This window comes from Phoenix dactylifera, chromosome 8, assembly GCF_009389715.1.
Source record: "Phoenix dactylifera cultivar Barhee BC4 chromosome 8, palm_55x_up_171113_PBpolish2nd_filt_p, whole genome shotgun sequence".
Classification (NCBI taxonomy): Eukaryota; Viridiplantae; Streptophyta; class Magnoliopsida; order Arecales; family Arecaceae; genus Phoenix; species Phoenix dactylifera.
The window spans coordinates 19,828,204-19,956,092 of NC_052399.1; the positions used below are offsets into that span (position 1 = coordinate 19,828,204).

The following is a 127,889-nucleotide window of genomic DNA, read 5'->3' on the forward strand; positions in this document are numbered from 1 at the left end:
GCCGAGCAGGGAAAGCATCCGCGTCCCTTTTAGAGGTATTGTCCGCTTTGGGGATCGGGTGAACCGGCCCAGCGGCTGCCGCCCCCCCGCACGGTTTTGTCCCCATCAGGGCCCGCTCCAGAGATCGGGTGAACCGGCCCAGCGGCTGCCGCCCCTCTTCACGGTTTTGCCTCACAAAAGAGCCATCTGGAGGAAAGGTTTGCACCTTCTCATTATAAGGCACAGACCTTTCCGCTGATTAGCCGATGTGGGACTAAACTGGAAACCCCATCCCACAACACAGCCCCCCAGCGGGAAGGTCTGTGCGTGGCCGGGGCCCTTCCTCTAGCGCCATCTGATGCGGGATTTGCACTCCGACACCAGCCCGCACACCGGCCGAGCAGGAAAAGCATCCGCGTCCCTTCCAGAGGTATTGTCCGCTTTGGGGATCGGGTGAACCGGCCCAACGGCTGCCGCCCCCCCCGCACGGTTTTGTCCCCATCAGGGCCCGCTCCAGGGATCGGGTGAACCGGCCCAGCGGCTGCCGCCCCCCCCTTCACGGTTTTGCCCCACAAAAGGGCCCTCTGGAGGAAAGGTTTGCACCTCCTCATTATAAGGCACAGACCTTTCCGCTGATTAGCCGATGTGGGACTAAACTGGGAACCCCATCCCACAACACAGCCCCCCCAGCGGGAAGGTCTGTGCGTGGCCGGGGCGCCATCTGATGCGGGATTTGCACCCCGACACCAGCCCGCACACCGGCCGAGCAGGGAAAGCATCCGCGTCCCTTTCAGAGGTATTGTCCGCTTTGGGGATCGGGTAAACCGGCCCAGCGGCTGCCGCCCCCCCGCACGGTTTTGTCCCCATCAGGGCCCGCTCCAGGGATCGGGTGAACCGGCCCAGCGGCTGCCGCCCCCCCTTCACGGTTTTGCCCCACAAAAGGGCCCTCTGGAGGAAAGGTTTGCACCTCCTCATTATAAGGCACAGACCTTTCCGCTGATTAGCCGATGTGGGACTAAACTGGGAACCCATCCCACAACAAATACATAGTTTATAAACTATAAAACTGCCGTAACCAAAACAATAGGTTAAAAAGCGCGTTGGCTCTCCACATACTTCTCTTCATTTGTGGATAAGCTGCATGCTTTTTCTTCCCTCCTTCCAAGATTTGCAGCTTGCCTTGCTTTTTTCCAATTATTTCTCTCACTCGGTCATTCGATGATAAACTATAGTGAGACAGAGAAAGTTCTCTTCACATGTACGTATGGACTAGGAGACGGATCATGGCAGTGGAGCGAGGGAGATAACTTGGTGGCTATCGAGGAAGATGGCCATGCTCAAGGCATGGTAATACGAATGGCATTTAGAAGGGGGGCGGCAAGAATTGCAGACTACTGAAGGAGAAAGCAGTGATCAATATATAGTTGCTAGGAGCCTAACCAAGCTTTACAGTTAGGCTTGTGCAGAAAGCCTGCCAACAACTAAGCTTCCAAGAGTGAGGTCGAGGAGGGAGAGAAGGAGAGGATCGCCAGAATTCTGGAGCAGCGGCCTGGTATCAAGCATCTAAGACGTCGATCTGAGACTTCTTGGCCAGGATTTGGAAGCCGAGCTCGGCATTCCTCCTCTCCAGCAGGCAGCAGCAGGCACCGCTGCTTCATGCGGCGAATGCTGGAGAGTTTCTCTGGCGGCAGCTGAGGCTTCTTGATCGATCTGGAGGTGGAGAAGAGGGAGGATGAGTCATCATCGCCGAGAATGAGCTTCTATTGCCTATGGAATTCCCAAAAAGAATGCTGACGATGCCCATCGGTCACGCAATTTTTTTTTTTCCGCTAGATTGCTTGGTGCAATCTACTTCGAAGAATTCTTTGTCGTTTACTTTGTGTGCTCTTGGAACGGGATGAAGAGGGGAACACAAGCTTCCGATAGGATCGGATGACTGCACAGCAAGCACTACGACACTTCACTAGAAACCACAGGCAAAGGATGGATAATTGAGATCAATGCAAGCAACTAGAAGATAAAAATAAAGAAAGCCATAATTTCTTGATTAGCAAAAGCCTTATCTTAGAGTTATATTCCATTATTCATGCAATTCACTTTTAACTACCAGGAAGTTATTTTTTATTCTGTCTTCCACTTTCTTTGGACGGTTTGTTTGCCCAAGCTAGCGACATGACTATGGTAGATGCGTGGACATGCTACTAACATTGAATTAGTCGAAAATAGGATAATCGAAGAATGATGGTGATAATAGCATAGGTTCAGAAGTTTTGACCTTTAAAAACTTTTGCTACTCTCATACTGTCACTGTCTGTCCAAAAAAAAGATGGATAAGATGAAATTGGAGCTATAATTAAAACAATTTACTATTACTACTACTCCTAATGGTAGAATTTTACTAGTAAACTATGAGCGAGGAAAAGAAGAAGTAAAGTAGACCTAATTAAAGATAAACTAGATCCATTAATGTGTCCAAGTATCCTTAATTCAGAGTACATCTACTTATTTATATATATAAAGATAACTGTAAAATAACAGTTGAATCATGTAACCGATCATGTTGTCAAGATCTTCAATGGTTCACCCCACGATTCAATGTACTTCATATATGTCATACCGCAAATCGAATCCTTTTTCAGAATAAAACTAACATCCTTCGACCTATGTTTAATTGCATATATCTTGATCGATCATGGCCAAGTTATGCTCCTTGGGCCTATGCTCTCATACTTGGATTGTTAAAGCCGAATCCTGTTAAATCTGACAAGGGTCGTATGACTTTCATTTGTTCTGAACCCTTGACCTCCTTCACGTGGTGCTTGGTCACAGTATTCAGTATTTCAGTTCCAATTGTTCTTCTCACTTTCCGCGTCCTATTTCCTTGCTAACCGCATACGTCCCATAGCGTTGCAATCCTTCTGCTGGGTGATGTTTTATTCTACATGGATTACAAAACTTGATCGGCCTCAAGTTAGGTACTTAGCATTTTTGGCAGGCCGCCTTTACTCAGCCTATTCCTGATCTACACTTCCAGCAATCCCTCGGCCTGATTTGGCAGATATCCTTTCGAATACCACTCAGCCCATCAGGTGTCATGTAGTTGTTTACTTAGCATTTTAATCATATGCAAGTTGATTAACATCACATGCAAATCTATTATTTATACATACTGTCATGTTGTATAATCTTGAATGAGCAAGATAGAAATGCAGAAATTTAAGCATCATATATGTTCGAAACATGAGGATAAAATTGTGTGTGTGTGTGTGTGTGTGTGTGTGTGTGTGTGTGTGTGTGTGTGTGTGTGTGTGTGTGTGTGTGTGTGTGTGTGTGTGTGTGTGTTTATATATATATATATATATATATATATATATATATATATATATTGTTTTAACGGGTTAATCATGCAATGCGTGTACGAACGTATCCAAAAAAATTAGAAAATATAAGCTCACGAAGTGCCTAAGGCAACTTCCCCTCTTCTGACCATATATAGAGTACTCCCTAAATAGTTAGCTACATAAGTAGCCACCCAGTCGGCAACTTCATTGGCCTCTCTAAATACATGCTTAATCTGAAAGGCTCCACCATTTTTCGTCATCGTCCAGATATCTCAGAGCAAAGGATGATCCGAGCTTGCATCTCTCGGATCTTTCTGAATCCAATTGATCACCATGGCTAAGTTGCCCTTTAAGATGACCGAACTGGCATATAGTACTCGCCTTGCATATCATAAAATTATGTATATTTGATCATGAGAGATTGTGGTATGAAAACTTGAAACATCTTTAATCATATTATTTATGTATAAAACTGATTTCCAATTGACAATCTGTGGAAGTAAAGAAAAGCTCGGAAGGCAATGCCAATGATATATAAAATATTAAAGGGACGGCAGAGTGGATCACGCTTGTTTATCTAGGGGAGGCCAATGAGCTTCCATGGACCATAAATTAAAAGAAAAAAAATACTGTTCGGATGCTTTTGACCAAGCTTATTCTCATGATCCTGGGCCCGTACGCATTTCCACCGGACAAAAGGAATCCCTGCCATCCATTACTTTTTAACGTGTCAATGTAAATCGATTCCCATTCCGTTTCCCGTACGCCGAGTTTCCCAGCTATTATTTAAGCCAACCAGCCCAATAAATCGTTTCCCATATTGCCACCCTGTCATCGAGCGGCACTTCACTTTAATCAATGAAGCCGGTAACGTACGGAAGCCAACGCGAAAAGGGTGGGGGTTACTATAAATAGAAGGAGGTGTCGGACGGGAGCGTCAAAACAAAACAAAAAGAAAAGAAAGAAACGCCTTTTCCTAAAAGGGCAGCGCTTTTTGGACAACCCCAACGCTCCCCTCTCCCTGGAGTAGCCGAAGCGATATCATTAGTAGTCTCGTTTTATATTTAGGGGCCTCGCCACGCAAATTCGATTTCCCCGTACCACCGCCTCAAGAACCTTCCCCCCCTCCCCACCTTTCCTCTTCTCCCTCCTGGCTTTCTCTCCTCGGGGCTCGGGGTTCTCGATTTCCGTCGGATCGTGTTCTTGATTTTCGAAATGTGAGTTCAAGAAATACTCGTTGTCGACTATTTCATCTGTTTTTCGGATCCTTTCTCGAGTTCTGGCGTTCACTTTGAGGGTTTTCTCGCTGCATTTTCTATTTTTTTTCGGTTGATGAGAATGAGATGGTTTGTGATAATTTTTTCATAGATTGGGTCTTGATTTTTTTGGTGTTTCTTGTTTTTTTTTTCTCTCTTTGTGGAGATTTTCTTGAGGAGAACTGGATTAGTGGTCGTTGCGGAGGAGGGGTTTTAGGGTTTGCTGAGCCTTGTAGCGGCTAAGAGTGGAAGCGTTTGTGGTTAGTGCTTAGGATCGAGAGGAATACGTTTGTACTCTTTGTGACGAGATGATAGAGCGGTCCGGACTAAGTAAAGAAGCCAAGATCATGACGCAGGGTAGGATACAAGAATTTTTTTTTATTTTTTTTATTTCTCAGGTAGTTGGCTGGTGAAAGATGACTTGCAACTTGGAGTTAGGAGTTTGGAACCACTGTGGTTGAGATTTAAACGACACAGGAAAACATTCTTATTGACTTCCATTGAAGGAAAAAAAGAGAGAAGGTTTTGTTCATCAGGGGTATTTTAGACAGGAGGTTGTTTTTGATGGTCAGGTTGCATGTTTCCCGTATGGAACAATTTTGAATGCTACCCAAGACTTGAAACATGATCATGATTTGGAGAAGGCATACGGTGTGTTATCGTTAGTGGTAGTTTGGTGGGTATTAAAGAAAGGTGCACTTACAGGTTATGTTTGGCCATGTATGATGGAGTGGCAAGTGTTAGAAGTAGGTGGCGGGACTCAACCAAGGATTGGCATTGGCCTAGTACCATTTTTAATTATATGTCCTTTAGATGAACTTTTTCTTGATATTTAGAATGAGGTGTCACGCCATATGTTGTTTGTGTGTGTGATATAATGTTAATAGATGCGAGAGGACGGGACTGTTTGCTAAACTGACTGGAACTACATCGAAAATTTGGAGGATGATGGTCTGAAAATTTGAAGAATAATAAAATTAATGTTGTTTGGAGGGAAAAAAATGAGAGTGAGGTCCTAGTCAAAAATGGTGCACAAGATAAAGAAAATACAATGTGCTCGCCATTGTTACTTTATATTTGTATTTCTGAAGATGAGGATAATGACGAAGACATGATAATAGAATTACATTCAGGTGGATAAAGTGGAGATATGTTTGAGGTTGTTTATAAGCAATAAATACTTTCATGACTTTGGAGAAAACATTATAAATATAAAATTCAGCTTCTAATTCATTATGCATGAGAAAGGTTGAGAATAAGAGGGTCCAGACACACACGAGATGAACATTAACATGCATGAGAATGCTATGGACTTGTGATGAAAATAGGAAAGATAAAGCGAGGTATCAGTACATTAGGAAAGGTGCTCCAGTTGTGTTAAACAGTGCAATAAAAATATTTAGATGGTAGGGCATGTGCTAGAAAACAAGGAGGTTGGATTGGGTAGGAAAGTAGAGGGAAGAGCTAAGACAACACGCCAGAAAACTGTAAGAAGCAATTCCAAATTTGCAATGACACCAAACATGGTTTTTAATTGAAGTCATTGGTTAATAAGGGACAAACCTGAATTTGGTTTGCTGGTTGATTGTTATGGTTTGGGTATTATGAGACCGAAACTTCCTCTATGGGAACAGATATGCTTAACACATGGCTCTCAGTCTCCACACACACACAGAGGTAGGGTTCTAATATGATAATGATGCGCTGGAACTTGGAAAGGTTCATTGATAACAGCAAAATGATCAAAAATCACCTTATTATATTCCTGTGCAACTAAAACTCAAATGTGCATTTTGGCTATTCAGCACAAGCATGGGCAGTGGCCAATCTTCTCTTAGTCCACCCTTAGCTTATGTTTTATCCAAATTGTTGGTTGCATAGTCCCAATGAGAACCTGGCTTTGAGAGAAAGAAAGGCTCAAGGGGATGGTATAGTAGTGGTAATTGGGTTTCATGATTTTTGGGGTCCTGTAGGACAGGCTAGAGTTACCATTGGTTTCTCTTAATCGCTAAATGGTGGCTCCTAGAATCCTTTTTTTTTGTTCTAGAGATATAAAAGATCATTATTGTTCATTTGCCTGTGAGAATGTTGTTACCCATTCAGTACATATATGGTCCCTTTTATGTTTTTTGTTTTCTTTGCACTGATGATAGATAACCTTAATTCTGACCTTGATTACTAGTCCTTATACCATCTACATGAGATAAACTTATAAATAAAGGCATGATTTAAAGTTCAGAAGATTTTATCTTCCATCCTCCACCCAATGTCTTTCTGCTGAATTGGTTCTAAACTTTTGGCCAAGGCAATTCTGGGCAAGAGGGACTTGACATGAAATGCAGAAGGGCATATGTTGCACGGGAAAGTTACTTTAATGTTGTATGCAACATTTTGAACTCACGTGACACGGAAGCACTCCTTGAAGGTTTACCTAGATATGTAAGAAGTCAAAACAAAGCGGGAAGTAGGCAAGGTTTGTTGTAGGAACCATATTGCATTGCCAGGGGTTAAGGCATAGAGCCAATTTGAATTATAATCTTAAATATTGAAGACATATCATTCAATCTTATTATGTATAAATGCCACATTACTATGCCATATTTTCTTTAAATGTCTTATTCCTGCACTCAGATAATTCATGTCACCTAATTACATGAGCCGCTCGGTGCATATATGTGGTATGTTAAAGAGTGTTTTTATTTGGTTAACTTCTCTTACTTTCTTAGTTTGAGCCATGACAGATCTCTTAGTTCATTTTTTTTTTTGTGCGAATATTAATTAGAAACAACATGAGCAACCAAGGGGAAATACACTGTCCACTGTGCATGGAGGAGATGGATCTGACAGATCAACTTTTGAAGCCTTGTAAATGCGGATATGAGGTTTGAGCCTTCAGTTTTTGACATCAATCTGCAGTTTAATCTAGTCAACATATTCTTTTGATTTCTTTCATAATGTGTTTTTATCACCTTCTCATCTCTAAATTCATGTTGGTGCTTTGTGTTGACCCTGGCAAATGCAAACTCTTAACTTGAAGAATGAATCTCATTTTTTGAGCTTGAGAAGACATACTTATATTCATGATGGATTGACTGACAATTCATTCTAACAAAGTGATCACCTACCCTTTCTATTTGGAGTAGGCTTTGTGTACCCAACTTTGCAATTAGTTCATATCCCTGTTTGAATCCTTAAGATGAAAAATGCCTTGTAAATGTGGATATGAGGTTTGGGCCTTCAGTTTTTGACATCAATCTGCAGTTTAATCTAGTCAACATATTCTTTTGATTTCTTTCATAATGTGTTTTTATCACCTTCTCATCTCTAAATTCATGTTGGTGCTTGTGTTGACCCTGGCAAATGCAAACTCTCAACTTGAAGAATGAATCTCATTTTTTGAGCTTGAGAAGACATACTTATATTCATGATGGATTGACTGACAATTCATTCTAACAAAGTGATCACCTACCCTTTCTATTTGGAGTAGGCTTTGTGTACCCAACTTTGCAATTAGTTCATATCCCTGTTTGAATCCTTAAGATGAAAAATGCCCTGTGATCCACACTGTGGCTGCTTGCGTCCAGGAGTTATTGTGGTCTTTTGTTTTCTGCCTGTACTGTTCAAACTGAATGTGATACTTACTTGTGATCAGGTTAGTCAAAGTATTCACATCAAATTGCTATCTTGTTCTTTATTTGTTGATGGATTTATTAGGAAAATCTAGTGTAGTGTTTTCTTTCTCCTTCCTTTCTAAATTTAAAGCACAATTACTTCAACTGATTATCTATGCTTTTGTTTATCATTTGCTCATGGGCTCTTTCTGACCTAGAATATTCTAATGTATATAGCTGATGATACAGGAAAGGAATGAGAAATTATCTTCTAAATTTTTGGCCCTTAAGATTACAGGGGGGTTAAAATTGTGGTTTGCTGGTATTCATGGTTCATATACGAAGTTTAAGGAAATTTAAATCTTTGGGCAGAATTTTTGGTAAATTTGGCATTATGTAATTGCATTACGAAAGTACATGGGCATTGCATCAGCGCACCTAGAGTTGGAAGGAGTTGCTTCCTTATACATAAAATTGCACCATGGAAGCCAGAGACAATACCTATGTATGGGCAAAAAAACTCAAGTTTGTCTTCAGTAGAGGTGATCGGTCGTATACAGACATGAGGCATTGGTTCCTGCAAAAAAGTTTTCCCCTAAAGGAGCAGTGCTTCTACAACAAAAATAAAGGAAAAGAAGTCTTAGTTGGTAATTTTAAGGTGGTAAAATAAGATGGCCTGCCTAGTTTGTCTGGCAATGTACTTGAAGCTTGAAAGTTTTATGCCCAAGTCTCCAAATGAGTTAGGCTAGGATATCTTGTTCATCCTTCTCTTATTCTCTTGGGGAATGAGGCCCTAAGAAATTTGCTTTTGCTGCCTGTAACATTTAGGAAGGGGTTAAGATTTTGGAGCGTTGACATTCTGCTTCTCATGTTACTTATCCTGATGGCTTTTTCATGAGTCTAAGATACTTGCTGCTCATGAGGACCTTACCATCCAGAAGACAAGAAGCTACCAGATGCGTACTCGCCAAAGATCCTGAAACATTTTGACATGTTTGTCACATGGAATGCTGAACTTCGGAATTTGATTTTTCTGTTGGGAACTTGTGAAGACTAGATTTACTGTACAATAAATTAGTTTTGATTGCTGGTTGTTTTTAAAAGGTCATTGAACTTGCTTTGTGATTTTTTTTAATTCAAATGTCTTGAGGTCATTTTTTGCGGCCCATATTCAATTCTCTAATTTTATATAGCGACCAATGACTTACTAGGAGCGTTTTTATTATTTTTCTTTCAATCCCTATGTTAACAAAGAAAACTAAACAGGATATTCATATGCCTCAAGATATAGATTGTTGCATGAACTACTTTGAAATTTCTTTGCAAAGAAGATGCTGGTGTTGGAGCTGTGTTAGCATCTGTTTGGGTAATTTATAGGATTCATTTGGGTCTATATGAATGATATATTGATTTTACAGGAAAGAATATTAGAGTCCTAAAAAATAATTAAGAAACTAATACATTAGTATTTTCTTTTGCTAATTCTAGCCTAATAGATTTTTACAAGAAACTTTTGAGAAATATGGTGCCTGGTTAAGACACTTTGCCTTAGGTTTGATCGTTTAATTTTGTCTATATGATAGTTTAGTGATAACCTACTACATTGTTAAAACAATTTGTGGGAAACCTAATACTTGGTTAAAACTTTAAAAACAGTATGCGTACGAACTTGACTCTTGGTGGCCTTAGCTTAGGGTCGATACAAATTGATGAACTTGATTGTCTATTCTTTGTAGAATAATTTACCTACAGTTGATAAGTGCATTACGTTTTTCATTCCTTATGTGACAAGGGCAAGATGGATAGTCTAAATGATTTTAGTCTAATGGCTTCTCTCAACTTATGAAAGTTGTCATTATTAAGGTTAACATCCAGATGATCTTGGAGCTCTTCATAAAATGGTAATGATTAGGGCTCCTTTATTTAAATTATTTGTTATGAATCATGATTATGGTTTCCACAGTAGTGCTGAACAACATTATTAGTATAGTCCTTAAAAACGTCTTGAAGCAAGTGGTTTATAGTTCTTCAACTAACCAATATTTTAATGGAAATCTTATGAGGGCCAAACAGCCATAGGGTTCTTACTCTTAACAGTTTGTCACCCATAACTAGTCAGAAACCTTTGCTAGAGAACAATGGAAAATACTTAAGGGACACCAAATTATAAAGCTTTTAACTAGAGAGGGAGTCTTCAGAGGCTTAGACCTAAATTTCCGCCTTGCCACCTTGAGATCTTTGGGGATTATTTTGAGCATGAGATCAACATTTATTCCTGCCATATACAGACCTATAATTAGGTTCCTTTGCAGATGTTGTGTTTGTATGCCTTAGAGTTTCATGTTTATGTGCTTTGCCATTTTTGCATATTTACTTGTTTTGCTCGCTTGCAATTTGGTTGGGTCCCTCTTGTTTTGTTTTCCCCCTTTTCCCCAATATGACGTATGAAGAAGAGCATTCGACATTTTTCATTAGGAATATTTTGCTTGCAGGGAGTCATGTTTGATTAGTTTGAAAGTCCTGCTATTTATGCTTGTTTAAAACATGTGGCATGTATATTATTTGGTAGATGTGCATCTGGTGTTGGCATCATATAATAGAAATGGCCGAGAAGGATGATACTGAAGGACGGTGTCCTGCATGCCGTAGTCCATATGATAAGGAGAGGATACTTGGGAGGAAAATCAGCAGTGAGAGGCATGTTAATTTTAAATGCTCTGTGTTCCTTTATTTTTTCTTCTTTATATCTTATCAGATATCTATTTATAGTCACCATCTTTTCATTCATGAAAATAGGCTTGCAGAACTAAATTCTGAGAAGAAGCAGAAATTACAAAAGGCTAAATTAAAAACATCAGAAGTGCGAAGTGATCTCACTACTGTCCGTGTCATTAAGCGGAATCTTGTTTATGTTGCTGGTCTACCTGCTAAAATAGCTGATGAAGAGGTAAGCACATGCTACCAAATTGTGACTCAATTCTGTTGTTCATTTATTCTGTCTTTGGTTTTCAACTTTAAGGTATTTATGCTAGTAAATTCAAGATATTTATGCTAGCCATCTAAGTTTGCCTGTTTGGAGCAAGTAATTTGTTGGATGCAGCTGGGAGTTTTTCCTGCATAACTGATTTGAATGTATTTGGAAGTTATACGTGTATCGTTCTTTATGCAGACCCTTAGGAAGAAGGAATTTTTGGGACAGTATGGGAAAATTACAAAGATTGTTATAGCCCGGGATGTTGGAACCAACCGGCTTTTTCCATCATTCTGCACTTCTGTTGTGTAAGACCGACTACCTCATATAACAATTTCTTCAAGTTAATGAATTTAAAGCTTTTCCTTGGACTAGCTCTTTGGTACTTGTTATTATACCTGTTGGTTGCAAATACATCACTTTTACATCTGGGAAATATTTAAATGGACTTTGAAGTGCACACACATTACAGCATTTATTAAGCACGATAAGTTGTCCAGCACAGGACACTATGAGTATGCTGTTGACGTGAAAACTGTAAGTTTAAGGTATTGCTACTGGCTGCTACAGTAGGGTTCTGTACCAACACATGGTACATCTCTTGGTGTTGGGACAACAAAAAAATAGGTGAAAACTGTGTATCAGTATGGTACTGATATGGAATGCATACCAGTACTGGTACCTTACTGGTACTAACTAGTATGGCCAGTACAGACCATTATACACTGGTACATATCCTTGATTTGAAGTATATAATGCTTAGATCTGCACTAATATTCAACAGTAGCATCCGAGTCCATGTAATCGGTGGATTTACTAGCTTTCACTTATTCCTTCTTACCCAGATTCTAAACCTCAGATTTTGCGAGAAAGGTTTCTTAAAGACAAATTTGTTACACCCATTATCTGTCTCTAATTCCTTTTCAGATCCGTTTAATTCGACAAATTTGTTACACCCGTAATGTGTCTCTAATTCCTTTTCAGCTCCATTTAATAAGCACAAAACTATATGGATCTTTTCAGTGCATGCTAGTTATTCTGCCTTTTTCAAAGCATATGTCCCAGCATATTTGCTTTATGATTGTGTTGCCATGTCACAGGCATGCTTGCTCAACTCTGTTTTAGTAACTATCATGCCCCAGTTACTATACTGATATGCCAGTCCCTTCTGCTGGAAATTTTTTTGCAATTAACTAGCCCTGGAGAACCATTAGTATAAGAAGATGTAATTTTTTAATCTCTGTGTGGACACAAAAGTAATTTTCTTTTGTTGGCTAATGAAGCTGCAACATATTTTTTATGGGAGATTCAAAATTAGGACATTTCTGTGATATGGATGAATATGAAGTAACCATCCTAGGTTTCCCTGGACTTGGAAAAGTAAGCAAGGAGGCAAGACAGCAATATTTGGTACCATGGAACCAGTTTTTAAGTCTTAAGGCTTACTTGACAAACCAAAGAGCCCAATTGGAACAGAATTGCCATTGTTGTTAAATAATGCTTGCACAAGGGGGGGGTATGGAATCCATATGATTGATATGTGTTGAGTGAAGTGACCCGTATGATTTTTTTTTCTGGGAACGAAAGAGCGCAAAACAACGTCTCAGTTATATTGACATTGAATATTCAGTTTAAGCATAGATGTGTTGCATGCCTTATCTTCTTTTGTATATATTAATGTTATGTATTGGACAATAAAATTGCTGTCTTGGTGTAGTTCAAAATTATAACCAAGGTTCCAAACCGGACTGAACCGTCCGGTTCGGCCTGTACCGAGCCGACCCAGTGGGAAACTAGGTCGGTTTGGCTATTTTGGGTGAAGTCCTGGATTGTTACAGGTGTTATGACCATTATAAGCCATTATAACAGTTTCAGCCACAAATTGTACATACATGCATGTATGTATGCGTGCGTGCATGCATACATGCATACAAATAAACAAATAAGTTTGAAAAGCTTCTTTTTGAGGCAAATAACTGTCATTATAATTATCATAAGGGTTAGAAATGTTTTCAGTGGGGCTTCATTGTAATGGTATAACATGTTGTTTAAAATCTTCATTGTAAATGCTTCTTTTCAACTATATAATTCGATTTCCTTGTAGAAATCAGAATTTTATGGAAAAGACACATATTTATGTTATATTGACTTATGTACCACATATTATCTTTTTATGGGGAGTGTGATAAATTATCTTGATGTGCATTCTTTAACTTTGTACATTCCATATCTCTACAATTATTGTATTTCAGGGACATAAAAATTGTTGTGCTAGTCAACATGTGAGACAGGATGCTTGATGTTTTCATCTTTTGCTATATGCTTCACTTGAGCAATTCAGATCTTTCAGTTTATTTACCATATACTTTCATCAGTTGATCAGATGCAGCATTTGGTTACTAGCCTGGTGCATTACGTGGACCTAGACTATTATTCTGTGGGATTGATTTTTTTTCATGAAATTGTTTCAATTAATTCATTTTTTAAAATTGTCTATAGATCATAATGAGGTTAGCGTGTGGTCAAGAAGTAGTGCACTCACTGGGAACATATAGAAACTTAATGAAGTCAGACTCACATGACAGAAGAAGTACATATCTATGTGATGTATAGTTTACTTAATGTTTGTTTGTCTTTTGGCCTTTCCCTTTATCTGCATCATTTGATGTTCAACTGTTTAAATATGTCCAGGTGAAGCTGATCAATAACAACACATGTTTTCTGAAAAAAATGTACAAACATTTGCATTAAGAGAGTTGAAGACCTCTTATCTATATCTATATCTATATTTGTATATATCTATATAAGTATTTATATTTATATAAAAACCTCCCCATTATATACTTTGACTGAAGTTAATGGCAGATGAACAATTGCTGACTTTGCATACAAGTTATGATTCTATAAAATACTGCCACAAGCAAGCTGTTTTTGCACCTGATTTGGTCTTTTATAAAACAAATGCTTTTGTATAACTGTTCAGATATGTTACGTTTTCTAAGGAGCAGGAGGCTCTTCGTTGCATTGAGGTTGTAAATGGTTTCATTTTAGATGGTAGACCTTTAAAGTAAGTCTCTATCTAATCTTTCCATATTATCTTGGCTTAAGTTTCTTCCTCATTCTCCTATTTTATCTTGGCTTACTTTGGAATTTCATTTCCTCTTCTATTTTATTTTGACTTGCTTTGGAATGTCATTTCCTCAACTTCCTTTGGGGTTTTCTCGTGTAGAGCATGCTTTGGTACCACAAGATACTGCCATGCGTGGTTAAAGAATATGGTGGGTACTGCTCTTAATAGGACCTATCTGCATTGCTTTCTGTTTCATTTTCTAGGGTTGTAAACGTAGACAAACAATATAAGTTTTTGACAAGTGACTGGGTAATTACTGGTCCAGCCTTGTCGCAACCCACACTGTTTTTTTTTGCATGATGCTGGTCCCCAAGAAGATATCTGCAACAAAGATGAAGTTGCTTCAGCATGTCTAAGGTATAATGACCTTTCCATGTTACCTTTGTTTTTATTACATGATCATATCACATGCTTCAACTTTCATCCGAAGCTTTAGAATTCATACTTAAGTTGTCTGATATCCTGCTAAATGAGTAATATTGTTGACTCGCATATGTTTGTGGGATTGACTATAATTTGTAGTAGGAAAATTTGAGGTTTGTCCTTTAGGTAGATTGACTGCCATTTTAGGTTTAGTCCCTTGAAAATTTATGGCCAGATCTTTATTTTGATGGCCATTTTATGTTTAACCCCTGGTCTGTGCATAGGTGTGTGCAAAAGAGGGATAACTGTTTACAGAAACATGCCCAACTGTGTGACAAAAGCAGGCCAAGTTGGGACTAAACTTAAGATGGCAATCAAATGACCAGGTGTTAAGTTTACTTTTATATTATCTAGTTAGCGCATAACCGGTTATCTCCCCCCCCCCCCCCCCCCCCCCCCCCCGCCAACTTCTCTCTCTCTGCCTCCTCCACTCATCTGTCTATGCATGTATCTCTGTTCTTTCATGTATCTGTCAACCCCCAGATTTTGATCTTGTTTAGGACTCGAGTAGCTTTAAATAGGCTCATAATGATGCCATATACTTTTTATTAGTGACACCAGTTGGAACCCATATTTTTATTTTCTTAAATTAGTCCAATTATTAGTAGATCCCACGTAAACCTCATAAGATTATTAATAGGCCTTTGCACTCATAAGGAAACTGTATCAGCCTAGCACCCAGTTAATGCACTTTCACATTAAGAAACTTCTAAAACAAACTACTGCTCCAGGATTTAAAATTCAAGATATGGATCTTTTTTGGTCACTGGCTGGTAGTAGGTACCGTGGTACACTGTTGGAACAAGCCGGTTTGGGGCTGGTTCAAGTGAGCAAAAAAGGTTCATTAAGCTGTAAGGTTGGTTTGGAGCTATACAATTTAGGATGGGGCAGTTATGCAATCTGGGGGTGTTTACCCTATGCTGGTTCCTGGCTTGGTACAGGCCTGATACGGGTGGTACTCCTATCTTTGTCACTACTCAATTACCTTTGAACAAAGGAAAACAGGCTCTAGGGGCATGTCACCCTTGATTATAGGTCCAATGAACCTGCAAACACTCTTCAATTAAAACAATGCAACTATGTTTTTCAGGTCAAACATGCTGAACCATTACTGGATGCCATTGCTTTCTTGCATTAACCCTAGACCTGACAAGTTTGAATCATAAAAGTCAAATTATGTGATCTATAATTTTCTCACCGTCAGCCATGCCCCAGTATATGACTTTAATTTGACCTTAGCCTCCTGGAAATTTTATAATTTATGAACCAAATTTCATCTTTATCTCCTGTTTTTAACATGCTGAGCCTGAAAGGGGTCACGATATATGATCACTCAAAACACCCTTATTCATTCTGAAATAGCATTTTCTTTTTTCTTATATATATGGGCAATAGGTCCCTACCAGTTCTGACGGCCGAGTTAAATTGATGTTTTTTTTTCAATTGTGGATGAAGACCACCATAGTATATGTGCAAACTTTCGCCATGCACCTGTAACCTAGCCACCCTAAGTTGTCTCATCTTACACATTGGCATACGTTGAGTAAGATTTGTTCAATTATATTTGTCCCTAAGCTGTAGCAATCTAACTTCTGTATATATTGATTTATTAGTTTGCTAATTTAGTAAGCTAATTTTTTGCCCTAAATTTCGTCCGCACTATTTTAAGCCATTCAAAGCCTCATGTTTCACCAAATTTTGTAACTCATATTCAATCCACAGTCCACACAGTTAAAATGTTGACCAAACCCAAACCAATTTACTTGATCTTGTCAAACTTTTATTTTTGTTGAATGTTGATTGAGTCTTCCTTGCCTTGATTTAATCCTTTGATCCAAGTTTGCATCCTTGATTTTTTTTTCAAAAACATTCTAGCTTTTCTATCTTCCTCTTTGTTGGTGCTAGGCCACAAAGGCACTAGCTTGAAGAAAGCAAGGTGCTAATTTATGAAAAATTTAATAAATGCATTATGAATAAATAAATACTGTTTGTATTTAAAAACAACACAACCACCATATGGTTAAACATTTTAGTTGCAACATCCTCAATTATAATAATTTAAAACATTTTATCATGTTCTACATCTATGAAAACATCATATCAGAATACCATTTTTGTAACATGTTTTTAAACAGAAGGCAGCAAAACACCTTATATCCTAAAGTAGCTTCAAAGTTCAAATGTAGCAACAACCACTTTTGAAACATATATCTAAATTAAACATAAGGGCAAAAATAAATCGCTAGACATCCTAGAGCAGCTTCAAGCTTCAGGCATTATCATAATAATCATCACTAGAACTCTCACACTTCCATGATTCCAGCTCCATTAGATTTATAATCATCATTGTCCTCACCTTGCTCTCCCCCCTGAATTAGCCTCCTCCACTAGCTTTCATTTCTATAGGGTTCACCAGACCAAAATGCTTGTGTAACTGAAGCCAGCACATCTCCCAAAGAAAGGCACAAAAGGAATATAAAGAATAGTACTGGAATTGGAGAGCAACTTGCCAAATGCCTCTTTCTTTGGTTCATGCACTTGCTTAGACATCAATTCGATAAGCCTGCCTCACCAGGGACCATCGAGTCACTGCAGGATTTGCCTAAGTGCCTAGACAAGCAGCGTATGTATGTAAAGTTAAATTGTTCTTATGGGAACAAGTCTGTAAGTGGGTCCTACTGGAAAATGACAATTTTAAAACCCATGTGCTGCACTTGTTAGCTTTGAAAGCTTGAGCATAGTTACATCATTTAATCAATACCATCAGTGCACCTTTTGTCTTGCATTGATTACTTCACATTTCGTTGCTTTAATAGCATTTGTTAAATGACAAAAGTACCCCATGCTAGAAGACCTGGCTAGTGCAATATATGGGGGTAAAATTTTCATTTTCTGATAGGACCAGTTTACAAACATAGACTAGCTAACTAGTGCTTGACCCTAAGTAGGCCTCACCTCTCCTCCCAATCTGTCTCCTGTCCACTCCTCTCTTAGCATCCTTCTCTTTGTTGGCTTCTAGTGGTGCATCACATGGCTTTGACCATAACCTCCTCATGTCCGTTGGGGCCCTAACTCCTGCATGCTGGTTGCATCTCTGGCCTTGGTTGGCTTGTTGAGTCTCATCTTTCTTTCTTTGACATGTCCTTGATCTCTCATTAGACCTGGCTAGTGCAATATATGGGGGTGAAATTTTCATTTTCTGATAGGACCAGTTTACAAACTTAGACTAGCTAACTAGTGCTTGACCCTAAGTAGGCCTCACCTCCTCCCAATCTGTCTCCTGTCCTCTCCTCTCTTAGCATCTTCCTCTTTGTTGGCTTCTAACGTTGCATCACATGGCTTTGACCATAACCTCCTCATGTCCATTGGGGCCCTAACTCCTGCATGTTGGTTGGATCCCTGGCCTTGGTTGGCTTTTTGAGTCTCATCTTTCTTTCTTTGACATGTCCTTGATCTCTTTCCTCTTATTCCCTTCCCTCCCTCCCCTTGTGAGATGGTTAGGGCTTCAGTGGGTTGGAGTTGGCCTTGGGCCATAAATGTCAGCTCGTAAAGTTCAACCTAGAACAGATTTAAACATGTTCATGCCATTGTTGCACTTCTGGTTTGTTTGACCTGAACCTGGATCTCATTTCTGGGCCTAGTAGTCAAGTGCAGAATTGTATAAAATATAAATCATTGTTTTACACTAAACTTCTGGGCAAAAATGACTTGTTTATAGCCTCTAAGAGATTCATTATGATTTCTTGGATCTGTAAGAGTCGTTACTTTTTTTGGTAGATGATGTGGTTGAATCTGATTAACTTTTATTTAAACCTTTTTCTTTTTGAGAAGGCAATTTAATTGGTATTTACATAAGGTTATTTCATCTCATCATGTGCCATTACTTGGTTGGAATTAGGATAACCCTCCAACACTACTGTTCAGGGAAACTTGAAACTGGTTTATTGATGTTCGACACCACCGAAATGATGGCTTTATATAAATGCTATAGTTTGGAATCTCCTTTCTGGAATGACGTCAGATTTTCATGAACTTTAGTCAGAACTTCTTCACCCTTTCTGGGAATTAGAGAGAACTAAAGTCAAATCAGTTATAACTTCACCAACATTATTCTAATTTCATTTTATGCACATCCAGTTCTCCAAATTTCTTTTGATACTCTCGTGACAGTTTTTTCATGAGACTTGACTCTGTTACAATGGTAATTTTTTATTATGCAGAGATGCTATTTGTAGTTTAACAAATAATGTTTGTTTTTGTAAAGTTCTTAGCATGAAAGATCATTTTCTTGTGTTGATAATATTGTTCTCTGAAACTTTGTGGCTGTTCCTGTTCTAAAACCAGTAAACTTCCACAAAATTCTGGAAATGCTTTGCATAATTTTGAACGACGTTCAGGAAGTGTATTACCTCCTCCAAGGGACCACTTCTGCAGGAGCAACAGTAGTGTTGCTAGGGACAAATTTCTCATCCGGTCTGTTGTTTATGTAAGAAACTTTATTTGCATGATACATGATCGAAACGTGTGTTTTGTACTTTCTGGTTGCCTAAACTATGAAGCTTGCAAATTTCTGAAATCTTTCTGATACTGTAAATAATGAAACTTTTTATTTATACTAACTTTTTCGCTTTCTGCCATGTCATTTAGACTCCTACCGATAATGGCAAAAGACATTTTCAAAATGGTGATAGTGGAAAATCTGATGTCCTTCCAGTAGCGGCTTCATGGTGCTTACAATAAACGCTATTCTTTATCTTTCTTTTCCCATCAAACTGCCTTGAGTTCTCCAGTTTTCATATCTCCTTTTTTGGTTTTGGGGGGTTGGGGGGGTGGGGATGTTGTGGGGATGCGCAGGGGCTCAAGACTTGCTTCTGGTAGGTCACCATATGCTGGTGTTGCTTTTTCCCAAGGAACAATTGATCATCCTATCGTTCCCACTAGTTCTCTTGCTGGAGTTGACATACAAGCATTGCCACAGAATGCCTATCCAACTCAAAGGCAAATGATCATGTTAAGAAATCAAATGCCTCTTTCAAACGGGCACCTAAAAAATATTGCATCATCGGAACCATATGTTGAAAATGGTTTTAGAGAAGATACGGTTATGCCAAATTTCAAGTCAAGCAATTATACTAACATAATGACAAATAATACTGTCAGTGGATCATCTTTTGTTACATGTAGAGAAGACATGGAATCAAGAATCACCCAACCATCACACTCCTCTGATTCAGTTGGATTTAGTCAGCAACCATATGCTTCTTTTTTCAGATGATATCAAGTGTTTTACAATGATGGAAACTAGTCAGGCTTCATCTTGTATTCCCCGTTCAGTGACTAATGGAACCAAATGGGATTCCGGGTGTCTGTACGGCATCACTGAAGGAGTCTTTTCTCCGGTGGGATATCTTGTCGCCCCCTCCATAGGAGATACTCCAGCATCAAACTTTCAGGCTACGATTCAAGATCCGGCATTCAGAACAGCTTCATCTTCTCAAAGTTTGCCTCTATCTTTTAATTGGTCTAGCAGATTTTCAGATATGATACGCATGAGATCATCTGCAAACTTTGAAGGCAAAGATATTTCTCTTCCTCTAGATAACAGAAATTTTGAAGGTTACTCTCCTTTGGTTCCTGATGGAACTACCATCACGGACCATAGAGTTGGTGAGCATTCAACATGTTCTATAATTATTGGACTATCTTGTAAAGGTCAACAAAGGAAGTTACAGAGTGAATCCTCTTCTTGTGGTATAAACAATTTTAAGCTTCAACACTTGGAATGTCAGCCTGATAAACCTATTTCAACAGAGATGGATATAGTCCTGGATTCTGCTGTATCCAACAAAGCTAACACAGATATGAGAGATGACAGTATGACATTACATAATTCCTATGTATATTTAAGAGAAGATAATAGTCTACCAGATAAAGCCAATGATGATGCAGGAGAAGATGGTATAATATCAGATATTTTGTCTCTGGCTCTTGGTCAGGTTGATCATCTGATAGATCGTTATAATCTCAGCGAACTGCTGAGTGGCACTAATGAAAGTGACTACTCAAAATCCTATAATTCTTGGATGCCATGCAATAGCAGTGAATCCAAATTTTCTTTTGCAAGGTTAGATGATTCCAACTGTGGAAAAGAGCAATCATTTCCTTTAGATTCCTATGTTTTTGCTCTTGATATAAAAACTGACCAGCTAGACATTGAGGAAAAGAAAGTAGGCAATACAAACACCTCTCTCAGTGGGTTATCTGCTTATGATATGGACAATCCTGAGATTCTGAACAGCCGTCATAGATCTTCTGCATGTGATGTTGCCAATGAATCAAAACATCCATCTAGTTTGCGTCAGTCAGGTGGTTGGCCCAACCTAGCTTGGTTTCTTTTATTTTTCTTGATTATGTTGAAATTTAGTAACAGTCATATTTTCTTTTTCATCTAAAAACTAATAGTTGCTGGAATTTTTTTATACATATAAAGTTTAATTTGTCATCAAGAAACAAATTTCATGTCTTGTTTCCTTTTGTTTTTTTCCCCTTTTTTAGTTATCTTTTAGTTTCATTAAATATTCTCTAGTTATTCATTTGGTTGGGTTGCTCTCTCTCTCTCTCTCTCTCTCTCTCTCTCTCTCTCTCTCTCTGTGTGTGCGCGCGCGCGCGCGTGCGCATGTGCGTATGTGTGTGAAAGAGTTTGTGTGTGCATGTGCACGAGCATGTGCGTATGTGTCTGAATCATCTTTCATATTAATTTTGTATTATGAAATGGATTGCATTTGAGCTGGAGATACATATAGTTGTCCATAATGCGAACTATGTTGACCAATAATACTGTTACATTTCATTTACAAAGATCAGTTACTTGCTAGTGCTGGCTTGACATTGTTTAACTGATTCAAGCTATCTATAGGCAGCCTTGTTCTGAGACATGGTAATCTTTTATATATCTGTGATTGTTATAGAGTTCCTAATTGCAGTTCTCCATATTGTGTTGATTAGTACTTGTGGAGGCTTCTTTGTTACCCCTTTTATGGAGGCTTTCTTTGCTACTCTTTTGGAAAGATATCTATTGTATAATTTATTTTGTGGTTGTTTTCATACACTGAATATATTTATGAACACATGCAGTACACAATCTGTTTGAGTTCCAATCCTCGCAAGTTCTTTTTCCTGGGATCTAGATTATTTCTCTAAACCTTATCCCAATGTCTTTTTGCTAAACATTAAATTTCTCTGCGAACTACAAGAACCTTTTGTTGGATGGTGCTTGATGGAAAATTTTGTGTAACAGCTACAGGAACTGCTGATTTGGCATTATGTCCAGTAAGCATAGAGCTTGAATATACCTTTTAATTATATTGAGTCATTGTCTCTTGAAACTGCATAAGATTGATGGAACTATTATGTACCAAAGGTATCTTGGGATATGCACTTGTCTTTCCAAAGTTAGTAAATTCTGCTAGTTGTTACTTTCCTTGCTGGGTCCTAATTTGCCATTCTACAACAGGCTAGTTGTTTAGTCATGATTTAGTTGATTGAGCTTTTCTTCAGTACCCTAACCCTCTTTTTGTTACCTGTCATGTTTATTAGAACATAATGTTCCATATGATATTTTATTTCTAGTATTTGGTATGTTATTACCTAAATGAATTACTATATATCCATTTTCTGCTTTCCTTTTTCTGACTTGATTGTCTTTAATATATTGTGATTTATGGCTCTGGCAGCTTCTCCTATTTCAAGGTCTGAGGTGTTGCCTTCTTCTGGATTTCCTGCCGGGATTAGGTCCATTTCTCCTTGCTTCTATCCTCGACATGTGGATGACACAGATCAAGCTTTTTGCAAGCTTACAAATTCTGGTTAGCTTTTACCTTTAGCTGGTATATGGGAGGCAGTGAGAGCTTATTGTCGTAATGGTAATAATTATACTATTTGTTCTCACGATGCAGGTTCTATTGCTGAATACCAGATTTCTGGAAATTCACCTTGTATAAATTCCTCTCAAGAAAATCCCGGTTCCAACAGCTTTAATGGTCCTCAGATTGATCAGATTAATCAGATTAATGGTTCTGCAACTGCATCACTATGTAAAGGAAAGTTGTCACAGTCAATGATACGGCAGTTTTCTCTGAGCTCTAACTCGATTAGTCTTGCCGAGGCTGATCAGAGGCTTCAGTTTCAGGCAAGAATGAGAAATTTGACTCAAAATCTGGTGACGTTAATGAATCAAAATAGGAACATGACCTTACAGGATATGGTGAATAATTATGACGGGACATGGGGATCATGTAATATTGGCAGTCCAACTGCAATGGAGTCTGGGGTTACTGGCAGAGGTCAATCTGCTCTGGATGAGATTATACATCATTTAATTCCTGGTTCAAAGCAAGGATCTTGGAGACTGTCAAGAACATGAGAAACCCTGTTTTCAGGTTCCTGATTCTTCTGGTTTACTGTTTAACGTACAATATGAGCAAAGTTTTTGTTGTTTGAAGCTCCTCTCTGTGATGCTATGGCTCATTGTATTGGGGCCTTCAAATGAACTTGTATCAGTTGGTGCCAAAATTTTCTGAACCTCTGAGACTTGCAACTATGGGATCCATGGAGTTGGTTAAATTCCAATAGGGTGATGTGATCTGCAGAGTTGCTTGGTTGTAGATGTTTGCAGGTAATTGCTAATGACTCGCCATGGTATTGTTTCTTGTGGATGCCTCATGAATGGAAACTTAAATAACTTGGCCTCTGACAAGTATCATAGGATTGCAAAATTCTTTGGATGATTTATGCCTTTTGTGTGGTTGCCACATGCCATTAGCTCCCATCTGATTTACAATATTTTATTGCTGTTAGATACATGCATGATTAAAAAGTTTTGTATCCAAGGCTCAGTATTCATCATTCTCCAATATTGTTTGCCAAAATGATGGCCTAGTCTGCAAAGACCTTAGGAGAATTTGCAAATCCATTAGGCAGCGAAGGAAAGGATCTTATGGCTATTGTAGTTAAAAAATTTTAAGCCTTGAGCTCCTTTTAAATGATTAATACAAGGAATTGAAGATAAGCATACGGATTTGAATTGATAAAAAAGGGTGCTTGCTTCGTCAAAAACAAAAGAAAAGCGTGCTTTCTTCTGTAAGTTGGTCTAGTAAAGAGGTAAGAAAGGTAATTCTATCAACGATGATAATAAACAATATTTCTGGGTCATAATGCATTTTTAGTCGAGTTAATATCAATTCTGTCTTGATCAATTTGATAGCTGGTCGGTCATGAAAATTTTTATCAGCGTCTAACATGAAACTTCTTTTTTCCGCAGTTATGCCCAACCCAGCCGCCTGGATGGATGGAAAATGAGGTGGTTGTTTTGGTCTCTTGCACGCTGACGCATGTAGACTCGTTGAATTCTTGAGCAATCTTTTACACCGTGGCATGTAACACCCAGGCAGATAGACAAATGAAAAACCCTCAATTTCTAATTTCAACCGTGTAAATGGCTTTCAGACCTTTTTGTTGTTTTTCTTTTTTCTCCATGATCTCTATGTAGATCGGTACATGAAAATTCTTGCGTGTTTTCGTTCTTTTAGCTGACTGTTTGTCGTTGGACAAGCTGGGAGTGGTGCCTCGATGAACGCAGGGTCAGCTTGCCTGATGAGCTCGCGTTAGGTTGGTCTCGGGTGTTGATTTCCACTACAGACTCGCTGCTGCAATCACGGTGGTATGCCTATATTTCTCTTAAGGTAATGTGGGAGACTTGGTCTTCGATTGAATTAACCTGTTTTTTGGTGGTGCGGTGGCACGGCATGGACCTATGCCGTCGTCCATAGTTTTCCCCATGGACCTTCTTATTACTCCTACTTGGCCGTTGTTTTCCCTTCACTTCCGGACGGACGTTCTTTCCTTTTTGGTAGATATTATGGTGGCCTTTATCGTAGAGCTCGTTAAAAGCATCATCTCCGTCCAATTCTCATGATCCCGTGCATCTATGGCACCGCATATGGATACCAAGAGCCCGGTTCATATCTCCATGGAGTAGGACCCTCTCATGCCTTCCCACCTATCATGAAACGTCTTGAGCTGCGCCCTCTTCTCTTCACTAATTCATCAACATCACCCGTCTACTGGTCTCCTACTGGCGTCTGGCCTCAAAAAAGGGTAAAGTGTTTTACGGTTTTGGGCGCAACAGTTTTTTCCCCTGATGTTTGCCCCTTCTTTTTCCCCGTCTTGGCCTACCAGAGACAGCTGTTTCACCTCGCATCGAGGCACATCCGACCTCGATCGGACGGCCACGGTGTGCGCGGCCACCTACCGTCCCTCGGGCCCCTCTGTTTACTCAGCGCAGAGGTGGCTATTGGATTCTCGATGGCCCGTGCCTGCCTCCCCTGTATAGCCGCCGGTCGTATAATCCAAAACGTACGCTCCAACCCACGTGGTGACGCGGTCAAAGGGCCTCCCCCGCCCCTCATCATCACCGTCCGTCCCCTCCGTTCGATACGTCAGCGGTCCCGATGTCATTATCATGCCCTTCTGCAATGCCCCACTTGGATATTACCTGCAAAATATTTCATTCCATATATCATTTCAATCAACTTAAAGGGGGAGCGGTCCCAAATCCAAAATCCAAATAATAATAACAACGGATGAATTAAATACTTAACTCTGGAACTTCGTTTTGGCCTCTTCCGCACTTGTCACGGAGAGAGAGAAAAATAGAAGCCAAGAAATAAGAAAAACAAGAATGAAATAATAGCTCTTCTGTAGTTAAGACTTAAAGAAGGGAGAGAAGGGGGGACGAGCGGATCGAATACTCGCCTGTTTCTATCGCTGCTGCCTCTGCCCCTAGGGTTTTTTCGGTCCCCAGGAGGGACGGATGGATGCGGGAGCTCAGCCCTCCGACGCCGACATGGCGGAGGCGGGGCCGCCCCCTGGGGGGCCGGCGCCGCCGGCCGCTGCAGCGCCGCCTCCGCCCGGGCTGGAAAGCATTCAGGCGACGCTCAGCCACGGCGGGAGCTTCATCCAGTACAACATCTTCGGGAACATTTTCGAGGTGACCTCCAAATACAAGCCCCCCATCATGCCCATCGGAAAGGGTGCCTACGGGATCGTCTGGTACTCTCTCTCTCTCTCCCTCCCATCTGCTCTTCTTTAGATGCGGAATTTTTCCATGGGCCTCGTTGATTTCCATAATAAAAAAAATCGTTCTTTTGCTTGTTTCTTGATCTCTCAAGATCGCTAATCTTCTCGCTCTGTTGTTCTGTGGATTCAGCTCGGCTTGGAATTCGGAGACAGGTGAGCAAGTAGCGATCAAGAAGATCGCCAACGCTTTCGATAACAGGATCGACGCAAAGAGGACGCTGCGTGAGATAAAGCTTCTTAGGCACATGGATCATGAAAATGTTAGTGACTCTCTCTCTCTCTTGCTCTCTCTCTCTCTCTATGGCGCTCTGTCTTTCTGACGCTGCTTGCTAATATTTACATATCCATATTTCAGTAAGTTGATTCGGAAGGGACTAATATCCATGCTAGGGTTATTGTATGGCAATTTTACACTTTGATGGGCGGTTTCTATAACTGGGCAGAACTCCTTGGCATGAATTATCTGTGTTCGCTAGTCGTTTATGATGATGCCAGCTAAGGAATCTGCTGTCTGTCATCATTAAGTTTGTATTGCTTGATAGCTCAAGATTAAATTAAATGTGATTTTTATTTTTGTCGTGATTGAAGATGAAAATGTGAGTAGGATATATCTTGCCTTCTGATGTAGCAATTAAGAATAACGAGGAAGTAGGATCAAATGTCAAAAGAATAACGTTTGGAAGGCTGAGCTGGCAAAATTTAGCAAAGATGGTATCTTTTACTGAAAAGGTTAAATCTTCTTGGTTCAGACCCCCAAAAAGGGTAGTTCCTTAAACATAATTCTCAGAACTCCTCAAAAGGAAAGAGAGAGAAAGAAACCTGTGATCAAGTTATATATATGAAGAAAAGGGAAAACTTTTAAGTATCCTCCTGTATCTTAAGTCACTAACACATTTTCCTTCCATAAAATCGTATGTGAAATCAAATCACCAATTGGCACTCATATTTTTGTCAAGGAAGTAAAAAAAAAAACATATTTTTAGTATGATCCATGCTACTACTTCAATCTGATGCATATATATCAATCCAACTTCATGATAGGGACATCCATTATATAGTTATTTTTGCCTTTAACCTTTTCCTTCTTTTAGTAATGTTAATACATTATAGTTATGTGTTCGTTACAACTTGATCTGATTGTCTGAACAGATAGTAGTTGAAAAGGAAATACTCCTGCACACTTACATTAACTGGTTCCTATGGATTGTGAACTATTATAGTTGTTAAATTTTTCTTCCACTTTTGAGTGGTATTGTTCTCAACAATTACTTTGATATTTTTAGTTCTCATTGAATTTATATAGCATTCACTTAAACTTGACTGCTTCACCCAACAGTTTTTGTCTCTCTGGCTGGTATGGAACCTCTTATACTTCTGTCCGTGTAAAGCTATTAGGTTATCTTTTCCGGCAATAAACTTACAATAGCCTGTTGATTTCTGGCACCTCTTTTATCCATTCCATTTAATGGTTTTGGTTATTCAAAGTATCATGCTTTATAAGATTTTACAAATAATTACTTATAAGGCTCTGCTCACTGTCAAGTTTAATGAGGTTAAAGTATCTTTCTGTCATACGTTTTGTTTGTGTCCAGTAGTTAGTAGTAATATCTATAACAGTTATTGGTTCTTGCAGCCTCATTTGCTTAAGGTATGGTAAGAAAATAATATCATTTTATCTAAGTCTGGATCTTAGGCAAGAGAACATGCTTGCTTTGCGACTAATTGATTTTCTTGTGGGAGGAGCCTCTGAATTATACATGATTGTATCACATATTAAGTCTGAATTTGGTTCTGTTTTCTGATTTTATCTCATATATCTGCAATACAGGTTGTCGCTATCAGAGATATAATACCACCTCCTGTGCGGGAAATATTCAATGATGTCTACATTGCTTATGAATTAATGGATACTGATCTCCATCAAATTATACGCTCAAATCAAGCTTTGTCCGAGGAACACTGTCAGGTTATGTTATTATAACTTGGCTTTTGTCCAAAATAGGGATTTTCCTTTATTGTTACATTATGTGGAACATACTTTACTATAGTTTATTGACTTAATCTTCTAATAACACTTTAGAGATTGATGCAAGTTTTTGACTCCCTTCTATTTGCTATGGGGACACATATAGTTTATTATTAAAGGAAAAAAAAGGCAGCTAGAAAAGAGATTTATGTGGGAAATCCATAAGATGGTAAATCACAGTGCACCCAAGTTCTCTTAATGCATGATATTGGCCATCTTGCTGTGTGATTGAAAGGAAGATGAACCAAGATCTTGGTTTTTCTGTGCTAAGATTGGAAATCCAGAATATTCTGGAAAGAACCAAGGCATTTTGATATCTGGTCCAATATATGCGGAGATATCGATATCTCAACCGATATAGTTTAACCAATGCTAGCTGCTATTTAAAGGCATTTATAGATATTGGCTTATCAGAAAATCCATTTAAGGTAATAATACAAAGATGGAAAAATCTCAGGTAGTATGTTAATGTTGTATTGGTCAATATCTCAAGATACATAAGTCACATCAACTAAGATAAGAAAGACTGTCATTTCAAATATATTGTATTTGTGGGTACCCGGTACTAATACAAACTGTTATCCTGGCCGAGATATTGGTCTAAATGAAAAACTTGGATACAGAACTAAGAGTTTGTCGATATATTACATTTCATTCTATACAAAAAGTTGATTTAGCATAAACCTGATTGCAATTTCATGTATAAAATGCGCCTATGGTACTTGTCTCTTCCATTGAAATATCACCAAGATTTTTAGGTGAGAGGTTGCTGCCAGATGACTTCTCAACATCTTCCATGTTCCAGTAGAGATCAAGGATACCTCCCACTCTCCTTTCTATATCTACAGTGGATCAGAACCTTTTTTGTTCCATTTTTAATGGCCTTTTCCACTCTCCTAGTTGGTGTAAGAGAGAAGAGCAAATTGAATTAATTGCAAGCTGCAACCCTCAAACTAAAAAACTTCATATGTTATAATCTTCTGACTTCTTTATTGGTGCTGGTATTAAGCTCACAAGTATTTCCATTAGCTAATCTTGGGCTTGAGCGATGCCATGCTCATGTTCCGTTCATTGCCAAGCTTTGGCATTAGTTGTTATTTTCTTTTGGTATGACCCTGTTAGCTTGTCATCATATTGTACGGAATTCTTTTGAAGGGTATAATTTCTCAACTTGCCACCATAAGCAACTGTTAGTGAATAGTCTGAATTACATTACGTGAGTAGTATGAATTTTTTTGTCTAACTGGCAAGCCAAAGGCTAAGAAATGAAATATGCACCTTTCAACCACTTTATAACCATGGTATGATGTACCATACCAAACCGGACGGTATCAAACGTATCGTACCTGTGGCGTACTGACACTCGGTACGTCAAAACAACTCCGTATTGTACTGTACCGACACTATGCTAGTGTGGCGCTGGTATGGGGTCCAGTACCGGTACGGCGAACCTTGTTTATAACCAACTTTACCTTAAGTCATGTCCACCACTTTATCTGCTTAAATCATTTATGTTTCCCATCTAACATGATGAATGCCCAATTCTGTTGGTTTTAAAGGTAAGTTCTATACCAAGGGGAATTTCCTAGCATGATATAATCGGAACTGTTAAATTTGCATTTTTTGGGGATATGATAATCATTAAAGAAGGCAAGAAAGTTGATTTTTTTGACATATTTTGAACTTTTTTGGCAAAGGCAACAGAAAGTCCATGGAGGTCCACATTTAGCAACTTGTTATTGTGTTTATGTCTTCATTATTACATAAGCAACATGATGCTTGCTTTGGTGGTCTTTGACAAGCGTGTTATGTTCAACCACATGTTCACAGTTCACTAATTCCTGAACACACTGTTAAACATCAGATTCATGCAATATTGCATATGATGAAACTGTTTTGAAAAGGAAAATGACAATTTTACCTCCCGCACTTCAGTTAAATGTTTGCTTGTCAATAATTTCACAAACATCTAGTGGGGTTTACGGAAGCTTCACTTCTAGTTTAAGGCTGCTTCAACACTTTCTAGACTCCCAGGGCCGGTACGTACCGGTCCGGTCCTAGACCGGTACTGGAACCACAAGAAAACCGGTATCTTGTGCGAACCGGCCGGTACGGAGCCCGTACTGGTCGATACCGGCCGGTACCACTTGGTACCGGCCTCGTACCGGTGCGAACCGGCCGGTTCGCACCGGTACGAATTTTTTTTTTTTTTATGAAACACAGCGCGAGGCGCTGTGGTTTTTGGCTCGCGGTACCGGCCGGTACTGTACCGATACCGGCCGGTACGTACCGGACCGGACCGGTACCGTACCGGTCCGGCCCGCCACCGGTACGCCGACCGGTATCGGTACGGCGGACCTTGCTCCCAGGCTTCTTATGTTTTGAGATGACAGTGAACTCATCAGTTTCTTGAAGTCTGAGTGATTTTATCTGGAAACTGATAGAATATTACATGATCATTCCTTAACTAAGTGAAGATGAATGATACTATGGTCAGCTTCTTTTCTGTTTTCTGTGTGGCAACAACAATTCTAATGAATAAGTATCCACCATGACTCTTAACTGTGTCTGCTGAGCACCTCAAGAATCACAGTAGGTTTTTTCCTTCATAATGTGTCCCATATTTGATGAATCACTACAATGGTTATCGTTTGCAGTCTAAACGTTCTATCATGCAACAATTACTTTGATTCTTTATACTAATCTTTTTCTTGAGATATTGAGCGATGACTATTATACTACTTATCTTTTTCTTGCTTCTTGTTCTGGATGGACCAGCATGCATGTGGCTCCATTTATTGAATTTGTGACCTTCAAACAAGATATTTTTGAAAACTGCATTCTCTTGTTACTATTACTGTATATCTCTTCCATGCATTTCTGCATAATTTTATATTTTTGTACTTGAACAATTAATTCATTTGATCTGTTTCTTTTCCTCCCCTTTCTTTGTGCAGTATTTCCTTTATCAGATACTTCGTGGATTAAAATATATACATTCAGCTAATGTTCTTCACAGAGACTTAAAACCAAGCAACCTCCTCTTAAATGCTAACTGTGATTTAAAGATTTGTGACTTTGGACTTGCGCGTACTACCTCAGAAACTGATTTCATGACAGAGTATGTTGTAACAAGATGGTACAGAGCACCAGAGCTATTGTTGAATTCTTCAGAGTATACTGCGGCAATTGATGTGTGGTCTGTTGGCTGCATTTTTATGGAACTGATGGACCGGAAACCTTTATTTCCAGGAAGGGACCATGTCCACCAGCTACGTTTACTAATGGAGGTTGATCCATCTCTTTTTAACCATGTTTCCTATGTATCACTTATTCAAAAATTTATTTTCTATCTTCTTTTTTTTTCCTTTTGTCCATGATGGAATGAAGTGAGGCGTATGTCAGTTTCCTGATAACATGCTAAATCAGTGCTTGCTTCATTATTCAACATACCAATGCATTGATAATTACCATAAGAAAGTATGAGATAATTAGATAAGTGGAAGATATATGGAAAGATTTGAAAATGCTTACTAGTTACATTGAGAAAACAAACTCTTTTAAATGGAGATAAGTAGCAAAAGAATTCAGAAATCCAACTCTAGCGGTTAAGTCGGTCTATTTCTCTTGCTTTATCTTTGATCTTTTTTGTAAAAAAAAAGAAATCTTAATCATTTGATGGATATAGCATCTTAATGTCATAATGACCATATGTTGCTTGTCCTAATGCCAGGAGTAGGTTGTGCCCCTTCATATAAACCAGTCAGCCAAAGGGGCTCGTTTTGGATTGCCATGACCAGAACAATTGGATATCTTTAATACACAGACATATTCAAATGCTGATTGAATGATTATGACCTACATTGTGATAGGCTTAGTTTTGGATATTCGTTAAACCTTTTGTACAACTTGAAACATGATTCATGTCAGTTGTTTGGACTATTTTTCTAGTAATTAGGTGGTAGATCTAGCATTGATATTCGCTGTCAATTGGTTTGTGACCAATAATGATCCATGCAACAAATTAAGTTGCTGTTTTATTAACATGTGCTTACCTTATTTTAATGACAATAACCTTCACACTTTATTAGTCTTTAAACTTGATAACCAATTAACTATAACCATCAAATCTTGCCCCGATTATTGGGGGCAGCTTAATGACTCTTGTTTACTAATCTTTCCTATTAAGGGCTGTCCCTAGTGTTATTGCAAGTTCTTCCAAATCTTTTTTGTTAACTTTCATCCATGTTAACATAGATCTATTTCTGATCTTGTATGATTCTTTATTGTATATTTCAGAACCTCTCCTTTCTGAGAACTCCTTAGAGCTTTCTTGCACATAATTGGATGGTCTCAAGTCTCCATCTATTTCTTGTCATTTTGTTCATAGATGGTGCAAAACCTGCACCTCCTCTAGTATACTTTTTCACTCTTAGCAAAACTTTGTTGGTTAACTTTTGATCCATCAAACTGACAAAATATAAATGGGATAAGTCTTAGGTTTTAAGGGTCTTCTAGGACTAGTGTTGTGCCCAAACCTTGATTTATGTGCCTCATGGTTATGGTCTTTTGTGCACATCATTCATAACTATAATATTATGTGTTCTTCTTCACTCTTTGTAGGTTATGTTGGATGCAAACGGCAATGTTGTGTGGTAATTAGTTGTGCAATATTGTGTTACTGGTGTTTTTGCAATGCATGCTAATACGTGGGTCAGCTAAAGTAATTTGTGTTGCACCATGCAGCTTATAGGCACTCCAAATGAGGCTGATTTGGATTTTGTGAATGAAAATGCAAGAAGATATATTCACCAACTTCCTCGCCATGCACGGCAATCCTTCCCTCAAAAGTTCCCCCATGTTCACCCTTTAGCTATTGATCTTGTTGAAAAGATGTTAACATTTGATCCTAGACAGAGAATAACTGGTGAGTACATTCTACCCGTTCTGCTTGTTAGATTATATCAATCTGTAATAGTGATAAGATAAAGTAATAAAGTAAAATATGCCTTCATTGGAAATCATACTTCTGCATGTAAGTTGCTTTGGCTTTTCCTCCTCGAACTGTTACATAATGAGTACTCAAATTTGAACTTCCCCAGTGTTTTATATTTTTATTGTTATGATGTACAATATGGAGCATCATCATAAGCAAGTTATGCTTTAAAAACACTCTTGACAGTGACATTCTGCCACAACTATTATTGAGTCGTTTAGTGCTTGTTCTTAGAATATAGTGATCTCATTCTAGGTACCTCTGGACACAATTCATTCAACTGCAATTGCCTTGTTTAAACTTGTTATATCTTTTTATCTGGAATAAAGTTCTAATTAGGTGTTCTCCGCTTTTAATACTGTCCCATCTGTTCCTCAAAATGCTCTTGCAGTTTAAGCTAAAACCCACTTTACCAACATTGTCTGAACTCATTTTATGCAGTTATTTTTTCGTTTAACTTTATCTGCAAACAGGAGTGCCTGTTATGTTCTTGTACACAAAGGGTGTTGGCCACTATGCTTGCAATGGTTCAAATGGACTAAAATGCTAATTTGACTTTCCAGCACTCCCATCAAGAGCCCTAATAAAAGCTCAAACCTATGTTTCTGTCTTGCTCTCTGTCTTTTACTCCATTTCTGTTTGGCCAAGATGGTTACTTGATTTATTGGAAGTGTAGGGTGGTATACAGTGGTTTGTCAAGTAGGATTGTAGGAACTACGGCTATTTGCAGATCTACAGAATTTCTTGTTCAAGTGGATCATTTTTCCCCCTCAAATCATCTGTCATCCGCTTCTTTATTTGCACTCTTAGATCATTCTGAAGATTGATTTGTTTCAGCAGTTTAAACATATATGCTCGATCCTTCTCATGTTTGCAATCTTTTCATATTCGCTTCCCAATTTGTTGCAGTTGAAGATGCACTGGCACATCCCTATTTGGCATCCTTGCATGACATTAGCGACGAACCTGTCTGCATGACACCCTTCAGCTTTGATTTTGAGCAGCATGCTCTCTCAGAAGAACAAATGAAAGAGCTAATCTACCGGGAGGCTCTCGCATTCAACCCTGAGCACCGACAACAATAAGAGTTTCCAACGGTCCGGTTTGTTGACCCTTGTGACCTTTGATCAGCGCAATTCATGTGGCTTTTGCATGCAACTGCTACTGATTCGTCCATGTATATATATGTGCTTCAGCAGAGCTTTTTGATTCTATTTGGTGGCTGTGATCTGATAGGCAGGGACTTGGAGTGGGAGGATATTTATGGGTGATTGTATGGATGCTTGTGCGTCTGTATGATACTTTTTATGGTTATTTAAATGTGACTTGTTTCTACTTTCTCTAGTCAGTATAAATAATGAAAATCTATGCTTGCCATATAAGAGTTCATTCTTGTATATCTTAATCAGGAAGTTTATCCTGAGTACAGATGCATGCTGACCTAGTGGAGAATCCACCTGAAAGGTCTCAATAAAGGAAAGGAGTGGAAAGAGCAAAAGTGACTTTTTGATCACAGCCGAGTTTGTATTTACAATGGAAAGCCAGTTGTGAAGGCTCATACTCATTCTAGAAAATGAGAGCTAATGCTTGAAATTTGCTTTTAACTTTTGAGAGGGAAGTGCCACCACATTTGGGCTTGTTTGGATATTCATCTAGGAATCATGCCCATCAGCTCGCCTACCCATGGTCCTCCAAGGGATCAACTAAATTTTAGTCTAAATCCCAAGCCTATGGGATATTGTTTTGCAGGAAGAAAAAAAAGATGTATGAAGATTTCTTGTTTCAATAGAATTAGGAGGGTACTGGATTGAGAGGGGTCATACTCAATAAGCAGCCCAATTCACCGAATCCAGTAGGAAATTTAGTTTAATCGTGCTAGATTTTCCAAACATGCTCTAAAGATTTGTTTGAATATTTTTATAGGATTGAGCTGAAAATTCTACATGATCTATGGATTAGGTCATTCATTTAAGTATGGCTCTATCAATTAAACACCTTGTAGTCCAAATTCTCCGTGAGAAGAAAAATGGCCCTTCGATCCCTTGTACAACCCAAAGGCTAGGATTGGGTAGGTTTTTAAAAGATGGGAGCTAGACGGGCAACAACCTTAAGTCCTTTGAGATTTTAAACCCAATTATGTAGGAATATCCAAACAGCTCTTAAATAGGTAAGTTCCCTTCCTAAGGACTGAGATGAGCATTTTATAAGCGCTTATTCTTTACTTGGTTACTGGAGATAGTTAGATTTCCTCATTTGAATTTCTTGCATGAGTGGAATCATTCTAAGCCTTTTCCATTAGACAAAAGACTATGGTTATTTTAGCATATTCTTTGAGATGAGCCGGAATGCTCGTGAATCTTTAGCACTAAAATAAAAGGCAAGGTTGTTCGAGAATGACTGTCTTCTGTGCTGAAAAATGACCTAAAGAATTTAGAGCCGGGAGACGAAAGCAGACTACACAAAGACTGTTTCCCAGACTTGCGAATTGACCAAAATAATTAAAATCCATGACTATGTGTTGCCCCTTCTCTCTGCTAGAGATCGGCAAAACCATATTCTGCCTACTGGGAAGAACTTTGGGCTACTCAGATGGAGAATTAGTATCCCTTTCTTGCTGCCAAGGACGATCGAATAGTCCTTACTGCAATAGAATAGGAAAGCTTAGATAAGCCTAGCATTCCTGTTTCTTGGTTCTTGCATATGTATACTATAGATATATATTTCTATTTGTATGTTCCCTTTTTATTTTTTTTGTGGGTCTAGTGTGAGTCTCTTATACATACATGCATGCATGCATGCATGTTCCAAAACCTGGTCTGAATTGAATATTCATGTCCCATGAGCATAGGCACATGTCCATTTTGTTGTCTTATATTCAATGCATACACAGGACAACAATTGTCATAATCATTAAAAGGTATTTTAAGTTAATCAGAGTATTTTGTTAATAACTTAATTATTTATTTTGTTAATTAATGGATAATTGAAACTTGTAATGATTCTTTGAATTCATAACATATTTATATTAAGTCAATATTTCTCTCTAATTCTTTTCCACGAGCTTTCTCTTCATTTTTTATTTTCATTTCTCTATGCCTGTTAATTTTACATGCAATAGTTCATGGAGAGATCATAAAGTTTGAGCAATTTTCCCATATGTTTTCCGTGTAAATTTCTGAAACCACTCCCGCCTTTTTTTGAATGGGGAAAGACCAATCAGTGCTTTCATTCATAGGGTTAATGAACCATTTAATGGAGTTTGAAAGAAGCTGCAAAAGAAGGCACTCGTAGATAACTACATTCAATTTTTCTACAGAAACAAAATATTCTAAATGTTCCTGAAAATTTTTGCTTCCATTGAAATTTTTTTATCAAATTCGATAAATATTGGTTAATCGTTATATAACTTTTAACGAATTTGAACATTTTTTCCATCGCCACATCTTCTGTCGTTATAATCCCGTTTTATCAAAGAGAAAAAAAGGAAAACAAATACTGACCTCCATGATACTCACTTACCAGAGACAAAAACTTCCTGCCAACCAGCCACTCCAGACTTTATTTTCTCAACCTATTCCTGTTAGCTTTAACTACGTGGGTCCAATCAATATGGGAATGGGGGCATTGCTTTATCGTCCGCAGGTGATTCGGAGGGCAGTGACCGAGGATGCCACCGACGAGACAAAAGGTGCGGCCGAGGAGCAGCAGCATGGCATAAGGGTGTGGTGGGTAGCGCAAAGGCATGATATGGGATTTCATTTTTTTCATCTCAATGTATGGTTATTATATGGGTGGAAACATGGGCTAATGAGCGGCGAGAAAAGGAGGAGCACTGTGTCTGGGCGAATAGATTCCCAACGAGGTTGTGTGAGGACTACGTAATGAGCCTGTTTGGCTGTTTTTTTTTTTTTTTTTTTTTTTTAAAGACAAGAATTAGCCCTGCTAAGGAATCGAAAGCATACAATCCGAGCAGAAAATCACATAAATAAGGACTAATTAGTCACATACTAATTAGTAGAATTTTCATTCTATCATATTAATAAAATAAATGATTATTTATATATTCTATTTTTTATGCATTTTATACATTTTATTTATATAAATTATAAATAATATAATATAAATAATTATATATATATAATTAAAATAATATTAAAATATATAATTATAAACTATGATTATAAAAATAACAAAGCAAAATGAACATCTGATCCGGACGTCCACAAAAAATTTCCGGAGTGCCAGGTGACATAGAAGGCGACCCAGTCTGCAGCCCTATTCGCCTTCCTAAACACATGAACTGCCTGAAAGTCGTCCATCGACTGAGCCATCCTGCGTGTCTCCCGGATAAGGAGATAACTATCACCATACCTGTCCACCCCCCGGATCCAGTCGATCACCTCGCTGGGTACCCCTCAAGGTGCACCCGCTTTACACCAAGCACATGCCTGACGTAGGATAACTCCTCCCAGGCAGCCCGCAACTCTGCCCCAACAACAGTGAGCCCAGGTGTCCAGCGCCCATCTGCAGCAAGCATCCTACCACAGTGGTCTATGATTACAAAGCTAACCCCTTTAGTCGCGCCATCCGCTGACCTGCTGCCGTCAAAATTTACTTTGAGATAGCCAAGAGGTGGGGGTGCCCAAGAAACGGGAAAAAAACAGGGCGCTGAAACAGCGTGAGTACCCCAGGTGTCCCTAGCCATCCCAGAAGAATCCACAACGGTAGCTGCAATAACCTCTCTCGCGTGACACGTCGCACTGTCCACCACTATCCACGGAGGCGACCGCCTCCCCTCAAATATACCAGCATTCCTGTCCAGCCATATATGGTAGGACAGGTACGCCCTAAGAATCCCATCCTCAACAGATCTAGAACTCCTCATGGAGTCTTTCAATAACTGCATCAGGTCTTATGCTGAACCCACCGTGTCTGGTAGTGGGGTCGGTGACCTCCGCCATATCTCACAGGCCCTGGGGCACTGCAGAAGAACATGCTCGATGGTCTCCTCAATATCACCATATGCCTCACAATGCTGAGGGACCGTCCCGTCGCCATCCAAACTAACCTGTCAGACTCCCCCCCCCGTGGGGATTGGAGAGACAAAACAACTCCGCCAACTGCTCTCCAAATGCCTCCCGAATCAACCCCACCCTCCAGCAGCCCCCCTCTAAGTCCAGTAGATCGCTGACCCTACACCCTGATAATCTCGCCGAGTCCACCAAGGTCGGCATGCGACAGATCGGCCACTCGGTCACCCAGCTGTCCTCCATCGCATCAATAGATCGGCTACTTGTTTGGCTTTTTTCATAGGGGTGAAAAATTTATCCTAATTTTCAGCTGATAGAAATTAAATTTTTTATATCCTATGTGAGTAAAATATAAAAATCTTATTTTATAACAAAATTATTTTTTTAAAAAAATTAACCAAATGTGAAATATTTTTTTATTTTTTTATTGACTATGCTTTTCTTCATTCGAACCAAATAAGTCCTTACAATTTCTTCAAGAATGACAAGAATGCGGGGATGCATTAGAGTTTCTAATTTTTACGGTCCAAGCTGTAGGACTGTTCTGTGGTTCAGAAATGTGGAGACATTTTTGATCTTGTTGCATAAAAAGAACAAACCATTCATGCCTCGAGTCGCTTCGTTATCAATTACATCAAGTGAAAGTCTATAGGTATGCTTACGTTCTACCAATTATATAGTTTCACCATGCGGAATGCCCATTTATAGGGTTCCAATATCTGCGAGGAAGTGGATCTTCTGCAGCTCAAGTTGTAGAAATATTTTATACTTTTATATGTACCAATGTTTTTATAGAACGAAAGGAATTGCAATTTTAGCTACAGTTTACTATTTGATTTTTCTTAAACCACTCTCGCCGGAAGTCTCAAGCGGATGGCAACCAGAAGTTATATCATATCCCACCAATCACAATCCTCCATTGTAATTAATCAATATATATATATATATATATATATATATATATATATATATATATATATATATATATATATATATATATATATATATATATATATATGAGAGCAGAGCCACTAAATTTGTACCTCCAAGTACTGTCGGCGGCCATGCGAGATGCAAGGGAAAATGGGAGTTGCAGCAAGTCTGAAACGCGCCGGAAAACTTTGGAGAAGTCGCTGAAGAATTAATTATCGATCGTTTTCTCGTCTGTGACCACGTATTTATGGACACCATGTCAAATAATTTTTGGGGCTATCTTTCTTTCTCAACGACAACCAAACCTGTTAAATTTTTTACATACATTTTTTTTAAAATATTAAAATTTATATAAATATTTTTTTAAAATTAATATTTGTACGTACACTCTTAAAAAAAACTTATTGTACGTTTATACCTTTTATTTTTCTTTTTTCTTACATATATGTCCACACCATCTAATACTATCAAAAAATTAACGGTTTAAAATTAAAAATAACTAAATATTCTTAATGAGTAGATATGCAAAAAAAATATTTATAGAGTATATATTCAAATAATATTTTGCAAGGGTATTTATGTAATTTTGTATATTTAGGAGGATTTACATGCAAAAATTTTAATTTTATTTTTTTTCTATTTTAACTTATTTTAACATTCGAATTTGTCTAGTGCCTACTCTTCAATATTTTTCATAAAAATATTACTTAAGAAAATAGTATTTTGTAAGGGCATGCACGTAAAGATCAATTTAGAGGGCATTCATATAAATTTTAATATTTAGAAAGGTATTTATGTAAAAATTCAAGAATTTTTTTTGAGTATATACCCTTCTAAATATATGAAATTTTATGAATATCCTCCAAAATTGCTATTTGTATGTATACCCTTATAAACATTTCTTTTTGTATGTTTATCTGCTGAAGGTATTTTTTTCATTTTAATTTTAAACCGCTAACTGTTTAATGACATTAGATGGCATGGATAGATATATAATATATTATACACACACACATACAAAATAAATATTTTATGAGGATATACATATAAATATCAATTTAGAAGGATATTCATATAAATTTTAATATTTAAAAAGATATACATGCAAAAAAATTCTAAAAATTAATAAATATATTTCGTTCAGAAACTGACGAGCCCATCACGTTATACAGCCAATAAGAATAACAAATTTACACATGTTTGTATCAACCCTCGAGCCAAACAATGTATGAGATATCAAATACAAGAATGTTGTCAAGCTAAAGGGAAAGGAGGAAAAAACGGATAGTTAATGTTAAATATTAACTTCACTTGGATGACGTGTGATCCCAAAAATTCCAGTTTACTTAAAATCTGGCAGAGGTAAGCAGCACAAAATTGGAAGAGATGGCGATTAAATATTGTGATGGCAAATAGAGTTGAGGACCAAAAGCAACAGGGAAATGGGAGGGGAACGGAGCGTTGAAAGTTAGCATTACCAATAATCAAATAATTCATTCGCTAAAAAAAGAGTTAATGAAGCAATTATTGTTTATTAGGCGTGTGTTTGGTGCATACGTATGTGTTTCTAAAATAATTCTCGTTTAGGTACAAATGATTCCAATGTAGTACATATTGTCTATCCTTAACCGTTGTTTCTTAAAAATAATGCCAGCTTGATATACTAATGATTTGTGTCAGCTTCTGCTCTTTGTAGACTTCTCATTTTTTTTTTTATTTTTTGTACAACATAATGTGCATTGGGCCCCTGGTATTTAATTAAAAATATTTTGTACTTCAGGGATCTTAGATTGATAAATTTGTACACTGCCCAAATCACATGGTACCCCTTGTGTCAATTGTAGAGAAACTAAAATACCCTAAACATTTCATATAGAATTTGTACTAAATGTTTATTTATTTTTTAAAATTTGTACAAGCATTTAAGTTCATGTACGATGTTGAACACTTTATAGGTTTTATTTGAAGAAGTCGTTCACGAGACACAGACTAACTTGCAAAGTATTTGGCAAAATTTAATTAATATGAGTTAAAATAATTATATAATTCTTTTTTTACATAGGTTGGTTTGACTTGATTTACATGAATAGATTTTTTTTCTCAAATTTCTTTGTTAATTTGTACATGAAAATATTTTATTTAAAGAATAATTATTATCTTAAAATTATTAATTAATTAATTAATTAATTGGCCAATCAATTAGTAGGTTTGTTCTGGTATTGCTTTTATATTTCATTTTTATATTAAAAAATAAGAAAAAAAATGAACTAGAGTGAATACATTGATGTTGTTTTTTAAAATTATTTTTAAAATTTTCAAAGATTTTGCAGGCAAAGATTAATGCTTTCAAAATATAATAAAAATGCATGCAAATAGCAGCAGAAATTTTTCACAAATGCTGGTTTTGCTGTGGTTCCTTAGTCTCTTTGGCTCTTGATTTGTTTATAGTAATTATTCCTTGAAATTGAGGGAGCTGATCACTAATCTCTCTATTGATTTGTGCTATTAATTAAGGTTGAGATAAGGATAGTTGGCATAGAGATATGTGATTCATTTTATAATGAATGAAAGAAAGAAAAGCTAAAAAAAAAAAAAATTTGCCTGCGCTCTCTCCTTCCTTTTTAAAATCTCTTATATCCTTTAAGGGGGCCACAGTCACCATCACTCATTTCCCAAATCAAACATTGCCGATTTTCATGCAAATTCGGATGACCAGATAGAGACCAATATCAAGTGAAGGTTCATCATTTTCTCTTATTTTTTCCAAACTTGTGGTTAGAGTAAACTCCAGGTGAGATTCCGGCAACTATCACACAAATCATCTACCAAACTTCTTCCATTAATGTATGCTTCCTGATCATATGTATTATAAACTTCTGTAGGATCTCCACCTTCTCTTTCATGGATGACCACATCCCTTTGAAGCTTATGCTTGGCTTATATTCCATGGTCTCTCTCATATATGATCAAATTCTTATATATGATCTTGACCTTTCGTAAGAGTACCACCTTCTCTTGCATGGATGCCCATATCCTTTTCAAACATATCCCTATCTTGTTCTAGGATGGTAAAAAATAAAATAAGTATGTTGGAATGGGAAAAAAAAGAGTCAATGTGGAGGCTATTACGAAAAGAACAGGACCACCGTTCAATTAACAAACGTATGCGACTTTCAAACCCATCAAAGACGACACTCCTCTTCTCACATATCACGAGAGGCCGATATATGATTGCGTCAAGATGTTTGAAGCTTTTCGGGAACGATTTTCAATGTGACTTTCTTACGTGAGCCAACGCACATCCATTTCATAATTTCATTCTTATTTTTTAATATTAGGATACGCCGAAGAAAGTTGGATTCTATAATTAAAACAGAAATGAGTGATTTCAATTCCAGCCATTTAGTTGAAGAGAGTTTCATTCTCATATCGATATAGAAAAAAAAAATAAAAATACTCTAATTCTTCAAAATTTAATCTTTACTTTTTTTATTGTTTAAATTTTATTTCGATTCCGATTTTAATTTGAGTCACGAACTAAATATGTTGAAAGATGTGGTTATTTCAATTTATTCCAATTTAAATTTCGATTGTGAACCAAACATATCTAAAATTATATATAATATGAACATACCACCCAATAGCCCACCTTCCCTCCCTCTCTAAGAAATGTTACCATGATTTACTAAAAAACTCATGAGCCTTACTGATCCAAGTTAACCTTTTACCCTTTCATACAAATCTGTTATACACGAAGAGCTTGGACAGAATATTAAAAAAAAAGAAAAAGAACAAAATCTAGGGTAAAAAACTGACAATCCCTACAAATCCCCGTCCCCTCAACGCATGCTTGCCAAACTGTAACGACCTGAACAACCAAGCTGACCGAAGCTTCCGTAAATATAATTACTCATCGCCCAAAAGGGCAAAAAAAAAAAAAAAGGGAAAAAGGAAAAGAAAACTGGCGTAAATGCTTTCCTGCAAGTATTATTTAATTCCAACACGTTGTCTCCATAAAATTTTCCCTTGTGTCTAGAAAGTTGTAGAACAAAATTATAGAAAGACTCGCAATTTGGAAATTGCTCTCTATTGACGGCCATTTAGAAATTGCTTTCTATTTCTCTAGCGATAGCGATCGAGAGCGCTCCCCTCACTCTCCTCGTTTCGGTTCATCACGCTTTCCTCTCTCTTTCTCTCTCTCTCTCTCTCTCTCTTCCCATTTTGCCATCTCACGCCTTCCTCCTCCGAAAATAAGAAGCCAAAGAAGGGACGCGAGAGGAGTTGCCAAATTTCGTCTTTTTTTTTGTTTGTTTTTTCCTTCGATCGAATTGGTGGGGGGAATTCGTTGCGGCGTCGGATTGCTGAGTTTTTGCCGGAAACGGAAATGGCTGCGGTGGCGGAGAACGCGATCGGGTCGGACATCCACCGATCGTCGGCGGCAGCGGCGGCGGAGACAGAGTACCAGCGGGACGTGAGGAAGCTGGTGGATCTGCTCTCCAAATTGAACCCCTCCGCCAAGGAGTTCTTCCCGTCGTCTTACTCTACTGCCGCCGCCTGCGTGGGGAGGAGACCCGACGGGCGGCTCTCCGCTGATGCGCCCATTTTCGTGGCGGCGTCCGATTATAACAATAATAATGATCAGGTTGGTAATGGGAGCAATAAGGACTCGAGCAGCGATGGATCGGTGAGCAATCAGCCGAATCGCAGAGTACGGGTTTTGATTCTTTGCTCCTGCTTTATTTTTTTTTGTTTTTTGTCTGAATTTGTGATATAGATCGTATGGGTGTGGATTTTACAGGGTTTTGGGTTCTGTATCTTTCAAAAATTTCATTTATTTCTTGGATTATGAGAACAGATTAAGGAAAATGGGATAATTTGGATAGAGATTGTTGTGCTCTATCATGTTTCTTGTATTTAGTTATCAATTTTCTCGGTCAAATTTTAGTTTTCGGAGACTCCGCGAAGAGAAATTTCTGTGGATGAAGTTCCCGGGCGTTAAAAACTTTCATGTCTTTCGTTTTTTTTTTTCTATCCAGAGGAGGAATGGCTATAACCAGGGGCGGAGGAGGATGAATGATAGAGCCCGGAGATCTGTGCGGGAGGACAGCATCAGGCGAACTGTATATGTTTCTGACATTGATCAGCTTGTGAGCCCACGAAAAGAAGAAACTTTTCTTTTGATTCTCCCTCCTCCTCTTCTTTTTATTCTTGTTTTTTTTTTATTATTATTACATTGTTATACGCGACTTCAAAAGATTGGCTGGTTTTGTGCTGCTAATGTTACTAATTATCTGATTCCATTCTGCATTGTGCTACTCTGAACCTTCTACTTAATAACATTTCAGGTTACTGAGGAGACGCTTGCTGAAATTTTTGCTACCTGTGGGCAAGTAAGTCTCTCAGTCTGCAACTTGCAGAAGTTATACAAATTTGCAGGATGTGATGTGTATGATGTGGTGTTGTAATTATGCAGTTGATCACAGTAGAATGAAATAGATGGCTACATCAAGTGCATGGCAATTCTTTATACTTTTAGGAAATTTATTATTTCTTTCGTTTTAATCCAGTTTTTGAAATTTAACAGAAAAAGATATTTCTTTTGGTAAGAGTTATCTAGCTCTGCAGATTGTCTAGTTTTGTGCTTTTCTCATATAACAGATTGCTTGGATCATCTTTTAAAGTTGTCATCATTTTCATGTTTTTCGGCAGTGTCGGAATGTATGCTCATAAAGTAAATATGGTCAGCAGGGACTTGTCTATATATTCCGATCAACTGTTGGAAGATGTTTGTCGAACTTCCTTGCATTAAGAATGAAATAATAATTTTGAAACCACCAGAGATAGTAATTTCTTTATATGGTTTTATTAAATCAAAAAAAATTCTGGTGATCTTTACACTGTTTGCTCCTCTATTCTTCTATGCGTTAGATGCATCTGTTTTTTTATTGAATGCTAATCTGTGAAGCTATTTATTTTAAATCTCAGAAAATCAGAAAAGGCAACTATCTTTGTTTTACTTCTTTGTACTAGAGGCTAAAATTAATGGTTTCATATTTAGAATATTGTTTGTTAAGGCTGGCCTATCAATGGTGAGGTTAGCAATGCTGGGGCTACTATGTTCAACTTTAGATTTGTTGTCAGTTGGAATTCCTGACTTTTGCAAGTAGCTTACTACTTGTATGTGCAAACATTCATGGTCTTGTATGGACCAGATGATTTGTACAGACTCCTGTGTTAAAATGATTTTTTTTTCTTGTTTAATGCATAATCTACATGCTTATGGAAGGGCTTGTTGCTGTTGAGATTTTTTCAGTTATGAGGCATTGCTTCATTTAATGTCCCAACTAGTCAGACATGGTTTTGAACTAGGATTAAATCATCAAGGGGTCTCAGTTTTATATTAGCCTAAGCAATTGGAGATGGGTGATAATATTTGCTCAATTACACTGGGAAAAAGGATCACATAATATTACATGATAAGTTGAAGGACATTTTAAACACTGTCTATGTTTAACATATTGGTTCTCATGCTTATGCTCACAAGATTTTGAAGCTCATGTTGATACAAGTGTGATGTTCATTTATAGTTAACTATAGAATTTGTCCAATAAAAAAGATATAGTTTAAACTTTAAACTAACTACTATAGTAGTTAGTATAGTAGTTCTATCTTCCCCCTTCTTTGCCTACCCCCCCAAAAAGGAAAAAAATGGTCATTAATTACTAGGTAACAGAATTACACTTAAAAATATAATTTTTTGCAATAAAAAGGATATAGTTTAAACTTTAAACATATGTAGTATAGTAGCTAATATAGTAGTTCTATCTTCCCCCTTCTTTGTCTACCCCCTAAAAAAGAAAAAAATGGCCATTAAAAATATAATTTTTTGACAAAAAATGTTGCGGAGACAGGATTTGAACCCGTGACCTCAAGGTTATGAGCCTTGCGAGCTACCAAACTGCTCTACTCCGCGATGAAGAACTGGGAACCAATGGACGAAAAAAAATTGGATACACCCCTCTACCATATCTATACAAATAGAATAAATGCTACAATATTTAACTTTAAGAAAATTTGCTAATACAATAGCATTGAACTTTGATGACTCTTGAAGATAAATATTCGTGGAGCAACTGTTGAAAGGGTTGTAACTGTGCAATGATTTTTATTGGAGATGGTAGCCTAATACATGCCAATTATAATGGGCTACGGTCCTTTAAGTAACATGTAATCCAATATGACTACTTACATAGCATGCAGAACCTCAAACATACCTTGGGCTTAAGACCAAGAAATTGGATAGATTCAAAAGGGTGGTATAGATTATTCTTAAGTAAATGTGCTGCATGTTAGATGGACTAAAGGATGTCTTTAAATATGAGAATAAAAATCACGCAACAGGTCAAGGTAAAATATGAACCCAAGAGTTTAGGGTGAGAAAAAAGAAGAGGCTTAAAAGAAAAGAGAAGGTGACACACAGCATTTAGACTTTGACTAAAACAACAAAAACTTGAAACAGATGACCCTTAGCATGATGTAAGGCTTTCCTAGGAAGTGTACTCTAAAATCGAGAAAACATGGTTGCTTTCCAGAACTCTGCTGGATAGGTTGAGGGCAGCAATTGAAAAATATGGAGAAGAGAAATGTGCAAGAGACCCTCTATATGATATTTTCTAGACTTGGGAATGTCACCATAGTGTGAAGGGGCAATTAGGGCTATCAGACATATCTTGAGCAAGACAAGGAAGATGTGGAACAATCATTTTTTCCATTGAAGTTTTCTGTAGTGTTAGACTTTGGTCAGGAGTGGGTCTAGCTCATCTAATTAAGACTCTGGAAGGGTCATTGACTGGCGGTGTTAAAATACCATCAACACAGAGTTATATGCTATGTGTTGTATGCAATAGCACTCTCTCTCTCTCATCGTGCTACACAGTTGTGCTTTGTGTATGTGAAACTGTATCCCAGTGACGCTCACAATAATATCAGTTTGGCCCTCATGAGCCACACCACGATAACCAAAATCTTGGAGAAAAGATTTGCTGTGTTAAATGAAGATTTTCAACAGTTGCAGTTTTATATGTTTTCTCTGTGTTTTGATTGAAAAACTATAAATGTTGGGTTTGTACTGTGATTGATTAACCGGAGTTGTACAGGTACATGTCAAAACATGTATTGACTAAAGGCTTTCCAGAGAATTACTTGTTGCTAGAAGGGGCAACAAAAGGTTATGATATAGTAACTCATGATGCCGGGGCCTCATATTCTTTGATTATGGAAGCTTGCATGACAAATGATATCCTTCAATTATTTGTGAGAATTGAGGAATATTATGAGTTTTGTCTTCCATCAAAAGTAACTCTTGAATGGGCCTTACCAGTCAACACTACACAAATTTTCAAGGAGTTGCAAGAAGTAATTATGTTCTAGAAGATGGAGAAGAGTTGCAAGAAGTAATTATTTTTTTGAAGATGGAAAAGAGAAGTTTCTCCAGAACTTGTTAAAATAAAACTTAATGAACTATTAATTTTTAGAATTAGGTTGCTAAGAAAATTTTGAGGGTGAGCCTTGGTGCAATGGTAAGGCCGATCTATTGTGGCCTGGGTGTCATAGATCTGAAACATGGAAATAACCTCTCTGCATTTGGGGGCAAGGCCGCATGTCTTTGACCCTCTCCGGACCTTGCAGTGGTGGAAGGCTCATACACTACGCCACCTTTTAGGTTGCTAAGAAATTTTAACTTTCATTCATTCCATTCTTCTGATTATTATACACTTTAACTTAGTCCTGTGCACCCCAAGCATGCTTGGTTTCAGAGATGCTTCCTTTTTCTTTTCCAAACAAGTTCTTTTTATCCCAAGTTAGAGTGCATTTATTTTTCTTCATATATTACATCTGTTGTTATAGTTGATGATGGTGATGCTAGATATTTGTTGTTCAGTGTCTGTTTATATCTTAATAGAAATTCAGAGTATAATTGTCAATAAAGGCTGATTTGGTACTTATCATTGCACCTATACTTCTTTTGACTATTCTAACATGTTTGTAATGAAGGTAGTTGATTGCCGGGTTTGTGGTGGTCCCCATTCAGTTCTACGATTTGCATTTATAGAGTTTGCTGATGAGGGTAAGTTCATTCAATAGCCTGATCACCATAGATGTATTTGAATCGTTGGTGATTCCATGCATCTTATAGATCATCATGGTGGAATTTTTTCTGACAGATGGTGCAAGAGCAGCACTGAATCTTTGCGGGACTGTGCTAGGTTACTATCCTCTCAGAGTCTTACCATCAAAGACTGCCATCTTGCCTGTCAATCCTAAATTTCTTCCTCGGGTGAGCATGAGTGACATCTTTTCTCTTTGAGAGAAATGAGTAACATCTTTTCATGTCTATGCTTATACCTGTTCGCTTATGGAGATTGTGCTGCAACCCTTTTCCTACTATTACTTCATTTTGGTTGAAATATTTCTTAATGTTGTGACTGGATACAGTCTGAGGATGAAAAGGAGATGGTTGTAAGGACAGTTTATTGTACAAACATAGATAAGAAGGTATGAAAATTCTGCTGTGTTACGGTTCCAGTTTTTACACTTTTGACAGGCATATTATAAGGTCTAATAGAAAGATAACTGGTACTTGAACAGATGATTATGCAAGTGATTGCAGTTCAGTATAAGCTTTAATGATAGCTTTTTTTTTTGTGTGACAGCCTTTTTCTTCTTGTGCAGGTTACTCAAATAGATTTAAAGGTTTTCTTTGAACAATGTTGTGGCAAGGTGAGCACCCCTCAAACTAGTTTTTTTTTTTTTTTTGAAGTCTTTCTGATCAATTAATGAAGATGATTAAGCTTGTAGAGTTTTTATCATTAGATAGCATTTTTGTTTCACACAGGTTTCTCGTTTGAGGCTTCTTGGAGATAATGTGCACTCCACACGGATTGCCTTTGTTGAGTTCGTTCAGGTAATCATACATGAATTTGATTTTTCATGACTGAAATTCATTTCATATATAAAATTATTTAGGTATTGAAGCTGTACATAAGCAGGTCATTCTTCCTCTGCATCTTAGACCAGTCCAAAATCATTTGCATTTTAGGATTGCTCTTGATGCCCCATAAAATCCAATTATTGCTTTTGAAGCAGGCAACTGGGTTTGGAAGAGAGCGTGCCCCGGGGGCGGGGGCGCGATGGGGGGTGGGTGGGTGGGTGTGGATAGATAGAGTGGGGCCCGCTCCAGTCCCCCATTTGTCTTTCCTTCCCATATGGTGTGAAAGCCTTCATGCTATGCCAACACTTGGGACAGAAGCAATTTTGTTGAATGCAGTTGCTATAGGTCTATGTTGGTCACTGCTTTTGGGTCATCGTTTATTACTCATGGTATGTGTAAGTTTGCATCTTGTAGAAGATTTAGACTACCTAACTTGTAGCATAAATACATTTATCTTTATCATCTAGTCTGATAGCTGGTTTTGCGGAATCTTCCAATTCTCATAGCCATATCACAGTTGGTCTCCATTATGTCATAGGATAGGTCGATCACCTTATAATTGCATCCTAGCGGCTAACTTTTCCAGATGTCTTATTTGTTCCTCAGTTTTTAATAGTGACTTCTATTAATTTAGAACATATCTTGTGATCGACCATGTTGTTTCCTTCTTGTTATGTGTAGAATCTGTGAAGGTCAGAGGATTGGAGCTGATTGTAGGGTTGAGAGGATTTATTATCTGGAATGTGCACATTCCAATTTGCTATATTTAGTTCTTCCATGCCTGTCTTTCTCTAATCTGAGGCATCAAATTGTGTTTTGAGTTCATGCCTTTAGGCTTTATTTTGTTTGATGCATATGGTTATGGATATTTCATCTCAGACTGTAGGGGCTATAATTTGTCTTAGCACTGGCTCTAACTTTTGGCTCTTTCATTCAATGAAAGAAAAAATGGCCCCTTTGGCTTGGTTCATTCTGATTTTTGATAAATATCACTCTAATTATTGCTGGTCCCTTCTCATTGTGTATGTTTTTAGATTTTTCTTCGGTTCTTAATGTGCCATTATATGATATTTGTTGCACTGCTGGGGGTTTTACCATCATGATCTAGATGTGGTTTGGCCTTTTGTTTTGATGAAGCACACAAAATTCATGACATCATTTTCTCTCATAATATGTTGGCATGTGGCATAAGCTAAGATGATCAGAGTCACTTTTCTGAAGCATCGTTGCATTCTTGAGATCTTTTGAATGCCTTTTCCTGTATGTGCTTTATCAACTATGGCTTGAAGCCATCTGGACCTCCATTTCAGTAACTGCTTTTCTCTTGCTTCTTGTTAGGTTTGTGCCCTTTGAGTTTGAGTACCTACATTCCTTTCCTTCAACATGTCCTTGTACCTTCTGGTTAATCCTTTCGTCACTTTCCCTTGGAAAAGCTCTCTCCTTGATGTGTCTGTATATTCATTAGACATAAATGCAAGGTTGTATACATTTCTCTGGGTATGCCGTGTTTTTTTGAGGTGTATCTTATTTGTTTGGATTCTCTTCTTCTTATGCATTTTGGTTATCTTGAAAGCTTTATATGCTTCACCTATCCCTTCCGTAATTTCTAAGATGCCATTGTAATTCATTCCCCTTCTCTGGAGTTCTCTCACTCTTAGATGCTTACTTTTGAAAGACCAATTATTTGTATATGCTCTTGTCAAATCCTTTAGTTGATGCCCCCTCTGTTGCTTTCCCATATTCAACAGTCCCTTCTATTAGGATGGTGGTTCTACTACTTATCAATATGGGCGAACTCACTGCCTACCATATAGTTTTGATTTTTTTTTAACTATAGATGGCTCCAATTTTTCACACAAGCGCATGGCATGCGTGCATCTACAGTGGCATCTACAAGGCAATCTCAGAGATACCCAAGTAGATAGTTAGCCACTAATTTTCCATTTCTCAATCTTGCAACCTAGATTTCTTCTCAGGTATTAGTTCTTATATGTTGGATCAAAGACATGTAAAGTGGTATAAAGATGTTTAAGGCAGGAGTAATGCATTAAAAAGGATATTTTCGCTCAGACTGCAGTTGTTTTTCAGGATGAAAGAAACATTTGTCTTTCACACCTCTGCAGTAAAACTTCTCGTGGCCGAATTATTTGAGGGCATCTCTGTCGTTTTGAACAACAGAATAATATCAGTACTTCTATCTATATATATTGTACGGATACGTTGAAAGATTTCTACCTGTTATTGTATGCAGAATTGCAGATAACTACTGCCCTTTTTTATGGATCCCTTTTCGCTGTTGTAATTATCCGATGTTACTCGCGAAGCTTCTCAGTTTTAGGGCATGCACAATGGTTTTTAGGTCATAATTCCTTCAGGGTACGAGAGATTCCTGAAAAAGGCAAATAAATCCACTTAGATCACAGTTTTCTTTCATGATAGAGTAAGCTTCTAGCTAATTTCATCTCCAACATATATTATATCGTTAGACACTTCGGTATTAACTATATTCACATGTGCAAGCTTAAGCGAAGTGCTTGACTGGTAGTCTAGCAGAAGGGTGATGGGTAATCATTCTATTTCTGTTTTCTACTGGCATCTTCTAAGATTTTCACTTTTGTATCTTGATCGATGGCAGGCAGAAAGCGCTATTCATGCTCTGAATTGCAGTGGCATGATTTTGGGATCTCTTCCTATCAGGCATGTTCCCCAATCTTCAATTGCTTGATGCATTCAGATTTGTTGGAACTTTTGTAATGACTCATTGGCTTTGTGGGTTATTCAGGGTGAGTCCTTCAAAGACTCCGGTAAGGCCACGTGTACCTCGAGCGACACCACACTGACTTGTGTTTGGCTGCCCACTGGCCTACTGGACGATTCCATAAGGCGAGACTTTGTTCTGGAAGGCTGATAAACTGCTGCATTTGCATAAAAAGGTTATCAGCAAAGAACATGTTCTGAAACCTGACATGACCCACCTTCCTCCAGGCTATAGCCTCGAATGAGACCTTTCTTGTAACTTTGTAGTCCGGCTCTACCCTTGTTTTATTTGTTATTGTTTGCTCAGACCGCCAAACAAACTTAGTAGGCAACATATTAGTTTCTGTGGATGATCTTATTTATCTTGGGGGTAAGCGATTGCCTAAACCAAGCTCATCAGATACCTATGCAATTTATTGATGTTTTATCACCACCCACAATCATTTTTAGTGATATCTGCCTATAATTCTCTCTCTCTCTCTCTCTCTCTCTCTCTCTCGGTTTCCTTGCAGACTGGGAAATTTGTTTTTCTTTAGGGCTCGTTTGGTTCGTAGGAAGCATTTTCTCTCCTAGGAATATGATTCCTGAGAAACAGATTTTTAGAAAGAGAATGCCTAGGAAAGTACTTTTGGCATGTTTGGTTGATCATGGGAAAATGATAAATTTTCAAAGTGTTTATGTTTGGATGACCATCCACTTTTCTAGAAAAGTTATGTATAATTTGTATAACGCCCTTAATAAAAATTAAGTCTTTAATGTTTTTTTAATGCTGAAGGGCTTTTTTGGGAAAAAATAAAAATTGAGTGATTTCTGCCTATTTCTCATGAAATGTGGGAATCATATTTCCATGGGAATACAACTTTTTCGTCTCTTTCTTTTGAAAACTCCAACCAAATAAGAGGCATCTCATTACTTTTCCGTTGACCACACTTTTCCTCCTGCTTTTTCCGCGAACCAAATGAGCCCTTAATTATTACCGTTACTGACTGCGAGGACCCACCTTTTGTAAGCCAGACATCTTCTGAAAGCAATGGTAAACTGATAATAGAAAGAAAACTGGATTTCAAGATTTTTGGTTGAAAATTTTACTTAAAACCATAATTACGTAAAGGTAACAGGACAAATCAAGTGTCACTGATTAAAAAATAATAATAATAATTAAGTATCTTGTTTTTTGGAAACTTTGTTTTCATTTAACTTTCCAGCTTTTTGCTGAAGCAATCCAACATCCCTGTCGAAATATTTGTTCTACAGTCCATAATTCAAGTATTTTTGACATCTGTTGTCAAACTATTGTATCAAATTTACCAGAGGAATGTTAGCACTTGGATGAAGCTGGGTTCGACCCAGCGCTTTCCCGGGACGAGTGCCAAAGCGGGCTTCATGCCCCATGCACGGCAACTGGTGGTTCGAAACTGAAACTTGAAACTTGAAAGGGGCTTTAATGCAGGAAGCGCTATTCTTCGGAGAATAGGGCGAGTTGGTTTTCTTAGTTTTGCTTCACCGAAGATCCTGCCCTGGCCATCCCCTGGGAAATTAAAAAAAAAAAAGGAGTCCTTGCACTGACCGCTTCGGAGTTCAGAATCCACTTGGGCCTAATCCAAATATGGACAATTCCTATTATTTTTCTATCGAAATTCTTATCTTTTGACAAAATTCTTTCCCTGCTCCCGTTCCATTGGATGGCCGTATGCTTCTGTAGGAAGCCCATCCAAGGGATCCACATGTTCCCTTGGATGGGCATCCAATTTAATCTTTGCGAATCTGGAATAGCGATTCGGGGAACTGTTTACAGAAAAATAAAAGCACGTAAAAAAAGGGGTTTATTTGCCAAAAACAGTAACTAAAAGTGTATTGAAAAAAGATCATATCTGTGAAAGTGAGTTCCGACGCATGAAACTATTCATCATGTGCGATAACCATCCAAAGTTTTCCTCGTTGGAACATACACAGTGAATTGTTAATGTCAAGAACACCTGCTTCTACAAGGCGAAGCAGATTTTGCAGCCATTTTTTTTCTTTTCTTTAAATGAAATGTTCGATGAAGTTGCTATGAACCTATAGAAACATGAGATCAGCCATGCGATGGGCCTGATGGTAAGAGATCCAAGGTTCTGCTGTACCCTATGGCATGCACCAATTTGCAAGAACATGAGGATCGATCCTCGTCCCAATGCAAATTGATTGAAATTGAATGCTCGTGTCAGTTCATAGCCTGAATCCACTTTAATGGACGACTCACTCGCTGTAGATGCTGGAAGAAAGCAGAGCTAAACTGGCGGTGATTGGACGCAAACTAGCTGTATCACTACCTTTCCAGCCAGAGATGTAAGCCAATGAGTCCAGTTAATGTCCTAACTGGCCCAAAAACGCAGCGAGCGAGAGAGAGAGAGAGAGAGGGGAAGGCATCTTCGAAGCTAACTAACGAAGCGCCCGTACTCCTTTTGCGCGCACAAAACGTGCATGGTGAAAAATTTGTTCCCCCCATCACTCGCACCTTAACCTTGCATGCATCTTTTCCAGGAGACACGTGTCCATCTTTCCTTGTTTTATTGGAAGAAGTACTTTTGATAAACCGCTGGTAAAGCACACCAGAACCATAGTCCCTTCAACCGTATAAACTGCTCCCGCGAAACCCCATCTTTCCAAATGGAAAGGGAACAGAGTACGGCCCTCCAAGCACAAAGCCATGAGATTCCTACGCCTAAACTGTTTCTGCTGCTGCCTTAAAGCATAAAAGCGTTTTTCCCTACTGAAGGACGACCAGTGGCCAGAGTCTAAGAGACCCTCCTCCTCCTCCTTCCCCATTGGCTGCCGCAGAGGCCTCGTCTCCGCTCATCCAATGCCTCGCCGCCCGAGGGATCACGATCGCGTCGCCGGGCCATCCCTGGAGCCCAGCCTGATGGAGTTTGTGGATTCGGTGCTAGATGGCTGTGGTGATGACTGCACCGAGCCAGCGGTCATGGAGATGGGTGAGATGAGGTACAAGTCCAAGAACCTCGAGGCAGAGAGGAGGAGGAGGACCAAGCTAAATAACAAGCTCTTCTCCCTCAGAGCTCTGGTCCCCAAGATTACCAAGGTAATGACGCCCTTCGCGTTTAAATCGGAAGCAGTTGCTGATAACTCTCAGTCCACAGACAAAACCATAACCCATCATACCTTGTCCTCATCACTTCAGTTCGACTATTAATCCTCGTTTGCTCACCTTTTTCTCCTGTCTATCGTTCATCTTTAATGTCGTTGCAAGCTTTTCCAAATCCTAAATTTGCGTGTCTATTGATGGATATACAGATTTCTGAAAGGCTGCCTGAAGCAACATAGATAGCTCTGGTGATCAAACTTTTTTAGTTACTGGTCGGCCAAGTTCAAGTCAAATCTTTGATTTCCTATGACTTCTGGACAAATTTCAAATGCACAAAATCACTCTTTGAAATGGAGTAGCGATTATAAAGCTGGAATTTTAGTATCTAAAATCTTGCACCTGTGCTGCACATGTAAAGAATAAATGGTTATGATCTATCGATCGAAATCAAAGATAATTTCTCTTTATTCCTCTTGTTCACCTTGGTTTTGCTTTTTTGTATGTGAGATATTTTCCTAGATAAATGTGAGATTTTATTTCTTCTGTCATCCCTATCCCATCTAAATGGACTACTATAATAAGTCTGGGCCTTTTCCTTTTCTTGGAACTCCCCCATGTTTTTCATTAGTCGGATACTTTTTATCTTTTTTTATTTTTATTTTTCCAGGAACTCTCTCAATTACCCTACTAGTTACAATCTTTTCTCACATGCCATCCTACGAGACTGTAGAACGAATGGCCGACATACAGATGGTCGTTTCATAGATATCAGAAACCTCTAGTAATTTGTTCATATATGGTGAAATCGAGGGGGTTATTTCTCAAAAAGTCTAGGGGAGACAGACTTGTAGGGAGTTCAACTCCAAAAGAGTCAAATTCTATTTGGAGAATCATGATGCAAAGGATTGAAGATAATAAACAGGGTAAATTTTTTGGGAATAGATGATGGCAGTGTGTTAATTTTCCTAATCCTGGAGTGATGTCTCTCTAAGGAGTCGGGACTAGCATGGACAGTCCTTCTGAGTGTTTGAATAAGTTCATTGGATATGTTTAGTCAAAATACAATCAGCCTAACGGAGTGTAGTATGGAGTACATCTGTTTAGGTCTTCAACTGATACAAATAATATAGTGTTTCAGATGAGCAAGGAGTCAACCCTCACTGATGCAATGGATTACATCAAACATCTCCAGAAGCAAGTATATGACCTGAAAGTGGAGCTCTCAAAGACTCCTGACGAGGAGGTTGAGAAGCAAGGGAGTGAATCAAGCACTGAAACCATAGCTCCGCCCATGACCATCCAGTGCCAGGTACATTGATCTCTTGTTTTCTGATTTCATCTGAGATCATCCTAATGAATTCCATTGTTGGTGGTCACAGAGAAAGGTCGAGTTGAGCCCTATAGGGAAAAATAAGTACCATGTTATGATCATCAGTGAGAACAAACACGTTGGGTTCGCCAAACTGTTGGAAGCCATCAGCAACTTTGGCGTGGAAGTGACTAACATTAACTCCACAACTTTCTCTGGTTTTTCTCGCAGTGTATTCAGCCTTGATGTGAGAATTTTACTCCATTTGTAAGCCTTGCTCTTAGCTAATAGATTTTTTGCGATGAAATTGTTGGGAATAATTTTGTGGTTTTCTCATATAGGTGAAAGATGATGGAGAGATTCTTGTGACCGAGTTAAGGAAGCTTCTGTTAGCAATTGTTGGAGCTGCAGACACTTAAGACGGCCATTGATGATGAACGCCTATAAGTTATACCACAATGACCTTGCAATTCATGTTGCTTTTTAGAAAAGATTTCTAAATATTCACTTTATAGCATATGTCCATTGGAACAGCTTCATTCTCTTGCTTTATAAAATTCTAACAAGAGATGAACAGTTAATGGTTAACTAGGGATTATGAATTATTCAAGTTTCAAAGGGCTAAGACAACAATATATGGACTAAATTTGGTCTTCAAATGTTATTTTCTGCTTTATTTCTGGTTTCAAGGATCCTTTTAAACTCTGTTAAAAAATCTGTTTCTCAAATATGAGCAGATCAGTCTTTTGGTTCACATATGCATGACTTTGAGTCAACAAATTCTGTCAGTATTATATGCATGACTTGCTTCACCATATGAGAATTCTGCATATATATTCAGTCAGTACATAGAACATATTTACTCATCTAAATCATAGACTAAAGGCACTTTCAAGCACAACCATTACTAATGTGTGACCCAACCTGAGGCCTGTCATTTAAATCATAGCCTCTCTCTCTCTCTCTTCTTCTCCCTCTGTTTCTAATTGATGGATTGAACTGTGCCGGTAACAGATCGGTCCGGTTCAGTACGTCCCGATCCATAAGCAGCCATATTTTTGTTAACCATTCGGAAGACAAAATTAAGCAACTAATCACAGAGGAACAAGCCCCTCATCCATAAGCACTTTCCGATCTATGATCATTGGATGTTAGCATTAACAAAAATTAACAAGTCATAGCAAGGCAGTTAAAAAAAACTCCATATTTTAGGAGAAACTCTCAAAAATCATGCCTGGGTTCACAGAGAATGACTGTGTTTTGAGCTCTCTAGAAGCAATGAGCCCTCTTCTTTTAGTTAACATAAAAGGACAACAACCACTTCTATTATAAAAACAAGCATGGATATAATATTCTGTATGACATGTACAGTGTTCAATTTTATTCCTTATCTTAACTAAATAGAGTGTTCTAGTGCTAGGTCATACATAATTCTGAATTTCTAACCGTACTAAGAGGGTTGCTGCACAGAAATGAAAAGAACAAGATCTCCCTTGCAAAATACCATGTGGAAAATTCCATGAACTTCTCTGTTTCAATACACAAAATAACATATTCTTCAGTCCATTTTGTACCAGAGGGAGAATACGGATACAGTATCAAAAGACATTTCATCAAGTTTTATAGAAAATTATGAAGTGAATATGAAACCCTCACACAATTTAGGCTCCTGCCATTCCTTTCAATTTGATGTTTGTACTACTAATTAAGGATTGGTCTGCTCAATAGAGGAACCCTTGGTGCACACCAAAGATAGACCTGAAAGTTAAATTCTAAACCCAGTCAAGCATTTACTTCTTTGTTAATAACAAAGACTAAGTTATGACTTTCTAACACCCTAGGACAGTTTGAACCCAGAAAATCACCAATTTTATTCCTTCATCACCTTGTCTCTCTTTTCATGGTCATCTGTTTCCAGTTTACATCAATAATGTGTTTCTTGGAAAAAGTTTGCTCAAGTATAAATAGATAAACTTGCTAAGAAGGTGCTCTACATGGTCACGTGAACAAGAATCTTGTTCTTCAGGCCTTCATGGTTGCTCCATTGGACTTCCACTACTACAACTAGTATATATTATGGCTCCTCAATCTTGTTGGAAATATATCGAGTTGCTCCTTATCACGATGCAATTCTTCAACTTCAAAATAAGCACCTGTCATCATAGTCACCATAACGAGTATGTGCACTGCATGATACTTGTTTGAGGTCGAGAATAGGATTAAGTGGATAAAGCAACAATAAACTTGATGATTTAAAGATAGGATTTTTTATCAGATTAAGCAACAATAATCTTGATTATTAAAGTTTGCTGGAATCTAAAATGATACATGGTGCATCCATTGCTAGGAAACAACTGACTCTTCAGCTTTTTATTCTTTGGCAATATCAGTGGAACCAACAAACAACCCGCTAGATGTTTATATAATCGCATATTTTAAGCTATTCCTCGAAAAGAATTTTACCGTCTCTCTAAGCAAGGCAAAGGCGCAACTGCCCGTATAGACCACCGAAAATGTATCGGTATTAAGAAAGAAGGTAAACAGCATGAATGCTTGACCAACCAAATCAAGAAACTACTAAAAAATCCAACAAAAGAGAGATTAAAAAAAAAAGGAAGAAGAAGAAGAAGATTTTCCAGTAATGAAGAAATCGCAGCAGTTAGCAAGTGAGTCACCTTCAAAGTGAGACTGTGTCCGACCAAGGATCATAACATTGAAGTAGCGCAGGTTGTCTTCAGACGGAGGGGTACCGATCCCAGGAGCTGAAAGAAAAGATGGCAACCCATCATCCAAAACCTAACTTTAATCTAAAATCGATCAGGAAAACCCTAGTACCCCGAAAAGAAATTCAGCCATAATATTTCCCAGAAAACCTAAAGATATTTTACACCCATCTCAATTGACCAAGAAGATAAGCAAGAAATCAAGAAAAAAAGGAAAGCAAGATTAGAAGAAGAGGAGTACAGGTACATATCTGGTTCGCTGAGCAGCTGCTGCGTTTCCTGTGAGTTCACGGGGTCAAGAATTAGAAATCAGAGAGCAGAGGAGCGCAGGGAAAGGAGAGAAGGTGAGATCCCCTCGTATCGCGAGGCCGACGCTCTTCCGCCCAAGATCTTAGAAATCCGGACGTAAGGACGTAAGAGAAAAGATGGGAAAGGGAATTGGATTGGGCAAGGAGGAGTACCTTGATAACTCTTCGAGGTAGATTGCTGCTCGCCATTCGTCCGAGATTGGGGTTAGGGTTTACTCATCTTCCGTTATAGCTTCTGACAAACGGAGGGGAGGAAAGGTTGAAGAGAAGAAGAAAGACATGGTGTATGAAAATAGAGGGGGAATAGCATGGCGCATCGCATGCTCGGGAGTTCTGGTCTCCTGGGGGGAAAAAAAAAAGAAGTGATGTTTGACACTTGTCGCAAGGAGAGTTTTGAACTCTCCTTTAATATATTTTATAAATGTGAGACAATATTTTTTAATATATAAAAATATTTTAAATTTACATATTACAATTGTAACTTATGACAGACAATGACATAAAGATACTGATTAAAATTCAAAGAATTAGAGTTATGAATTAGAATTTCTATTACATTTTTCAAAGTCGTGTCTAGAAACATTCTAGGACACAACATAATGCTTATTTGAAGATATCTAAAACTTGAATTTTTCTGGCTAAATGACAATAAAAAGCCTCTAATATTTTAAGGGGATGGAGAGGAGTATGCCAAGGGACGAAAATATGTTCTACTAGTAGTTCAATTGAGGGATATATATGTTTTAAATCCTGTCTTTATAGGTACCATGTTCAATTCCAAATAAATCAAGAGACCAAAAACATAAATTAAGAGCATTTTAGGAGCTTTGTGCATATAAACTCTTTATAATTTTAGGATAAAACAATCAACTTATTTCAAACTATTAAAGATTTGATTGCCCATTAGTGAATATTCCATAAATGTAAAATCTAATTAGAATCTACAGAACTACAATGACTTGGAATTCAAGTATATCTTTTCACGCGCCAATATGCAAAATTGAAGGATTGAAAGGTTTATACACAAAATAAAGTGAATTCAAAAAATCCTATTTTAAATATTTGCTTTAAATTTCTTTTCCTTTTGTTTTATTATGACAGTCATAATAGGAGCTTTAAGCATCGAGCACAGGAGAAGAAGAGCATAAAAGATGGAAAATGGAGGAAAACAAGTAAGGTCTTTGAAAAGTGATCCCAGTTGAATGGGCATCAATTTCCTCATGTTTCTAGTATAATCAAAATGAGGATTTAGTAGGAATAAAGTCTAACTTCCCGTGATCAAAGAAATTTGGAGTAGTTTACAGACCAAAAGAGAAGCAAATCATGTCATAAAGCCTTTACAAGGTGTAGAGTGATGGGTTATTGATGATAATTGCTCAGGAATTTGTTAATGTTTGTAAACAAGTCCTGTGGTAGAAAGATATCAAATGCCAGCAATATTGAATCGCCATTAATGATAAACGTTTGATGTCTAAAATCATTAACATCATACTACCAGGAACTCTCTCTCTCACACGCACATACATATGAGAGTTGCTGTTACAAAAAGTGGTAACAATCGCTGCTTATCACAGCATTCATCCTGATCCCCTAAATTTAATTCTCCTCTGACAAATATTCATCCACATAAATTTTCAAACGGATGTGATACTCATACGTCCATTTTGACCGTTAAATTTTAACCAAGAACTATATCAAGAAACATCAGTGATGTGGGGTCGGAACCCCGACACCAGCCCACACACCGGCCGAGCAGGGAAAGCATCTGCGTCCCTCCCGAGGTATTGTCCGCTCTGGGATTGCCGCTTCGGGTCTGCGGGAGGTCGCCCAGGGAGGTCGCCCAGGGCCGGAGCCCAATGACAGTCCCAATGACAGTCCCGAGCCCTGACGGCGCGGGGGTCCGCGGAGGTTGCCCCCTACCCTCACGGTTTTGTCCTATAAAAGACGCCTCGTGAGGAAAGGTTTTAGGCCTCCTCATTATAAGGCACAGACCTTTCCGCTGATTAGCCGATGTGGGACTAAACTGGGAACCCCATCCCACAACACAGCCCCCCCAGTGGGAAGGTCTGTGCGTGGCCGGGGCCCTTCCTCTAGCGCCAACTGATGTGGGGTCGGAACCCCGACACCAGCCCACACACCGGCCGAGCAGGGAAAGCATCTGCGTCCCTCCCGAGGTATTGTCCGCTCTGGGATTGCCGCTTCGGGTCTGCGGGAGGTCGCCCAGGGCCGGAGCCCAATGACAGTCCCAATGACAGTCCCGAGCCCTGACGGCGCGGGGGTCCGCGGAGGTTGCCCCCTACCCTCACGGTTTTGTCCTATAAAAGGCGCCTCGTGAGGAAAGGTTTTAGGCCTCCTCATTATAAGGCACAGACCTTTCTGCTGATTAGCCGATGTGGGACTAAACTGGGAACCCCATCCCACAACACAGCCCCCCCAGTGGGAAGGTCTGTGCGTGGCCGGGGCCCTTCCTCTAGCGCCAACTGATGTGGGGTCGGAACCCCGACACCAGCCCACACACCGGCCGAGCAGGGAAAGCATCTGCGTCCCTCCCGAGGTATTGTCCGCTCTGGGATTGCCGCTTCGGGTCTGCGGGAGGTCGCCCAGGGAGGTCGCCTAGGGCCGGAGCCCAATGACAGTCCCGAGCCCTGACGGCGCGGGGGTCCGCGGAGGTTGCCCCCTACCCTCACGGTTTTGTCCTATAAAAGGCGCCTCGTGAGGAAAGGTTTTAGGCCTCCTCATTATAAGGCACAGACCTTTCCGCTGATTAGCCGATGTGGGACTAAACTGGGAACCCCCGGACAGTGATAGGAAACCCATCACTGTCCTCCAAGCGTTTGGAGTGAGTTGCGCCGGGACCAACTGGCATACCGCCAGCAACTCATTCACAAAGCTGTGAAGAGGAAATCGGAGGCCGGCCCAGAGTGACTCCGAGTGCACTCCGATCCGGCCTACCGGAGGATCGGTTACCCGATCCCTTCGCCTGGCGGGTTCCAAATGGAACCCGTGAAGAGGGAAAAACCACTCTTCAGTCATCTCGACCTCCAGGACACTCATGGTGGATACTACTTCGCTAGGCAAAGAACCCATTACAAGAGAGGGAAATCAAAAAGAAGGGGGACCTGGGAAAGATGCCGGAGAAAAGGGACTTCGGTCTGAGGAAGACTGGGAGAATAGGAAGCTGGAAGCAGAAGGCAATAGAAACAGGACAGGGGGCCGGGGGAGAGTTTATATAGACCTCCCCAATGACCCGGATCAGCGAAGAAAGCGCTGCGTCCTGGTTAGATGATAACACGTGTCGGCCTAAAAGACAAAACGACACATTTAATTAGGGCTAGCGCTTCGAATGTCGAAGCGCCCCATCGGATCGTGCGGAAAGGCATCCGCAATCGAAGATCGTGCGGCCCCATCATGAGCCCACGACGCGAGGACGCTTCGCAAAAGGTGTCCCAATAATGAGGTTCTTCGGAAAAGAAGAGACACCGCCTATTAAAGGCACCTCGAAGCGTTCGATAACTCAAAACGCACAGTAAATCAAAATTTTCGGAATTCGTGATGACCCAATTAAAGCTACTTCCCGCGCTCCAGCTGATAGCCAACTGGAGCTCGGAAGTCGGGGGGTAGTGTTAGGGGAAAAACCCTAAGTCATATATCCACAGAGGCGCTCGGCCGAAGAGCGCCGATCGGAAAGCCGCTCGGCCAAAGGATGCCGACCAGGAAGGCGCTCGACTAGAGGGCGTCGACCAGAGCGCGCGCCAAGAGGTGCCCCACCCAAAGCTGCTCGGTTAGAAAGTGCCGACCAAAGACAGCGCCAAGGCGCTCTGCTAGAAGGTGCTCGCCTAAAGGGCGCCGACCAGGAGTACTTGAAGCAACCCCGCCACAGGACGCCCCATTAGGCGACCAGCTCGGCTCGGCACTCTTGCCGAGCCGATGCCTTAACCAAATGTTCAACCTCCGCCTAAAGTCCAAGGGACTGACAACTCCTACGGCTTGCGACCTGCCACTATCTCCAAGCCATCAAGGCATAAGATCTTCGCAGGTATTCGGCACGACCTGCCATTAATGCACGAGACTCTCTCAAGCCTCCGATGCACTCAGTCATTTAATGAACACGGCCCAAGACGATCTCCGGATCACTGAACCATCAGAGCGCATGGCTCTACCTGACCGCCGGTTCATTCGGTAATAAATGCACTTACCATCCACAGACCCCAGGCCCGCTACGGCCGGCGGTTCAACCACTCCAACAGGTCCGATCGACCGTGACAACTCCCTGATTCCGGTCTGATTCGGCCCTGTTCTCCACTATGCCATAAATGGGCCAAATCGTGCCCAATTATCACAGACAGGGACAAATCCCCCGGTTACCTCCCAGGTAACGTAATCCCCTCCTATAAAAGGGAAGCTGGGAGAACCAAGGGGGGAGGAGAACAAACAAAAAACGGAAACAGATCTCCGGGACTGAACCCGCCGGGAAGCATAGACACAATTGAGGACATCATCCTCTTCGTCTTCTTTATCCTATCCAAATATTCTTGCTGTCTTCTCCATATACTCTCTTCCCTGCTCTCTCCACATACTTGCCCCCTCTTACTTAGGCATCGGAGGGCCGGCGCCGGGGAGCCCGGCCACCGGTTTTCCTTGCAGGACTTGCACACCCCCCCGCAGCGGAGGACGCAGCCGGCCGGCGCACCGCCGTCTGCCCCCTGTAGCAGCGGAGCTCCTCCTTCCCCGGCTTCGCGGCGGCCCCCGGGTCCAATTTCCAGCAACAATCAGCAAAGCCTGTAAGAATTTATCTTACTAAATACGCAACTTCAAACTCATGACAGCCCTAAATTTTTCCACCAAGTTTGCATACCACGCTAAAGATACTTCCCAATCTAAAAATAGTACATATGACAACTCGTAGAAATTAAACAGAGCTGAACCTTGATTCATCACTTTTTAACTTAAAATCACTTTGTAAAGCAGCCAGACCATGCTTCCAATCACTAGTTCAGACAGTGACACTAATGATTTCCAAACAAATCGCAAATAGGATCGTGCAGCCACAGTCAAACTAAAATTAACTAAAGAAATAAGAATGAAAACTAGAAACTTAGAATTTCACAGGCACACTAATTGCAGCATCACCATCCTTATGTATGGGCAAGGCTCCAGAATGGTCGGAGTCACTGAAAGAAATTATTAATCAGAGATTAGAACACTAAATATCGCCAATTTCAACTAGCTTACACAAAGTTCATAATATTATTAACTTAAATAATAAAATATATTGTCAAATTTAAAAAGAGACGATAAACCACCTCTGCATCCTCTGCTCCACCAGCCTTTCCAGTACCCTCCCTCGCATCTTCTGCTGTAGCCAGAGAATGACACCACTAATCAGGGCAAAGATCTTGATAAAAAATTCCTAATAACAATAATAATAATAACAGCAGCAGCAGCTTAAACAACTTAAAGTCTGGGTTCAATGAGCTAGAAAATGTCAGAAAGCGATCAGACTAAAATTCCAGATATAGAAGGAAAGATGGAGTCTTGCATTTTGTAAGAAGAAATAATTTTGATGCCGTTGCCTCAACCAAAAGAAAAAAAGAAGAAATAAATTTTGGCATGCTTTGAACAAAAGCCAATCAAGGGAGCACATCACAACAATTAAGAAGGCCAGATTAGAAATACGGGAACCAGAAAACTTTCTACAATATCAAAAGTCATTGCCACTAAAACTTGCATTTTACAACAAAAAGTTTTGTAATCATTTCTAGGTAAATATTATCACTCTCCTAAACAAATATAAGCACATTTGACATGAAAATCCACCTACAGAAAGGAAAATACTCCCTCTAAAGACCTCATGACAGATGCGAAATCTTTTGGAATGCTACGTTTTTTGTGAGAAAAACTTCCATACCTTATGCAATCATATTTGATCATAATCGTCAAAAAACAGTCAGAAGAAGGTACCGCCTTCCTACTCAATTCGAAAACACAGCTGGAATGGGAGGTGACAACTGACCCAAAAGTCGTTCGTTCAGTTCTGGTCCATTGCAAAGTCGGGCCAAAGAGGTCTCACAATTTAAAAGAAATGGAAGGATGCATTATTATGTTTATTTATTACTTCTCAATTCATGAAGCCATGTTCTCTGACTTGTTTTTCTATTTCTGTAATAAGGAAATCAGCTGTGCAACATATAGTCCCTGCAGCTTTGTGACTCAAAAGTGAATCCACACCATTCGCTAGCATCATAACTGGCCTAATTAATTAATTTGTGTATCCAAAATAGAATAGATGAAAAATACGGAAAATTTTAAGGGGTAACATCGAAGCCACTGTGAACAGAACAATAAAAGAAAGGTTTTGGTTGTTTAGACCTCAGAGTCTCTAAAAAAAATCACCAAAATCCTATGCAGCATATTGACATCCAACCATGATATTTAAAAATTTAACCAAATAACTTACAAAAGAAAAGTTTATCTAGAACAATAAAGGAAAACAGAACTATCCTGAAGCTTATGCATAGTTTTTAACCTGAGATGCCACAGCAACAAGCAACCATAACCATAATGTCCCACAACAAGATAGAATACTAAAATAATGTCTTCATTGTACTCATTGAAAAACAAAGGACCTGCTGGAAGCACAACCCCCACAATAGAATTGCTATTACCTCCATCCTCTGGAATGTCAGTGGTCCACAGGGTGAGATTATCCCTCAAAAGTTGCATAATCAATGTGCTGTCTTTGTAAGACTCCTCACTTAGTGAATCAAGCTCAGAGATGGCCTCATCAAAAGCTAGCTTGGCAAGGTGGCAGGCTCTGGAATGCAAGTTAAGGTAACATCAATCTGTAGTACTAGTAGGATATACAACATGCATAGTATTTCACTTCTGTTAAGTAACCAATACCTTTCAGGTGAGTTCATAATCTCATAATAAAAGACAGAGAAATTCAATGCTAAACCCAGTCGAATTGGATGTGTGGGAGACAGATCTGCCTCAGCTGTACGGGTAGCCGCCTGTAGAAATTAAGAATCAGCACACAAACAGGTCGCTACTTTTTGGTGAAGATTAGTAATTGTAATACAAAACATATGCTGGCATCCATTTATAGAGCAAAAAAAGATATATTAATTAAAAATTCTAGCCATAGATCTGGATTTACCAAACAGTGTGCTAATCCAAGCATGACGATAAAAAAAATTAATCAACTAGAACTACTCCATAATTATTTGCTATTAAAATTTCAAAAAGAATTATGGATAAAAAACTTGAAAAACAAAACAGCACAAAGCATTTCTAACAAACTTATTTTGGGTTAGATTATACAGCTGTAATAGCTCTATGAAGAGATGCATTCCATTCAGAACCTGTTCCCCAAATAAAGAATGTCAATAGTGGATAGATGCCACATCAATGCCCTCCAAGAATTTTACTTCGATTTATGCATATCAGAAACCTTAGCAGATTAGGCACTGTTGTAACCCTTAGATATGGTGCTTGAGATATTCAGTTAGAGGAAAACTGCATCATAATCTTGTGTTCTAAACAACCCCGTTAAGGACCATCTGTTCTAAAATGAGTTAAAACATGACAACAGAAACCTTTTTTGGCATGTAAATATTAACAACCAACAAAGCAATTTCTAAAACAACTTTTAACCATTAATTTGTTTTGTCTCGACCTTCAATTAGCATTTAAGTCGAGTTCTTGCTTAGTGACAGCATGAATATGCCTTCCATTTAGTAATACATTGTTAAAATTTAGCTCTTCGTGGAAATTTTCCCAAGAATTCAACTTTGATAGACTTGCATTAGTGTCATATATAGAGAAAAACAGATCAATATATAGACAATCTTAATCAAAACTTCCTCAAGATAACCAATAAGCAGCACAGACCTTTTTACAATAACGATGCTCCAATTAGAGATAAGGAAAAAAAAATCTAGTTTCTTTATCCAAAAATAGCAAATATTGACCTATTAAACTTTATACGACTTGGTTTTTAAAATGCCCCAAGAACCTTTGAAAAATCATGGGAAAAAAATAATCAAGAATACCCCAAATTCTAAATGCTGGCTCATGTTTTTCAAAACAATCTATTCAATAATCTTGAGCAGGATATCAAATAAATGTAGAGAAATATATATTCAGATTCTGTCTGAGATGGTCTTGCTTTTGACGCTAGCCCATAGTGACAAATTAATCCCTATGAAAAGATAAGTAACAGAGGTTGGACCTAGATGATAATAAAACCCTTGTCAGGTTAGAGCCAACAAGGTGAACATAAAAATAGGATTGGTTAACAAATCTCGGTGATCATTCTACCATACATAAATAATCACTCTTTAAGATGATCAGTTCATAAGTCCTTACAAAATAAATAGCAAGAACAAAATAATAAAGCACGGTCTTACAAACTTATATGGGCATTGAGTCAAGTTACTATATAACTATAAAGTGCTAGACTCATCATAATTATAAACAACTAATGGCATTACAAGCTCAATCTGAATTTTAATAACTGACTCAAGTTCCGATAAACAGGCTCCAACTGTTCTCACCATAAATCAAATAATCCAATACCTCTGGATTTTAAACTAGTTCTCACAACAGGTAACTTAAAAGAAAAAAAATTCAAGAATAATCTCATTACACCACTTCATTGTTACTAACTTAATCTCAGAACTATTGTAATTATGTCACACTCATGCAAAAATATAATTGCAGTAAAACCAATAGATGCCGACTACAAGCTATATCAAGTTATCAACAATTAGAAAAAAAGTGATTATTCGTACATAAACTTGACTGGACACCATATAAAATAATAATACTTTCTTACGCCAATGAGGGGTGTCCAATGAAGTATTCTAATCTATTATTCTATATTCACCACATTAATGCCAGTGCAACATGTCCATCTACTATAAATTTGTGGAAAATAGTCAACTATTATCTTATAAGAAGTATAAAACTACTTCCAATTAAATTTATCAAAAGCAACCCGAGAAATTTTTACTTTATTTTACTACTAACGGAAATAGTCATCACCTCTAGACAAGGCATCCACACAAAGAAACATGATTTAACAACAATTTATCACTATATAGCTCTACTGAAACTCCTTCTAGATACCTACCCATAGGGAGGAACATCCACATACATACATATTATACATAACACATACATATACACATACATATTATACATACATACATACATACATACATGTGTGTATATACATATCCTTTAAAAGAGTGCCTCTTTTACACGCCTTTTGGAAAGAATCGTTAAATCAAGTACTCGTTTAGACGAAGAAAGTACGACTGCTTTAAAAGTTGTAAATGCACTTGTTTAGAGTATCTGCATACTTGTTCGAACACATGGCCCACTTTGTAACAATTGCAACTTACTTAGGCAAGACAAAAAAGGAGAAGTGATAGAGCTCTAATGACAAGTAGTCAATACGGGTTTGAAGTTAATTATATCATATAAGACACTATACGGGTTTGATAAAGATCTTTAACCTGATAGGCCTTGTGGGACTGCTCTGCAGCCTCTCTCCTTTCAGTGCCAGTCTTGAACTCAGCCATGTAACGATAGTAGTCTCCCTTCCTGCAGGAAGACCAAAAAAGAACTCGACACTCCAGAACCCCAAAAGATCCACCAGAATCCCAGCACAGGGCTGTCAGATCTGACTCACATCTTGTAGTAAAACACGGAGGACTCCCCGGAAGAGGACGAAGGGATGAGATGCTCGTCGATCACGGTCATGACGTCGATGCAGATGTTGGAGAGCTCCGACTCCACCTTCTGGCGGTACTCTTGGATCCTCTTCACGTGCTGTTCGTTACCCTTGGCCTCCTCCTTCTGCTCGATGGAGGAGAGGATCCTCCACGACGCCCTCCTCGCCCCGATCACATTCTTGTACCCCACGGAGAGCAGGTTCCTCTCCTCCACGGTCATATCCACGTCAAGCTTCGCCACCTTCTTCATCGATTCCACCATCTCTGCACCAAAGCAAAGCGCCAAAACCCTAATTCCAAGCCCGATTGGAGGATCGAAACCCTAGTGTTTCGCGATCCGGGGAACGGGGCCGAAACCCTACCGTCGTATCGCTCAGCCTGCTCGGCGAGCTTGGCGACATAGACGTAGTTCTCACGCTCCCTCTGCGACGCCATCGGAGATCCGATCCGACTTTCCCTTCCTCTTGTCCTCCTCCTCTTCGCGGCCCTGCCTCTGTTTCCCTTGGCTTCGGGAGATTGACAGCAAAAGCGGTCAAAAACAAAAAAAAGAGGGCCGGGGGGGAGTGGTGGAGGGGTTACCAAACGTCATAGTATTGAGAGGTTGTGTGATAAGCATTTCCGACCGTAGGATCATAAATATACAGTGTGGAGGCGTGGAGCCAGGATGGATTTATTTTATATATATATTAGGAAATTAAATGACGATAAGACTTGTGCAGGGGGGATGCGCTCGATGACTTCAGGCCTTAGGATTCTACCTTGGTGGGGTATGCCCAGCTGGAGTTAGGGGATCCTAAAGTTCGGGTCTATAAAACCTATCATTTCTAAATACAAATGTTATCGATCTAGATTTCGATTTGATAGAGTTTTAATGAGGAATTAAACATCCATTACTAGATCTAAGGGATTTGCACTGAGATATGGTGTTGTATTCGAGTTGAATAATTATTATAATGTTAATTTTTTAACAAGGTAGGTGTGACATCTCATGTCCAAGATGAGATTGGCCCTATCATGTTAACATGAGACCGACCAGATCTACGTACTAAATACGGATAGTGCTAACCAGGATCGAATTTGTGCTGGACTCTGAATAGAGATCTCAAGTTTAGAAGGTTTGTGTATGATAGATTATGGAACAAAAATCATATAACACGGGCACTATAATAAATCGTATGAAGCGGGATTCATTTTTTGTCATATTTTCTCTTACGCGCATCTTAAAGAGAAAATCCAAAAGTCAAATAAAGATAGAACTTCTCCTACTAACAGAATCTATCAATTCTATAACTTAAAAAAAATAACAAAAAATCACACACTAATAGAGACTGTCGCATCCTTTTTTTCTTCTTGTCAAGTAATACACACTCATCGGCTTCTTGATACATAGGTTAAGCTTCTTCGATACACACATAGCAACAATTCAATACATACCTTCAGATAAATCAATACATAATATGGTATTCACTAGTATAATAGTATATAGCTAGTTAATATATACCTAGTAATATAGTTATCCAACATTCTAATACATATATGTAGATAAATCGATACACACTTTGCATAATATAATGCATACCAGTACACATTATATAATTAAGTAATATATACTCGTCGGCTTCTTGATACATACTATAAGCTTTTTTGATACACACCCAGCAGCAACCTAAGACATTTCTTTAGATAAATCCGTGCATAGTTTTTAGAATATGGTATTCACTAGTACACATTGCACGGTCAAGTAATATATAGTTAGTAAAATAGTCATCCAATATTTCAATACATACCTTTAGGTAAATTGATACACAACTTCTAGAAGGAAGGGAGAAAAAGACTTTCACAGATAAGAGAGACGGCTTGATAAGAAAGAGGATAGAAGAAGAGGCTCAATAAGGAAGAAAAAGAATAAAGATAGTCTTTCTCTTGTCCCGTTTAACTTTTGGATTTTCTCTTTAAGATAAATGCAAGCAGAAATGTGTCAAAAAAAAAAAATCCATCCTATATTTTCTTCTATGATGCCCGCCCTATATAATTTTTGTTCTAGATTATGCATATCAAAATCCAGATCAATAATTACTTCAATCTATATGCATTAATAAGAAACTAAGTTTTTTTTTCCCCTTTAAAAGCCATCTTGATAGTTGGCCAATACCAAGAAGAACCGAGATCTAAATTTAAATCAACTGATGTAGCAGGACAAACAGATTTGGAAAAAGCTGAGATATTCCGAGATCAATTGATATTGAGCTGAGATCTGCTAATGCCTCAAACTTTTAAAGCACTGGTTTTAGTTTCTGGCATGGTTGTTCACTGCCAGATTTATGCGACCATGAGCCAGGGTGGGAAATAAGGCCATGTGAAGTCAAAACATCAGCCACTTTTGTCCGTGATAAAGATGAAAATGAGGTCATGATTGTGCTCCAAAAGTGCATTGTCTGGCATGGCAGGGAATACTACAAAAACATAATTCAACCATCTGTCGAGACAGATCCGCAGACCATGGCATGAATTATGTCCAACATTCATAATTCAGCAAACTTTTCGGACAGATCAGTTGCTCCGTCCAATGTCCGTGAAGAAGCCCAAACAGAACTAGATTGTTCGAAATCGTTTAAGCCTTCGTATATACTATAAAGCAATCATTCATACTTAATGCAAACATATATAACAAATTTTAAAGGAATTTATTGATTTATTTTTATAGTTTTGATTGGAATAGAATAGCTTTCCTTTGGGTACTCCATTCAAATTCACATGTACTTCTATTGTCAAAAAACCATTATTGTTTTGACCGAAAGGTTAGATCTTGAGGTTTGAAATAACCTACCATAGCTTGAGAGTTGTGATCATGCTGTCCAAACTGCACCAGCTGGCGTCTTTAAGTGAGGATTTTATCCTACTGAAACATAACAATATACAAAGGTTAAACCACGGCTGAGTGCAATAATGTATCAAAAACATAATATCAATTGGTAATCAAAACACGAATCTTACATCAAACACATCAAGGATGTGCAAAACTTATAAGAGGTATATATAAGACACATCAGAAAGGTAGGAACGAATTGGGTGGTCAGGGATGGACCACAGACAATCTTCAAATCTCGAGAGAATGCTATCTGTCACACAGAATGCCCCCACCAGCAAATTGTATCCAGAGGAAAACTATAGTTTTTATTCTTCATTCCCGGCCACGCAATGTTTCTTCAGCAAAGAACATGTTTTATAGTACATGCCAACAACAAAGCTTCAAACACTTGGAACTTGCATTAGATTTAACTATATACTTGCCCAGAAGGGCATTCTCTGGCAGGATGATTTATCTCCTCGAAGAAACTGAATGCTTGTAATGGAACAAGAAACTTTAAATATATTCTAAATTTTACTAAAAAGGTTATCTATTATATGGTCATTATGGTCCCTTTAGTCTTCCACGCAAAGAAAGTGGATGTTTTCGATAGTTATTGCGATAAATTATCTAGTTAGAATCAGGTCCACTTAATATATCCCATTTTTTCTGGCACACCAGAAACACATTCAAAAAATAGCCATCCTTTCCTACAAAAAGTAATAATTCAGCAAGAAGCAACATGTATAATATACTATACTATGTGCATAATAAATGATTTAATTTCATTAGTTATGTAGTTATTTTACAATATATTTAAGTAATATAGCTTTGAGTGCCTATAGATTTGCAGCCAAAAATGTATGAGATTCCTGTTGTTTTAAATTGTCTGCAACATGAGCAATAACGCCAGCTCCTGCACTGTGAAGCCATTCGCTCTTAACCTGGATCGCCAACAATGTATCAGTCAACGAGATAAAAACAAGGGATATGAAACAAATACTAGTAGCAAAAAGTTCAAACATACATGAATATTGTTATGAGCAAAGAAGGGCCAAAATGCTGAGTGAAAACTGACATCAACTTTCTTCCATCCAACCCTTTGCAAGCCACGGATCATCTCTTCTGTTTTCATTTTCAAAATACCAAATGATGCAGTGGATTGAAAGAACCAAACATAGTTAACTTATTAACTATTACTGAGATGTTGAATTGTTTCCAAGACCAGAAAGAACATGCCTTCCATCATGTCGTAATATTCTGCTGTATGTTGTGTGTTTGATGCGGTTTGGGCAACTTCCTTTGCCCTGGCAGCTTTTGCAGGAAAATGAGGACCCTCAGATGGTACTGGGGGGCAATATTCCACATCTACAACATGCTTATAGCCATCCAAAGACCGGCGTGAGGGCTGCAAATAGGCAATGGGAAACTCAGTAGGCATATTATCGTCATTGTCAACTTGTATATTGTCATTCAATGCATAAGCTTCCAAAATCATCTTTAAGCCGTATTCTCACTCTCACTTCTAATAGAAGCTTTTTCATGTTTGCCTAACTAACAGAACTCTAGGATCATAATGCCTAATGGAATCTAGATATAGTTAAACCAGAATATCCTCTGCACTGGCCACTATTAGTAATACTATGGATTATACCAATGAGCATATGCAGACCGCCACCAAGACAAGATGACAAGGAAAAAATCCATGTAAATAAAAAAAATATTGACATGTTCACGTCCCTGATCACAAGCCACTTAAAATTCTGCCAAGCTGTTGCCCAGTATGAGTAATAGTCGGTTCAAGCAATTTACTTTAACAAGCATTGACTGCATTTAAATTTGAAGGTTCCAGCAGAACATATGCGCATCACAGTACCTTAACAAGTTCACTTTCTCTTCTTATTGAAGAGGTTCGCCAACCCACCATGTCTGAATGGAGCTCAAGAAAACTGGACCAGAAGGGAAAGAAAAATGATGCAGAGCACTTTCAATTGTTAAAAGACTTACATGATAACATTAGATCATAGAAGGATACGATCATATGATACATTGGCATAAAGAGTACGACTCTTAAATGAGGCAAGAGCAGATCTGCAAGATAGAACAAATTTTATAATAAGTTCCAGCTAAAAAAATTTGAAAACGAAATCTAATTGAAACATATGATTGCTTTGACTTACATAAATTTGTTATCTTCATAATCAGATGTCATTCTTAAAAGAAGTGGTGGTTTACTAGGTTTACCATCTGTAAGGAAGAGCTGACGACCAGTTCGGCCAATAAATATGGGAGCTAAAGGCGGAGCAAGTTTTTCCAGAATGGGTACTCCCAGAAGAAATGGAAGCTGAAATATATAATAAATTCATCACATATTTAAATCCTACAATCAGATTAAGATAATATAATACCATATCTAAGACCTACTTAAATAGGGTAGACAATAAGGAAGAAAAGTAAGCTAAATAGCTTAAGATGAGAACACAAAAGTATACATATGAGGGATCTGTGGAAGGTATAAAGTATAATGATATTCAGACCAATTGATTTTAGTTGACTAGATATTTTTAATCTTTGGTCTTGCCACAAATACAATAATATATGTAGACAACCACTGACATCACTTAGGTGGAGAAGATGGAGAGGGAGGGGAAAAAGAACCTGTTTGCAAAACTTCCAGAAATCGCGGAGCATATAACCATTTAGTCTTCATTAGTTGAACGAATTGGGAAAGGAAAGAAGAGTGAAAACTGAGATCATGGATTGTTGGGGATCCTCCTAAAAGAATCTCAACTTCTTGAAGTGTATAAGAAGAATTTATACAACATAAATATATTTTCATGTGCATGTGTACATAGAAGGGGGGGAAGGGGATAAGGGTATGACAATATTTTAGAGAGTCAAATCAAAATATTTTTGTGATGTTTGACCATAATTCATAAAAAAAAAATATCCTTAGTAAGATTGGTAATAAATGGAAAAACAAGTAATATTTAAAGTGAAAACAGCGGAAGGTAAAAAGTCTGTAGCCCAAGATTCTAGAAAATAGCAAACCTGTGACTAGGAAAAAAATTCCTGGTTTTTGGAATGCATATTCCTAGCAGACAATACATGGTCCATAAAAATAAGGAATACAAAATATAAGACTGAAAATGCCTATCATTTTTCTGGTGGTGTCTTCCTTGAGGTTTTCATTTGGAAAGAGCACATATTACTTGCTGAGTGGGTACTATGGTGGTGGTGATGAGCAATATTCCTGCAATTAACAGTCTTTAAGTGGATGGTTCCATTTATTTTCTTGGCTTTTCTCCAGAATGAGTCCATTAGATGGTATAAAAAGCAATTATCATCATCTGGTCTTGGCACTTAACGAGATACGTCCTATGTAGAAGGTGGTCAGTTAATGCTTCACTTAATAAGGAAAAAAATCACAAAATGGACTTGGATCTTAATTTAGTATCCTTGGAGTTTAGTTTGTACTTAGAAATCTAGATATAGATGGTCAGTTAACACTTCATTTAATATGGAGATTTGACTAAATGGATGTGGAACTTTTTTTGTGATCGTGCTCCCTGAATTTGTACCAGACACCTTTGGAGAAAATTTCATTTTACTTTTGCAATTTTCTATCCCTAATTTAGGTATCCTTAAGAATATGACAAACTATCATTATCTCCCTATATGAGATATTGACATGATCTTTGATTTTTGTTCCGTAATCTTAAGATTTCCATAATACTTTATCCCATTGCAATTTTTAAACGAAGCCCTTTTGACATTTTTCCTCCATGTCAATCTGTTCTGCAACAAAGTCCGTTTTATCCCACAAGAAACACATATTCCAAATTAACAATTTAAGTTTTGACCGTATATACACTATTACATACAGAACTTTGAAGCTGAGGAAAGAAAGAAGAAATACTGTACTCATCTGATGGATCATGATGTGACTGACAAAAGGGGGAAACACAAGAGAAGGAAAAAAGAAACAATGAAAGTAAAAGAACATCTTCAAATAAAGAATAAATTACATAATGGTGATTGCATATAAAAGATATTCTTCAACAATCAAAAATGAACCTGTTTTTTCCCTCTAACCCCAAGATGTGGAGTTGCCAAAGTAATAAAGTTAATAGGCTCCAAGCCAGCAATCTTCCCTAAGTTTGAAGAGCATGCTGATTTTTCTGAAGTTATGGTACTAGAACTGATAACATTCTCGTGCCGGCTCCTGTTCAAGATATCTTGATTATAGAGGATGGCGATAGCATATCTGGTAAACAAACCACCTAGAGAATGTGCCAGAAAAGAGATCCTTTTCAAACTTTCTGTTTTTTGGACCACATTCAATACCTGCTCACATAATGCACCATTATCACATCAGTGGTGATACATATTGAAATTCAAAACCGTAAATTATGATCTCATTCCAAAGTAGATACTTCAAGCACTATAAACAGAGAAGTAATCGACAACTTACCTCATCTGCTAATCGCCTTCCAGCTCCATCAACTCCACTGAATGTTTTAGTATAGGCATTATATGAACTTGCTGTAAGGAAGGAAAAATCATAAGAAATGTTGTAAGCTGGAGATCACCTTTGATAAACTGAGCCAGAAGATAATAGAACATTAAAAGAACCAGCATGGATGATATGATAGTAAGAAAGAACAAAAGATTTAGAAATGTTTCAGATAATAATAACAAAAGAAAAAGTATACACATCATACCATAGATTAAAAAATTGCTCCCCAGTCGTTTTTTCAATTCCTCTTCTGCATATATCCAGTCATTAGGACTGCAAAATTTATATCAGTGGAAAAATAAGTCCCATGTTCCACGTTCAGAATATGTTTCACCAATTGATGAGCATGAAATTTAAATTAGATAATCAACTATATAAATCACAGAACATAGAACAACAACAATTGCTCCAAATGAATTTGACATAACACAAAGCAGAAAGATAATATACCACATTACAAAAAAGAAAGAAAACAGCCTTCTATGCGTACTTAAAGACATGTAAGAATAGATAACTCATCATTTGCAAGCATAATCACCAAGTCATTGTTCTGGATTTACTAAGCAGATTAAGAGAAATCACTTAAAAGTAGAGAAATATGTCACAAGATTCAGCAAGAAATCCCCCTAGCCTCCTTTTTTCCATTTGCCCTTTGTGGAACGGAGGGTTCTCAGTCCATTTACCAACCCATGCATTAACAAGCAAAGCATTCACACAGGTGGCTGACGTACACCTACAGTAAGGTGCAAAACATTCACAGCAATCCAGCATGTAATTCAACAACAGAGATCTTGATAAAGAATGGGATCTGTCAAGAAAAGCACAATAGATTTCTCTAAGTCAAAGGACATTTCAGATCAACAGCCTTATCTGAATATGTTAGTAATGCTACTAGTTTTTTTTAGGGTATCATGTCACAATGAATTTCATACTGAAGAGCTTCCTTTCTACAATCAGCTGTCAACAAAATGGTAACCCTCTGCATAAGTCATCCAGGCCTGGGAGCAGCACAACCATAATTATCTGAAAAAGATGATTGAATAAAATGGAAAAGTTGACCATCTTAACCTCCATTAAAATAGCATTTAGCACTTGAAATGCAATAATTACAATGTTTTTTCTTTTAATTTTTCTTACAAAATTCGTTTCTAGTTTATTCTTATTATGCTTGTTTGGTCCGAAAGAATTTTGTTGTATCACTTTAGATTCTTGATTGTTTTTACTTTTAAATCAATTCAGTTTTTTGTAAGTTTCATTTTTCTTTTAATTTTCATTCCTATTCACCGAAGTGTTCTATCATGAATTTATATTTTCTCATGTTGTGAGCCTGCTTATGATTTTCTAGCATCATCTCAGCATGGAGTCAATCTTACCAATGCCTTTGTCTCTTGCCTGGACTCAGAACGCTTATATTTATATTATCAAGTCTTAGTCATTCAAAAAAATAAAAATAAAATAAAATAAAAGCTCCCTCTGCTAACTTTGAAAGCTCTCCATACATCCACTTTTCATACACCTCTTTATCCAGGCTTCTTAGATGGCCAAAATAAAATCCTATCTTCAATCAACTCATGACATCCAAACAGATAGAATCCATGTCAACTAACTCAACACATTGAATATGATTGATCTAGCATATAATATATGATCTTGCTGTCCATTATCTTTGTGTACGTCCATTTCAATAATACAGAAAAGAAGAAACTATGCTCGATAGGGGGCATCAGGAAAATATCAAGGGATAGTAAGAAGCATCCATCAATAAGGCAAAACATATACATTTGCAATCTTGTATAGTTATTTGAGTCTTGCAGAAAAACCTGTATCAAGTGCACTGCAGTACAGCACTTAGTTTAAATTTTTGATCAGTGAAGATGAGAAGTAAAGAAAGATGAGGGACGAAACATATGAGAGAGAGAGAAGTTGCAATAATTTCATGCAGAATAAGAATGAGAGAACCTTGGAGGTTATTTTATAGTAATAAAGGTATACTAGCAAAATGACTAATATAGGCCCCAAAAACATGCCTATGAGGTCTCTTGATTATTTGATTAATAATACAAATATATCTTAAGGCACCAAAACATATAACAAGGCTTCTTTGCTTCTTTCAATCATGTGATTCAGACAATCAAAACAACCAAAAATAGAAGCAAAATGATCCCATCAACCAGAAGTTACCTTGCAATTATCATTTCTACAGAAATTGGGTGATTAACCAATGATGAGCTTTTCATTTAAAACAAAAAAATTAAAACATCAAATTTACTCTGACCTAGCCAAGATGGGTGATGCACATTGAATGTTCAATATTGATAAGTAGAAGTAATAAATTATGTACAAATATACTTGAAATTAAGGTCGCCGTCTCAATACCGAACTCCATATTGGTGCCACACTAACACTATGTTGGTACAAGATCGCTGGCATATCGACTGTCGATATACCTCCTGTACCAGATACTGGTGCCGAACCAGTACGGTATAGGGTGTACCATTCGGTTCCGCCCAGTAAGCGAACCTTGCTTGAAATTATGTGCATACATTGTGCAAGTAAGTGGGATAACAATACATGTATGCCGATCACATTGTGTTTGGTGGATCTTTCCATTACCAAACTTGTCCATTATTTGAACCTTTAGAAAGCAGCCTACGTTCCAATATCTAGTGTTGGTGGCTAGTGTTTGATAAAAAGAGATGGTAGAAGCAATGAATAGGACATCAATGTAAAACACCAGCATTGAAGACCTAAACATCAGACAATCAGGCATCTACGTAAAAAAACCAGCATTGAAGCCCTAAACATCAGAAAGTCAAGTATCAAGCATGACACATATAAAGCAGTTGCATTCAATCTGGCTATAGCATTGAGAATTTATTCAAACATGACAGCTAGTGTGCAAAAATTCATTCCTCATTGCCAATAATGCACTATAAAGGACAAGACTCAAAACATTACCAGAACTGTGAAGTACATAATGCCATAATTCTCATGTGCATTCACATATGCTGTTTGACATTGCCACATATATGTTTATGAGTTTACCTAGCCAAGATGCCATGAACAAGAACAAGAAGATGATCAGGTCCATTTTTTAACTTGGAGATATCCTTGGATGCTGTGACACTTCCCCTGCTTGTACTCATTATATGAAATCTAAAATTTAACTCATCCCTGCTTGAGTCCAGTCCTGCACAGACAGAATCAATTGCACCATGAGAACCTGCTCTACATGCGACCATACTAAGGATCCCACACAACAGCATTCAATTAATACAAATATGTCCTCGAAGAAGCAAGAAAGAATAAATCTAAAAATAATAACATTTTTAGAATGATAATAGGAATAAGAGGGTTCCAAAAAGAACAAAGATGTAAGAAACAGAAGGAAAAAGTAAGAGATTCAGCACCCATAATCTGGCCACCTTCAGGGTCTCCTAGCTTGACTAGGAATTATATTTTAGGATGGAAGAGGATCCGAACAAAGACATTTTCTTTCCTTTCCTAATTTTTCCTTACAAAATGGCTGGCCATACCTTCTTCTCTTCCAATTCTTTGAAAGGAGTGCAAACTGGCAGAAGAAGTATATCTATTTTCTTTATTTTAGACCTCTTTTACAGGAATAAGTGGCTGATCATGCTATTATAGGAAAATCCAATGTATTAAAATGTGGATGGCAGGCACATAGCAGCCAAGGGTTTCATGGTGGATAGAGCACAGAGGGCGCTATATGGGCAAAATAATCCAATGCAGGCTGCTAAAACATATGAATATTTTTTCTAACAAAATATGAGAAATCAATATTTTACATCAACTTCAAGAAAAAAAATAATAAAAAAAATAAAGACAATGTTATAAGAACATCATCCACCTAACACGATAAAATGATGCCAATATCGATATCATAATACCATCATCTGCCAAACAAAATAATATTAAAGCACCCGATCACATAACATCAACCATAGAAGAAAGAAGTCCACAATCATGCAGCAAAATCTACCAAACAAAATATCATCATCAATAGATACGACTCCTCTAGAATCTAGAGAAAAAAATGTCAAATGACAAATTGATAGTTGTTTATTCCAATAATCATTTGCACCTTTAGGCCACCTTCCTCCTCTCGTCTCTCTGATTCTTGTTCTATCCATTTGGCTAGCACATAAAAGAAGTAGACTGGCCCTTGTTTTTAATAAACCACTGGATTTGTTCATTTGATGTATAATTGTCAGACCAGTCAAATTGGTGCCAATGCAGCTTGCCATGGAATAAAGCAGCCACCTTGAGCCCATAATGTAGCGGTTGTTATAGCAGGTTTTCGCCAATATTCTCGGGTATCAAGCATCGTATGGTGCTGCAATGAAGCTTAACATAGCAGTTCATGACGAAACCACTAAGGCGGCTACTATAGCACCAATTCTTTGAAATGATGGTCTGAAAATCTAGAGTTCAACCACTCTAAAAAAGTTTCATGTTCGCCTTGAAAGAGATTCTCACAAAAGGCCTCCAACTTAAAAATTAGTGGTTCATGATATGTGTTAGAAAGATAGGAGATCTCACCACTTCAAGTAACTGAACCACAAGTGATTTTATTTCATTTTGTTTTGTCGTAGTTCCTCGTTAAGTAAAGAAGTCTTCTAGCAACCATCACCAACAGTCTCACACAAAGGAGCAGTCTTCATTTCGGTAGTTATAGTTCTGATAAAGAAAAGAAAAAAAATTCTTTTCTTTTCTCTTCAACATGTAACCCCATGGGATGAGCATGCATATTTTCAATGCTAGATATGATACCTAGGCTCATGGTGATGAAATGCTCCAAGATATCATCACTATTGTTCTTCTCAAAAGTCCCTTTTAATTGATAAGCATTCTTTTCTTCTCTCTACTTGTTGTATACAGGTTGAAGCCTCCAATTTCCAGATATTTCATTAAATCATAATTGAACTTTAATTCCTCACATTATGCTACATGCAATCCCTCCTTGCTTAGTCAAACAAACTTTTGATGAAAGATTAGCCTGCCTTAGTCTATTCTATCCGAACTCCCAATCCATCTTTCCTTCAATTACAGGCCTTGAAACATTGTCACTTCACAATCCAAACACAAAAAAGCTTATACAAAACTTATTTCATATAACAATTTCTCTTAGGATCCCAACCTTGGTAGTAAATTTTGCCAAATTTTCAAATATGAACCATCAACACGGCAACCCTTATTTCAGCTCAAATTACCATAAGCTCCCAAAGACCCAGTGGATCATGTTCCCCAAGCCATCCAGCATCAAAATGCTTACAAAATCATATATCAGTCATAGATGCATCAAAAGGCTACGAACCTTCCCATTGTTCAACCTAAAAGGACATGTTCTTGCTAAATGATACATAATTCATTATACAATAGCCATCCACCCAAGAATAGTTTGCCATAATGTTTAGTTCATGGTAAAACAAGTACTGCAGAAGGCGAAGACATAAATTTTTAAACAAGTCAGTAGTTTGGTGGCCAGGAACTTATAGACCAATTTCCTCATCTGTTTTGACCTTGCAAAATAAAAAGTCAACTATGGCTGAATCCCACAGAATGAAACACAGCAACAAAGTTTTAGAATTACATGATTCTTCATGGACGTGAAAGTTGACCGTGTGATTTTATATGTAAAATTGCAGTGCCAAGGAGAACTTAAGAATTTGGTGGTCGGAGCACAGTCACACATTCATCACAAGTCCCTCCATAACTTTTATCACTGCTGGGGTAATGAAGTCATCTATTCATATAACCTAGGTGCTTTATTAAGACATTGATAGAGGTTATGAGGTTGCAAAAGCTTCAAGGGAAGCATGTTTCGCACAAGATAAAAGTATTAGTCACATCCTAGTTCACTGTATTTTCCAGGAGGATTTGAATCTGTCATATGAAATCAGTGTGCTGGAGGCCAATCCTGAATCATATGCAAAGGTGGGAAAGATTCTGGAGGGTCCATATTTCAGTAACAGGGGGGCTCTCCTACTAAGGGTGTTGCACCTGCCCTACACCCACATTTGCACCCACTTGCTGAAGTTTTAATTAATTTTTCGTTTGATTGATTTTACCAGTATCAATCAAACTTCAGTAGTAAAAATAATAGTGATTGTCCACCGTTTTTTCAATATTTGTTTCAAGAATTTCCTTTTGACATGTAATAAAAGGATGAGCAGAAACTTTTGAAATTGTCTTGCACATATGATTCCTAGGCAGCTCTGCGCCCTGCTTCCCTCATTCAGTAGCTGCTTCCAATTCAGGGAACTAAGGTTCAAAAGTTAGGTCAAACATGAATAACAGAAGTGAATCCAACATGTGTTGTGGATCTTTAAGATGAAGATAAACAAAAGCCCGGGATTGCAATACCTTATTGTGTACTGACTCTAGCACATGGCATAATCCTATCATGCACTCTTTTTCATATATGGAACTAAATCATTCCAAATGTTGTGATCTGACCACATTCTGGATTGAAATCACAAGATTACGAGTAACTTAGCTCTTAGAGCCCCGTACAAAGCCTATGGAAGTGCCCAAGGAATTAACAATTCATAGATACAAAGACTTCACGCATATATTTAATTTTTTGCTAGAATTACCGATGCTTATGGGGAACGGTCCTGCGCAAGTTTCTTCTCTCTTTGTTCTGCTTTTCATCATTTGCGAAGATCGTTAAAAAGATTCGACATTGCAAAAACGAATCACCATCGAAGCATTCGGCTAAATTCTTTTCCAAAAGCCAGAGAAGATCGAAGAAAAACACAAACCCCAGGCTGAATCACAAATATACCCCGCAGGATATCAAAATCATCGACCTCCGCAAGACATAAAAAATCGCAAGAACTCAACGATACATCTTTTCCAGTTTAAAAAATTCAAGAAAATCAAGATTGTTACGAGATTCTTAAACGGCCAATCAAGAAACTTCATCACCCAGAACAAAGAATCAAGAAAAGGAAAAAGATGGAATTACCCACGATTTGAGACCCTACCGATCCATTTTCCACAAACAATCAAGAAGAGCGGAAATGAAGGAGAAACAGGAAAGAAAGGAGAACCTGCGAAATTACTGGAGGAAAGAGGATCCCCAAAGAGAGCGGAGGACGGGCCGAGCAAGGAGGACGCGTGGCCGCCACTCCTGGTCTTGATCCGGGGCGAGCCGCCGCAATATCTACACCGATGGGCAGCTAGCGATGATACCGCGCACGCCATCCAATCTTCTCCTTTTATATTTATTTATACAAAAAGAATTTCGTTGCTTTGGAGAACAAGCAATTTAGCAGAGCGATCTTTTGTTTCTTTTTCCTCCTTTTGCAACCTTTTCGTCCCTTTCGGATCTTCGGTTTCTCGTTATGACATCACCGCGCGTCGTCGCCATCGCCGCCCATTTCCTACTATCTCCGAGCACAGGCGGAAAAGCTGAGGTTTGAACTCCACGCGCCAGCCTGTGGGAGGAGGGGAAGAGATGATAACGACGACGCTTTGGCCTCTCGACTCTCGAGAGAGCACTCTTGTTAGTCTCGTACTCTTTATTTCCAGTCCAGCTGTGGTTGGTCTGCTTTGTGCTGCGGAAACGCCAACCTTCGCCGCCGGCAGGAACTCTTTGCCTTATCACCTCTCTTTTATTTGCACTGAAAAAAAAAGAAAAGCGAATGATCATATAATTTAAGTACGAATATATAAAAAAATAAAAAATATATATTTTAGAGCCTATTACAGAGCTCCTTCCCTTCAATTCAAAAAAGAGTATCTATTGGCCGCTACTGAAATGTCTTTAAATACTTGTCCCTTGTCCTACAAAATTACTCTTGCTTCTTGATATGAGGGCATGTACGTGATACATTAGCTTGCAGCACAAGAAAAAATATATGCTTATATTATTATTATTATGGTAGAAAAAGATCGAAAAACTTAAATTTAATTAAAAGTTTAAGTAGGATTGAGTTGTTAATTTAATTACAAAGAGTGCCTCTAGAATGGTTGACCGCTACTGAAATAGCTTTAAATACTTGTTCTTTGTCCTACAGAAATTACTCTTGATACTTGATAATGAGTCGGCATGTACATGAAACATTAGCTTGCAGCACAAAAAAAAATAATTATATTATGATAACTATTGTTATTATAGAAGAAAAAAGGTCGAAAAACTTAAATTTAATAAAAAAATTCAAGTAGAATTGAGCTGCTCATTTAATTAAAAATTAAATTTTATAGAATTGGTGAATCGATCTGTTCATTCTAGAATGGCCCTATATTAACCAAACTACATTCATTCTATATTTTTTTTTCAAACCTGCAGTATAAAAGTTAGGATCTGAATTAGATAGATGGACCAACGGAATCTTATAGAAATTAATGTTTGATTGTGTTAGGGGAAAAACCCCAAGTCATATATCCACAGAGGCGCTCGGCCGAAGAGCGCCGACCGAAAAGCTGCTCGGCCAAGAAGTGCCGACTGGAAAGCCACTCGGCCGAAGAACGCCGACCGGAAAGCTGCTCGGCCAAAGGATGCCGACCAGGAAGGCACTCGACTAGAGGGCGTCGACCAGAGCGCGCGCCAAGAGGTGCCCCACCCAAAGCTGTTCGGTTAGAAAGTGCCGACCAAAGACAGCGCCAAGGCGCTCTGCTAGAAGGTGCTCGCCTAAAGGGCGCCGACCAGGAGTACTTGAAGCAACCCCGCCACAGGGCGCCCCATTGGGCGACCAGCTCGGCTCGGCACTCTTGCCGAGCCGATGCCTTAACCAAATGTTTAACCTCCGCCTAAAGTCCAAGGGACTGACAACTCCTACGGCTTGCGACCTGCCACTATCTCCAAGCCATCAAGGCATAAGATCTTCGCAGGTATTCGGCACGACCTGCCATTAATGCACGAGACTCTCTCAAGTCTCCGATGCACTCAGTCATTTAATGAACACGGCCCAAGACGATCTCCGGATCACTGAACCATCAGAGCGCATGGCTCTACCTGACCGCCGGTTCATTCGGTAATAAATTCACTTACCATCCACAGACCCCAGGCCCGCTACGGCCGGCGGTTCAACCACTCCAACAGGTCCGATCGACCGTGACAACTCCCTGGTTCCGGTCTGATTCGGCCTTATTTTCCACCACGCCATTAATGGGCCAAATCGTGCCCAATTATCACATAACAGGACAAACCTCATTTCACCTCCCAGGTAACCGAATCCTCCTATAAAAGGGAACCTGGGGGGAAGAGGAAAGGGGGACCAAAAGCAAGAGAAAAAACCCGGAGCTGGAGAGAACCCTCCTAGACCGGGGGAAAAGGAAGAAAACAGCATAGACACAATTGAACACAAGATTCTGTCTTCTCCACATACTCTCTCCCCTGCTCTCTCCACATACTTGCCCCCTCTGACTTAGGCATCGGAGGGCCGGCGCCGGGGAGCCCGGCCACCGGCTTTTTTGTAGGACAGGACAGGACTGGACGCACCACCCCTCTTCGGACGCTCCCACGCCCCCGGCGGAGGACGCAGCCAGCCGGCGCACCGCCGTCCGCCCCTGCAGCAGCGGAGCTCCTCCTTCCCTGGCTTCGCGGCGGCCTCCGGGTCCAATTTCCAGCAACAGTTGGCGCTAGAGGAAGGGCCCGAGTTCGCTACCATGAAGCTAAGAAGCAAAGGGGCTTCCAACGCCTCTCGACGTCCTCCACCAAGCCCAGAATGTTCCGTTCGGAACTCACCACCCCCGGTTGAGCCAGCACCTCAAGTTCAACCGGAACAATTTGATGCCCTGGTGCAGCAAGTGCAGGCGTTGGCTACCGCCGTCCAAAGTTTGCAACCCAGGGGCATCCCAGCAGCACCGCCTCCCCCGGCTCCAGTTCAACCGGAGCCCCCTACAAGCGGGCTTCCTCTTCGAGGTCAGGACTCTCAAGTCCAGGCCTCCCTCTGGAGAGAGCACCCAGTCAGAGATCACGGAGGCTGGCCACAGCCTTCAGAAGCCGAGTCGGTTCCAGGGCAACTTGCACCCAGAGGAACCGCTGTAGCGATCCTCCAGAATGATGAACTCGACAAGAAGGTCGAAAAGCTGGAGCGCCAAATCCAGGCACTCCACGGGAGAAAATCGGGACGTAACGGCGACTTCGAGTTCAATACGAAGTCGCCCTTCTCCCAGGAGATTGAAGATGAACCGGTTCCCCTCCGGTTCAAGATGCCCCAGGTGGAGCCTTACAACGGCAAGGCAGATCCCTTTGACCACCTAGAGAGTTACCGGGTCTTAATGGCCCTACAAGGAGCCTCGGAAGCCATGATGTGCAAGGCTTTCCCGGCGACACTCCGAGGACCAGCCCGGCTTTGGTTTACCGGGCTGAAGCCGAGTACTGTCTCTTCCTTTGAGCAGCTCGGCAGACAATTTGCTGGCAACTTTGCCGCCAGCCAGCCCCAGCGGCGGACATCTGACTCCCTCCTTGATATCAAACAAAAGGAGGGAGAATCCTTCAAGGAATACTTGGACCGGTTCACCGCCGCAACATGGGAAGTCCGGGAGCTTGACCAGTCAATCGCCATGTCGGCGCTGAAGACTGGAGCCCGGTCCTACAGATTCCTCTTCTCGATTGAGAAGAATTTCCCAGCGGACCTTACAGAAATGTTCGCTCGAGCCCGGAAGTATGCCAAGGCTGAGGAAGCCGTGGCCGTCAGGCGGGGCGGGACCGAGCAGAACCCCAAGAAGAGGCGCCGTGAGGAACGCAGCCGACCCAGAAGCCCGTCTCCACGACGAGCTAAGAATCCGCCCCGCCCGAAAAGTCCACCCCGGTTGAGAGGACCGCCGCAGCAGAGGTCACTCCGCCCGAGGTTCCCACTGCAGGCCCGTGCACCTGAAGGGAGGTATGAAGAGTATACTCCCCTCAATGCTCCTCGGGCTGAAATCCTCATGGAGATTGAGAGTCGGGATTGCATCCGGCTCCCCCCTCCAAAGCCAGACACCAGAATCCGGCGTGATCTCCGGAAGTATTGCCGTTTTCACCGGGATCACGGCCATGATACCGAGGATTGTTATCAGCTCCGAAATGAGATCGAAGCACTCATTCGCCGAGGGGTGCTCGATCGGTTTGTGCAAGGCCGGCGCGAAGGGAAGAAGCCAGCCGAAGGAGCAGCACAGCCTGAAGGTTCTAATGCCAACAGGCCCATCGCCGGCGTCATCAACACTATCCGAGGAAGGACCTCGGCTGGGGAAGCCTCAGGGGAAGGAGCCTCCTCGAAGCGCCCGCGCACCTCTGAAGCCATCTCCTTCTCAGATGACGATCTAGAGGGAGTCGAAACTCCCCATGATGATGCCATGGTCATCTCCATGATCATAAATAAATTTGATGTAAAACGCATCCTGGTTGATAATGGAAGTTCGGCGAATGTTTTGTATTTTGATGCTTATTGTAAAATGGGGATGACAAAAGAACAGCTACGGAGGATGAATGCTCCGCTAGTTGGATTCACTGGGGATTCAGTCCCAGTAGAGGGCGAGATCGACCTTCTGGTCACAGCCGGGCTCGCCCCTCGTGAAAGTACCGTGGGTATGAGCTTCCTTGTGATACGCCTGCCCTCGGTTTACAACGCCATCCTTGGAAGGCCAGGACTCAACGCCCTCCGAGCAGCGGTCTCAACTCACCACCTGCTGATGCGATTCCCCACCAGCCAGGGAGTCGGTGAAGTCCGAGGGGACCAAATGGTGGCAAGGCGATGCTACCCGAGCGACCCACGAGGCAAGACGACCAGCCGAGGTGCCCGCCCCAACGACTGACCAGCCCTCAACTGAAGTTATGGAGGCACGGGTCAACCCCCAGAAAGAGCGGGTGGAGCCTGGTGAGTTGTTAATTCAAGTTCCCTTACGAGAGAACTTTCCCGAGCTAACCGTGCAGATCGGCTCTGGCCTTGGCGAAAACGAGAGGAGTCGCCTCGTCGACTTCCTACGGGACAATATGGATGTCTTCGCCTGGTCGCCTGTAGATATGCCGGGGATAGACCCGGAGGTCATGGTCCACCGGCTTCAGGTGAAGCCGACCTGCAAGCCCGTGCGGCAAAAGAAGCGAGGCGCCGCCCCTGAGCGACAACGAGCAGCAGCCGAGGAGGTCGGCAAGCTCCTTGAAGCCGGTTTCGTCCGGGAGATATCCTACCCGGAATGGCTCGCCAATGTGGTCCTCGTCAAAAAAGCTAGCAGAAAGTGGCGTATGTGCATGGACTACACCGACCTGAATAAAGCCTGCTCGAAGGACAGCTTCCCACTTCCCAGCATTGACCAGCTCGTGGACTCCACCTCGGGTCACGAGCTGCTGGCATTCATGGACGCCTTTTCCGGATATAATCAGATCCGCATGGCGCCAGAAGACGAGGAAAAAACAGCCTTCATCACCGACGGGGGAACCTACTGCTACAAAGTGATGCCATTCGGTCTAAAAAATGCCGGGGCGACTTATCAAAGGCTGGTCAGCCGGATCTTCAAAGACCAAATAGGCCGAAACATGGAGGTCTACGTGGATGACATGCTGGTGAAAAGTAAAGCGGCGCAAGACCACATAGCCGACCTCAATGAAGCATTCTCCACACTCCGAAAGTACCAGATGAAGCTCAACCCAGCTAAATGTGCATTCGGGGTCACCTCCGGCAAATTCCTCGGCTTCATCATTACACAACGAGGAATCGAGGCCAATCCAGATAAGATCCGAGCCCTCCAAAGGATGACGCCTCCCAGGACGGTCAAGGAGGTACAGCGGCTCACGGGCCGAGTGGCAGCCCTCGGGAGGTTTATCTCCCGCTCGGCCGAGCGCTGCCTTCCATTCTTTGCAGCCCTCAAGAAGCCGAAGAACTTTTTGTGGTCGAACGAGTGCCAGCAATCTTTTGAAGAGCTCAAGCACTTGCTGGCTTCCCCTCCCCTACTCACGAAGCCTCAACAGGGTGAGCTCCTCTACTTGTATTTAGCTGTCTCCCCTGTAGCAGTAAGCTCGGTCCTGGTCCGAGAGGAGGGGAAACTTCAGAAACCGGTGTACTACACCAACCGGGTCTTAAGGGATGCTGAGACCCGATACTCCAAGCTTGAGAAGACCGCCTACGCTTTGGTCATCTCAGCTCGGAGGCTCCGACCCTACTTCCAAGCTCACACAGTGGCTGTGCTGACTGACCAGCCGATCAAGCAGATCCTGTAGAGATCAGATCGTGCGGGTCGGATCACTAAATGGGCCATTGAGCTTGGGGAGTTCGACATTGAGTACCGGCCCAGACCGGCGATCAAAGCACAAGCACTCGCAGACTTTATAGCCGAGTGCACCATACCAGATAAGGTCGAGCCTGAACCTGAGCCCACCGTTGGAGCAGACCCCGAGTTTTACATGGGCTCTACATGTCGATGGCTCTTCAAACTCGGGGGGTAGTGGAGCAGGATTTATTCTCACCAGCCCGGAGGGGGTGGTCGCCGAGCAGGCCCTGCGCCTCGAGTTTCCTGCTTCCAATAATATGGCGGAGTATGAAGCGCTCGTCGCCGGGCTTAAGCTAGCCAAAGAGCTAGGAGTGAAGGACTTGAAGGCCTTCAGTGATTCCCAGCTCGTCGTCAACCAAATTGTGGGCGACTTCGAAGCTAGAGACCCGACCATGCAGAAGTATCTCCAGAAGGTACGGGATCTCGCCTCGACCTTGGACTCTTTCCACATCCAACATATTGCCAGGTCGGAGAATCTCAGGGCCGACCAGCTATCAAAGCTGGCGTCCTCTCGCATGAGCGAGCTTCCCAAAGGGGCAGTCCTGGAATATCTCCAAAAGCCCAGCACGGACGAGACCGAGCAGACCCTCTGCACCGAGCTCGAGCCAAGCTGGATGGATGGACTCATCAGCTATCTGCAAGACGAAACTCTCCCTGCTGATGTACGAGAGACTCGCCGAATCAAGCGCCTCGCCACCCGATACATACTATACGAGGGAAAGCTCTATCGGAAATCCTTCACCTCTCCCCTTCTCAGATGCCTTCGCCCAACGGAAGCTAATTATGCCCTGCGCGAAGTCCACGAAGAAATTTGTGGAAACCATCTGGGAGGACGAGCCTTGGCCCATAAGATTCTGCGCCAAGGGTATTATTGGCCGACACTCCAGAAGGATGCTATGGATTTCGTCAAGAGATGCGACCGGTGCCAAAGGAACGCCAACGTTCAGCGCCGGCCCTCGGCTCTTTTGACTTCTATCAGCTCCCCTTGGCCTTTTGCCCAGTGGGGAATTGACATCCCTCGGGCCATTTCCTCTGGCCACCGGGCAAAGGAAGTTCCTGGTCGTCTCCATCGACTACTTCACTAAGTGGGTGGAAGCTGAGCCCCTCGCCCGGATAACCGAGCAGAAGATGCGGGATTTCGTTTGGAAGTCCATCATTTGCAGATTCGGGTTTCCCCGCATCCTTATCTCTGACAATGGTCGCCAGTTCGACAACATCCATTTCAGAGAGTTCTGCTCCGAGCTTGGCATTGACCACCGCTTCACCTCGGTCGCGCATCCTCAGACAAACGGAGAACCGAGGTAACAAATCGTACTATTTTGCAGGGTCTCAAAACCAGGCTCGACAAATCCAAAGGACAATGGGTCGAAGACCTATACAATGTCCTGTGGGCTTACCGGACTACGTTCCGCGTCCCCACCGGCGAGACTCCCTTCAACCTGACATATGGGACGGAGGCCGTCATTCCACTGGAGATTGGGCTCCCCTCTCCAAGAGTCGAGCACCACGATGCTAGCTCCAACTCTTCGCAGCTCAGAGGCAACCTCGACTTGATCGAGGAAACAAGGAAGGTCGCCCGAGTGCGTATGGCGAGGTACCAACAAAAGATAGCTCAGTACTAACAACGCCAGGGTCAAAGTCAAATCTTCAGACCAGGGGACCTTGTCCTAAGAAGAGCTGAAACCTCCCGACCAACTGAGCGAGGAAAGTTGGCCCCGAATTGGGAAGGACCATACCGAGTCACGCGCATTCCGCCGGCCCGGAGCTTATCAATTGGAGTCTCTAGATGGGACTCCCATTCCGCGGAGCTGGAGCTCTGAAAATCTCCGCGTGTACCACTAGTAGAACCCTAAGGGGGTCCCTCATCATTCAACCATTAAATTTCATCTTATGAATTTCACTCCTATGAATTTCATTTCACGATAAACTGATGGTTTGCGGACTTATTCCGAGCTCACCAATTTCTTGATTATCCCATGGCATCAGGTTTATTCTTCTTCCTAACCACGGTTGGGATGCCCTGATACCTCGGGATGGAGTACCTGCGTGGACTCCCTGAAGATGTCCATGAGTTTATGGTGCGCTCTCCATCAGCGAGCTTGGCTCGTTCTCCTACCCTGGCCACGGTCAGGGATGCCCCGAGGCGTCGGGACGCCCCGGTTACCGGGAAGCTCGAGGCGTCGAGACATGAGTAGCGGTCCTCTCTGACCGGACGAGCTCGGCTCGTGCTCCATCGACTATTGAGTAGCGGTCCTCTGACCGGACGAGCTCGGCTCGTGCTCCATCGATTATTGAGTAGCGGTCCTCTCTGACCGGGACGAGCTCGGCTCGTGCTCCATCGACTATTGAGTAGCGGTCCTCTCTGACCGGACGAGCTCGCTCGTGCTCCATCGACTATTGAGTAGCGGTCCTCTGACCGGACGAGCTCGGCTCGTGCTCCATCGACTATTGAGTAGCGGTCCTCTCTGACCGGACGAGCTCGGCTCGTGCTCCATCGATTATTGAGTGGCGGTCCTCTCTGACCGGACAAGCTCGGCTCGTGCTCCATCGACTATTGAGTAGCGGTCCTCTCTGACCGGACGAGCTCGGCTCGTGCTCCATCGACTATTGAGTAGCGGTCCTCTGACCGGACGAGCTCGGCTCGTGCTCCATCGATTATTGAGTAGCGGTCCTCCCTGACCGGACGAGCTCCGGCTCGTGCTCCATCGACTATTGAGTAGCGGTCCTCTGACCGGACGAGCTCGGCTCGTGCTCCATCGATTATTGTGTAGCGGTCCTCTGACCGGACGAGCTCGGCTCGTGCTCCATCGATTATTGAGTAGCGGTCCTCTCTGACCGGATGAGCTCGGCTCGTGCTCCATCGACTATTGAGTAGCGGTCCTCTCTGACCGGACGAGCTCGGCTCATGCTCCATCGACTATTGAGTAGCGGTCCTCTCTGACCGGACGAGCTCGGCTCGTGCTCCATCGACTATTGAGTAGCGGTCCTCTGACCGGACAAGCTCGGCTCGTGCTCCATCGATTATTGAGTAGCGGTCCTCCCTGACCGGACGAGCTCGGCTCGTGCTCCATCGACTATTGAGTAGCGGTCCTCTGACCGGACGAGCTCGGCTCGTGCTCCATCGATTATTGTGTAGCGGTCCTCTGACCGGACGAGCTCGGCTCGTGCTCCATCGACTATTGAGTAGCGGTCCTCTGACCGGACGAGCTCGGCTCGTGTTCCATCGATTATTGAGTAGCGGTCCTTCCTGACCGGACGAGCTCGGCTCGTGCTCCATCGACTATTGAGTAGCGGTCCTCTGACCGGACGAGCTCGGCTCGTGCTCCATCGATTATTGAGTAGCGGTCCTCTGACCAGACGAGCTCGGCTCGTGCTCCTACCCCAACCTCGGCCGGGATGCCCCGATACGTTGGGATGTTGTCTTTATTGGCCAAGCAAGCTCGGCTCATTCTTTACCGGCTTCAGCCAACGAGCTCGGCCCGCTATTCCATTTCTGGATTTCTCTGCCGACGTCCTCGAAGAACGGAGTCCGAGCAGAGAAGCGTCCTCAGTCGCCTCGGCGCATGGACGCATACGGTACAAGGTACCCATTTATTTAATGTTTTTTACATTATCTACTCTGCTTCTGGATTTCTCTGCCGACCGTCCTCGAAGAACGGAGTCCGAGCAGAGAAGCGTCCTCAGTCGCCTCGGCGCATGGACGCATACGGTACAAGGTACCCATTTATTTAATGTTTTTTACATTATCTATTCTGCTTCTGGATTTCTCTGCCGACGTCCTCGAAGAACGGAGTCCGAGCAGAGAAGCGTCCTCAGTCGCCTCGGCGCATGGACGCATACGGTACAAGGTACCCATTTATTTAATGTTTTTTACATTATCTATTCCATTTCTGGATTTCTCTGCCGATGTCCTCGAAGAACGGAGTCCTAGCAGAGAAGCGTCCTCAGTCGCCTCGGCGCATGGACGCATACGGTACAAGGTACCCATTTATTTAATGTTTTTTACATTATCTATTCTGCTTCTGGATTTCTCTGCCGACGTCCTCGAAGAACGGAGTCCGAGCAGAGAAGCGTCCTCAGTCGCCTCGGCGCATGGACGCATACGGTACAAGGTACCCATTTATTTAATGTTTTTTACATTATCTATTCCATTTCTGGATTTCTCTGCCAACGTCCTCGAAGAACGGAGTCCTAGCAGAGAAGCGTCCTCAGTCGCCTCGGCGCAATGGACGCATACGGTACAAGGTACCCATTTAATTTAATGTTTTTTACATTATCTATTCTGCTTCCTGGATTTCTCTGCCGACGTCCTCGCGAAGAACGGAGTCCGAGCAGAGAAGCGTCCTCAGTCGCCCTCGGCGCATGGACGCAACGGTACAAGGTACCCATTTATTTAATGTTTTTTTACATTAACTATTCCATTTCTGGATTTCTCTTGCCGACGTCCTCGAAGAACGGAGTCCTAGCAGAGAAGCGTCCCTCAGTCGCCTCGGCGCATGGACGCATACGGTACAAGGTACCCATTTATTTAATGTTTTTTTACATTATCTATTCTGCTTCTGGATTTCTCTGCCGACGTCCTCGAAGAACGGAGTCCCGAAGCAGAGAAGCGTCCTCAGTCGCCTCGGCGCATGGACGCATACGGTACAAGGGTACCCATTTATTTAATGTTTTTTACATTATCTACTCTGCTTTTGGATTTCTCTGCCGACGTTCCTCGAAGAAACGGAGTCCGAGCAGAGAAGCGTCCTCAGTCGCCTCGGCGCATGGACGCATACGGTACAAGGTACCCATTTATTTAATGTTTTTTACATTATCTATTCTGCTTCTGGATTTCTCTGCCGACGTCCTCGAAGAACGGAGTCCGAGCAGAGAAGCGTCCTCAGTCGCCTCGGCGCATGGACGCATACGGTACAAGGTACCCATTTATTTAATGTTTTTTACATTATCTACTCTGCTTCTGGATTTCTCTGCCGACGTCCTCGAAGAACGGAGTCCGAGCAGAGAAGCGTCCTCAGTCGCCTCGGGCGGCATGAACGCATACGGTACAAGGGTACCCATTTATTTAATGTTTTTTACATTATCTATTCTGCTTCTGGATTTCTCTGCCGACGTCCTCGAAGAACGGAGGTCCGAGCAGAGAAGCGTCCTCAGTCGCCTCGGCGCATGGACGCATACGGTACAGAGGTACCCATTTATTTAATGTTTTTTTACATTATCTATGCGTTGCTATACCATTGGTCGAAGAACCGAGCAATGGAGCTCGGCAAGCCAAAACTTAAGCTCAGGCCCTAGAGCCCATATCCTCGGAACCTAAAATAGATCCGAGCAGAGAAACTTATGCTACAATAGACAAGTTTCCACACATGAATATTCATTTCAAAAAGCCCGGGAGGCCTAGTACAAGAGCTCGGACCCGGCCCTTAACAAAGTATAGAGGCCGCTCCGGCTTACAAAAAGGAAAAAGAAGATAGGAAAAGGGGGAAACTACACAAAGGGCTCAGGCCCGGCGACTTCAGGAACAGCTGGCTCTTCTGCGGCCGGAGGCCCCCACGGTGGCTTTAGGGAGCTGCCTCGGTGACCTCGAGAACGATCTCGCCTTCTTCAGCTTGACCCTCCTGGTCGGTCCCGCCAGAGGTTGGAACCTCTACCTCCGCCTCCGCTTCTGGGTTTTCGACCCCAGCGCCTGGTTGAAGCAGGCTAAGGTCGAAATCTGGGAGAAGCCGCCGCAACTGATTGCGGAAGTCCTTGAAGCCCTGGATGAGACCATTGACGCCTTCCTCTTCCATCAAGTTGCGAAAACTCTTCCGATTCACGGAAGAGCTTGACGGCGTCCTGGGCCTGCTCCCGGGCCTCCTTCTCCCGAGCCTCATGGTAGGCGGCCTTCCGCTCCAAAATCTTTATTTCTCTTTCCGCGATCCGCGAGCAGAGATTGCAACGTCAAGTAGACGGATCTCGAGATCTCGGACCTTTATTCGAGCCTCCCCCACCTCCTGCTCGCGTATAGCGAGCGACGATTCGGCCTCCGTCCGGCGGGCCCTCCGCGGCGCGCACTTCGGACCTAGTCCAAAGAGTGCGCGCCTTCTCCTCTTCAAGTTCGGCGACCAGAGTCCGAACCTCGTCTTCGGCCGCCCCTAGCTTCGCTTGAAGCACTTTCTGCTCGGCCTCAGACGCGAGGAACTTTGTTTCGGCCTCCTCGCGCCCCCTTTGATGCCTTCGGGCCCGGTCCCGATAGTCTGGATGATGTGAATCATCGTCTCGGTCTCGTGGAGGCGCTGCAAGAGGGACATGTAAGAAACAGTTAAGCCAAAACACAAATTTGCACAGAGATAAAAGCTGACTTACTCGGATGGAAGAGCAAATAGCGGAGTCCATGAACTCGCCGTAGTTCATGGACCGAATTTTGGCCTGGTCGGCCGGGAGCAGCGCGACCCGAAGAACTTCGCGCGCCACTTTGTACATTATCGAGGGCCGAGTCGCCCTCGAAAACAGCCCATCCAGGAGCGTAAGGCACCCGCTCCTGAGGACCCGAAGGACCCGCCAGACCGGCGCTCAGCTGGCCTGGGTGCGGCCGACCCGTTGCTATCTTGGCTATTCCCCGGCTCAGAGCTGGGGAATTGGGGTCGAGTAGACGCTGACCGGACCGCTGCGTGGTAGAGGTGGGGCGTGCGAGCGCCAGATCTGCTGAGGTCCTCCTCCCTGGTCGGGAATTTGGAGCTTCCCGCCGACCAGGGACTTGCGAAATCGGCACCGGACACGGAGGTGCCATCGTGGCTCCGCCAGAGCCCACGCCCTCTCCCCGACCAGCCTCAGGGCGCACGGGGCGAGAAGCGCGCGCCTCAACGGTTGTGGTCGTCGAGGTCTTCGCCGAGGTCTTTGCTTTCTTCCTCGGCTCGGTCGGTTCTCCTGAGAGTTCAGCCGCCCTCTTTTGGAAGCGGGCGTAAAGGATTCGCTCTTGGTCACCATTTTTTGCGATGTCTGCAAAGATGAGCAAAATTAGAACATTAGAACAATAAGGAAATAAGAAGTTGCTGTAACGTATCCTTACCTCTGAGGAACGTGCCGAGCTCAAGCCCAACGTTCACCAGGGCGTCCTCGCTAATGAGGGCCGTTCAGCAAAAATCCCGTCCCCAAAGGCTGCGGATGGTACTGGAGATCTCCTGCTCACGGCGGAGAAAGCTGGGGGAGCCTGTTGATTGGATTTAAGTTGGGCCGGCCCCAACCTGGGGTCAAACCCCCAGGACCGTTCGGTAACCCAGGAAGAAGAATTTCTCCTTCCAACCATGAATGGATGAGGGGGCACCATGAAAAAGTGGACGACCCACCCGGAGGGCGATGTAGAGCCACTCCCCGTCTCCCGGGTTCGACTAAAAAATAAAAAGTCGCCGGAAAAACGTTGACAGAGGTAGGAATCCCCTGTAGTAAACACAGTGATAGGAACCCATCACTGCCCTCCAAGCGTTTGGAGTGAGTTGCGCCGGGACCAACTGGCATACCGCCAGCAACTCATTCACAAAAGCCTATGAAGAGGAAATCGGAGGCCGGCCCAGAGTGACTCCGAGTGCACTCCGATCCGGCCTACCGGAGGATCGGTTACCCGATCCCTTCGCCTGGCGGGTTCCAAACGGAACCCGTGAAGAGGGAAAAACCACTCTTCGGTCATCTCGACCTCCAGGACACTCATGGTGGATACTACTTCGCTAGGCAAAGAACCCATTACAAGAGAGGGAAATCAAAAAGAAGGGGACCTGGGAAAGACGCCGGAGAAAAGGGACTTCGGTCTGAGGAAGGCTGGGAGAATAGGAAGCTGGAAGCAGAAGGCAATAGAAAGAGGACAGGGGGCCGGGGGAGAGTTTATATAGACCTCCCCGACGGCCCGGATCAGCGAAGAAAGCGCTGCGTCCTGGTTAGATGATAACACGTGTCGGCCTAAAAAGACAGAACGACGCATTTAATTAGGGCTGGCGCTTCGAATGTCGAAGCGCCCCATCGGATCGTGCGAAAAGGCATCCGCAATCGAAGATCGTGCGGCCCCATCATGAGCCCACGACGCGAGGACGCTTCGTAAAAGGTGTCCCAATAATGAGGCTCTTCGGGAAAGAAGAGACACCCGCCTATTAAAGGCTCCTCGAAGCGTTCGATAATTCAAAACGCACAGTAAATCAAAATTTTCGGAATTCGTGATGACCCAATTAAAGCTACTTCCCGCGCTCCAGCTGATAGCCAACTGGAGCTCGGAAGTCGGGGGGTAGTGTTAGGGGGAAAAACCCCAAGTCATATATCCACAGAGGCGCTCCGGCCGAAGAGCGCCGACCGAAAGGCTGCTCGGCCAAGAAGTGCCGACTGGAAAGCCACTCGGCCGAAGAACCGCCGACCGGAAAAGCTGCTCGGGCCAAAGGATGCCGACCAGGAAGGCACTTCGACTAGAGGGCGTCGACCAGAGCGGCGCCAAGAGGTGCCCCACCCAAAGCTGTTCGGTTAGAAAGTGCCGACCAAAGACAGCGCCAAGGCCGCTCTGCTAGAAGGTGCTCGCCTAAAGGGCGCCGACCAGGAGTACTTGAAGCAACCCGCCACAGGGCGCCCCATTGGGCGACCAGCTCGGCTCGGCACTCTTGCCGAAGCCGATGCCTTAACCAAATGTTTAACCTCCGCCTAAAGTCCAAGGGACTGACAACTCCTACGGCTTGCGACCTGCCACTATCTCCAAGCCATCAAGGCATAAGATCTTCGCAGGTAATTCGGCACGACCTGCCATTATATGCACGAGACTCTCTCAAGTCTCCGATGCACTCAGTCATTTATGAACACGGCCCAAGACGATCTCCGGATCACTGAACCATCAGAGCGCATGGCTCTACCTGACCCGCCGGTTCATTCGGTAATAAATGCACTTACCATCCACAGACCCCAGGCCCGCTACGGCCCGGCGGTTCAAACCACTCCAACAGGTCCGATCGACCCGTGACAACTCCCTGGTTCCGGTCTGATTCGGCCTTATTTTCCACCACGCCATTAATGGGGCCAAATCGTGCCCAATTATCACATAACAGGACAAACCTCATGTCACCTTCCCAGGTAACCGAATCCTCCTATAAAAGGGAACCTGGGGGGAAGAGGAAAGGGGGACCAAAGCAAGAGAAAAAACCCGGAGCTGGAGAGAACCCTCCTAGACCGGGGGAAAAAGGAAGAAAACAGCACAGACACAATTGAACACAAGATTCCTGTCTTCTCCACATACTCTCTCCCCTGCTCTCTCCACCATACTTGCCCCCCTCTGACTTAGGCATCGGAGGGCCGGCGCCGGGGAGCCCGGCCACCGGCTTTTTTGCAGGACAGGACAGGACTGGACGCACCACCCCTCTTCGGACGCTCCCCGCCCCCCGGCGGAGGACGCAGCCAGCCGGCGCACCGCCGTCCGCCCCCTGCAGCAGCGGAGCTCCTCCTTCTCTGGCTTCGCGGCGGCCCCCGGGTCCAATTTCCAGCAAACAGATTGTGTGCCAAAAGCTTGTGAAATATTGAAGAGGATGGGAGACAAAAAGTCACACATCACCTACTCATTTACGGTTTAGTGAATAGTCAAATGCCGGAAGATACTAACGTTGAACCACCAATAAAAGTTCCACATCCTACAATCTTGTGTGCATTGCGAGACATGATATCATTAAAAATAATACAGGAAATTTTGACCCTGGCATGCTGAAGCGGCTCGAGTAAAGATTGTTTCTTCTATAAAACTTGCATTCATATATGCTTGGTTGTATTATTGTTAAATCCACTTTTCAGAAATCTTAAAGGGGAAAACTTAACATCTTCTGCACACAAGTACGCATGGGTTCGAACCCCATAGCCAGCAATGGAGCTTCTGTAATTTTTTTGACATCAAAATTAGCGGAGGACACCAAAGCACTGCCATCTTTATTACGTGGCTATCATGCCAAATTGGTGGAAGGTGTACACCGGAGAGGAGATTTGTTCAGAATCATCGCATGAGCACACCAAAAAAAAAAAAAAAAAAAAACACGAGTGAAAGAAAAAAACAAAAAACATTGTCATATAAGCTGGTATTCCAAGAGAGATAAATAAAAATATTTTTCTAACATAAAAATAAAAGGAATAATCAATTCAAAAAAAATTTGAACTATTTGAGGAGGAAAGTTTCAAGTTTCTTCTGGACTTTAATTTAGTGCAATCAGGTTATCAAATTTTTAAATTCATTTAATTCAGATGCTGACATGAATTCCGTCTGACTATTTATAATGGATTGTCACGGTGATGTCACATGAGGCATCATCCTCTTCTGCTATAATAAGCTGGTCACATAACATTGCATAACAATTTCTTTACGATAGCCAAACAAAATTCAAGATCCAAATTGAACAAATTTAAAAGTTTGATGTCATGGTTGCACTAAATTAAATTTAGTCGAAAACTCTCAAATAGTTTAAATTTTTTTTTTTGCCATAACTATTCCAAAAAAAAAAAATAAAAAAAGGAAGAGAGGCCTCATTGCCATCACTTTGTCTCGTAACACTAATCCTATGATAAAATACTTGGAAATATATAGCAAAGCCAATTTGAGAGTATAACTTGTGGAGCTTGGGCGTGATAAGTACATCTAATCCACCTTCATGAAATCAAAATTCAAAAGGATTATTCTCTATAAACCCTGCTGGTAGATTAACAGTAGTGATACGTCAACCATACCATGTTACATCATAAAAATTAGGTCCCACGAGAAATAGCTGTAAGTCCCATACGGCATCTTTGTTCCGCGTTCAAGACCAGTGCAGCCTACTCGCAGGGCTCAAATTAAAAGCTCTCCCCCACGAGACCATCAAAGCCCATCAAGCAATTCTTAGGTCTGTTTAACGGGCCCGAGCCAAGCCCGAGGCTCGGGCTCGATTCATTTCACAGAAGTTCGGACTCGAGCTTGGTACGGGAGCTCGGTATTTGGGCTCGAGCTCGGGCTTGCTTGGCAAAGCAATGACTCGGCGCGACGGGCTTGGGCTTGCCCCCAGCTCGCCAGTCTGCTCGGGCTCGATAACAAAGATCCAGTATGTTAAAAAAACTCTATTTGTATATACTCTATACAGTCCTTTGTGGGAGTGAGCAATTCAGTATATCCTCTATTTGTATTGCTTTGTGCTACCTAACAAGCTGGGTTTTGTTGGATCAGAGAGCCAGTGGGATGCAATTGGTGGAAGTTCTGGAATGGCAACAGTCCAGATGTTATAATGTTTGCATTTTAATGTTCAAGCTCAATTGGCCAAATCAATCTCTTTTAACCTTTCCCTAGATTGACTGCACTAACAGACTAAGAGATCAAATCTTCTGGCATTTCAGACTGTAACTGGAATTTTCAGTCTGTAACTAGAATGCAAACATGTCCATGAAAAAGTAAAGGCTATGGTAAGGTATAACAAGTGATATCAATATGCTATTGAAGGGAACTTTGGAATGAGTTGAAAACACAACTTGAAACAAAATATTTGGGAACGTGAGTGCAAGAAATTAAAATATATGCGATGGAGTCAACAAGCACATTCATGAAGAGAACTTCAGCTGCTTCACATTAAGCGGATTTTTTTTTCTCTTTCTTCTTTCTTTCTTTAATCACACTTTTTCAGTTCTCTGCACTGTCAACTTATCTCACCAGTCTTAATGAGGTCACATCCTCAAGGATTTTATGCCCACTCTGCTCGCTAGTTGTTTTTCCTTTGAGTAAAAGCATCACATTTGAGCTGTGAATAGGTGCTTCAATCTGTTTAACAAAGATTTGAAGTGGCAATTTATGCTCAAATAAGTATGCCAGAAGAAAAGGGAACAAATAGAACAAACTAGGAAAATTCAAGACCATAATTCCATTAGGAGCAAAGCTACCTTCACAATCTGCCCTGCTCCACCTGTTCTCTACTCTTCATGTGTTTTGTCTTCAAGTTCATGTCTTTTTACAATCAGAGTACTGTTATTGCCTGAAAACCCGAGTAATCTCTCCAATTTTGCCTTGCTCATGACCTGAGATAATTTTCACAGTGTCGCCACTTTAACATGACATCTTTTGCAACTATGGGGGAGGCTGTTTGGTTTACATTTCTTACGCTCCAACGTTGAAGCTGCAATAAAAGACACTAATATTCTTTAAAGCCAGTTACATATTTCCATTCAGGAAGTTGTAGCTCATTATACATCGTAATAGAACTATCAATGACAATGTATCTAACATAATATAATATTAGATTTAAATAATTATATTTCAGAAAAAATGAGAAACAAGATGTAAAAGAAAAATGAAGTACTAACCCTCATAACAATTGTGCATGGCTTATCCACAAAATTGATCTGTATACCACAAAATGTCCAATATATTAGAATTGCAGTCACATAAGATGAATAGTAAAATGTATGTATCATAAGGGTATAGTACATAAGAAAATATCAGAAAGAGCAAGCATTAACCTTTGTACATTCTTTATTCAACCAATTCCAGAACAATCTGAGGTGACAGAATGGAATATCCTTAAAACACACATGTTATCCCATTAAAACTCCTATCTGAGGTGCCAGAGAGGAAAGCTGTAATACTTTTCTTCATAACATAGCAGCTTTCTTATAGCAACAAAACTTGTACATCTTCAAAAAATGTTGAAGTTATGCTTAGAAAGGAAAAATGATCAAGTTAGTATTAACCACAATCCAAGCACAAAGGCAATGACAATCAAAAAGAATTTAAATGGTCTAAGTGAAACCTTAACAAACTAAAAAACATCCCATACAAATCAAGTTCTACAAAAGAGTTCAAGAAAACACAATAAACATAATAAATATCAAGTTCTCAAGTAGTCTAGTTTAGACAGCAGTCCTCCTGTTTACATTGCATAAACTCTTCATCAACCCTGTAAAATTAACAAAAAAACCAGAAATTATAAATTGACAAAACTAAGTACTAAAAGATATATTAAAATACTATAAATGGTACTGTACATTTGATGACTGCTCCAATCCAAGCTCATGATGCAACCAATCTCTAGTACAAATCAAAGCTTGTACACAGTCTCAGGCTTCAAAGAGCTACGATATTGATCAAGCACTCTACCTCCAGCACTAAATGCAGCCTCTGAAGCAACAGTAGTATAGGAATGGATAGTATGTCCCCGAGCCATCTTTGATAGATAGCGAAATTTTAGGGTGTTGGCTTCCACCAGCTCAAAGCATCAAACTTGTCATAGCCTTCATCACTAGGGCCTGTAAATATCTTCTTCTAGAATATATGTCCAACTCAGTTTTGTTTGTAGGAATAACATCCCGTTGTTGTTTAGCCCACATATAAAAGTCAACATCAGCCTTCTTTTTCTTTTCAGTTTGGAGGAGGTACTAGTGATATTGCTAGCACTACATTTATTTGTCCCTCTGAAGATGACATATGCCTTGTACGAGCCATATCTAAAAGCTTCACGAACATCATAAATATGGCGTTGAAAAACATCCACCACCATAAATTTTTGGAAAACAAAATATAATGAGCCACATTTTATAGCCGAGGATCCAAAACTGCTCCAATTGCATTAGTAAGTTACAGTCCTCCCCCATACTTCTCAAATTTTTTCATTCATTCTTCGAGTCATGCGCATCACAAAATCTCTAAGTATCGAAGGCACATATCATTTAATTTCTTTCTTCAACTTCCCAAATTTCTATAAGGACAAATTGAAGTTGGATATTGACGTCCTGAGAACACTTCTGTGGCTTCATTAAAAAACTTTCCAAAAATTTGTGAAACCACTGTAGCTCGTATCCAGTCCTCCTCGGATGAATAACCATTTATAGTTAGAGTCTCTTCCTTGTATATTGAAAACACCGGTTTGAACTCCAATGCTGACTCTAGCATTTCATATGTTGAGTTCCATCGAGTAGGCACATCAAGTTGAAGAATTTTAGAGGTCGACAACTTCAACTGTTTAACAATTTCATTAAACTTATGAAGTCGTGAAGGAGACATCTTTAGATATTTCACACTTTCGCGGATATTCTCAATTACATCCCGTATTTCTGCTAAACCATCTTGTACCATTAGGTTCAAAACATGTGCACAACAACGAACATGAAATATTTTTCCATTGAAGTAAAGCTTTCCCCTGATTGCAAAATTATCCCTCAAGATCTTGATTGCTGTGTCATTCGAAGATGCATTGTCTAATGTAATAGTGGAAACCTTATCTTCAATTTCCCATTCAGTTAGACACTGAAGAATACAATCAGCAATAGTAATTCCGTGTGGGGAAGTGCCAAGCTACAAAAATTTAAAATTCTCTTTGCAACTTCCATTCAGAATCTAAGAAATGTCCAGTGATGCAAATATACCCTATTGTTTGATTTGAGGTCCATAAATCAGCCGTTAAGCTAATTCTATCACATTTCTTAACATTGACCTCAACTTTTGCTTCTCAATTGCAAATATTTTCATGCAGTCATTCCTCAAAGTAACCCGCTCTATTAGTTCAAATTTTGGGTTAAGAGCTTTACAGAATAAAGCAAAGAACTGATGTTCCACCATCCTAAAAGGATACTCATGCACTATAAACATCTTTGCAAGAATCTCTCTTACCTTGTCTTTATCATACTTGTAAGTTGCCAGCATTGGATGACCTTGAGTATCTGAAGACGATGATTTAGGAGAAACCCAAGTAGACTCGGAGAGAGGTGGCCAGGAATCGGCCCCCCATGACGGGGCCTGCTTCATTGGAGCCATTGGGCGGCATATTCCAAGCCGGCTTCTCCACGGGGAAGGGGACCGATCGGGGGGTTCCGAGAAAGAGATCGGGGCGCGCGGCGGCGGCGATGAGGGGGCGGCCGGGACGCACTCAGGCTCGCCGCGGACGACGCGGGCGGGGCGGGGGAAGATGCAGTTGGTGGAGGACCGGTCGGAGCCGGGCGACATCGCCAGTGACGTAAAGGCTAGGGTTCCGATCGCGGGATCGGCGGGCTTCCGAAGCAAAGAAGGGATTAAAAAAGGGGGGAAAAAAGCGAGTTACGAGAGAGGAAAAGGGAGGGAAGGGTTTGGCAGGGGATTAGGGGAAATTCCGGGGCTTCACAAATGTATCATCCGATGGGAGCACGAGGGAGAGGGGAGCTGAGACTCTCTCTCTCTCTCTCTCTCTCTCGGGGTTTCTTGCTTTTGAGGGCCCGAAAAGGAGCTGTGGGAGAGCGTGTCCTTTTCTTTATAGTGGGGAAGATTAGCGAGGCGACGGGGTAATGCCCTTCCCCTTGCCCCCCTCCCCGCTTGTCTTTGTTCTGCCTGGGTTAAATCACTAATATGCCCACGTTGTTCGTGGTTTGGTTGCGTCAGCAATCCTCCTAACTACTAACGTTATCAAAAATTTATTCGCCAAAAGTCTGTAGCAGCTGATTGAAAAAACATTCGCCACGTTTTTTAGTTGCTTGACACCTTCGAGATCTCCATGAAGCGGTCAAGAGGAATGTGGATATATCCTTGAAACAAATGTGAATGGCATTGTGGCACGCTACTTATGTCTACTAAAAGACGAATAAAAGTGTTGGCTAGACCATCTTTTTTTGTTGTCCAGCATTTGAATAGATTTTGTTAGAAAAAATCAGTTAAACCATAAACTTGACCTAAGCCGGTCTCTTTGGTTCGATTTATACCGATTTGTTTTAAATTCGGATTAGTGCCAATTGAGAAAGATTTGAGTCAAAAAATTTGGATTGATTGCAATTGGAGTTTTTAAAAAACTGATTCAAACCAAACCAAATCGACCCTATATCCATATATATATATATATATATATATATATCAATTTTTATTTTTTATATAAAATAAAATTTTAATGTTTAGAGTTAGCCTAGTCTATTCTGTATCAATGCTATATAAAATGGAATTTTTATGCCTATTTAGTCCAACTCATTAAACATCAATTCGATAAACAAAATTGAAGCAAACTAAATTTTGTGGATTGGTTTCAAGCAGATTTTATCATTAATTGATTCGGTTTCGATTTTCTTTTTAGAAAACTGGTTAAAATTGATTGGGTTTCAAATATATCCCTAAGCCAGCCCTGCCTGAACATCCTTGATTGTCGCTCCTCTTCTTCTCCTTCTTCCAATATTGATTCTTCGAACATTTGCACTGCAGACTTCATTTGCACTGCAAGCTTCCTAAAACTAATCGATCATGAATCCTCTGTGCCATCAAAAAAGGTAGCCTTATGTATCATGCATAATATATCTTGTTTTGATGGCCGTCCATCTTCTCACGACGGTCATCAAGTGCCGTACAGCATCATGTGCTGCAAATAGCACAAAAGGTCCTGGGTCAACTTACCCATCCTCCCCACTCCCCTTCCTTGCCTTCCCTCCTCAACAACTCCCTGCCGGGCGGCAGCATCCCCACCACCACCACCAAACCCCCGCTCCTTGCTCCTCAGCCGCAACTCCCTCGTCCTCCGCTTCACATCCGCATCCGCTTCCTCCGGGGGCCCCGTCACAAAACCCACCACCTCCCCTCGCCGGCCCCACACCCGAATCCGCCAATCCTCGCCTTCCTCACGCTCTCAGCCGGCTGCCGGCTCCCAACTAACGCCAATTCCAGCGCCTCCGAGCCGGCCGCTGCGGTACAATCCACTCCTGGCGCTCCCCTTCCTAACCCGTCGATAAAAATCCCCTTCAGTAACCCGTCGTGGAATCCCGGAGTCCGGATACCCTTTCAGATTCCACTCCGGACCGGGTCCGGTCGGCGAAGTCAGGGCTGGCGGTAGGCCCTGAGGATGGAGGTTCAAGGTTAAGGTTTTACTCTAGGGCCCTTTGCCTTCCTCTCTCACTTCCTCCTCCCCTCTCTCCTTCCCCTGCTTTTCTCCTTCTCACCTCCCTCTTCCTCTTCCTATTTTCGATATACCCCATAATGGCATCGTACGGATCCGAATCATATCGAAATGATTGTTGGCTGGTACGGCCTCCGATATTAGTTTAGCAAACTCTGCCTCGAACCAATTGGTCAGTCATTTTGTAATGAACTTCGTCCAAAGATTCATGATGATACGTGTTGTGTTACGGGATTTCACCCCGGCAACAGCCCGCACACCGGCCCGAGCAAGGAAAGCGGCTGCGTCCTTTCCAAGATATTGTCCGCTCTGAGCCCTATGAGCGCGGAGCTCGCATGGGTGCGCACCCACCTGCAGGCGCGGAGCTCGTACAAGGAGCTTAAGTGTTCCTCACGATTTTGTCCCACAAAAGATTCTTCGTGAGAAAGGTTTTTAGGCCTCCTCATTATAAGGCACAGACCTTTCCGCTGATTAGCCGATGTGGACTAAAGTTTGGAACCCCATCTCACAACACAGCCCCCCAGCGGGAAGGTCTGTGCGTGGCCGGGGCCCTCCTTCTAGCGCCATCTATTGCGGGATTTTCACCCCGCAACAGCCCGCACACGGCCGAGCAGGGGAAGCGGCTGCATCCCTCCTGAGGTATTTTTCGCTCTGGGCCCCGCGGGCGCGGAGCTCGCACGGGGTGCGCACCCACCTGCAGGCGCGGAGCTCGTACAGGGGGCTTGGGCGTTCCTCACGGTTTTGTCCCACAAAAGGGCCCTCGTGAGAAAAAGTTTTAGGCCTCCTCATTATAAGGTACAGACCTTTTCACTGATTAGCCGATGTGGGACTAAAGTTCGGAACCCCATCCCACAACAACACGCTTATGGCCTAAACTGAGAATTTGGATGAAGCTTTCTAAGTGACTAAGTGGCTAGAAGATCGCTTGGACGGCAAAGACCACAGGCTAATTTTGCAAGTTAGGGGGCCCATCCACATTCTACCTAGCATCCCCGACATAAGCCTCACAAAACTATCATCATGGGAGGCCTTATCTAAGCCTACTGTGGATCAACAACAAGGCATCTAGCAATCATGGAAAATTTCTATCATTCGGATCTCAAAATTGGCTAATCAAAGTGAAAATTTTCTTTTATTTTTGAAAAGATCCTGATTAAGTATTTTATTTCACAACACTGAAAGGTTAGGTGAAGTAGCTGAAGATAGTTAATGTTGAAGAAGAATCTAACTAAATTTCACTATATAAATAGAGATCATGTAACTTAATTTTAATCATTAAGAAAAGAAAAGAGACTCACACCCTACTTGCACCTTTTTTTATTAATTTAAGCATGTTTGAAGGATTTTTTTTTCTTATTGAATCAAGTATGAAATATGAGGCCATTTATAATCGATGAAATCCCAAGATGAAAAGGCTGATCAGACCATACACAAAAGGACAAATAATAATAATAATAATAATAATAATAATATAAAAAAAATAATAAAATAAAAAAAAAAAAACAGATCAATCATATACGAGCTTTGTGTACTTTTTTTCTTTAACAACTAAAGGAAGGCTTTCTTACATTAGAATAATTCCAAATTACAAGGCAGCGATGCAGATTTTTTTCTCCGAACTAATATTTATTTTTCATCGTACTAAAAGCATGGGATCCTCCATATATATATATATATATATTATATATATATATATATATATATGTACACCCTTCAGTACAGAACCCCCAAAATTGTAAGACTAGGTAAGCGGCCGGCCAAGTCGGGCGGCTAATATATATATATATATACACACACACACACATACACACATACACACTCATATTTTCACAAGATATCTTCACATAATGGAACAGGCGTTTGGGTTATCATCACTGAAGATGGACCGGGCCCTCTCGTCAACGATGTGGGAGTATGTCGGGTTCTGGTAGTAGCCATGCATGTCAGAATCGTTGTACCCATGCTTATAGTAGTTGTAGGAGTGTGGTTTGGAGTTGAAGATTAGGTGGTGGGCCGGGGTGGGTAGTGCTGGTGGTAGTACTCCTGGGCGTAGGTCCGATACTCCACGTTGTAGGGATAGGGCCACAGCACCGCCCGCCTCCCCGTCTTCCTCACTGCCTTCAGCACCTTCTTCTGGTCCACGTACCCAGTGACCGTCACCTTTTGCTGCACCATGTCTATGTGCACATCATCCACCCCTGTAACACAAAAGAACAATGATATGGTAAGCCCGAGGACCATTTGAAATAGTTAAATAAGAAGATTAGAGAAGCAGGATATATAATTTTTTCGTTACTCTGCATAAGAAAAATGAAGAGAACTTCTTAATTAATTTCTCCCCAGCAGCAAAAGTTTGGTTTGGTTATTGGCTATATATACCTTCCAACTTAAGAAGTGCCTTCCTTATTTTGCTCTCGCATCCAGAGCAGTCCATGTGAACGCACATCTCAACTATCTGTACAACCACCAAAATATATATATGTATCTCATCAGAAGACTATCATCGACTTGCTCAGGCCTAGCCTCCACAAGCATTTAGTATGATAAGATACTGATAGCGAGAAGAAGGTAAGGAAAAGAGAAGCAGGGGCTTACCGTCATCTTGGCTTGTGCTTCTGAGATCTTGCTCGTTGCAGCTCTCTTTCTAACACTTTCTTACGAGAGGAAAGCTATCTATTCTTGGTTGGGAACAATAAGCTTGATGTGCAAGCCATTGCACTGCGTGCGGCTATATATAGATGGACATAGTGTGATCTTTGCGTCCCTAATGGTGGAGAGATGGGAGAGTATGACACAGATTTAATATTTCTTAAAGACTTACACCCGCCAGTCAAGTGAACAAATAGATAAAAAAAGACAAAATCAACGGAATCGACAGTATCTTATATTAACGCGCCTTTCTCCATTTTTCCAAGAAAAGCAACATTTAAACCAATCAGTACATGCCACGTTACCTTGATTCCTTCGAGCAAGTGGTCCGTTACTTTCCTGAAAGTTGCAAGGAAAGTACGTGGGCCACGACGGCAGAACCGGGCCAACAGTACAATGCACAGGAATCTAGGGAGAGGAGGTGCACTGCCAAACACAAAATACTAAAAGCCAGCAATATAAATGCAACACGTAGCAAAAAAGCAAGTCGAACGCTTGTATAAGAAAACGTGGGGAGAACCTATTGGGTGGATTGACATGCGGACAGCCGGCGCAGGAAAAGGAGGATCGTCGGGCGGTGGCAGTCCAACGAGCGGGGCGGTCGTAACCGACCCTGTCCCGCGATTGTTCGTGGTGAATTGACGAAACTAACCCTGGCGTTACCCCAATTCGAAGGAAGGGTTCGGACTTCGGGGGAAGAAAAGACAACGGCGAACGTGTCACGTGAGAAGGCCTACGTGGCGGTAATATATTGGGCAGACAGAATATCGGGTTGGAACCTACAAGGCTACGTCGAATGTCTCCTCGCCAAGATATTGGGGTCGTGGGACCCAACGACGACGTGGTCGATGAGTACGAATATATCTTTATTATAGTTTTCCAATAACATCGTGCCACGTCTCACGGTCGGTACATGGTTGCTGTCGCTCTTCGGAGAGGGCAAGTACTGCCTTACGTAAAACGGTGAGTTCGGCGAACCTGCGGATAAACAAACCGTAGGAACGGGATTATCAGATCTGACGGCAGGCATTACACAGTGGCCATCCTTTACGAATCCCGTGAATTGGTTTGATGCCGGGACCGGATTGGGTCCATTGGATTCCTCACCTATACACCGCACCAGCCAACAGTCAGAAAGCACTTGGTAGTTTCGGAAGGGTCAGAGCCCAGCTTTATTTGTTTGTTTGTTATACTAAGCTTCATTCTTCCTTTATATGGGGTAGTAGGAAAATCGTATCGTGCAGCTTGACTTGCTTTGAGATCAGTAAGAACCAAATTGAATGAGATGACCGAGGTAAGAAAGAACTAGTTGCCTTCGAGGATGACTTATAAGAAGTCCACTTGTCGGAAAGTTTCTAGTGGAGAACCTTTCGATGTCTAAATCAGAATAATAAGGCAACAGTGTGGAAGGAAGAAATTTTGTAAAGTAGAATCTCGGAATAAGCTTACCTGAGGACCCCCAGACCATCCCTTTATATAGATTAGTATACCGATCTGTTACTTGATTTGGCATGATGTGCTTTAATTGCAAGGTAAAGGTCAGTTGCACGTTTACAATGTAAAAATTATCTCGCGTGACCAATGCGGCAGTAATTACGCCGATCGTGCATTGAGTGCAGTGTTATCATAACTGCCGGTCTTTATAGCTTAAGCAGAGTGCTTCCTTGGTTTTTTTATGAAGTTATTCACCTAGGTTAATACCAAGACCAAAAAAGTTGGTCTAATCCAAGGTCCAGATGGCCAACACTTTCCCCATCGAGTACCATACAAAAAGATATGTTAGCCAAATCCAAGAACTTGTTTGGTTTGTGAAAAAAATTTACCTCACTGAAATATTTTTTTTCTAAAAAATTGATGCCCGAGTCTGATATTTAGGAAAGAGATTTTTGCATTTTTTGTTAATGATGGAAAAGTGGCATAAAAAAACAGACTTTTCAAATGAGTTAAGTTTGGTGGATCATCTACTTTCCGAGAAATGTTAACTAAATTGCCTATATGTCCTTAGTAAAAGGACTACAAGTAAAAAATGATTTGCATAATTTTTAGAATTAGATGCTTGGAATACCAAGATCCGGAGGTTTTGAAGGTTCAACGTAAAAAAGATCAGAATATATTTTAATAGCTATTTTTAAATATTTTAACAATTAAAATTACCATAATTCATAATATATATTTTAATAGCTATATTTAAATTATTTGAATACGAAATATTTTAAAATATTTTTAAAATTTTAAGTTAGCCATTAAAAATATTTGTTGGGTTGAGTTTTAGTAATTGTTAGATAATTTTGTTATACTGTGATAATTTTAAATAGTTACTAATATATTTTTATATTAAAATTACTACAACTTTTTTATATTATGGTAATTTTTACTAGTATATTTTTAATAGTATTAAAAAGAGCATGATGGCTTTAGGGCATTTTTGAAAAAAAATCTACCATAATTTCTGTTGCTGGTGGTCCAAACCGAGAACGATTGACACGACGGTGTGAACGGGGTTCCGCCTGAGTTGTCTTGGTTGGTGCTGGTTGCGCTCCACCTTCCGCCAAGGAACCTGCAAACAAGCCTTGCACCACCACCAGGGTGGTGATGGCCCTCCGACGGTCAAGTCAGAGGAGATTGGAGGAGGAGAGATGATAATCACAAGTGGGAGAGAGTGCTCTGGGAGGTATTGCTTACCCCCCTTCTCCCCCCAGCCGCATATATACCTGGCTGGGAGGTCTCTCAGGGGGTTTGTCGTCGTGGGGCACGATAGAATGGCCACTGACATGGCCGTTACGGGGCGTCGTGGAGCAGCGCTGGGTACGGTCATGCAGGGCGTAGTGGAGCTACAGGAGATCGTGGCAGCATCGGGTACAGCCGTTGCAGGGAGTAGTGGAGCAGGAGGCCGCGGCGTGCCTCTGGAGAATAGCCTGTCGTTATCAAAAGATCTCCGACTCGGGGTCGGAATGCTGGATCATAGGCAGCCGACCCGGGGTCGGGCTGCGAAGCCGAGGAGGTCCGACTCGGGTCGGAGTGCTGGATCATAGGGCAGCCGACCCGGGGTCGGGCTGCGGAGCCGAGGAGGTCCGACTCGGGGTCGGAGTGCTGGATCATAGGGCAGCTGTAGCTTTCCTGGATACGCGTGCCGATCACGTGGGGCATGGCGGCTCAATTCCCCCATAACAGTAGCCCCCCACTTCCGAGCCTGGAACCAGAAGGGGAACAGGTGAAGGGAGTGATGTTTCGAGATTGCCGCCATCCTTCGGAGAGGCGCGCGCGCTTCAAGCTTCCCGCCTTCTTTATGGCGTATGGCGGTTGCTGCTGACCTGGCAACCTGAGGATTTCGGCGGACATCCTTCCTTAATGGTGTCGATTCGCCTTTGGGGTGCGAGCGACCCTTCGGCGGCCAGGCGTCTTCTGGCGTCATCGAGGTGTCACTTGCCCTTTCGCCTATTTAATCGGGGGCCCTCCCCCGTCCGTCTTCTTCTTTACGGACATTTTCGAGTTTCTCCTTTGCGCTACCATTGTTGCCGCCGAAACGTTCGCTTGCTTTTCCTTTGACGCTCTCGGAGCCGTTCTTCCTCCTCTTCAAGTGAGTTTCCCACTCTTCTACTTTGAGCTCTTCATACTTTTTCTTTTTGTACTAGTGCACCCCAGTCGTTCCGGCCGTTCCCTCCTTCTTGACCCCGTCCTGACCGTAGATTGGCCATTAGGGATGGGCGAAGTGGGAGCAGATAGCATCAAGTCAAAACTGGTCGCCGAGGACTTAGACGGATTTGTGGCTCGGTACCACCTTCCCGAGGCCTGCAATGTCACGCTCCCAGGGCCTGAGGAGAGGATGTCTCATCCTCCTCGAGGGAAGATCGCCATCAATGAGGGCATCCTCCAGGCCGGGTTCCGCTTTCCCCCTTCAGACCTAGTCTTACAGGTGCTCCGGGGTTTAGGAATGGCACCGACGCAACTGGTGCCGAACTCGTGGCGTGCTCTGACGGTCTTCCAGGTTCTCTGTCGCTTGCATGCGATTCCCGCCACCTTGAACGTTTTCTGGGAGCTCTACGCCTGAGCGCCACCCCCAGGACAAAGGGTGGTGGTGCTTCGCAGCGCGGCGAGGGTGCGGCCTTGTCAAGGAGGGTCCTACCTCCATTCACCACTGGAAGGAGCGCTTCTTTTTCGTTGATGCAGACCCCTCCTGGGAAATCAGGGCAATCTGGGGGACGCCGGTGAAGTCCCCAATTGGCCTGTCGAAGTTGTCAGGGAGGAATCCGAGGGCGTCGCCGCCTTGAAGGGGTTGGTCGCGAGGCCAGCTTCCCCCGGTGGGCCGCCTTATTTCTGAGGATACCTTGGTGAACGTCGGTTTGAGCTCGGTCCCCACGACCGTGAGTCCGCCATCGTTTCTTTAGCTCTTTTCTTCTCTTTCGTTCCTACTTCCTTTCGGTTTCTCAGTCCCTGACCATCCCGTCCTTCTTGCAGAGGTCGACGACGTCATGCGGTCGGTGAAGTCGAAGGCTGTTGGTAGGGCGTCCCTGCTGGAAGCAGTCCGGAGGAGAAAACGAGCTCTTCCGAGCGGGGCCCCACCGACGAAGAAGTCCCGTAAGGAGATACCTCCGATGCCGACCGACGAGTCCGGGCCCACCGGTCAGGGAGATGTCGTGGGCACCGACCGGCAGCTGACGCTGTATCAGCCCTCCGGTGGTAAGGTTGCCGCTACTCCGGAGGTGCCACCTGAGCCTGCTCAAGACGGACGGGTCGGACGTGATCGGTCCCCGACCCGGCCTTCGACTCGGTCGGCTCCTGATGACTCGAGGAGGGACGCGCCGAGGCCCCGGCCGAGCGGGACCCTATCAATTCCTGGGGCGACCCCCGCCCCGAGCGCGATCAGCCGGACTCTTCCCCAGGCGATGGATAAGGGTAAGGCTGCAGAACCACCATCCGGCTCCGGGGAGAAATCGGGGTCTGCCTTCACTACCGATGGCGCCCGAAATCTCATCGAAACAGTGTTGCTGGAGAAGGACCGTCGGCGGGTCCGGGAGTTGGATGTCTCTGACGTTGGGGCCGCCAGCTGCGTCTGTCTCATGTCGGTGAGTGTTCTTCTGGCCGTCTTTCACCATTTATTGGCTCTGTTGTTCTCCGCCTGACTCCCTTATTTTTCCTATTTCTTAGCTCGCCCAGTACATGATCCGTCTGGAGGAGTGCTACAAGGAACAGGCGGGGCTTTTGGCGAAGGCCGAGGACCGGCTGAAAGCAATGGAAGAGGGAGGCCGGGCTGCGGCAGCAGGACGACCGGGGACCTCGAGGCGAGGCTCCGGGAGGCCGAAAGCGGGCACTCGGCTTCGCCGCCCTGGAGGAGCAACTGTCAGAGGCTCCGGGAGCAACTCAAAGCCGCCTCGGGCCTCGAAAGCAGGGTCAAGAAGCGGAGGAACGGCTGAAAAGCAGTCCCGGAAGATCGCGGACTATCGAGAGCGGTGGGAGAAGGCCCAGCGGTCTGCCGACAACGCCTGCGACCGAATCCGCTCTTTTGAAGCCAAACTAGGCGAACTGGAGTCGGCCCTGGAGAAGTCATGCACGGACGTCCAAGAGCTCCGTTCGCGCCTGAAGGAAGCCGAGGCCGCTCGGGTTGCTACCGAGGCGAAGCATAAAGAGGCTCAGGCTGATCTGCTGAGGGTCTCCTCTGAGGCCGAAGCCGGATTGTGCGAAGGTCTTGGGAGCCAAGGCTCAGATTATGGAGCGAGCTGAGGCGGAGCTGGCCGAGAAGAGGGCGGAAATCGGGCGTCAGCGGTAAGGCTTATCGCCAGTCCGCCGAGTTCGCCCATGATATGTCGGAGGCAGTGCGACCTATCGCCAGTCTGACGAGTTTGTCCATGACGCGTCGGACGCGGGGCCGAAGCCTTCACCTTGGGCTTCGAGGAGGGGCCTGGCAAGGTGGTCGGCTAAGTATCCCGAAGTTGATCTGAGCGAGATCTCCCTCCTGGACTCCTCTCCGCGCCATCGCCTGCTGGTTCTCCTGCTGCTCTCCCTACCTCCCGCGGACGAGCCCGGCAGTCCCGACCCGGGATTCCTCCAAGCTGACCTCTTACCTTTCATTGTCTTTTTTATTTTGTATGTCGGCGTTTTTGCCCAATTGTATGGGCCCGGCCCTGAAAAATTAATGCACGTTGAATATTTCTTCATCTCGCCCTCGTCCTCTTTTTTTTTTTTTTTTTTTTGTTTTTTTTTAGCTCTTGGTTGCTTCTTGCTGGACTTTGATTCCCGAATTCTTCCGGCGCTAGGCCAGGCATCGAGGGTTAAAACCTCAGGAAACTCTTCCGGCGCCTAAGCCAGGCATCGAGGGTTAGGCCTCAGGAAATTCTTCCGGCGGCTAAGCCAGGCATCCGAGGGTTAGGCCTCAGGAAATTCTTCCGGCGCTAAGCCAGGCATCCGAGGGTTAGGCCTCAGAAAACTCTTCCGGCGCTGAGCCAGCATCCGAGGGTTAGGCCTCAGGAAACTCTTCCGGCGCTAGGCCAGGCATCCGAGGTTAGGCCTCAGGAAACTCTTCCGGTGCTAAGCCAGGCATCCGAGGGTTAGGCCTCAGGAAATTCTTCCGGCGCTAAGCCAGGCATCCGAGGTTAGGCCTCAGAAAACTCTTCCGGCGCTGAGCCAGGCATCCGAGGGTTAGGCCTCAGGAAACTCTTCCGGCGCTAGGCCAGGCATCCGAGGGTTAGTCCTCAGGAAATTCTTCCGGCGCTAAGCCAGCATCCGAGGGTTAGGCCTCAGAAATTCTTCCGGCGCTAGGCCAGGCATCCGAGGGTTAGGCCTCAGGAAATTCTTCCGGCTAGCCAGCATCCGAGGGTTAGTCCTCAGGAAATTCTCCGGCGCTAAGCCAGGCATCCGAGGTTAGCCTCAGGAAATTCTTCCGGCGCTAGGCCAGGCATCCGAGGGTTAGGCCTCAGGAAATTCTTCCGGCGCTAAGCCAGGCATCCGAGGGTTAGGCCTCAGGAAATTCTTCCGGCGCTAAGCCAGGCATCCGAGGTTAGGCCTCAGGAAATTCTTCCGCTCGCTGTCGGCCAAGGCTAGCGCAAGCCGAAGCGACCGGTCGGCGGCTTCCGGCTAGTCTGCTCCCGGGATGATCATCGGGTTAGCAGGCATCTGAGGGTTGTCAAGCCTCAGGGAAATTCCGCTCGTTGGTCGGCCAAGGCTGGCGCAAGCCGAGGCGACCCGGTCGGGGCTTCCGGCTAGTCTGCTCCCGGGATGATCATCGGGTTAGCCAGGCATCCGAGGGCCGAGCCTCGGGAGATTCCACTCGTTGGTCGGCCTAGGCTGGCGCAAGCCGAGGCGACCGGTCGGGGCTTCCGGCTAGTCTGCTCCCGGGATGATCATCGGGTTAGCCAGGCATCTGAGGGTTGTCAAGCCTCAGGGAAATTCCGCTCGTTGGTCGGCCAAGGCTGGCGCAAGCCGAGGCGACCGGTCGGGGCTTCCGGCTAGTCTGCTCCCGGGATGATCATCGGGTTAGCCAGGCATCTGAGGGTTGTCAAACCTCAGGGAAATTCCGCTCGTTGGTCGGCCAAGGCTGGCGCAAGCCGAGGCGACCGGTCGGGGCTTCCGGCTAGTCTGCTCCCGGGATGATCATCGGGTTAGCCAGGCATCCGAGGGCCGAGCCTCGGGAGATTCCACTCGTTGGTCGGCCTAGGCTGGCGCAAGCCGAGGCGACCGGTCGGGGCTTCCGGCTAGTCTGCTCCCGGGATGATCATCGGGTTAGCCAGGCATCTGAGGGTTGTCAAGCCTCAGGGAAATTCCGCTCGTTGGTCGGCCAAGGCTGGCGCAAGCCGAGGCGACCGGTCGGGGCTTCCGGCTAGTCTGCTCCCGGGATGATCATCGGGTTAGCCAGGCATCTGAGGTTGTCAAGCCTCAGGAAATTCCGCTCGTTGGTCGGCCAAGGCTGGCGCAAGCCGAGGCGACCGGTCGGGGCTTCCGGCTAGTCTGCTCCCGGATGATCATCGGGTTAGCCAGGCATCCGAGGCCGAGCCTCGGGACATTCCACTCGTTGGTCGGCCACTTGTCGCTCGCCGCCCATCGGGGTTTCTCTGTGCCCAGCCGCGACCTGTTTCTCCTCTCCTCCAAGCGTTGCCTGGGGGAACACGAGAAGGGTATTAAACGCTAATTAATGCGTTACCTGGGAAATCGGATCGCCAGTTGCTGCTGGTGAGGAGTGTTAGTTGAGCGCCGCGATACGCGGTTCTTCGAGGAGGATGCGCCTGGGCGCGAGCGGAACACGTGGACCTAGGGTATACGTCACCCGGATCGTCCTGCACAAAGAATGCGATTTAAGGAGAATGACGCTTAGAAATCGCGGGGAGATACGCCTCGGGAGCCGGAACGGCTCCGGATTCAGTGCGCCTGCATTTATTGGAGCCACCCGTATCGGAACTACCAGGGGGCCGCAGCTTGGCTATAAATACAGGTGCAGGTACATGGAATTTGCCAAGCCGGAGCTGCAGGTTGCCATGGATCGCGGACCTCCTCCTTGGCATATGACTGAGAGACTCCTGTCGAAGGAAGGGGAGGCGCTCCCCTTACAACTTCAGCCAACTAGCCGTTTCATCTGGGATCAACAAGGAGGTCTCCCCGGCGGAACTCCGCTCTAGGCGTTTCATCCGGGATCACATCTCCCCTCCTTGAAGTCAGCCTCCCGGTTGAGCTCTGCGCCAGACGCTCAATCCGGACCGCGCCTCCATATACTCTTCCCCCTTGAATCCCTTCTCTTCCCTACCACTGGGAAGATGGGAATATCCTTTGGAGGCGGCGTTCCCCTGGGGGCAGCGGAGCTTCTTCTGCGGCGGCTCCTCCTCTTTTTGGTGAGTGCTGGATGGCGCCTCCGGTTAGAAGCACCCACTTCTGGTGGGACTGCAGCCGCCCTGGGTTGAGGGTTTGGGTCCCCACCTCTTCTTTACTTTCTTTACTCCCTAATTCCCCTCTGGGAATTCCTTGTAATCACACGAGCACGCCACTGTAACCAGAAATTATTGAAATGAAAAGTATCGCACCTTTTTTAAATTGTCTTTCTGGCTTGTTGTTCTACTGGTAATACATCCGCAGGTTAGCGAATTCCAGCCCTTGGAATTTCTCGCCATCTAGGGCTTCCAACTGGTAGGAGCCAGGTCGGTTTTACCCAACGAACTTTATAGCGGGCCTTCCCAATTTGGCGCTAGCTTCCCACCTTCTCCGGTAGGTTGAGATGCCTTAGCTCGCGCTCAGCACCAGATCTCCAATTCTGAAAAGCTTCGGTCGGACTTTGGAGTTGTAAATATCGGGCCACCTCTGCTGATCATTGCCATCCGTACCTGAGCCATTTCCTTGCCTCTTCCAAGAGATCCAAGTTCCCTCGGAGTTGCTCTGAATTGGCCTCGGGTCGGTGCGCGGCCACCCGAGGCGAGGGTAGTCCGAGCTCCACGGGGGCAACGGCTTCCGTGCCATAGGTTAGGCTGAAAGGCGTCTCTCCAGTAGGAGTCCGTTGTGTGGTCCGATAACGCCCAAAGGACATTCTCGAGTTTCCTCGACCCAAGCTTGCCCCATCCGGCCGATCCGCGCTTTGATACCTTGGAGGATTGTCCGATTTGTGACCTCGGCCTCGCCGTTGGTTTGGGGGATGCGACACGGATGTGAACCGAATGCTCGATCCCGAATTCCTCGCAGAAGTCCCGGAAGTGCTTGTATCAAACTGTCGACCGTTATCCGAGATGAGGACCCCGAGGTTACTCCAAATCGGACACATGATGTTCTTCTTCACGAACTTCCGGACTTGTGCCTCCGTGAATGGTGGCCAGTGGCTCTGCCTCCACCCACTTGGCTGAAGTAGTCACGATGGCGACAATCAAAAATTTCCGCTGGGCCGAAGCGACGGGGAATGGTCCGAGGATTATACCATTCCCCACTGTGCGAAGGGCCAGGGCGCCGGTGATTGGCGCCAAGGGGACAGAGGGGACTCTCTGGACGTTGGCGTGGCGCTGGCAGGCGTCGCATTTCCGCACGTGGCCTTCGAGTCCTCCAACAAGGTCGGCCAATAGTAGCCTTGCCTCATGATCTTATGCGCCAAGGACTAAGCCCCAAGTGCGATCCGCAGATGCCTTCGTGGACTTCGCCGAGGGCGTAGGCCGCTTCCGGCGGGGCGGAGGCACCTTAAGAGGGGGGCGGTTAAACGAAGGTCGATACAGCCTCCCTTCATAAAGTACGTAGTGGGCGGACTTCTTTACAAGCCGCCGGGCCTGATCTTCGTCTTCAGGGAGGATTCCCTTCGGCGAGGTAGGCGACGAGCGGGTCCATCCAAGACGGCTCCGGATCAATTGCCATCACCGCTCCAGCCCGTCAATGCTCGGGGCATCCAGGGTCTCCAGGTAGATTGCCCTCGACAAGTTGTGCGCGTCCCTGCGTCCACTAGGCGGGACAACCTTCGGCCTGGCATTTTCGCTCCTCGGGACCTGCTGAATGTCAACACTGCCGAGGATCGGGAATGAGTGTTGCACCTTCCGGACGTAGCTCTGCATGGTCGGGCCTCGCGCCTCGAACTCCCCTCGAACCCTGCCCGACCACCAGCTGGGAGTCGGTGAAGACTTTCAGACGCCGGATGCCGAGCTCCTTGGCGAGTTTGAGTCCCGCGACTAGGGCCTCGTACTCCGCCTCATTGTTGGTCACTGGAAATCCGAACCTCAAGGCATACTCGGCTATCACTCCATCGGGATTGGTGAGGACCAGCCCAGCCCCTCCACCTTCAGGGTTCGACGACCCGTCAATGTGGAGCGTCCAGATCGGGAGATCGAGGCTGGGTGTCTCCGGCGGCTTAGGTTCCGCCTCCTGCACAGTGCACTCAGCGAGAAAGTCCGCGAGCACCTGGGCCTTGATGGCTGGTCGGGGGCTGGTAGCGGATGTCGAACTCACCAAGTTCTACTGCCCACTTCACCAGCCGTCCCGCATTCTCTGGATTGCTGAGAATCTGCCGCAGTGGTGATCGGTCAAAAGGGTGACAGAATGAGCCTGGAAATAGGGGCGAAGCCTCCTGGTCGCAGTCAGCAGCGCGAAGGCGATCTTCTCAGCCTTCGTGTACCGCGTCTCGGCATCCCGGAGGACTCGGCTTGATGTAGTATACAGGCTTCTGAAGTCTGCCTCTTCCCGAACCAGTACTGCGCTGACTGCGGTTGGGGAGACCGCCAGGTAAAGGTAGAGCATCTCCCCCTCTTGCGGCTTGGACAGCAGGGGAGGAGACGCCATGTACTCCTTGAGCTGGTCGAACGCCGCATGACATTCGGCCGTCCAGAGGAAGTCTTTTGGGCGCTTCAACACCTTGAAGAATGGTTGGCAGCGTTCGGCCGACTTTGCCACAAATCGTCCGAGCGCGGCGACCCTTCCAGCGAGCTCCTGAACCTCCTTCACTTTGGTCGGAGGGGACATATCTTGGATGGCTTTGATCTTGTCCGGGTTGGCCTCGATCCCGCGCTGGTTGACAATGAAACCGAGGAACCTCCCGGCCGAAGCACCAAAAGCGCACTTCGCTGGGTTTAGCTTCATGCGAAACTTTCGCAAGGTGGTGAAAGTCTCCTCCAGATCTGCAATGTGCTGGTCTGCATGGCGGCTTTTTACCAGCATATCGTCCACGTACACCTCCATATTCCGGCCGATCTGCTCCTTGAAGATTTTATTGACGAGGCGCTGGTAAGTGGCGCCAGCGTTCTTCAGACCGAAGGGCATTACCTTGTAACAGTACAGCCCCCGGTCTGTTATGAAGGCAGTTTTTTCCTCGTCCTGTGGAGCCATCATTATTTGGTTGTAGCCGGAGAAGGCGTCCATAAAAGACAGTAGCTGATATCCGGAAGTCGCGTCGACCAGTTGGTCTATCCGTGGAAGCGGAAAGCTATCCTTGGGGCACGCCTTGTTCAGGTCGGTGTAGTCGACGCACATCCTCCACTTCCCGCTCGCCTTCCGGACAAGTACGACGTTTGCCAGCCACTCGGGGTAGCTCACCTCTCTTATGAAACCTGCCTCCAAGAGTTTGTCTACCTCCTGGTCGACCACCCGGATCCGATCCGGGGCACAGTGTCTCTTCTTTTGCTTTACTGGTCGGTGGGTCGGGTCGACGTTGAGGGCGTGAGAAACGACCTCCGGGTCGATCCCAGGTACATCGGCCGCCGACCAGGCAAACACATCTGCATTGGCTCGGAGGAATTCCACTAACCGGAGCCGAGCTTCCAAGTCGAGGTTGGCACCGACCCGGACCGTGCGGTCCGGGCGGCCTTCTTCGAGGGGAACTTCGATTACGCCCTCGGCCGGCTCCCCGTGCCGCAAGGCCACTTCGTCTCTGGCGTCAAGTGACTCGACGCTTAGGGCCTCCATGGGCTTCTTCCTTTTGAGAGTTGCTAGGAAACACTGCCGTGCGGTCGGCTGGTCACCTCGGACCTCTCCAATCCCGGCCGCTGTGGGGAACCGCATGAGCAAATGGTAGGTAGAAACCACCGCGCGAAGGGCGTTCAGTCCGGGTCGTCCGAGGATAGCGTTGTAGGCCGAGGGGACACGGACGACCAAGAACCCGAGCCGCACCGTGGCTTCTGCGGGTGCAATGCCCGCAGTCACAGGCAGCTCGATGACACCTTCGGCCGAGATAGCGTCTCCAGTGAATCCTATGAGGGGGGTGGATGTTTTGTGCAACAATTGTCGGGAAAAGCCCATCTTTTGGAAGGCCTCGTAATACAAAATATCAGCTGAGCTTCCACTATCCACAAGAACACGCCTTACATCATAGTCCGCCATAGTGAGAGAGATCACCATGGCGTCATCGTGGGGAGTCTGAACCCCCTTTACATCTTCATCACAAAAAGTGATTACATTTCCGACCCGCTGCCTCTTCGCGACGGCCACTCCTGATACTTCCGCCGAGCCCCCTGCGTTCCTCACGGGCCGAGAGCAGCCCCAGTGATGGTGTGGATCACTCCCGCAACGGGTCGATTCTGCTCCCGAGGCTCCTGAGGGGCCGGGTCGGCTGGACGCGGGTCTGCGGGGGGACGTCGGTCGTTTACATATCGACCGAGACGCCCTCGGCGAATGAGAGCCTCGATCTCGTCCCGAAGCTGGAAGCAGTCTTCGGTATCGTGGCCGTGGTCTCGGTGGTACTCACAGTACGCCCGAGAAGGCTTCCTCCCAGGGATCTTCTTCATCTGCCTCGGGACCGGGAGGTCCTCCCGCCCCTTGACCTCCATGAGGATCTGGGCCCGGGGGGCCAGGAGTGGGGTGTACCGGTTGAAGCGTCGGTGCGGAGAACGAGGGCGTGTGGCGCCGTGGTTCCTTGCTGGTGACGGGCTTCTGCGCCGGCGTTGAGGCGTCGGGCTCCTCCTCTGGGGTGCCTCTTTTCGCCTTTTCTTCCCGGGCTTTAGAGGGGCCTCGGCGGCCTCCTTGTTCCGGTGGGAGGCTGCCTCCTCGGCGTCTGCATACTGGTTTGCCCGAGACAACAGCTCCGGGAAGCTCCGCGGCAGGCGTTTGTCCAGGGAGAAGGTGAGTCTGCCCTTCCGGAAGCCTCGCTTCAGGGCTGAGAGAGCCACCTCCTGGCTCAAATTCCGGACCTCCAGTGTTGCCTTGTTGAAGCGGGTGAGATAATCCCGCAGGCTCTCTCCCTCGTTCTGCCGGACATCGAAGAGGGAGTCGGAGACCAGTCTTCGCCGGCTACTGACGGCGAAATGGCTGATGAAGAGACGGGTGAACTGGTGGAAGGACTGGATGGAATTAGCCTCCAGGCCGGCGAACCACGCCCTTGCCGGGCCGCGGAGGGTCGCCGGGAAGGCCTTGCAGAGGAGAGGATCCGATGCTCCATGGAGGAGCATAAGAGTCCTGAAACTCTCCACGTGGTCCCGTGGGTCCGCCGCCCCGTCGTAGGGTTCGATCGCCGGCATTTTGAACCCCGGCGGGTTTAGGGTTCGCAGGATCCTTGAGGCAAGCGCCGGCTGGGAGGAGATTTCCAAGTCGGCGAAGGGATCTTTGGAGTGGCCCTTCAGGACCTGGAGCTGTCTGTGGAGATCGTCCACCCGCCGGTCCAGGGAGCGCGACCGGTGGGTGGGAGACAAGGAGCGGCGCGAGGGGGACCGACTGGAGTGCGGGCCCCTCGAGGACTGGGGTGTCTGAGAACGCGCCCGGGTCCGCCTCTCGTACCCCGCGCAGCTCCGATGAGAAGGTCCTGGCAGAATGGACCGCACTCGAGAATCCTCCCCGCGCCGGCGCTCCTCTCCATGGGAGAGGAAGGAGCGCGGGTTGTGAGGAAGAGGCGAGTGCTCGGGGAGCAGCGGCTCCTGAGCCCGCTGCGGCACCCGAGAGATCACACCCTGCAGATTCTGCACTGCCTCCGCGAGGGTGCGAACCTGCTGGGCTAGCTGGTCGAACTGAGCAGGTTCGACCATCTGAATGGGAGGAGAAGCGGTGGAATGCTGCTGAGAGTGTGTTGGGGACGCAGCAGCCTCCCGGCCAGAGGCGCGAGAGGCTCCGCGACCGGAAGCATTGGAAGCTCCGCGACCACCTCGCCGTGCCATTACGATCGTTCTGAGATTCGTGCCCTTCCTCTAGCGCCAACTGTTGCTGGTGGTCCAAACCGAGGACGATTGACACGACGGTGTGAACGGGGTTCCGCCTGAGTTGTCTTGGTTGGTGCTGGTTGCGCTCCACCTTCCGCCAAGGAACCTGCAAACAAGCCTTGCACCACCACCAGGGTGGTGATGGCCCTCCGACGGTCAAGTCAGAGGAGATTGGAGGAGGAGAGATGATAATCACAAGTGGGAGAGAGTGCTCTGGGAGGTATTGCTTACCCCCCCCTTCTCCCCCCAGCCGCATATATACCTGGCTGGGAGGTCTCTCAGGGGGGTTTGTCGTCGTGGGGCACGATAGAATGGCCACTGACATGGCCGTTACGGGGCGTCGTGGAGCAGCGCTGGGTACGGTCATGGCAGGGCGTAGTGGAGCTACAGGAGATCGTGGGCAGCATCGGTACAGCCGTTGCAGGGAGTAGTGGAGCAGGAGGCCGCGGCGTGCCTCTGGAGAATAGCCTGTCGTTATCAAAAGATCTCCGACTCGGGGTCGGAATGCTGGATCATAGGGCAGCCGACCCGGGGTCGGGCTGCGAAGCCGAGGAGGTCCGACTCGGGGTCGGAGTGCTGGATCATAGGGCAGCCGACCCGGGGTCGGGCTGCGGAGCCGAGGAGGTCCGACTCGGGGTCGGAGTGCTGGATCATAGGGCAGCTGTAGCTTTCCTGGATACGCGTGCCGATCACGTGGGGCATGGCGGCTCAATTCCCCCATAACAATTTCTATTCTATGAAAAAATAGCTTTTTTCATATCTTACATGAACTTTTTTTCATGAAATGCGAAAATTTTATTCTTATAGAAAATCTACTTTCCCATCTTTCTTATTTGAAAACTCTAACTAAATATAAGCTATTTTTTCATAGATCCGTTGACCACACTTTCCCTCCTCCTCTTTCCATGAACCAACCGAGTTCTAAATAATTTTTGCGATCAAAATGACTCGCCATCTATGAATTCTCGTGATATAAAATCACAGGCAGCTGCAGGTGCAAAACCATAACAAAACAAATTGATCTGTTTGATATACCAACCGCTTCCTGCTTATGCTCTTACAAAACAATCAAAGAATAAACTATCAACAAGAGTGTGGTAGCAAAGAATATACTAAGCATCCCTGTGCAGAAACTGCAACTTGACCTCTTATTTAAGGAAATATATGATTATGAAATATTAGAGGATTGAGGACTGCCGGCACGGCAGTCGTTACAATGAACAATATGAATTATATAGTTCCTTTGAAAATGACCTCCTGGTTTTCTTGCATCTAACTTTGGTTGGATGACCAAACTTCAAGAGTAGTGAAGAAGACATGGTTATTTTGTCAATGCATGCAAAATTTTGATATATTGAAGTATATGGACAAATAAAATAATGTACCAAGAGTTGATAAATGGAAAGAGATGCTTTTGGATCCAGGGTGGCTTTAGTAGCGGTGGAGGGGGACACCTCTTGTTTTGGGATATTCGGGCTATGGTGAGTGATGGTATGACCTTTCAGACTAAGCATGTGTTCAGAAAGACTAATGGAGCTATGGACTGGGTGGCTTTTTATGGAGCTAGTCACTCCAGAGGTATTCTGTGAATTAGAAAAGGAGAGCTACTTAGAGCGCTTCAAGATTTGTTGTTTTCTGATTTTATTGAGTGTATCCATACTCGAACTGTATGAATCATCGGTTTTATTAAAACAAAAATGCTTTCAAATATTAGGCTAGGGGGAGGATGGGAGGAGAAAACTATACCACACTCATGAGCCTTCTCCAAGCCGATATAAAGAAACTTCATCGCGCCAGTCACTGCTCAATTACTTGACATGACAATAAGAGTACTGATCTGATACACAGGAAATAGGTGGTCTCAAGCAGGAGCTTTGATGCTCTCACCAATCACCAACTACCATGTTACACCAGTAAGCTGAGTGACCAGAGAGCTTGGATGCAAAATTATCCTAAACATGCTCCTGCTTATCATAGAATCGAATAAAATGTTTTCGTGAACAACCATAACATCCATGCAAACTGTCATCGAGTAGAGCGTGGTTTTCCACCAATCCAAGAAACAGGACCTAATAACTCGTAATCAATTTATTGAATTAATATGGAGCACAACTAATAGATTGATTACTTTATTAGGCTAGAACAGAATCTTTGATGACTTCTACGAGTTCCGTTCACAGCACACCAAGAAATGAAGCCAAGCTTGGGAGTTGCTGCTTGAACCCAGCTCAGAATTGACTTAGATAAAGATGACAAGGAATTTCTAACGTTCTCTTTTGTCCATGCTGAAACTCCTATGATGCTGGAAGCATTTGAAACTCGGCGTCCAAACAAGGTACTCAAAATGTGGATGGACGGATGCATAAAAGACCATAACCAGAGGAACAACCAACCATATGACTCAGAAAAACGGTGAGAAAGTATTATTAGTCATTTCAAACAGTCTACTGATAGTGAGATAGATCTTCCATGCGAGCTAGTCCTCTATGTCAGTGGCGAGACAATCATGATAACTTCTAAAACAAAATAATGGACCAATTCAAAGAATACCTCAGATTGATTAATTTTTACTCCTCGCTATAAACTGATAGTTCTGTGAAAGCAGCAGGGCATTATTTAAAAATATCGGCGGAAACGGACCAATGAATTTTCCATATAATTTAGCTTGACTGAAGCTTTATAGCGACCACCAGTGATCTTGGGACAATATGACGCTGCATTTCTATAAAATTTTTTCCATGTCTCCTACCGCGAAACAGCTAGCCTCTTCACAACGGGCTACCTAGCTCAGAGTACAGCTCAACCTGCCCGATGAAGCTTCTGTTGAATTAAATCAAATATTTTAAAAATCTGAAAATCAAATTGGACAACGGTCAAGTGGCAAGCATCTGTGCACAAGCAAGAAAGCAAATATGAAAAGATTCCCAAAAAAAGTAGGGCGACAAGTATCATGCATCCACGCGCAAAAGCAAGTATGGAAAAGCCCTCCGAAGAAGGAAGGAAGAATGGGCAGCCAAAATGCAACAAGTCGTAGGATCAAAGAAGCATAAGAAGACACGTCATCAATCAGTGGGAGGAGAGCCTGTTTCTTTTGACGCGTCTGAGCCTATATAAAAAGCTCTGGGGATCATGTCAAATACAATCAAAATTTTCTCTTCTTCCTATTCCAAGAGTCTATATAAAAAGGGTTCCAGGGATCATTGGGGAGAAAAGAAATAAAGAAATTTTTTTTCCCTCATAATTTTTCTAAGTTTCTTTTGAACTATCTGCAAGCGTGAACGTGCTTTTGTTTCTTCCCTAGAGGCGCACTGACAGGGAAGACGTGGTTCTGTATTGGATCGTCGTATCTCTAGGAAATCTGTGCCAGCAGACCCGTGCGTGGGGGGCATAAACTTTCCTGGGACAACATGTTAGCGTGCTTCGATCTACAGGCCATCTTTTCTCTTTCTTCATTTTATTATTATATTGTCAAGTTAATTATTTACTAGTTTATTCTTCTTATTTACTATTTTTGAATAATAGAAATATTTAATTATTGATTTATCAATTATATTTGTGCATCTAGGCTAACAGCTTCCACATGCTCTAAGGATAGGTTAGTTGTCAAAAAATAAAAAAATAAAAAATCTCTTTGGAAAAATTAGTTTTTCATTTACTTGTGTCCACTGAAAACCGTATGTTGGAAAACTTAGTAGCACGTTTGGAAGACTCTTCTTGTCTGTGCAAACAAACATACCCGAAGTACCTACACTTCCCGTTACAAAACCTTCTGCAGGCAGATGCTGCGTGGCCTGTCCTGAGATGGACCATAGAAAAGGATTGTGCAGACTAGGTGATGCATCCAACCGTTGCTGATCATCAACATCAAACATAGATCTATCTAGGTTTTACTTTTTGCTATAATTTCTTCTTTTTTAGTTCTTAGTGGGTTTGTGTTAGTTAATGGCTGAGATTAAAAGACAGCTGAAACAAGTTAAGGTACTGTAGGAGTTTGTTTCATTATTCATGCTACAATATCTATGAACAAACACTGGACTTTTACGGGTTCTGAATCTATGTGATGCAATCTTGGAATGGTTGCGTAGATTCTAGTTGACGGGAAGTATATACTTCTCTTCTACATATTGATTTAGATCCAATTCAAATTTGAATTGGGTCATCATACTTAATCTACATTGAGCCTTTAATGTTTTACGAGGATACATCACTAGGCCTGTTCGCTCTAAATGTCGCACCTAGTGCCATACTAAGGATGGAATATGAAAATCCCTGTAAAAACTTCATTCTAATTATCAGCACTTATTATACATCCGAAAATAAAAAGAACTGAACTTTATTTCTATGTTTTTATTGCTAACTTAAGCTTCTGCGCTCTGCAGTTTTCTCTATGCAGAGTTGATGAATATCTTTTTAGTTCAATAACATTGGTTAATTTTGCTGATATGACTTATATCGATTTGATAGGTTGCACGTGCTATGCCAAGTATTAAATTTCAGCGGCCAAAAATTCTTTCTTTTCA

The 127,889-nt window shown here is 42.6% G+C and overlaps 9 protein-coding genes, 1 long non-coding RNA gene and 1 other non-coding gene across 20 annotated transcripts; 5 read left to right on the plus strand and 6 right to left on the minus strand.

Moving 5' to 3' along the window:
- Positions 1-4,310: 4,310 nt before the first annotated feature.
- Positions 4,311-20,032, plus strand: LOC103715965 (general negative regulator of transcription subunit 4-like). 2 transcript variants are annotated; one of them, XM_039129185.1, is made up of 12 exons: positions 4,311-4,537; positions 7,208-7,254; positions 7,359-7,458; positions 10,757-10,884; positions 10,984-11,134; positions 11,357-11,466; positions 14,142-14,225; positions 14,388-14,436; positions 14,554-14,645; positions 19,056-19,197; positions 19,359-19,438; positions 19,566-20,032. In XM_039129185.1, exons 3-12 carry the CDS (start codon positions 7,366-7,368, stop codon positions 19,984-19,986), a joined length of 1,350 nt encoding a protein of 449 aa, XP_038985113.1. In that variant the 5' UTR covers positions 4,311-4,537; positions 7,208-7,254; positions 7,359-7,365; the 3' UTR covers positions 19,987-20,032. The 2 variants fall into 2 exon arrangements, with proteins under 2 accessions (XP_038985113.1, XP_038985112.1); XM_039129184.1 differs by lacking the exon at positions 7,208-7,254.
- Positions 20,004-24,297, plus strand: LOC103723062. Of its 2 annotated transcripts, XR_005512958.1 has the most exons (4): positions 20,004-21,077; positions 22,445-22,576; positions 22,667-23,385; positions 24,031-24,297. XR_005512958.1 is itself a non-coding variant. In XM_039129183.1 (3 exons), exons 1-3 carry the CDS (start codon positions 20,006-20,008, stop codon positions 23,131-23,133), a joined length of 1,671 nt encoding a protein of 556 aa, XP_038985111.1. In that variant the 5' UTR covers positions 20,004-20,005; the 3' UTR covers positions 23,134-23,466. The 2 variants fall into 2 exon arrangements, 1 of the variants encoding a protein (XP_038985111.1); XM_039129183.1 differs by lacking the exon at positions 24,031-24,297 and having other exon boundaries at positions 22,667-23,466.
- Positions 24,298-25,345: 1,048 nt separating this feature from the next.
- On the plus strand, positions 25,346-34,248 carry LOC103723061 (mitogen-activated protein kinase 1). Its single transcript, XM_008813861.4, has 6 exons — positions 25,346-25,820; positions 25,978-26,107; positions 27,676-27,813; positions 30,831-31,163; positions 32,620-32,800; positions 33,779-34,248. The coding sequence occupies exons 1-6, from the start codon at positions 25,582-25,584 to the stop codon at positions 33,952-33,954; spliced, it is 1,197 nt and encodes a 398-aa protein (XP_008812083.1). The 5' UTR covers positions 25,346-25,581; the 3' UTR covers positions 33,955-34,248.
- An 8,655-nt stretch (positions 34,249-42,903) lies between these two features.
- Positions 42,904-52,033, plus strand: LOC103723059 (polyadenylate-binding protein-interacting protein 9-like). 4 transcript variants are annotated; one of them, XM_008813854.4, is made up of 11 exons: positions 42,905-43,540; positions 43,869-43,979; positions 44,178-44,222; positions 47,887-47,959; positions 48,057-48,169; positions 48,328-48,387; positions 48,565-48,612; positions 48,728-48,796; positions 48,979-49,212; positions 51,459-51,520; positions 51,606-52,033. In XM_008813854.4, exons 1-11 carry the CDS (start codon positions 43,217-43,219, stop codon positions 51,661-51,663), a joined length of 1,197 nt encoding a protein of 398 aa, XP_008812076.1. In that variant the 5' UTR covers positions 42,905-43,216; the 3' UTR covers positions 51,664-52,033. The 4 variants fall into 4 exon arrangements, with proteins under 4 accessions (XP_038985114.1, XP_008812076.1, XP_008812081.1 ...); XM_039129186.1 differs by lacking the exons at positions 51,459-51,520; positions 51,606-52,033 and adding an exon at positions 49,505-49,833 and having other exon boundaries at positions 42,904-43,540; XM_008813857.4 differs by lacking the exon at positions 48,979-49,212 and having other exon boundaries at positions 42,913-43,540.
- On the minus strand, positions 45,732-45,805 carry TRNAM-CAU. The gene has a single exon. It is a non-coding gene; the product is annotated as a tRNA-Met (tRNA).
- Positions 52,034-54,482: 2,449 nt separating the features above from the next.
- On the plus strand, positions 54,483-57,500 carry LOC103723067 (transcription factor UDT1). The gene is made up of 3 exons (XM_026799959.2): positions 54,483-54,659; positions 55,747-55,971; positions 56,042-57,500. Exons 1-3 carry the CDS (start codon positions 54,483-54,485, stop codon positions 56,240-56,242), a joined length of 603 nt encoding a protein of 200 aa, XP_026655760.2. The 3' UTR covers positions 56,243-57,500.
- Positions 57,501-57,513: 13 nt separating this feature from the next.
- Positions 57,514-59,384, minus strand: LOC103723058. Of its 4 annotated transcripts, XR_005512959.1 has the most exons (5): positions 59,156-59,366; positions 58,936-58,973; positions 58,647-58,733; positions 57,857-58,124; positions 57,514-57,729 (listed from the first exon to the last, which is right to left on the minus strand). It is a non-coding gene; the product is annotated as an uncharacterized LOC103723058 (long non-coding RNA). The 4 variants fall into 4 exon arrangements; XR_606570.4 differs by lacking the exon at positions 57,514-57,729 and having other exon boundaries at positions 57,814-58,124; positions 58,936-59,084; positions 59,156-59,380; XR_606569.4 differs by lacking the exon at positions 57,514-57,729 and having other exon boundaries at positions 57,814-58,124; positions 59,156-59,367.
- A 4,451-nt stretch (positions 59,385-63,835) lies between these two features.
- LOC103723057 (14-3-3-like protein D) lies at positions 63,836-69,324 on the minus strand. 2 transcript variants are annotated; one of them, XM_008813853.4, is made up of 7 exons: positions 69,108-69,324; positions 68,703-69,009; positions 68,527-68,614; positions 65,906-66,015; positions 65,668-65,816; positions 64,306-64,355; positions 63,836-64,173 (listed from the first exon to the last, which is right to left on the minus strand). In XM_008813853.4, exons 1-7 carry the CDS (start codon positions 69,178-69,180, stop codon positions 64,171-64,173), a joined length of 780 nt encoding a protein of 259 aa, XP_008812075.1. In that variant the 5' UTR covers positions 69,181-69,324; the 3' UTR covers positions 63,836-64,170. The 2 variants fall into 2 exon arrangements, with proteins under 2 accessions (XP_008812075.1, XP_008812074.1); XM_008813852.4 differs by having other exon boundaries at positions 64,306-64,358.
- Positions 69,325-72,316: 2,992 nt separating this feature from the next.
- LOC103723056 lies at positions 72,317-83,763 on the minus strand. The gene is made up of 11 exons (XM_008813850.3): positions 83,192-83,763; positions 79,158-79,302; positions 76,318-76,385; positions 76,068-76,138; positions 75,671-75,940; positions 73,774-73,937; positions 73,629-73,684; positions 73,470-73,522; positions 72,833-73,001; positions 72,621-72,718; positions 72,317-72,537 (listed from the first exon to the last, which is right to left on the minus strand). Exons 1-11 carry the CDS (start codon positions 83,343-83,345, stop codon positions 72,433-72,435), a joined length of 1,353 nt encoding a protein of 450 aa, XP_008812072.2. The 5' UTR covers positions 83,346-83,763; the 3' UTR covers positions 72,317-72,432.
- Positions 83,764-100,754: 16,991 nt separating this feature from the next.
- LOC103699504 lies at positions 100,755-104,585 on the minus strand. The gene is made up of 4 exons (XM_039129187.1): positions 103,933-104,585; positions 101,631-101,669; positions 101,211-101,443; positions 100,755-101,091 (listed from the first exon to the last, which is right to left on the minus strand). Exons 1-3 carry the CDS (start codon positions 104,263-104,265, stop codon positions 101,339-101,341), a joined length of 477 nt encoding a protein of 158 aa, XP_038985115.1. The 5' UTR covers positions 104,266-104,585; the 3' UTR covers positions 100,755-101,091; positions 101,211-101,338.
- A 3,313-nt stretch (positions 104,586-107,898) lies between these two features.
- Positions 107,899-108,968, minus strand: LOC103723055 (heavy metal-associated isoprenylated plant protein 28-like). The gene is given in 4 exon segments (XM_008813849.4): positions 107,899-108,181; positions 108,184-108,360; positions 108,542-108,617; positions 108,758-108,968. Coding segments are annotated over 4 exon segments (438 nt in total). The 5' UTR covers positions 108,764-108,968; the 3' UTR covers positions 107,899-108,002.
- Positions 108,969-127,889: the final 18,921 nt, after the last annotated feature.

What these genes read in the sequence shown, in the direction of transcription:
- LOC103715965 (XM_039129185.1), top strand. Translation starts at nt 7,366, where the DNA reads ATGAGCAACCAAGGGGAAATACACTGTCCACTGTGCATGGAGGAGATG. An exon ending in CTAAAATAGCTGATGAAGAG is followed by an intron (nt 11,135 to 11,356) that starts GTAAGCACATGC and finishes TTCTTTATGCAG; the next exon opens with ACCCTTAGGAAGAAGGAATT. An exon ending in TCATCCGGTCTGTTGTTTAT is followed by an intron (nt 19,198 to 19,358) that starts GTAAGAAACTTT and finishes CATGTCATTTAG; the next exon opens with ACTCCTACCGATAATGGCAA.
- LOC103723062 (XM_039129183.1), top strand. Translation starts at nt 20,006, where the DNA reads ATGGAAACTAGTCAGGCTTCATCTTGTATTCCCCGTTCAGTGACTAAT. An exon ending in ATCTAGTTTGCGTCAGTCAG is followed by an intron (nt 21,078 to 22,444) that starts GTGGTTGGCCCA and finishes TGGCTCTGGCAG; the next exon opens with CTTCTCCTATTTCAAGGTCT. An exon ending in TTGCAAGCTTACAAATTCTG is followed by an intron (nt 22,577 to 22,666) that starts GTTAGCTTTTAC and finishes CTCACGATGCAG; the next exon opens with GTTCTATTGCTGAATACCAG.
- LOC103723061 (XM_008813861.4), top strand. Translation starts at nt 25,582, where the DNA reads ATGGATGCGGGAGCTCAGCCCTCCGACGCCGACATGGCGGAGGCGGGG. An exon ending in GGTGCCTACGGGATCGTCTG is followed by an intron (nt 25,821 to 25,977) that starts GTACTCTCTCTC and finishes CTGTGGATTCAG; the next exon opens with CTCGGCTTGGAATTCGGAGA. An exon ending in TGTCCGAGGAACACTGTCAG is followed by an intron (nt 27,814 to 30,830) that starts GTTATGTTATTA and finishes TTCTTTGTGCAG; the next exon opens with TATTTCCTTTATCAGATACT.
- LOC103723059 (XM_008813854.4), top strand. Translation starts at nt 43,217, where the DNA reads ATGGCTGCGGTGGCGGAGAACGCGATCGGGTCGGACATCCACCGATCG. An exon ending in TTTCTGACATTGATCAGCTT is followed by an intron (nt 43,980 to 44,177) that starts GTGAGCCCACGA and finishes ATAACATTTCAG; the next exon opens with GTTACTGAGGAGACGCTTGC. An exon ending in GTACAAACATAGATAAGAAG is followed by an intron (nt 48,388 to 48,564) that starts GTATGAAAATTC and finishes CTTCTTGTGCAG; the next exon opens with GTTACTCAAATAGATTTAAA.
- LOC103723067 (XM_026799959.2), top strand. Translation starts at nt 54,483, where the DNA reads ATGGAGTTTGTGGATTCGGTGCTAGATGGCTGTGGTGATGACTGCACC. An exon ending in TGGTCCCCAAGATTACCAAG is followed by an intron (nt 54,660 to 55,746) that starts GTAATGACGCCC and finishes AACGGAGTGTAG; the next exon opens with TATGGAGTACATCTGTTTAG. An exon ending in CCATGACCATCCAGTGCCAG is followed by an intron (nt 55,972 to 56,041) that starts GTACATTGATCT and finishes TGGTGGTCACAG; the next exon opens with AGAAAGGTCGAGTTGAGCCC.
- LOC103723057 (XM_008813852.4), bottom strand. Translation starts at nt 69,180, where the DNA reads ATGGCGTCGCAGAGGGAGCGTGAGAACTACGTCTATGTCGCCAAGCTC. An exon ending in AGTCCCACAAGGCCTATCAG is followed by an intron (nt 66,016 to 68,526) that starts GTTAAAGATCTT and finishes TAATTTCTACAG; the next exon opens with GCGGCTACCCGTACAGCTGA. An exon ending in ATTATGAACTCACCTGAAAG is followed by an intron (nt 65,817 to 65,905) that starts GTATTGGTTACT and finishes CTTGCATTCCAG; the next exon opens with AGCCTGCCACCTTGCCAAGC.
- LOC103723056 (XM_008813850.3), bottom strand. Translation starts at nt 83,345, where the DNA reads ATGGCGTGCGCGGTATCATCGCTAGCTGCCCATCGGTGTAGATATTGC. An exon ending in TTCCTCCAGTAATTTCGCAG is followed by an intron (nt 79,303 to 83,191) that starts GTTCTCCTTTCT and finishes CTGTCTGTGCAG; the next exon opens with GACTGGACTCAAGCAGGGAT. An exon ending in GAGCAATTTTTTAATCTATG is followed by an intron (nt 76,139 to 76,317) that starts GTATGATGTGTA and finishes CCTTCCTTACAG; the next exon opens with CAAGTTCATATAATGCCTAT.
- LOC103699504 (XM_039129187.1), bottom strand. Translation starts at nt 104,265, where the DNA reads ATGTCGCCCGGCTCCGACCGGTCCTCCACCAACTGCATCTTCCCCCGC. An exon ending in ACAAGTATGATAAAGACAAG is followed by an intron (nt 101,670 to 103,932) that starts GTAAGAGAGATT and finishes TGTGGTATACAG; the next exon opens with ATCAATTTTGTGGATAAGCC. An exon ending in CATGCACAATTGTTATGAGG is followed by an intron (nt 101,444 to 101,630) that starts GTTAGTACTTCA and finishes CTTTTATTGCAG; the next exon opens with CTTCAACGTTGGAGCGTAAG.